General features: G+C 38.7%; 3 protein-coding genes and 1 pseudogene across 3 annotated transcripts; all 4 read right to left on the minus strand.

Moving 5' to 3' along the window:
• Positions 1-17,174: 17,174 nt before the first annotated feature.
• LOC122970241 lies at positions 17,175-18,256 on the minus strand (annotated as a pseudogene).
• A 19,865-nt stretch (positions 18,257-38,121) lies between these two features.
• Positions 38,122-42,081, minus strand: arl4ab (ADP-ribosylation factor-like 4ab). The gene is made up of 2 exons (XM_044335445.1): positions 41,972-42,081; positions 38,122-40,822 (listed from the first exon to the last, which is right to left on the minus strand). The coding sequence occupies exon 2, from the start codon at positions 40,742-40,744 to the stop codon at positions 40,139-40,141; it is 606 nt and encodes a 201-aa protein (XP_044191380.1). The 5' UTR covers positions 40,745-40,822; positions 41,972-42,081; the 3' UTR covers positions 38,122-40,138.
• A 7,596-nt stretch (positions 42,082-49,677) lies between these two features.
• Positions 49,678-71,584, minus strand: scin (scinderin). The gene is made up of 16 exons (XM_044335444.1): positions 70,427-71,584; positions 65,075-65,229; positions 62,684-62,845; positions 62,418-62,567; positions 60,939-61,031; positions 59,361-59,493; positions 59,152-59,240; positions 57,403-57,618; positions 56,681-56,802; positions 55,722-55,812; positions 53,726-53,896; positions 53,454-53,631; positions 53,245-53,366; positions 50,928-51,005; positions 50,783-50,843; positions 49,678-49,884 (listed from the first exon to the last, which is right to left on the minus strand). Exons 1-16 carry the CDS (start codon positions 70,617-70,619, stop codon positions 49,721-49,723), a joined length of 2,178 nt encoding a protein of 725 aa, XP_044191379.1. The 5' UTR covers positions 70,620-71,584; the 3' UTR covers positions 49,678-49,720.
• Positions 71,585-79,708: 8,124 nt separating this feature from the next.
• On the minus strand, positions 79,709-90,338 carry tmem106bb (transmembrane protein 106Bb). The gene is made up of 8 exons (XM_044335553.1): positions 90,238-90,338; positions 88,274-88,477; positions 88,111-88,174; positions 86,693-86,852; positions 84,945-85,085; positions 84,802-84,851; positions 83,472-83,525; positions 79,709-83,363 (listed from the first exon to the last, which is right to left on the minus strand). Exons 2-8 carry the CDS (start codon positions 88,467-88,469, stop codon positions 83,225-83,227), a joined length of 804 nt encoding a protein of 267 aa, XP_044191488.1. The 5' UTR covers positions 88,470-88,477; positions 90,238-90,338; the 3' UTR covers positions 79,709-83,224.
• Positions 90,339-144,179: the final 53,841 nt, after the last annotated feature.

The following is a 144,179-nucleotide window of genomic DNA, read 5'->3' on the forward strand; positions in this document are numbered from 1 at the left end:
TTATTTGTTTTCTTTTTTCTTTTTTTTTCTTTTTTCTTTTTTTTTCTTTATGTGGCTGGGAGCTGGTTGTCTGACATCTTACAGAACATCTGTGTTCAATGGAATCAGTACTGCCACAAACTGGACCTTTTTATGAATTCTAATTGAATAAAGTTTTTATAGTGGGAGCCTGCGTGTGACCAGTGGGCTCATAGTGCCCCCAAATGCAGGGCCTTTTGGGACAAAGTTGCTTTGATATTCATGAAATTTGGTGGGATCATTGCTCTCATCATTCTGGACATAATACATATTATTTGAGACTTCTCAAAATTCTCGATACTGCCCCAACAAAATTTCAAAGCCCCCACCTTTTTAAATTTAATGTAGATGAACGAAATTTGGTAGGCACATATCATGTCCAGGAAAAAAAGGCTCTTGGAGCCATACTATAAGTCCAACAGCCATTTTTAATTTACTCTGCAATTTTTCTGCAGTTTTTTTTTTCATTTGCAGGCTTTGCACTTCAACAAACTCCTCCTACAGAATTAACCAGAGCAACTTCAAATTTGGTGGATGTCATCTAAAGACCTATGCAATGAAAAGTTATTGAAATCTTGAGTTTTCATGGAATGCCCTTGACATGGTGTGCAAGTAAAGTTGCATGTTTTGCCATGAAAAAGGAAGTTGTTGTATCTTGACTGGACTTTGTCCAATCTGCCCCAAATTTATCATGCTTGATTGGAGTCCAGGCCTGAACACATTTACATGTCAATATTGAGCCATAGTCATAGAGCCACCTACTGACAACAGGAAGTCAGCCTTATGTGACAAACATAATCCAATTTACATGGCATGGTCTACATATGATCTACAGCAATATGATGTATAATTAGTGGGTGTTCTTCAGTGCCACATGGTGGACACAGGAAGTGATATTTAATTCCTTTTTGTGCAATGTCTGATATTCATGAAAATGCATATGTATGTCAGGCGACCTCCACTAAATGTACTGCTGCATTAATGACCCTTTTGATTTACATGAAATTTGAAGTGTGTGTGGTCTACATTTGATATGCAGCAACATAACGTACATTTAGTGTTCTAGCATGACATAGTGGACACAGGAAGTGATGGTCAAATCCTACATGCGATGTCCAATATTCATGAAAATGTATATCTGTCACTTGCCCTCTGGTAAATGCATTGCTGCATCATGGTGCTCTACAATAACAACACTTCGATTGTGGCGTGCCCTGGTATGCATGAAGGTACGAGAGCCTGATCATCATTTGCAGATTTATTATTATCATTATCAATATTATTAATAATAGTAGTAATAATGATAGTGGTAGTAGTCATAGTATTATGCTGGAAAACTAACCTTTTCGTCCAATTTACATGTTGTGTTCTACACATGAATTTCGCAGACCTACTTTTTTTTTTATTTATTTATTTTTTTTTAGGCAAAGTGTATATTATGTATATTTTACACCAGTAATCAGAATATAGTTTCTTTCTGATGCACATCACATGAGTAACAGTCAAATAAGGAAATCTGTATATGAAATATACTTTTTTTTTTTTTTTCCCCTCCAAAACTGAGTGTTAAGTCCAGAGCAAGATACCGCTACGTCTTACAGTGAGTCATGCAGTTTGGAATGGATAATCATGTGAGTGATTATTCCTACAAATTTGACCCCTCTGGCCTTTCCTCTGACCCAAACATCAGGCCAAAATTTTGACTTGACTAATGTTATGTGACAAAATAATACCAATGAAAGGTCCACCTACTAGCCTTTAAGATATTTTTACCACATCACATGACCTAAGCTCACATGGTCGTATATTGGATGGGAGATCCTAAACCTGACTCAACAGGGACCACCAGAAGCATCCCAGCGGGACTCTTAAGTTAATTTTATCAGCCTACTAATTTCAAGTTCAAGAATGAACCTTTGAGCTCAACATGGTGGTTCTGGCATAGTTTCCTCAAAGAACCAAAGCACAATATAGAAAAGGCTCCAAGTAGAACCTATAACAGCTCCTCCTATAAATATCTCCAAGAAATAGAAGTAGCATAACCCCCCCCACACACACATACACACACATCTAGCTTCTATTTCAGCTTGTCTCAGACTCGACAACACACGTCTGAAATCAATACTTTGTTTTTGACGACTGCTTTCAGTCACACTCCATCATATGATATATACACTTGGGAGTACATGAATCCTGACTTTACCAAACTAAACTATGAGTTAGCCCTCTGCTCTGGCTTGATCCATCACGAGACAGATTTCATTCAAGTTATTTAACCTGATGTGAAGTACACAGTAAGTTAACCTGTATTTATGCTGATTTTGATAAATGATTTAGCAATTACAACATTTTTACATGCTGTTTTTTTTTTTTTTTTTTTTTTTTTTTTTTTTTTTTTCAGCACCACTGTGCAGCAGCCTGGGAATGGGTACATAAGCCGTGATCAAATCACTATTTAATACCGTGTCATTCTCACGAGAGAGATCACAAACTGTGGTTGAAGCTGTCAGTCACATCTGTGTGGCAGAAAAGTCAAGACACCTTTCTATCATCTATAACTTTCTCTGTGCTCACTCATTTTAAATGTTGATGCAGCTGGTAACACAGCTATTGTCATGAACCTGTTTTTATGTTTGATTTTGTAAGATGAAGTTGTGGCCATAAAATAGTGGGGTTTTTTTGTTTGTTTGTTTTTTTTCCCAGCTGGGCTATCTGTCCTACGCATTACCAGATGTTGGCTGTGATGCAGTTTTGTTGTTTACTAGAAGTGAGTTGGAAATTCTAGATGCAGATCTTTTTCACATGAAAACAGTATTTGCCCATTCAATTTATTGAACTCGGAAGTTTATTCTTTAGGATCACTATGTATGAAACAAAATAACTCCACAGGACACCTCTTATTTTCTTCTAAACAAGTTACCAACACTTACTGGGTCTCATGCAAGAACATTTTTGTATTCTTATCCTAAAACTTTTTTTTTTTTTTTCTGAGGTTTGCTCATATGAGTGTTCCCAGTCACATTCCTTGACTGCGTGAACTTGTTGTAGATCGCTTATTTCAGCCTGATGAATGTCACCTGTTCATTAGGTGTGCGTTTGTGACATTTGATCATTAGCATAATCAAGTCCCCTAAAATGTCAATATAAGGCAACCTGTTACAGTCTATTTGTGGGCAAGTTTCATTCACAAAAATGATACCAAGAAATTTAAAATCAAGAATTTAATACTGTGGTTATCCTTTGAGAAACCAGCAAACAAACATAATAAGGTTAGGAGTGTCAGTCTGTAAGGGACCTGAAACAATTAGAAAATATTAATGCGACATGTCATCAGAGCAGCGGTGTATTCTGACAGAAATAAAGAGGGAAAGCTTTGTGATGTTAGATGCTAAACATTTTTCTAAAGCAAAGTGCTCCATGATGGGAGGTGATCAAGGGATGTGACAGTCACAGATATTAGAGGAGAGAATATTAGTCTACAGTAGGTGACTGTCAACTGCAACACAACATGATACTAGACAGAGAGACACAGAGGCAGCTGTCAGAAAAGTTTCATAGCAACTATTGAAATGCTGCACCAAAGTACAACAATAAAAATCAAAGTCTAAAAACCCTTTCTGTAAATTGGCAGCCATGATGATGATATGGTGAACAGATTATTCATTTTGCATGAATTTTTTAGTATTTTAGTTTATTTCTGGATCATATTTAAACTCCAAATTCATTCAGATTAACACATTATAATTCTGGGTCAAACAAGTGTTTTCCCCTTGTGAAGAAATCCTGTTCAGGACTTGTGCGACAGGTCTGGACTACTTGTAGATCCCGTTTGTACCCAAGAGAAAATCCTAAGTACGAGAAAAATTGATGGATGCCACAAATTTTCTTCACTCATACATGCATGAGGCCCATTGTGTGTATCCTTGAGGTGTAAAAAATGTGTCAAATCCAGTTTCTTCCTCATAAAACATTTGCAAGGCTGATTTTGAATGTATTTTAAATCCTGCATTGTTTACATCCATGTTTATTAACTTGTAGTTTTCTTCTTCCATTGCTACATTTCTTAGCACATTTATAGTCACTCTGTATCATGACACCCACGTGTGTGTGTGTGTGTGCATGTGTGAGGCAAATAAAATGGGTACCCACTCATAAAAAAATGCCCTATAGTGCTGCTAGAGGACCAAAAACTCCTCAGGGTACCTTTTTTAACTTAAGGTGCACCTACTATACTAGCTTTTTTGTCAGCTTTTAACCACGTTACCATTTGCATCAGTGAATAGAGCTGGCTCAGGTGTCACCCGTGTGGTCCTCTGTGTGGGCTGCACACAGAGAGTCATTCTACATGGAGTTTGGACTGTAACATAAAGCAGAGGATGAAGTTAGGGCTGAATCTGTCTCAGGGAGGAGCATAAACAGATGCAAACCCAAAGACCTGAAGACATGTATGTCTCAGGCCAGAGGGTCTGACTGCCATACTGGCTCTCCTTTCAGCTGGGATTGGGCACTCACACTCACACACATACTCAGCACCACTAAGGACAGAGTACCAGGGGCCAGGGAGTAAAAATAACCCTGTTTTTGCATCTGTGAACATGTGTTCAGGCAGTATTTTCTGCTGATTATTTCTGAGCTTTCGCGTGCATTCTCTGAATAACTTGTAAGAGGATTTACCCACCTAAAGTTGGGCTCTTGATGTTGTAATACCAAGTATACAAAACTCTCTTTATGTAAAACAGGCTGTAATCTTCTGCTGTAAGATTTTTTTTTTTAAGCTATTTCATCAGGCTTCACCTCAAAAACATCAGTCAGCCGATATCTGAAAAGCAGGCAGGTTTTATTGCTGAGGCTAGACGTGGTAATTATGTCATTATCCAGTTTGTGGTAAGGAGTGTTTTACACACGCAAAGGTGATCTGAGCATAGCAGCACTTCTCTGTGAAACTCTCTGTCTCTTCCAGATTCCCCTGAGCCAAGACATAATCCCTGTTATCACTCTCATTATGTCAATATGAGCCACCACAGGCTAAACTAGCAGCTGCTAAATATTTCACTGACTTTGTGTGAAATACACAGTTTAATGTATAACTTTAAATGAGGCCAAAGCACTGTAAACAGAGATGACAAATCATTTTTTTGATAGTAAAAAGATATAAGTGATACCGGTATAAAACACAAACAAGCTAGAAAGAATGTTTTTGTTCTGCACACAAAACAAAAAGTATGTGAAGCAGGAGCTTTGAGTCTCCTATCTGCGTGTGTGGCTGTTTATGGCCAAATCAAAGTATATGTATGTGATCTGTGTAGGATAACAGTGCCAGGTTAGGAAAGATTTGTGCAAAAGACATAATGGTTACTGGATGTAACTCTAGTTCTATGAGTACATGCGTGAAGCATCATTAACATCAACTTAGTGATGTGGCTACTCAGTAACCTAACTATCACAAAACATCACAACGATAAAGCTCTGTGAATTACTGTAAACCAAATCGATACATATACATTAACAAAAGTCAAGCAGTCCTGGTAGTCTGCTCCAAGCAGACCACTGAACTCTTTCAGTAGAGCCATCAGTGGAGAAGAGCATAAAAGAGAACAAAGAGGACCTGGGGTTTTGTTGGCCTGGTCAGGGCGTACTACATATAAATGGATATCAGATTACACTTACAGGAAGTGATTGGAGGAGAGGTGGCTATTTAATTGCTCACACATCACAGTAAAAGTTAGGTTCAAGTTTCACAATGAAAGCTATAATATGTAACTATTCCACAATAAAATGTCAAAACAACTAGACCTATGTTATATATTTGTTGAGTTGTGTACTTGCATTATCCCAAATGCTTCCAACAATTTTCAAACCCAGAGAAATCTGTCATTTTAATCAAGGTAACAATCCATTTTATTTGGATGCCTATCAATGGTGTCATACCAAAGAGTATACCTGCACAAGATGCATGCCTCGGCGTTGTGTTTGTCCGCTACAATTGTGTCTACCAAAGATACACACATACAAGATAATACATTGGTGTTTTGGGTGTTTGACAGAAACTGTTATAAACTGACTTTTATTCAGTGTTAAGACACATTTTTATGAGACATTTGCTTTGGGTAGTTATTTGCTAGGTTGCTTTTAACTATATCTTTTATCCAGATGAAGGATTTTAGTTATGGGATGTCTGGATCTTAAGTTATCAGAGAAACAAGCTGAGCAAACATTAGCAGCAACTCAGCTAACAGCCCCTACCGGACGTCCGGTGCCAGCTGAACAGCATCAGAGAAACACGGATTTTTAATGTGAAACTGCTTTATTTAGTATTTTACAGTTTAAATCCCCATGTACATTTCTTTTTGGAAAGGAGACCTATGCGGATAATTTGGCTCTCGGTAAAAACATCCTGAATGATGAACACTGGAGAAATCCTAACCCGGAGAAGCTAGTTATTTAACAATGAAGACAACAACTCCCATGATCTCACGTTACTTCACACCGTCATTACTGTCTTTTTTTTGTTGTTTTGATTGAGAGACCCCTAGTGGCTGAAATTACATTGTGCGTTGAACAAATTCATCTGTGGAGTTCCAACTGTTAGTCTTTTTAGTGCCAAAGTCCTTTTTTTTTTTTTTTTTTTTTTTACTACCACCACAGGTCAACAATGAAACAGTCTGAGGAAACCCAAAGAGGGAATTTGATGCTAAAAAGACTGTAAATGTGTCAGATATCCACTTGATATGACTAACTCAGACTGCGGAAGCCTCATATAAGCTTCACATCAACTTTTAAATGCATTTTTGCACAAAATGACTGTATGGACACACTGTGGCTTTTGGTCGTCATCACTTACTTGCATTGAAAGCACATTTGAAGCAGATCCAGTATGCTAATATCCAGTATGAACAGCAGGAATGATTACAGCGAGGAACATCTTTCAGTGTTCATATGAGCACGATGACAATGTAAAATTGTGAACCCTTTAAACTATTCAGAAATGCCACTATTTTGCATGTGAGTATACATGCATTAGGAGACTTTTTGAGATTCTGTAGAGGAGATCACAGCATTCCAGGGATATAAGAACCATGTTGATTAGACATTCTGAGCCTCAATAATGTCAAAGTGTATTGATTGTGCTAAATTAACAATCTTTTACATGGTGAATCTGCTCCACAGTTACTTCTCAACACACAGAGATGGATGTAGCCATAAAAAGATTCACTGGCTGGGTTACTTTTACTGGAGAAAATGTCATAAATTTGTCTGTGATTTCAAAGTAGATTTACTGGCAGTGATTTTTACAGTGTGTGTGTATGATGTCTGTCTTCTGGTTTGACAGAGTTATGATTTTGAGATTATGAGGTACGAATTTTGATGCAAATTGCATCCCTTAGGTGCAAAGGGTTTAAATGGTATTTCCATAAAGTTGAGGGACTCACGGGAGACTGAGTCAAAATCCAAGCATAGGCTGAGATATCCAAATTTTTTAGTCCCTGGTATGGGTTAAGCTCCAAGAATGCTGGACCCTACAATTCCCATGATGAAACTCAGTAGCCTCTTTCATTAGACCCCTGCTTCCAAAACGCCCAATTCTTGCTCACCACAGAAGACATTATATAACTGTTCCACAGGCTGAGTAGTCGGGGTGGACCCGAATACAAACACGTTATAGCACAAATAGTGGGTTTTTTACAAACAGTTATTTCGTACAAATATTTTAAATTATTTGTTTTTGGGAAGAAAAAAAAAAGTCAAATACCAGTGCGTAGGTGGGTTACATCGCTATCTCAGTCTCTCTCCTCCGCTCCGCTGTTACGTCTATCAGCAGGTCTCAACGAGGGGAGTCACATCCACTTGCTACATGACGCACATTTCCTTATTTGGACATCACTCCCAATGGAGTTGGGGATGTTCCCCAGAGATAAAGCTACTGACACAAGCAAAGTGCTTTCAAGAGACTCTCCATAACCTGTTGTTCGCCTTCTCTTTTCCACAAAGTTAGGTTGTAAAAAAATAGGCAATAAATGAAAAATGCAAAGCAAGAATCACCTTTGAAGTTCTTCCCTACATGTTACATGCTGTGCTGTCTCTGTGTTATGGGTGTATAAATATACAGGTAGAGGTCTGCCTGCACATTTGCAATGCATTTGGTTTTAGCTCAGTAGTCAGCGCAGTCATCTATGATATGGGGGACCTCCTTCATAAGATAGTTTATTCATAATCACTTTTTTTAAACACTTAAGTATCCTAAAATTAAAAGCATAATAAAACCAAAGACCGTTTTTATATAATTTTTTTTATTTGAATACAATATAAATAATTTTGCTGCCTCAACAAATTTAGATACAAATACAAACACTGGGCTCTCTGCACATGCCTACTGAGTAGTACTCCCCATGATGAGTAAGAGTCAGTTTATGCTTGATAAGATCTGTTCATATGATGGAAGTGTTTGTAGTTGTTCTGAACAGCAACACCCAAAGGCGGTGTTAAAAGCCAGTTATTCAGTCTTGTCCTTCAAACAGCTAGAGTATATCAGTAAAGCTCTACCTCTGATGCCTTCTGTTCTCTGATCTCTCTTGTTTACTGAATTATTCACTGATAAACTGTGCTATTTGAGGAGCAGTGCTGTTCTTCTGTTCTTAACCTTGGGAATTCCTCCTATGATTCTGTTAATTACAGCGCAGTCCTCCCATTTTTACATGACAGCTGAGTTACATAACTGGCAGAAAGCTGCAGTTTACTGATTAAAAACGGCATGATAATCTCTATGGGTAAATTGAAGGCAGGGCTGTTAAATGCACAAAAAAGCCTCATCTTGGATGGTGTAAGTAATAACACTAATGTTCTACATAAAGGCTGCAGTCTGTAACGAGTCATGCTTTAATTCATTAACTTCATATTTAAATAAACTGAATATTTTCTGTAGAGTTGTGGTCCATACATGAAAGGATAAGTCTGATGTTCTATATTTTTCTTCTCATCAACAAAACCCATGAAACTACCCAAACCAAGTACAAATTCTATTCTGTTTCAAATACTGTATTATTTGTGTGAAAGAAGACTTACTGATGGAGTCAGAGCTGCAGAAAGCCACAATATGCTGAATTAGCTCATGAAACAGAATAAACATGGAATAAGTTTTGAGTTTGTCTTAACCAGGAAACATGGGAAACTAGCAACAAGTCGTCCAAATTAAATTACATCATTGATCCATGCACCCCAGCCCGATATATAGAAGTGTTTTCTGATCTGACACCGCATCATTTGTCAGTGCCTTCCAAAACTGTTGGTTAGGTTTAAGGAAAGGCCATGGTTTGGGTTACAATGACTACTTCATTAAAGCTATAATAACAGTGGTACAATACATTTACTCAAGTACTGTACTTAAATGATTTTGAGGTACTTGTACATGTTAAATCAGTACTAAACGTAATGTGCACAATGAGTACTTTTACTTTTGATACTTTGGGCCATATTATGTCTTTTTTTGGTTTTCTGTTATTTATGTTATGATGTTAAACATGGTCAAAAGTGAGTTTTTTCTACCTTGCCTATGAGCTGACTTCAGATTGTTCGCACATGCCCATAAACAGCTGTCCATTCCATAGCCATGGTTGCTAAGGTTGTTGCTATGGTTTTTCCATGTGTTGTTTGTATTGTCCACTCTCATATTTCTGACTGGATTCCGGCTCAATAATGGATTTTATTTGAGAAATAGTGAAAAAGTAGTGAAATCCTACTACTGTAGTTTGCATCATGGTTTGTTGATGTAGCCTCCTTAGTTGGTTGAAGTCGGCCGTGACGCAGCTTCCAGAAGCTAACCAATCAGAACAGAGTCATCGGGAGGGAGCCTTAAAGAGACAGGAATTAAAACAGCCTGTTTCAAATGGAGGCTGAACTGAGGGGCTAAGTAAAGGACCAATATAAGATATATAAGGAGTTTTTAATTGTAAATCATGCAAAGATATTCCAGTAGAGCCCCTAATTAAAAACATAGACCTGGAAATGTGCAGAATTATGTGTCCTTTAAGTACATTTTGCTGTAAATGGTAAGTAAATAACTTTTACTTAAGATTTTGAATGCAGGCCTGTTTAATTGTGATGAAGTCATTTTTTCAATGTATTCATTACTTTAGAGGTGTCAGTACTTTACACCACTGTAGAGTAATAACCACGAGGTTAAGATTAGGGGACATTTGTGGTCATGGTATTTAATGTTGACTCTAAATTGGGAACAGGAAATGGATAGTGTTCCAAAATCTAATGTTTTGTTGATCCATCCATCCATCCATACTGACCTTCTCCTCCTTTGCTCTATCACAGCATCACCTGATTTCCTCCTTTGATCTGGTCATAATTACCACTAGAGGTCACTTGAATGTGAGGATACTGAAATGACTGATCCTGTTGTTTTTATAAGGAGGACAGTCTTTAAATTAGGATTAAAAGTCTGTCCCTGATATAAGCCTGTTTCCGATAAAGGCCACCTCCTTGCTGTTGAGATAAAGGCCTAAAGGAGAATTTATGGTATTTTGTCCTGTTAATAAAATGTTTGCTAAAACAATACTGTGGCAAATTTTTTTAGGAAATGACTGTCTTTCCTTAAAAAACGAAGCTGTATTTTTGTGAATTGTCTTCAAAGCTTTGCATCTCCAGCAGGAACCAATAGGCTTGTGGCTGAGTGAGACAGGATAGGAGAGTTAAGTGATAGTCCACCTCTTAACACTTAAGAGGTGGACTATCACATAGTTGGTTTTGGGCTTTTGATGGGATTTGTTGATGAAAAACAAAAATACAGCCTAAATGTAATAACTTAATCCTAATAACCTGTGTTACATCATCCCCTTAGTGTAATGAGATCACTCTGAAGGCAGGGTTCAGCCAAAGATAGCGGTACAAAGGAAACACACACACACACACACTTACTTCAGAAGAAGGGTGGCTCTGGTCTTATCACTGTCCACAGTGTGCTGGTTATCTGTTTCCTGCTGTACAGGCTCAACATGTTAAACCCTAACTCAGGACTAAGTTAGGCCTCTGCAGTTCACACAAGATGAACCAATGAATGAATGAACGAGTGATGCAAAGCAATGCAGTGAATTTTGGGGCCAAAAGCTTCAAATCTTTACACCCTGGTTTTCTGTGTAATATTACAATAAAGGTTAAACCCCCCCAAAAGCAGTGATGGTTATGACATTTTAATGACAGATATCTAAACCTAAAACATCAGACACACAAGGGATAATGTACAGCAAACAGGTCATTTTTGTGAAATGAACGCCGACTGAAAAGCTAGCAAAGCTATAAACGGAGCCATGTTTCTGTGTATATGCAGAAGTTTCTGCCTCCAATGATAGACTTGATGTGCTCTTAATAGTTTTTGGACAACAACGGGGATCTACAGCACAGAGAAATAAGATATATCAGGCTTTGGATTCACAATACTAGCCACAATAAAGCCATATCCTTTAAGTGTTATTAACATTCATTGAGCTTTATTTAAGTTACTGTTGGGTAGTAATGAAGTTGTGGACAAGTGCTGCTTTAAAACGTCTTCATTATTGGTGTTATTAAAGAATGTGTTGGTTCAAAACCTCACCATCATAAACTTGAACCTGCTGTTAAACAGATTTTTTTTTTTTTTTTTATTGCAAGGAGAAGCTTCTGAATCCATGTTATCCTTTTACAATGTCCTTGTTTCCTTATTCTCTGTCCTCTGAGTTTGATTATCCAACAGCTGGTGAATGCTTCCAGTTCTCAAATCTTTGATGTTAGAGCTTGTTGTATTTCAAACAGCAAGGTGAATTTCACTGTAAACTGGCCTGTAATGAAAGTAATTTCTGTCTGAAACATAGGAAATCAATGTAATGGGAAATGGTCAATGATGGACAGTAGACCTCTGTGTGATTTGTATGTAATGAGTGAAAATATGAGTGTCATCGTTTAAATCCTGCACTGTTGACTCAGAATGGAATTGTGTAACATACAGTATGTAATGTGGAAAGTGTTGTTACCACCAACTCTGCAGTTTCCCTCAGCTCTACACTCTCACCAGCTCCCTAGTGTTTTAGCTTCTTTCAGCTAATAGTTTTGTTTTTCTGTCCCTTAAACTCTGCCCTCATTAGCCAAAGGACTCTGACAAACCCATTGTACACTACCTGCTCAGCACCAAACAGTAGACAAAGTTAGAGACTAGCTGGTGAACATAGTGGTGCATGTAGCAGCTAAAGAGACTGATATTTTTCTCAGGAGTTGGTGCATACCAAACCAGAGCTAAAAGGAGAAACACAACTGCAAATGAATGCTAATGCTAAGAATTTAATACTCTGTGTCCGCTAATTGTTCATCATAACTATATAAGTTTATAAAGAGACAAATTTGTTCAGTTTGTTCTGCTGTCCACAGATGCAAATGCAGCTGTAAATACTCTCTTTATATTAGATAAAGCTAAATGGGATATGATTACTAATTGTATGTGGGTCTAAAGATGACATAGGAAAAGTTGATATACTTTACTTGTCACATGTTTGATAAGATGATTAATGGGTCACCACTAGAGAAGTATTCACCAAAGCCATCAGGGTTCATTCTCTGGGGAGCCTGCACACTTCAGAAAATTTGGTAACACTTTATAATAATAGTAATAATTATTCATTAGTAAGTTATTTATAAGACATGAGCTAATCGTGAACAAAACAGTAATATTGTCAGGGCTCAGGAGATGCAGGAGTGGACCCAAACGCAGAGACCGGAATGCAGATATGATGAAAAACTCTTTTAATAGTGGATGGTCACGGACAGGTAAACAGGGCTGAACAGAACTAGCAGAAGGAACAACACAAAACGATCCAACAAAGACTGAACAGAAAACCAGAACTTAAAGAAACTGAACTAACAAGGAGATGAGGTGCAGGTGGGGAGATGGGTGGAGAACTCGAGAGGGGAATGAACATACAGGGAGCTGATTGGCTGAGGACACACAGGGAGTGGGGCAGGGCTGACGAGGCTAACACAGGGCAGGTGTGGGGAAGACAGCAGGGCAGGACTAACGAGTCCAAATGCAGGACAGGTGTGGAGGAGCACATGAACACACAAGAGAAACAGAACAAAAACCCAGAAAACAAACTGAACGTCATCCACACCAACCCATCCAAAACCAACCACAAACACAAACCCAAGCACACAACCCAACAAACCAATGATGAACCGAGGGACTAAACAAACGTGCAAAACCAGGAGACCATACAGAACACAACATAACACCAAAAAAACACCTTAAGTCCAGGCAAGATGTGACAAATATACCTTTGGCAATGATTAATCAGTGCTATGGTAACATATCACAAATATATTGTAAGTCATCTATAAATCATTAATTATTATTAAACACATTAATGAACATTAATTAAATTAAACAATAATGCAACATTAATAAAGCAAAAATAAACAAAGCAACAGCTGACTCGAAGATATTTTACTTTACTCCAGTGATGTAACTCTCAACACTTCTGCTCTGCATTGGTTATGATGTTGTGGAAGTTTGGCGTGGCTACATTTTTCTGTTTTCACTGTTTGTTTCTGTGGTTCAAGATGCTAACACTGTAGCTGTGTAATGGGGAGGCTGTGACTCAGGAGGTAGAGCAGGTCGTCCACTGATTGGAAGATCGGCAGTTCGATCTCCGGCTCATTCAGTTGAAGTGTCCTTGGGCAAGATACTGAACCCCAAATTGTTGTGTGTGTGTGTGTGTGTGTGCTTGTGAATGATTAGAAACTCCTCCTGATGAGCAGGTTGGCAACTTGTATGGTAGCCCCTGTACCCATTCAGCATATGAATGTATGTGAGTGGGTGAATGTGACTCGTAGTGTAAAAGCGCTTTGAGTGGTTGGAAGACTAGAACGGCGCTATACAAGTAAAGTCCATTTACCATTTACCTAACTAAACATTAGGGTTAGTGCTACCTCTGTGTTTGTCAAGATAAAACTACATTGCACAAACTATCTCTCATGGCCAGGTTTATTTTTGTCACAATTGCCACTAACAGTCTGCATTTACTGTCAGACATATCCTGATTGTTTTCATTTGTTTGTTCAAGGTCAAGGTCACTTTTATTGTCTTCCTCAGGAGAAATTTGTCTTGGACAAAGGGAATTGCCGCACTATCACAATGAGAACAATCTAAGAAAAAACACTATAAATAAGAACACATATGCAGACCGTGGCCTAAGATAAAAAAATATCATTGAATTAGTACAAAAACCATTCACTAAAAAACTGCAGTCTAAGGCAAAAATATCTCAAGCATAAACACCTTTAGTAAATAAATTCACATCTCACTTTACATGCTTACAAACAAGCACACAGACAGTGAAGAACAGCAGTTATCTGAGTGCCTCACCGTCCTTCAAGAGTTGTCTGTTAATAAGTTTAACTGATAAATGAATGTTTATAACGATTGTACTTACACAAGGGCGCCCTGTACCTCCTGCCACAGTTCATTAGCACATACTCAGAGTTCAACCCATGAGACAAGGCCAGAGACAGTATTCAACCCTGTCTCTTTGAAATTTATGATCAAATATGACTAAATTGCAACATTAAATACAATTAGCAGGAAACCTTATGCTGGTGGAAATATATTTTCTCTCAAGAAAATGAGAAAATGTTGTTTACTAATGTATTTGACAAGTTGTAAAAATGTTGATGTTGGAGGTATGAGTAAAATATGATTAAGACAAACTTGGAAAAATCCAAATCTATCTTTTAAAGTGTCATAAAATAAAGAAGATATGACATTTTAATTAGCAGTCTGCTTAACCTGCCTCTGCTGGTTATTGTTACTGTTAACAATAACCACTAATATCATTTACTGAGAGCAGTGTGTCATGCACACGTCACTAGTATTGAAGTGAAATGTGGCCCCATGTTGGAGGGATGAGCTCAGCTCAGCTGTGGATCTAGACAGCCAGCTCTCACAATATCCTCCATAAGAACCAACCCACACATGCAAGCTTTTCCACAGAGCTCGCGATCAACAGCTTTTCATACCGAATCCTGAAGAAACTGTATTTCACACCATAAAGTATCATTTGGATACACAAATGCAGATTGCAAGGTGTGTGACCTCAAAATAATTCAGATCAAAAGAACTGAAATCATCGTTGTGATAAACTTTTATTTATATGAATCTGGATGTGATGGTAAAATTATAATATTATTATATTATTAGTAATAACAATGAAGGAAACTTCAGTATAGTGCGATGTGTGTATGAGGCCGTGCCTACAAACTTTTATGGATATCTGTCAGCAGTTCAGGATTTTAGACAAAAGCTATTTATAAAAACGACCTGAAAATGTTGGTTTGACGCATACAGTCTTTAATCCTTTAATCAAGACTGATGTAATTCATATGTTGACTTTAAAGTTGGTTGAACAAAACATTTTCCTCACTTTTTTACTGAGGCTTTACTCGGTTTACTTGTTTACACTTTAGATTAGGGAGATGCAAAAAAGTTTGTAAGAGCGTTGTGTACATGCATAAGCCTTTGTAACAGGTAAGAGTAATGTGAAAGTGATAGGTTAGACATTTATTGTTTACACTTTAGATTAGGGGGATGCAAAATCACTTGTAAATGACTCATAAATGATTCAGTCATACATTTACACATCATTTATGACCTATGAGGAACACTGATGATGGTATTTGGGGATTGTATAGAGCTGATACATATGGAGTCCCCAGCCTCTCTTCACCTGCATGAGGAGCTATACTGGCAGGTCACACCATGTACAGGTTCACATTATCCCACTCCCACAGACCCAAAACACTGCCACTTGTGTTCCACAAAGCACCTGGCCAATAAGATAATAAGATATACCTGGGCTATAGTGCTGCATTCAGCTACAGCTGCAATAAATACTGGAAACATGGAAATGCTAGGGACTGTAAATCTCTGTGGTGGTAGGTCTGTGTATTTGCCCTGATTGTAAATCATTTGTCCACATAATAAATGAATTATTTATAAATTATTTGACAATGTTTTGTTCATATAATATGACTGAATTCAACTGTTTTACTATTCATGTGCAAAACCTTTTTTGTAGACTTTTAAATTGGAGAAAAAAAAATACAGCAAAAGGATGTTCATATAATATAATAACATAATTTCTTATCGTTTTGAATGGCTCACAAGTGATTCATAATATATCAACAAATCATTAACCATTTATGTTGAAACTGCTCTGAAATGCAGTCGACAGTATGATGCTAGTCCACACCTGTGTCTAGCAGTCGGGACCTTGATTTCTGGGCATTTATTCATATTATGTGACAGTCTTTGTTTTAAGATGTTGTTGATGACAGCAGCTGTCAGCTTATAATGAAAATTTACCTTTCTGATCCCTACAGTATCAGTGTGTTCTGTCATTAGCTGCTTGGTTTTAGCTCATTTAAAGGGCTGTATCTTGACTAGCTGTCACATTAAGTTCCACAAGTGTGGTGAAGCAGAGCAGAGGGCTTGATTTCCCTATGGTGAGGACAATTTTACCTACAATAGAAGGCTCAAGTCATAGCATTAAACTGTATGTGTGCTCCTGAGTCCATGCATTGCAGAAATTCTTCTTTTTAAATTAATAGTGCAACCACCGATGAGATGTTTCTTTTTCACACTGTACTGACATAACTAATACCTTTCCCACCAGAGTCTTTTTGTTAAAAAAGTAAAAGTAATATTTATATGGTATTTATGATGATTGCACCAGAGAAAAACCCAGGGGATCACCAAAGTTGTAACACTTCATGATCACTGTGGGGATCATGAATATCTGTACTAAATTTCATTCCAATCCATCCAATAGCTGTCAAGACATTTCACTGAGATCTACAAATGCCAGCCTCATTCTGGTGCTAGTGAAAAGTCAGGGGATAACTATTCATGAACCAACCAAGCAACCAGTGTTGCCAAGCCTTGAGCCAGACTGCTAGCGTAACTAAAATGAATGTATAAAAAGAACTACTACCCCTCACTGTTCAACCACTTTACAGCTGAAAATCAGAACTTTAACCTTGTTTACTGTTTAATTACAATATAACAAACTGCCCGTTATCTGTCCTGCTGACTTCAGATGGCTGCAGGAACTGAATCAATGTAAGGAGAAGGCTTTCAGACAGCCTAAACCAAGCTGTTACTAAATTAATAAATAATGCATAGAACCGAAATTGTTGAAATAGTATATAAAAAGTGACATGTAGCATGATCTGTGGATTTCTTTGTATTTGATGTGTATGAATGTGTCCTTTCCTCTGTAGCGCTCAAACATCTCCAGAGTGTCCTGGATCAGGTCACCAATATTCTCTCTCTTCTGCTGGCTGTATTCAATGCCATCTCCACAGTTTATGTTCATGTTCTTGCAGATGTTGAAAATGGGGAGGATCTGTCTGTAGTAGGACACCAGAGCCTCTCCTTCCTTGTCTCCAGACATCACCGGATGCTGCAGGACTTTCAGGGTGGTGGCCATCACCTGACGGTTCCTCGTGTTCAGGGCAATCCTGATGGGGACAATGAGCTGGGGGATGATGGGCAAGATATTAAGGCCTCCATGCTCCAGCATGGCATGTACTCTTTGGCGGGCAAAGAACTCATAAGCCATCAAAGAACAGAGGCAGGTGGTGGTGGTAGTCCAGCTTCTCAATCTCCACCTTGAATACATTGCGGTTGCCTCCTGGGTTGTGCCAATGGCAGCTCTCCACGCTCATAGAATGAATGAAAGGTTGTTGGTTTTGAGGGGCACTCCCAAAAAACCCCTGCAGCCGGGGGACCCTCGACCATGGTGTTCTTCATGGTGGCCTTCGTGGTGAAGCCTTGGGCTTTCAGCTCCTTGTTCCTCAAGATATCCACAGGCCTTCTAAATAACGTGGCAAATTCAAACCAAAAATGAAGAGCAATGTCGCTAATTAATGCTTGTGTGACTCTTAAAGCTTGATGCCTGTTTTTTGTAATGGTTGCTATCATGAGCATTAAGGTGTTCTTGTTTTCCTATGAAACCAGACATAAAAAGGTTGTTTAGGGACATCAAGGCATCCATGAACATTCAGAAGGCTTTATTTGAATCTTGTTGCTAAGCCTCGCCCCCTTTGTTACTGTTGCTATGCTGGCTAAGTTGGGTTTATTTTCTGTATCATAAGAACAAGCATGTACAGATAATCATAATACTGTTTGCATTGTACACTCAGAGGTGTTTCTAATATTTTGTCCATACCATTTATATGAATTAGGGTAGGCTAAATACTGGAAACACCTCTCAGTATAATCCAATATAGTTCAACAACAATACATACTGCAGCCTCCAAAATAACAACAAAAATAAATCAACACCTCTCTAAAAAAGATTGAATTAAAACAAACTGATTATTATAACCTTTATGTATGAAGGATTAATTGCAGGGCTGCTGTATTATTCTGCATTACTTTTATCTAGGTGTACCTAATGAAAAGGCGATTATAATAAGGTAGAAAATGTTTTAAACACTACTAAGAAGTGATCAGGACTAATAAGAAATAAAACTAACTGAATAATTACAGATAAAATTAGGAATAAATAATTAGAATAAATAAAAATAAATAGAAGTCTGGGCTTATAACCCAGGGATGACACAAAGTTAAAATGCCATATTCAGATAAGTAACTCATGCAATATGCTGTTTTTTGTTTTGTGCTCTACAGACTCAGTTTCTACATCACAACAGCTCCATTCTTTAATGACATGTGGACAGTATTTGGGAGCAACTTTAACTCATTAGGGGAGTAGCATCTGTGCTCAGTGAGGAACGCCTTTTATTGGTGTGGTGTTGTCCAAGCTGTATGACAGTTGACTTCATAGTGAGCAGGCCATTTAAAATCATCTGCTGGGGTACACTTCCTGCTCAGCCATTCTCTTACAATGGCTCACAAGTGATTCATAATGCATCAACAAATCATCAATTAACCATCTACTTATTATTTGTTGAATATTTCATGATTAACTTATCATTTATAGATTATTGATTGATATGTTAATGTAGCATTAATAATTACAAAGGCATATTAATATTTTGTTTATGACTAGTTTATCATTAACTAATGTCTTACTACTGACTTACCACTGATCATTATTATTTGTTATCAAAAATGTTATGAAAAATAATTTTTCTGAGTTGTTAACAGCTCAAAAATAGTGATTTTTTTCCCTCTAAACTTCTCACATGCTTTCATTTCAATAAATGTTCAATTGATCCAATATTTCACCAAAAATCAAAGATTAGAGAAAAAGTCTAAAAACTGAAAACAGATTTGTGTATCAGAACTTTGTTTTTTCTTCTTTCCTCTCCCATTAATCATCTCACCACCCCTCAGATTTATCTGCTGACCTTTTAGAGGGGCCCTACCCCTAGGTTGGGAACCACTGGACTAAACTAGCTAACTGTATATAAAGTAGTGTAAACTAGCTCCACCTCCAGCAGCTACAACAGTAACATGCTGCTCTAACACTGATGCTTCACTATTAATAATCTAATGATGTCATATATAATAATATATCAGTCAGAGGGACCAAACCACTACTTTTACTGCAATACTTTAACTACATCAAGCTCATAATACTTATGTACTTTTACTGCAATACTTTAACTACATCAAGCTCATAATACTTATGTACTTTTACTGCAATACTTTAACTACATCAAGCTCATAATACTTACGTACTTTTACATTACTGTATTGGTACTTTTACTTAAGTGAAGAATTTGAGTACTTCTTCCACCACTGGAAATTATTGTAATCTTTACTGCTTTTGTTTCAAAAATAAAAGAAGGAAATTCAAACATTTGGGACCTTTCATGTATGTTCATATGTCATGTTAATCTCTTCTTCACCACTTCTCCTCCAGCTATAACAAACCCAAACCATGTTTCACTCAGCCTTGAGTATAGCTCTATTCAGCTGCAGGAAAGGGAGGATTTGTCTATTCAAGTCCAGACACACAGGTGACTCTCGCATGGAAATTCTGTACGCATAGGCAGCAGGAATGAAACATTCATCTGCTTCCCTCATACCGGTGACCTTTGCTTATGTGAATAAGCAAATGTGAAAACATTTATCTCTGCAACTGATGGAAACCATGGAGAAAATCAATAAGCTTCAATGAATTACAGTGATGTGTGACTTAGCCTTGGCTCATAAACTACACAGATAAAGCCTGCAGTAAGCTTATAGCAGAAGCAAATTTAAGTTCATATATAGTTTCATGTGAACAAAATTATCAGAAAAAAAATCAACTTGACCTTTGACCCCTACAGGTTGTGTGGAATTTTGTTCACAGCAAAATAACTAAAATTAAATAAATAAATAAACTACACCAAAAACTTGGCAGTTTAGTGTTGCTGTATTACCATCCATGTGTCCTCCTCCCTCTGCCAAAGGAAAACACATCCCTCCCAGCCATTGTTCCTCACACTGAGTTCATTAACATCAGTGTAGCAACAACACCCGGGGAAAAGGGGCTTCCCAAGGAGGTTGGGGATTCACAGTGGCTTAAAAGATTAGCATAATTCCTCCTGTCAGTATTGACTCTAAGGTGAGGTAGATTATAATTAGCAGTATGGGGTTTGAAGGCTTTAATGACAGGACAAATGCCAATAAATTTTAATAGTATTCAGATCATTATGGGATACTAAAAACAATCAGTGAACGCCAGGATACAACAAATACATTTGATTCAGTCAAAGGGCAGAGCAGTTTTTTTGTGGCATTTTTAGCTTTTATTGATAGTGACAGTAGAGCTAGGCAGGAGACATGGATGAAAGAGAGGATGACATGCTACAAAGGTCCCTGTACAGGACTGAACTGGAGATGGGGTAACTAAACATGGTATGTATTTTAACAACTTGGCCACCAGAATGCTCCAAACAGTGCAGTATTGATCATTATCCATCATGTTGCAGGTGCACTACACTAAGCATTTTGATTAAAGGACAATATAAATCGTACTACATGAAAATTCAACCAAAATGCATTTTTTAAAATACACCAATACACTGCAAAGTTGAGTGCTACTTGGCTAAATAACATTAGAAGTTGTAAATGTTTGCAGCTTAAATTCATGAAATATTTCCATATGTTGGTGGCTTATCCTCAGTACTAACACTGGGGGAAACCTAACAAATCACACACAAATTAACACAACTAGAAAAGGATGCATTTTCTAATGAAAAATGTCAAATATTTTCAACTTTTGAAACTTTTGAATGTAAATTAAAAGATTAAAATGTAAAATAATTCTTGCTGCTGAGATGTTGAGACATAGTTACAGCACTTAAGGAGTTGAAGTGTCAACTGAAGCGTTGTTAACAGTTTGAAGCTATAGCTGAAGTGTTAGCAAAGAGACAAGATGAAGTGTCTGTCAAAGTGTTAGCAATCAAACTGGTTATGTCAGTTGAAATTTAATCATTGCAATGAGCTTAAGTTTCAGGTGAAGTGAAAGAGTTAAAGCAAATGGACTTTAAAGGGTTAACTTAACGGGCTATTCAGCTGAAGTGTCAGTGAACACAAGCAGATGAAATGTCAGTTGAAGCACACACATTGTTAGCAAGTGAACTGTCCATTGGCATGTAACAACTGAAAGTAATTAAAGTGTCAGTTGTGTGAGCAAAGAAAGCAGAAATAATTTTCTGTTGAAAGGTAAACTCTGAAAGTAGTTGAAGTGTTAGTTTAGTAAGAGATGAAAGTAGTTCAGTTTTCAGTTGAGGTGAAAGGGCTCGATATATTGTAGTTCCTACAGTGTGCAATGTAAGAAACTGAAGTGTCAGGTGGTATATAAGCCTGACAGCTGTCGGTTGGAGTACAAGAGAAGAAAGCAGTTGCAGAGTAAGAAGCAAGCACTCTAGTTTAAATCATGAAATATCTGATCAAATAATAGTAAATAAGACAGTGAATATTAGCTGGTATTGGCATATGAAAATAATTGGTAGCAAATTATATTTCTGTTAACTAAAATTCAGCCTAATCCTCACTATCAGCTTGAGTGTCTTGGAGAAATAAATGCTGAAAGGATGAATGTAGCCAGTTTTCACTGTGTAATAATATATAGTGTGCTGTGGATATCTTTCTCTGGTGCCTATTAGAGTCAGATGTATAAGGCAATTATTTTGAAAAGTTAAGTGGTTGTGTGGTGCTGCCACTGCTACAGAAACACCTCTCTTAAAACCCACTGTCCTTGTCCCGCCAAAATATTATTCCTCCCAGATGCAGTGTTCTTATTCTCAAAGGATGTGTGATCTGGTCTGTCGGTGCCAAGAACACTTGGATAGACTGCAGGCCTATCTTACTGCTAAACAGCTGCCTCCTGTTGGAGCCGCTTCAACCATTTACACCACAGTCTCCACACCAAGGATCACACATTTTAGGTAATCTGCCTGCTGCAGATACACTCTCCACACTGCCGTCATTTCCAGCTCTCTTACTCTGACCAGCACACATGATCATTATCATCTGAGGCTGAGCTTCCATGCTTCCCTCCTTGTCTTTGTGTGCAGATGTAGAGGAGGAAACAGTGTTTAGGTACTGACGACAATAGGGCTGTGGGAGGTTTGGGTGTCTATGATATTTTCAGTTCAAGTTGCCAGTAGCCTTTTAAGGACATTCAAAATCTTTTTATTTAACAAAGTCAAATTCAGTCAATTGAACAATCATTATAATTATAATTGACAAACCTCTAATATGGACTGAATCTGATTTTAGGAAGAGACCAGTTTTAGTCCCATGTGCTGGTGTAATGGGTTTAACAGATCAGATAAAACCAGGGCTGTAGTCAACACTTAAAGGGTCTTGAAGTTGCAATACGCAACATTCAGCCACTAGTTGTTGCACTATAGCACCAACATCTCAGACCAAAAAAAACTGTGCACGTCGTTTATTTAATAAAGTTGGAAGAAAAAAAAAGAAAGCGGTCCCTGGGCCGTCAGCTCACAAAACTCAGATCAAACTGTCAAACTAGGCAGTTCTAGATTCTGTTACTATGTTGCCTATTTCTCAAACGTTTCCGGAAACACATTTTAGTGTACTGTTTAGCTGTAATTTGAGAAAGTTTGTGACACGGCCACCATCTTGGAAATGGACACGGAGGACACGGAGGGACTCATATGCATATCAAATGCATGCTTACATGCACTAACATGAAATAAAATGCATGCATGACTGGATCGGCTACCAAAATAAAGAACAGAGAAGCTCAGATAACAACACACACAGAGGGAGTGTGACTTCATTCTCTGCTCAGGTCGCCATTAATTCACTATATCTTTACATAGCAAATAGTTGCTTGCTGACATCTAGTGAGGCTGAATGTTGTTTATTACAACTTTAAGGAGAACTACTGCATATGTGAAAATGTAGTATAAAGTCTTTTGTGTCTCCAGAGGGAGCTGTGTGAAATCTGATATATTGCTTCGAGTGATATCAAATGAGTCAGTGTCAGTTGGGGCTGACTATAAGTTTGAAAATGAAAAAAACCTTGAGGGTGAGGAGTTAGAAAGCAATAAGGTTACCAGACCTCTGTAGCCCACTCCTCATCTCTGCTGGAGGCTAGCAGCTCCAGGATATATTAGCTACTACTGGCATAATACACTTGAATCTCTGACCGAACTGTCTGCGGTCGATTTGCATTTTGAGTAATGTAGGTGCCAGGCATTGACAAGGAAGAAGAATGTGTAGAATAAAAAAGATGATAACTCTGTTTCTGCTGCATCTATTTTGATACTTATTCATTTACTTATCATGGAGTACTCCTTTAAGTCAAGTCCAACTGATAGTGAGAGTCAATCGTGATATTATGCCAATCAGCAGAAATGTGACAAGGACAGGAAACACAATATAAATCTGTCTAAAATTGCAACAATGATGATAAAATAGTGATGACCACTCTGAGGAAAAAAGTATATTAGTGACAATATATTCTTGCACAAAGCTAACTTTGAAGCTAACTTTGAGAGCATGATAGCCAACTTCAGATGCCCTGTTTAACACCTAAGTAGTTCATAGTAAGAAGTAAATAAAATAAGCTATTAAAGTATGTAAATGTTGTCCATAATGTCAGAATAAAAGTACCTGAGTCATGTTAGCATCAGTATATCACTATCTGACATAATATATTTCTGAGAGAGGATCTGCAGTAGTCACATGACTTTGCTACATAGCATGGAAACAGAAACATTAATGAAATGCTCCTCTAACCAAATTCCCTTAACAATCAAAGTTATGCATCATTTCGATTACTGCATTCTGTGATTTGATTATTAGTGGTCAGATTTAGTGGAAATTCTGTATTGCTTTATGGCACAAAGTTATGCAAAGAATCTGGATAATTGCTCCAATCTGTGTTCGCTGGACAGCAGAAATAAAATGATCAAATCAGGTCATAAAAATACAGTAAATTACAATGCAAAACAACATGTGTTTAAAAAGAGCATTTGAAAACATTTTTAAGGTCGAGACACAATTCAAAATATTGTTGCGTGCATGTCTGTATGTCCAATAGAGTGCGGGAGTCAGGATGTGGTTAGCCTAGCTTAGCATAAAGACTGGAAGCCGAGGGAAACAGCTAGCCTGCCACAGTTCAGAAAGCGTATTTCCCAAAATGTTGAACTATTTTTTTAAAACATGTTACTCTTTTCAACTTTAACAGATGCTTTGCTCTTCAGTCATTTTCTAAAAGCAACACTTTTTATCTGCAGCTTCAGCCCTGCTATAGTTAATGGGCCTTGCTCAGTGAGTGAGGACACGAGTCAGAGCTGATCAGATCAAACAAACATTAGCAAGTGTGTAAGCTGTTCCAGGCGTGTGTTATTTGTCACATCCTTTAAAGAGGATGGGGGTGACATGTCAGCCTGTTCAAACAGTTGAGACAAGTGGAGAGGATTTTAGCTTCCAGCCCTCTCAGCATGTCAGTCAAAGGTGCTAATGAAGCGTCAAGTGGTGGCTCCCTGTTAGTCCTGCACTCTCCTTCCATCCCCCCCTCCATCCTGCTGCTAGGGAGCTATGAGTGAACCATGCAGTGCCAACTAAAACATCATACAGTCATTTATCCTTTATACAGTATATTAATAATTTCCAGTGTGCCTCACAAGTAGCATGACATGCAGTGAGTACAGAAGTGTGTCAGCCACACAGAGAAATAAAAAGCCCATCTGCCCTGATTATCACGCCACACTTCACTGTTGCTGAGCAGACTTCAGTCGGAGGCAGCATCCACATGAGCTGAACTAGTGGTTGAGAAGCAGATAGTCTTCTCCAACCTGTCTTTTTCTGTTGAAATATTCAGGCAGAGGGATGGGGCAGCGATAAAGAAAGATTATGTAAGGGTTGGAGGATCAGTGTGGTGGACAAAGACAGAGACGAAATTCCAGCATCTGTGCAGAACATGGGCCAAGTTATGTAACAGTTTGGAAGGAATACACATGCATTTACAAATGACAGCTGGAATTTTATTGGGCTGCTTCTAATTTGACTCCGCCTCAGTGTGTTTTAGCAAAACAAGGGCTGGGGTGATGCAACCTGCACCGGGCACAATAGTCAAAAGAGTGAGTCTAAAGAATGTGTTTTTGCACTATCTGCTGTAACATATCATCTGATTTACTGAGGCTGGACTGAGGGAGAGTATTTTGAATCTTTCCAAACTGAAACATAGAGTTATGTTTCCTCTCTGCACTCAGAAAATTGAAAATATCTCCCTGAGAAAAGTAGTCTTGAGATATAAAATAATATCTTCTGCTAGCTGTCTCTTTCATGTATGTCTCTCTCTTTTTCTGCTTTGGTGCCAAGTCTCTCTCTTCAACTTGTTTTTGCACCAACCACCTTGCATTAAGATCAATTTAAAAATGCATGCACTGTCACAAGCTGTCAAAGTCATGTGTGAAATGCAGAAAGTAGTAGTTGAACAGTTTACTGCGGAAAATAGAAATATCAATGATCATCAGTCACAAGACAGAAGATAAATTATGATCTTTATTGACTTTATTAAATCAGGTATTTTTTGGAGTTTTGACAGCTGGTTGACTGCATGTAAATAATCTATGATTAAAACAAATAAAGGCTGCAATTAAACTGTAGATGTAATGTGTAAAGCAGAATAAGCTGTTTGTCCCAGTGAAAATATGACTATTCCTCCTGTGTGAAGAGTGGTACTGGCTATTCACATGTGCTTTGGTGCCAAGTCTCTCTCTTCAACTTGTTTTTGCACAAAACACTTTGCTTTGCATTAAAGGGATAGTTTGCAACTTAAAAATGCATGCGCCATCACAAGAAATGAACATGTATGAAGTCAAGAAAGTATCAGTTGAACAGTTTACTGTGGAAAATAGAAATATCAATGATCATAAGTCACATGTCAGAAGATAAATAATGATATTTATTGACTTAAGTAAATCAGGTATATTTTGAAGTTTTAACAGCCAATTGACTGTGTGTAAATCATCTGTGATGAAAACAAATAAATTCTGTAATTAAACTGTAGATGTAATGTGTAAAGCAGAAGAAACTGTTTATTCCAGTGAAAATAAAACTCTTCCTCATATGTGCACAGTGGTACTGGCTATTCACACTGAAGGTTTACTGGTTAATTCTTTACAGGTCAGCTCATATGTTTACAATTTAAGTCCTTATTCAGGTTTCCATAGAATAATGTTAGAACTTGCCAGGGGTCACATGGTAGAAAACAAATATCAAATCTTTGTGCTTAGATTATTGAACTGTGTGAACAAATTGCTAAACTGAACACATAGCTGAGGAAAAGTTTTGAATAAGGCTTCAGGAATATGCGACATTCAGAATAAAAGCACAGAAGTCTGATAAGATACAAAAAGTTAAAAAAAAAAAAAAAAAAAAAATGGTGTCACAATAATATTCCATATGCTTACTAAAGCACAGCTGGTCATGGTGGATGTAGTATTTAGATAATTTACTTCGGCAAAAGAACCATTTCATTAATGTAAAATGATTCAATTACAAATAAAAGTCCTACTTGAGTAAAATATATCAGCAGTGAAATGTCCCCTGTGACTTATGTATTATTGTATATGACATTATCAAATTAATACTGCTGCATGCTAATTTGAACTACTTAACATACAGTCAGGTAGTGGTTTCCAGCCCAGAGGTTGGGCTCCAACAAAGGGTCACCAGATAAATCTGAAGGGTCATGAGATGATTAATGAGGAAGGAAAAAGGAAAAAACAAAGTTCTGATGCACAAATCTGTAGTAAGTAGACGTATAAAGTAGTGGTACTTGAGTAAATGTACTTTGTTAATAGAACAGTATACTCCATAAGAACTCCTTGTCCAATGACTTGAATAGCTTTGAGAGCCCCCTCCCTCCACATCTTTCTAAAATATCATGCATGTACTCCTGCAGAGTTGCAATCTTTCTGTTAAAAGTCAAAAATCCCGTCATGGTGGAAGACACCGTCTAAGCAGGCCAGGAAAGAGTAGAGGGCTGGGCCAGGAAACTCTGTTCTTTCCCACCCGTTAAGTTAACAAACCCTCCTTAGACAAAACAGAACAGCACAGGTCCTGCTCTGACTCTGACTGCAGGCTGCAATGCTCCAAAACCAACTCACCTCCGTAGCAGAAGGTTCCGGGCTAGTCTGCTTATTAAGTGCATAATGATTCAGTCTGTGGCTTAGTCAAGTACTGCTGAAACAGTCTGCACTTTTGGAAAGCATACAGTTTTAACCCAGAACCCTCTCACTGTGAGGTGTCTGTGCTAACCAATGCACCACTGTGCCGCCAGATACAGTAATTAGTTAAATAGGGATCACCTGTGTGTGGTCAAGGGGATTCAGTTGATTGTAGTATAAATACAGCTGTATCTTTTATGTATTTTGCAATTTGTGTATCATGGTCTTTAGATTACAATTTTAAGCAAAGTGTACATCATTTTTTGGTAAGTGGTTCAAGTCAGTATTTCACCTTTAATTTAAGGTCATTTTTAGCCATTTAGAATATATCGCTGCAATGAAATTCAATTGAATCTAATATTTCTACATCATTACCTATATGTCTCATTGAGTAGTTTTATGGAAGCCCATTCCTGCCAGAAAAAGACAAATATTAGGTCAATGAGTTTTTAATTAAGTATCTTTTAAAGTCAGAATTATAAAGCCAGATACACTGGCTTTTTACCAACACGTAGACCACAGCTGCGATTCCAGCATCATTGTTCACATTTGTTTTGTGTAAACATGGGTGATTAAAAATCACCGGGGCCTAATCATCCCTTGTTGACACAGAAATTCCTTGAACTTCAACTTTTGAACAACATAAACAGAAATGACGGCGACTCTCGTGGAGGTTGCAGTGTTGTAGATGTTGGGATCATGGCAGAAAAAGTGGCAGTGGCGACAATAAGCATCGGTATGAGTTTCTCTCCAAAACTTTGCACTATTGTTGTTGTGACTGGACACTGCTGCTGACCTTGTTTTGTGATACTGCCCCAACTGGTCATGCACTGAAATGCATCTCACAAATGCGTAGCGTTAATTTCTGAGTACGTGCATAAACAGCTCCCCCAAGGAATGCAGGACACACAAGGTAGCCATGATGCACACGCGAACCTGTAGATAAAAGCAAGTATATGAGTGACTTTTAGAGTCATACTTTGGCTTATTATCTTTTAACTCACCGAGTCTGTGATTATAAGTCTCATAATTTCAACTTTATCTGCAAATTTTTCTTTTTTATCATTCATAAATTTTCATCTTTTTTTGTGGTGGGAATGGGCTCCCATACTGTTTAATGTATTATATGAAACATAAGTAAAAACAAAACAAAACAAACAAACTTAACTTTCCACTTTAATAAACATCATGCATCAAAGGGGTTGAACATGTGTTTCCATTCTGCCATACAAGGGGAAAGAAATGATCAATTTTATATATAAATACGGTTAAAATTGCCACAGCTGAATTCACCTGTACAGTGACAAAAATTGCAGTTATTTTTATATAGGTAATAATTTCCTGTGAGATTGGGCACATTGCTGATATATAAATTCTAGATACTTTATTAATCAAATGACAACAGATATACACACACACACACACACATTTTTCATCCTCAGCAAGAAATCTGGACAGCAGATTCAAGCGTCATGTCATGAGACCTTGATAACTTTAAAGCAGATTTGCCCTTCAGAGTCTTTTCTGGTGCAGTTTATTATCTGATTGATGGCACATAAAATACTTTAATTACAGATTGAATCTCTTTGAAGTGTGAGGTCCACAGAGGAATAATACCACCTTGAATTCTGTAAATGTGGCGAGTGTGATTACTGACGCACAGATAACATGTGGCCTTTTTATTATGGCACAGAACAAGGTGGTGTGTAACCCGGCTTCCTGGCTGCTGGGACTGTCGCAACTTTGCTCCCATATCTGTCAATGTCATGAACCTCTGACCAGGAAAATAAATCCTGAACATTAGCGAGCTGCCTCCCTCTTCCTACTGAAGCCTTTAGAGGGAAAGCAGCTTTGTTCAGACTTTCAGGCCCTCAGCAGTCCGATTCTCCTTCCATAGGGGTCAGGAACAGCTCCGAGACTGGAATAAGTACAATAAATAAGCTGGGCCGTTCAAAGTACCTTTTGATTCTAGTTAAATGGAGATGATGGCTGGTTCTGTTTAAACAGAGATAAAAGAAACCAACACTGGAAGGTCAGGATTACGCAACAAGAACTAGTACAGGCCGTTCTCTGCTGTCTGCATGTTTGGAGTGTTCAGAGCCACTGAGTGACACAGCTGGTCAGCATATGATGTTGTTAACATACTTTGACTGAGTCATGTGGAAATCAGAGATACATCCAATAGTTTATCTAACAGTGATGATCCCACAGATCAGAAACGCAGTGCTGTAAAATATAAGATACGCATATGTTACGACTCACAAATTACTGCAACAAGCACAAAGCCAACAAAACCGTGATCACAAAGTCATCCAAAACATAAAAGACAACACACAGTACACCTGACTACAAATACAAATGAGCAAGAAGCCAACAAAACAGTGTCCAAAAAGTCACCCAAAACACAAAAGGCAATACACAGTACACCTGGCTCCAGACACAAACCACCAGAAACATCCAGATAACACAGGCCTACCACCACTAAGCCACCAAATCTAGATGCCCAAAAACACATTGACAACTTTAAGAGTTTTCAATCAGTTTTGACAAGCCCCCAAATGAACATTTCTAACATACAAGAACATATGTAGTAGAAATGTTTGAATGTGTATATGAAAATGAATGAATGTAGCCTGATAATAAGAGTGAAATATCATTTTTGTTGTTGGAAGCTGTGGTAGCGGTTGATTAAAGCCGTTAACAATTTTAACAACATTCGAAAAAAGTTATTATTGCTGAACATTGACTTACAACAAACCATACAGCTGTTTCAATGTCATCTACATTGTTGCCATTTTTGTGCCCATCTTTCTGTGGCTATGACTCCTTTTAACCCCTTGTGTCGACCATAATTCCGGCTTAAATCTGTATTCAGGCTGACTGTGGAGTGTCAAGGAGACCACTGATTTGGCACAGCGGAAAGGCCTCCTGGAAAAAAAGTGCCTTGTTGTACATTGACATGATTCTGCTTTTCAACTCATGATTTACACCATGGATGACAAATAAGATGGGTGATGAATAACTGTGGTGTGATCAGGGCTGTAGCTACCAGTGAGTGTATTTTTGTGGAGTTTTAGCAGCCCTCATATGTTAAAAACATACTCGTTAAGTGTGTGTCCATTTTTATTTGCACATAAACAGACCTGAGTGTTAATGCTTAGCTGAGGTGGAAAATCTGAGTGTCATGCTGTACTGCAGCACGGCCTGGCTCAGCAGCCTATCTGTGAAACTTCAAACTAAACTATATAATCAAATCCAAATTTGTGGGAAGATTATTGGCCAACCTGTGGCACACTCCTTTCAAGTAGATCATAACACAAGCGTGCTTAGACTTGTTAACAGTATCTCTTCTGACTCCTCGCATGTTTTAAATGGAAAGTACCAACTTCTGGCCTCTAACAGGCGATTTAGAGTCCCGCAATTTAAATACAACAAGCTGAAGAATTCTTTCATACATCAGGCTATGCTGCTGCTAATCCAACATCAGTGTGCTGCTAACTGAGATCTGAATCCAGAGGATATAATATATGTATGATAGTCATGACTGTTTTATGTGTTTTGTATGTGTATGAAAAGTGTCATATGTGTAACTTTATGTTTAATCTGTGTGTGTGAATCTCTTGAATGGAACTACCTAAGGATGCAAAATGAATTTCAGTGTAAACTGACCATAAAACATGAATTGATGAATGAAAATCTGACAAAGAGCAATGGAAATGATGATGTACATGATGCATGTGACTTGAACATCAGTGAAGCTTCTGTGTGGAGTGATGAGGAGACTGTAACGTTCCTCAAATGAATACATGAAACAGACAGAAATGTCATATTTCCATCATATTCTCCACGTTTTTCCATCATTTGAGCTTTGACTGCAGATCTTTTTAATGATGTCATCTCATTGGGGCATATGTAGATTTTGTGGCTGCTCTTTAGGTGATAAACAGCTGAATTGCATTTCCTCCTTCTTTACTAAAGGCCCACACAGATGTTTTGTGCTGGTAAAATGGGAGAAAAGTGGTACAATTGTGCATGTTTGAGCTCATACAATATGTTTAAGGCGTTCCTATTCAGAGGCACCTGATTTATCAGTACAGACTGACCGATGCAGCATGAAACTACATCTGAAATGTGATATGTGAGCACTGTTTTATAAGGATACAGCATAGAGCATGTAGCAGAGAGAAACAGTGAGAAAGATGCGTTACAAAGTGACTTTGGCGGAGCTCTGTGCTCAGCAACACAACACGATTAAAGAGCAGGAATGCAGCAGTCTCTTATTTTTCACACAACTTTACTTTCTGCTTCCCTGAGGTCCCTCCTGCATATTTTCCCTGACTTTTAAAGGCTCCAGTTATAGTTATTATGTAGACTAGACCGTTGTATTATCTGTTTACAAAAAACAGTCTTGTGAAAGGAGTTTTAAAGTTTTACCAAAAATCTTCCCCTGATTTCTCATAACTCATTCAATCACTGATGTTTTTGTTGAGCTCAGAGGCTCAGGACATTTTAATATTTCCTCACATACAGCGTTCCTCATGTGGGATGATGCTTGCAGTTCCAAAAGTGTCTTTTCTTCAACCAGTATTCCCAGTTAAGCAGCAGAAAACTACAGTTCAGCAGAAGTCTTAGTAAATATCCCCTGGTTATCTGGATGAAGCCAACTGCTAATATCCTGCTAATAGTAGTGGATGGAAACACATAGATTCTCATTCTGGAAATTTGGTTTGGCTAATCATGCAAGCCTTGAACCTGTGTTTAGACCTTGATGATGAGAATCAAAACACGAACACTTCAATTTACAAGAACTGTAATTCCCTGATCACTTTCCAGGGGCATTACTGGATGGAACTATTTAATCTAGTATTAATTATAAGGAAAACAGTTGTGAGACAGTTCTTTTCGGTAGAGTTTTGTCAGTTGAGTTGACCCCAGTATTTCTGAAATCCTGGCTAAGGAGTTGCTGTCGAATGGATGATGGACTAACTTCGATTGCAATGACAGTTGAAAAAGACGATACAGTTCAGAGAAGAGTGCCCCTCTCCTCTCGGTGTTTCAGGGTTGGTTCAGGTCTGGTTTGGGGGGCGGGGTCACAGTGGCAGACAGCCAGGCTCTTCTCAGGAAACCGAAGCGGGTAGGGAGTGGTTCCTCTTCCCTTATCACCACATCCTGTCCTCGCTGTGACGACCCCACCGTTTACACCCTTCACAGCTCACGCTGACGGGGGACCAGATTAGCAGTTCACACAGTCATCAATCAGTTTGAACAAACCCCCCACCCCCCCACCCCCTCCTCCCTCCACCCCATGCTGAATACGCACTCCTCAGATGGATGGGTGTACTTTCAAAGTCCATTTCCTCAGCTGTAAGAAAACAAGGGATCAAAGACAGGATAGCTGAATATGACTGAAATACACAAGCACACTGGCACACACGTCAGTGGAGAGACTGCAAGATACTGTTGCTTTACTTCTTACATCTTTGATCCTTTACTGTGCCTGAACTTCAGGAGCAGGGTAACAGCTGCTGTAAAATAAAAAGTTTAGGAGTCCAGATCTGCTCCACACTCCTTATTAAAGCATTTAATGACCACATACTTTGTTTTACTCTCTACAAAAGCTCTAATGTTGGAGCTGAAACAGCAGAGGACTGACAGGCCCGGGACACAGGGGGTGTTCAAACATAATGGGTTTCTTAAGGTTGGCACTAATACTGAATGTTGTGGATTAAAGCTCTGCTTTTTGTAGATACATGTCAGATTTTAGACATTCTATCTGTTCCTTCCTTCGATTTATCATTTATCTCGGGCCAGATTCCATACATTTAAATGCTACAATAGACCGGTTCCTCGTCTACTTTGACACTGCTAGTATTTATTGGCAGCCTGTAAAGTGACTCATACTGTATGTGCCTCTTGTGTTTGCTCTCAAAACAGTCTGCATGTGTAACAAATTGTAGATGTCAACCTGAGCCACAAACACAGCTAATCACCATCTGCCATTGGTCTAAACAAGGAAACACAGTGAGGTGAGCTGGATTTCCCCCATCACTGTTTTGTGGGAAACGTTCCCAAGATAAAATGCAGCATTTTGAAGTGAGTGGAAAGATATGATCTGTGTGTTAGGAGCAGGGGTCTCAAACTTGAATAACCCCGGGGGGCCACTGGCCAGGTTATTCTCTCCAAAGGGGGGCAATTAATTTCAGTCATGCACACTCCAAAGCTACCTGTCATTCTACTGTTTAAGACTGCCTTCTTCTTGCAGATGAGACAGGAAGAGGTCACATTTAACTCCATGTAAAAAATAGTGAATTCATTGTCCACTTCTCTTGAAACTGTGCTCCAGGTGAACTTTTCTTTTAGGTTCAGAAAAAAACATTTTTTGATGAGCGAGTGCTGTTGGTCTTATCTGAAGGGTCAGGATCAGCTTGTTAAATATATTTCTTATGCTCCAATTTTTGAAGCTTTGTTGAGGAAATTAAATGATTTAACTATTATAAAAGTCTGGAGAAAACTCTAAATTAAAAAAAAAAAAGTCAAATTAATTTGCAGGCTACATCAAGCAATGGATTCTAAACATGTGGGGGGCCACATGACATTGTCTCACAAGCCAAACTGAATTTGAGACCCCCTGGTTTAGATCAAAGTCACATCAGCAGATATCTAATTCTTGTCAGATTTGTCTTGACACATGAATGTGACCCAAAGCAAATCTGAAACGGGAATATTTTTCTCACATGAGAAGAAAAATCTGACTCAACTCACTTTTACTTCAAAAATATCAATAGACACATGTTTTATTCCTTCATTCTGACCATTAGTGTCTTGTGTCTCAGCTGCTCCCACACTAATCCACTGATAATTAGAGTCCAGGATCAAAGTGAGGAGTGCCGGCCAGGACTCTGCTGTTCCAGGAAGTCAGGCAGGCTGATATGGATGTTTGGGAACAAGTGACCCCTGAAGCCCCTCTGTCACTGTGCTAAAGTGTGTTGGTTATCCTCCAACCAAGGGCCATGGGAAGAGGGAGAGGCTTAACCTGGCATGCCACCCAGCCTTGCGTGAGCTTTGTGTAATGGAAAATATACAGGGGCACTGGGCAGGCAGCCATATTGCTGCAGATGCAGGGAGGACAACAGTGTTCACAGTCAGTCCCTAATGAGGCTTTTTTTTACTTTTATATGCATCATTTTACTGTTTCTGATACATGCAGAAAGCATGGTGATGAGAAATATATGAATACACTGATAAAATGTTTTCTTCCACTGCTCCAACAACTCCAACAGTAAGCTTATTAAAGAACTGAATAAATAAGTAACCATTTTAAATTCTTTTTGAGGTTGCTGGACTCAGCTGAGCATGCTGGGAAGCCAGTCTGCCTACATATTTCATTATCTCTGAAACAATTACAATATGTGCCAGTTTCATCTCCATTATCTTTGGCTGGATGACCAGGAGGTAAAGTGTGTGTGTGTGTGTGTGTGTGTGTGTGTCCACCACATGATTTCAGCCCCAGAAACTCCAAACACAGTGTGAAGAAACGAGTCCATAACAGTTCATGTGCTTCTCCCCCCGCCCCTCGTCACCCTCCATAATCTTCTCCCTCCATGTGTTTGTGCTTGGTATTGTTCTCTGAGCACACCCAGTCTGAGCCAGAACACCCCCCCCACCCCACCCCACCCCCAACCCCCCACTCCTCTCATGGCCACCAAAACTAACAGTCCACCACAACACAAATGCATGAGAGAACTACTGAGAAACTGTTTGGAATTTACACCAAACTCCATTTAAAATGACAGCAACTTAATATGGCCTTGCTTCACAGTAAGCATGTATGTGATAACTGTGAATCATGTGTGAATCACCTTTATAAATGTGCTTTTAAGAGTCAAAGTTAAACCAAAACCTCATCCAAAATCACATTAATATTTGTAATAATGCAAATAACTACAAATTGTCTAGACAGGGATGGCAGTTTTTTAAACACAATGTAATCGAGTTCAATCAGGAGAGACTTGAAAGATTTGTTATAGTGCGCACAACAGGAAAAGCTGAAAAGATATGTGAGGTTGACGTCATGATTTTATAGCGGCAGTCACGCCATGAGCCGTACTGGAACTATCAGAGGAGAGAAGAAGATCTGGAGTGGAAGAGGATCACTGATGAGTTCAACACTGACACTGACAGCTGACAGCAGCAGAGAAAAGAACAGCTTTAAAGTTTGACAGTAATGAGATGATTTGCTCACAAAGATCGTGGCAAAAATATTGAACTGGACACTCTCAGTCAGCTTATTGATCTGGAAGCATGAGCGAGATAATCTTCCTGAATTAGCTCTCACTTTAAGTTTTATTCTGTTTTTAGTGACCTTTTTAAATGGGACATTTTTGTGGTTTTCTGTCATTTATATCCTGTTATGATGTTGGATGTTAAACATGGTCAAAGTTGCAAAACTGCTCCCTGCAAGTCAGGACTTCTTTCTGACAGTTTTGTCTACCTTGCCAAGAGCTGACATTGGCTCATTGCTGAACTGAGGGGTTGCATAAAGGGTCGGTATAAGACAAATAAGCCCCAGAATATAATCATAGACCTGTAAATGTGCAGAATGTGTGTCCTTTAATGAACAGAATAGTAGAACAGTGCGGCCTGAGCGACATAGACGAGTATAAATTACTTTCCGTCTCTTCACAGCTGCAGTGGTCCTCGTGACGCAAACATCTCTTTTATGACTACATGAGTATATTTGCCAACATATGTGAACATTTCCATCCATGCAGATATCCGATGCTGGGTGGGTAATAATGGCTTTGGTCACCTTGTGACATTTTGGACAACTTTTTGTCATCATTTGGGCGTTTTTTCCTGAAGTACAGGATGTACCTGGAAAAACACCATCCGCTGATGAAGCATACACATTCAAGCTCTAGAAAAACTAAGTAAGTGGCCATTGAGTTAGAAGTTTTTTTCAAGGTCAGGAATGAAGTGACCTATGGGAAAACTGGGTTTGGAGGGTAAAGGTGCACTTACTAGCTTTTCTGAGATTTCAATCACATGTCATGGTCTTTTTCAGCAAATTCTTACAAGCTGATCATTTGAAGGGGAAACAGCAGAACATTTGGATTTTAGGCAACAGTGTAATGTGTCCCTCTGGATGAACGACTAATATAAATGCAAAGTGTTGCTGTTTAACTATCTTTCATTTGAATATTCATAATGATGCAACATGCTCATGTTTAGTGTACTGAGAGATTCAACTGTTGTACAATGTGGAAGAACATGACTCCATACATCAGCTCCAGTTTGCTGTGCTGTAAAAGCTACTGGTGTCTGAATGTTCCACTTTAGCAGGAAGAGCTTTGTTTTCCTGCGAAAGCTGCCATGACTCACCCTTTTATCACCCCTTGTTGTGAACAGTGCGTCAGTAACACACAAACCAACAACCTGCACCTGATGGACTGTGCTCTGAACTGCTACAATGAGCTACAAACAGACACACAACACTGAGTTTTGTCACTTTTCTTTTGTTGCTTTATTCAAAACACATAAATATGAGCACCCTGCCACAACAGAGTGGAAGAGTGAAACCTGGCAACAGTATCCAACTTCCCATATATATGTACTGTATATATGTAAAACGCTTCTTTGAAGCAATATTTCACTTCTTCCCGTTCCAGAATCATACAGGATTCTGTTAGAGTCCATTTGAAGGTCAGGAAAAGGGCCATTAAAGTGCATTGAGACGTCGGCTCTGCTGAACATGTGAATGTGTCTTCAGATCTAGGTGAAGCTGGCTCTGACACCAGCCTGTCTCTGAGGACAGACTCGACAGGCAACTGAGAAATATTCCTGCTGAGCTAACTGGTCTGTCAATCAACAGGATTACACAAGACACATCTACAGGGAGCTGAGTTGGTGACGATGTCACAGCTTCCCCAATAATTCTCACCTTTTTACAGCCACATGCAGATACTACAGCTGCAACTGGTGGCTCTGTTATTGGACTGTTATCAAAATAATCAGTTTTGTGATTAGCTGATAATATTTTTTTTAGGATGTATATATTTTCTCCCCAGTTACCCCAGTATGATTAGTTATATCTTTAAGAATTTAACCACAGCTAGGTAGCCAAACACAGAACCTTTCATCGCAGTTAATAATGCATTGCATAGACTACACTCCATGAGCACAAGCCAAAACCATGGAACAACTAAAACTACAACTGAAGAAGAATTGAATGGTTGACAAATAATATACTAGTAAATTAGCTTGATGATAGAGCTGCCGCAGTATAATTTTTTCCTTACCACACAAAATTAAACCTCTGATGTTATAAAATAATTAGCTCCTAAATACCACATTGGCCCGAATATAAGGCAACCCCCTCCTTTTCCAACACCTGTTTTTGGAAAAATACTTTGAATGTAACAACATAGTGTAGTTACATACTGACAAACTCTCTTACAAGGCTCTTTGAAGTGGTCACAAATTATTTTCCCCGCCAGGTAGCATTTATAAGACTGCCTGTTTGTCTTTTTGAGCTCCACTCATTTAGCAGTGAAGTGGTGATCAGCTTGACTCTGCGGTAGGTATAACATGATAGCGTTACCGTGGTAATGCAATAACCGCGGCAGCTCTTCTTGACGACAACAAACAGACAATAATTGCTAGCTACTGAGCATGATAGCCAAATCACTGTCAACAACAGGGGCAGGTTATGCCAATTTTAGCTAGTAAGCTAACAAATGTATGGAAGAGGGTAGGAATGTTGGGAATGCTGAGGAATGTTAGCTTGCTAGCAGGGGTAGTAAACTAATGTTAACTCACTTAACTAACTTTACAACTACTACATGTCTGTGGAAGAAAATTCACTCCAAGCAGTCCAGCACGGCTGTGACTAGCAAGAAGGATAAATATTCAACAATCATTTTTTGGTATTGACCACGTCTGCAGTATATCAACTATCAAGTACTGAATGTCAAATTTGTTAGCCTGTTAACATATTCCTTGATTTGGTAGTTTATAATAAATAAATCCTAATTTCAAACTTTTTATTTGGACATAGTTTGTGAGAATTTAGTCTTCTTTTGGTAAATTAAAACAGGGTTTTTTTTAGAAAGTCATGATTATATTTCTAAAAGTATCAAAAAAGTATCTTTTTGGTATCTGTGCTGAAACCAAGGCATTGTATAACACTGAAAACTGTTCAAGTTCAACTTGCCCTACTAGCAGGCTTATGTTCCTTAACAAATGTTAGCTAGCTAGTTAGCTCGCTAGGTAACAATCAATGGAGGATGGGTTAATTAATCAAAGAAGCAGCTTTTACTTCTAAACCATGACACATACTTTAAAACAAAGTTTTACTTTTCTGTTATTTTAAATGAGTAGTTGTTTTATCATCTGTAAATGGAAGTTACAATGTGGTGGAGGTAATCTGATATTAACTTTGACAAAGGTCCCAATTCAGTACAGAGGAACTATCAGCCATTCCCTTCACTCAAAACACACCATGTGTCTGCGATGCATTCTGATCTTTCGGGGCTAAAAATTGAAACTGGCTGTTTCCTCCATTTGCCCGTTGATTTAATGTTGGTGTGAAGTGGCGGCTCTTGAAAGAAGCCCCTGCCTTTTTTCATTCTGAAGGTCCAACACCAAAACCTGACAGTTAGCACTAATGTTTTAGATAGATGAACATTTTCTACTATCAGTGTGATTGTGCTGAGAATATTTTTGGCTGGTCATGTCAGTTGCTTTCCATCACCAACACTGTGGGCATTTTGAGTAGTGTTTGTGTTTTAGGGTCATTGTCATCCTGTACTTAGTGAATCATTAATTTTCATGTAAACTTCTGGACCAAACCCCCTTTGTGCAACATGGTAAAAAATACTATCTGTCATTATACTGACATATACAACTTTGATTGATTGGCTGTAATATGCTGTATGGCCCTGTGTGTAATCTCAACACAAGCTTTGGTAGAATAAAAATATAAAGACTGATTGTTTATGAACAGATTGGCAGCACATATTTGAACAAATAACATAAAAGAGACACTGTCTGTCTTTTACATTTAGAGTTCAGTGTAAACTTCATAGCTTGCTGCTGTATAGCATAATACTGTACTTCCTTTAGAGTGACTTCAGCGTCCCTTGTTGCTGACAGGATATAGGATTGTTAGCATCCAAAATCCACAGGGCAAAATCAATCCCACTGTCCTCTGTGGGAGCCAAACATTGGCTGACCCGAACAAACAGTTCCACTGGATGGATCATACTCAGCCAATCAGACTTCAAAGGGGACGCCGAATGACTGGACAGGGATCGCTGTGTCTCTTTCATAGCAACACAATGACCAGCAGATTGTATGCAGCTCACATTAGTTCTTGTGTAGCTTTAGATCCAGCTCACATTGTATAGTTTCCACTGTTAACATATCATCTCTTCTTCTTCTGTTGCCGGAGCATCTTCCTCCTCTTAATGATCATAGTGTGCAGCTTCTCCAGACCTTCTTGCAGGCCTTCACCAATGATAGCACATGCTGGCTGCAGGTGCCAGGGTGTGGCGGCGCTGAGCTCACCCAGAGCCAGCATGCTCTCCATCTCAGCCAGGCTGAGTGAGTTCCTTAGGTCCTGCTTATTGGCCACCACCAGCACCGGCACGCCCTGGTTCTCTGCCAGCCGTGTGATCTTGTGCAGCTCCGTCTTGGCCTCCTCAATGCGCTCAGCATCCACCGAGTCCACCACGAAGACAATGCCATCTGCGCAGCGAGTATAAGAGCGCCACAAAGGCCGCAGCTTCTCCTGACCACCTACATCCCAGAAGTGGAAGGACGCAGTTCTCCGGTTACCTCCGAGTGACACTTTGATCTTCTCTGTGTTAAAACCCTTTGTTGGGACAGTGTTCACAAACTCATTAAAACGCAGCCGGTACAGTACAGTGGTCTTGCCCGCACAGTCCAGTCCTAGAATGACAATGTGGAGAGCCTGGAAAGACGGGAGGCAGGGGAAGAGAGAGTGGTTGTCTGATAATCCATTCCCCATCTTGGTATATGGAGCAGGAGAAGTCGTCACTAAATATTCACCAGGCTGCTTTTATTCTCCGGGGACTGCAGCAGGAGCCTGGGGGGTCAAGACAGTATGCATAATGAGTCAAAGCACACAAACACCCAGCAAACCATTGATTTACAAAAGACTAAACACCCAACAAGTGAATATATCCCCCTCTCCCTTTGGACTACACATCCTCACATTATGCTGGCAGAGAGGGACGAATGAGAAATAAAACAGCAGGGTGGATAGCAGCCCATTTGCACATGTAGCGCCACAGCATCCTACAGGGATTTGATACGCTAATTTCTATTCAGTGTGTGAATCAGTAGACAACAGGATAGAGGCTTTTTGAATTTTACTGAAATCCAAGATTCTAATAATTATCCAGTCTTCCGTGACAGGGACAGAGGTATTCAAACAGCACAGCAGACTGACATGGAGATACAGCTTTAAAAAAAAAAAAAAAAAAAAAAGGTGTTGCTCAGCAACATAGCATGACTTCTATCTTATGCTGAAACGGACAAGCGAATGTAAATTTTAAAATATATAAATTGTAAAATTACACACAAACACATCGTAAACCATAACGTAACACTTGTAACAAATCTGTAGGATGCGTTGATAAATTCGGCATACATTCAGTCCGCCTTGCAGTATTACATTTGAATAAAAATGGACTTTGTGACTGGTTTACAGGGACCGCTCCCTCCCTGCCCAATACATTTGGTAGATGGAGAATGTGGAGATATCGTTAACAGGTGAATTTTTTACAAAAAAAGTGGACATTTAATTGAAGGTCAGTGCTGTTTAGTGTATAAGATTTAACCCGAATTAAAGAGCGGATCCTAGAGTTCCAGAAAATGTCTTGAATCATATTAAATGCGACAGGTAAAGCTAGCTTTACACCTGAAGCGTATCAAAGCCACGTCAATTTGAGAGATTTTAAATGGAGCCTGGCGTGTAGTTCTCTCCACTCCTATGAAAGAGAGAGCCTGAGATGCCAACAAGTGTTGAAAAATAATAAAACTTACATTGGCTTCATTAGGCTACAGCATGCACAATAGTATAAAGAAACGTAACATGAACATTACATTATAACAGAGGACATAGTAACTGTGTGTGTTTCATTGAGGAGAAATTAATTTTACGCTGTCTATAACGTCAAATGTCACTATGACAGCAGCTAACAAGGTGATAGAGCGGAGAGAGAAAACTTACCTGCACAGACAGTGTTAGTCCATTACAAACTGGCCGTGTGACTTGTCCTCTGGCTTCATGCTCTGTTCATATCCTCAGAGCCACTGAGGCGCGTAGCTGAAATGACTCCCTCTTCTTTCCTCGGCGGCGCCAAGTCAGAGTAAATGATACAATTTCCGGTTCTGATTGTCAGAATAAACCTAATTCTGAACTACTAAGCAACTCATTTCATTTCTTTTTTTCTTTTCTTTCTTCATTCATACATAGGCTACAAATTTCATATCTACTTACATTAAACAATCAAATACACTAAGATGAATGAAACAGAAATACAGACAAAATACAGAGATGATTGAACACTATTTTTCAACACACTGTAAACTACATTTTTCATTAAATCTAACAGGGGGGCCCAAACTTCATTGAATTCTCTTAAATTAAGCATAACTTTTTCAACATTTCAATAAACCATGTTGATTAAAAAGGGGGGATTCCTGTCTTTCCAGCAGAGGAAGTTTTGATAGCTTTGGTAAGGACTGGGCTATAAGTATGAGGCATCTCTCAAAAGGAACTACAAAAGTTACTACAGTTATTGTAGGATCAGGATTCCAGCAATATTTTTCCAAAAGGAAATAAAATGTGTGCATTTCCGAAACACACGAGTAACATTTATTACTATTCATAGTTCATTCAGTGGAGCTTTGCTAGTGTCCAATAGACTCTATGAAACAACTCCTGGTCACACAGGATATTTCCTAAACTCGTTGAAGTTCATTCCAGTATTTAATTATTTCTAATTTCCTATATGGTATAAAAAATACCACCTGTTGATGTTGTGGACAATGTGTTTTTTTCAAATTTATTTAACACTTTTATTTTGATGGGATAATGGTCAACATTCCGGTGTCATTGTGTCTAACATTGGTTAGCTGGATGCAGCTCAATTTCGTTGTCAGCAACGCCTGCCCGAGGTCACGCGCACACATAAAAACGCACAAACACGCGCTCACGCACGTCACCTGTTTCTGTCACTCAACTAGACGAAACCTCCACAGCTGAGAGACGGAACTGAGACCATGAGACACATTCCCTTTGAAAACTGTCTATTTTAATAGGCTTATCTCTCTGCTACAGAACACCTGCAGTCCGGTTTCAATCTACTCTTTATTTTCCCTCAGTCTAAATAAATTACACGGAATTGCACTTAATTTGATTTTAAAAAAATCTTATCAGCTAGCTTGCATGCTCTCATAACCTTTTTCAGTTAAATTACAGAAGTTGCAGGTTGCCGGACGCTGGAGGCCAATTCTATATGTGAAATGACATGTTTAATGGATTGGATGTATTGGGATTCTGAAATAAGAGATGGGATAAACAGTTTGAATTTTTATTTCACACAGATTTTTTCGTCTGAAACATGCTGTATGAATGCATCACAGCTCAGAGGAAAGCCTATATTGTATTCGTGACACTATGTTAACTTGCTTCTGTTCTGAGAGTCAAATGAGTAGATGGGTCAGTCTCATGTCTGTGTGTTCAGTACAGAGCTGGAGTCAGGACGTTGTTAGCCTAGCTTAGCATAAAGACTGGAAGCAGGGGCAAAAAATACACCTAACAACACCTCTAAGGCTCGCTAGTTAACACATTGTATTTCATTTGTTTAATCTATCTCACACTGAAATGAAAAAAACAAAAACAACAATTTGTAGTTTTAGAGGAAGTATGCTATTTATTTGTGAACAACACAAAGTGCCTGCGCAGCTTCCTGCAAACTTGCCAGTTTTGGTGCCATTGTGCCTGTACAGAAACCAAAACTTGTGCTCACTGACTGTATCTGGAAACCCCCCAGACAGAGACACTGTGTGCAGTGCACGCAGCGTCTCTGGGGTCATTCTACAAAAAGGGTTCCATTTCCACTTTGCATTTTTTAAAAATTTTCATCAAGAGCAAACTCTTTTTTTTTTAAGTCCACAACATAAAAGATATGTTAATCCTCCAAGAAAACATATTTTTCCACCTCAGGCATAAAATCCCAAACAAGATGCAGTGTGTTAATCAGGCTAGCTGTTTCCCCCTGCTTCCAGTCTATATGCTAAGCTTGGCTAAATACATCCAGACTCCAGCTCTGTACTTAACACAGAGACACTGAAATGATGTCCATCTGAACACTTCACTCTCAGAAAGAAAGACAGTGAATCAGCATATTTCCTAAAATGTTTAATGTCCAAACACTTTGGTCAGACTGTTTTGGTGAAGAACTACTTACATACTTACACCAGTCTTCACACTTGCTTTTAACTGGCCAGTAATGTATAAATGTATTTAGTCTAGCACTCCATTGTTGCAGTTGTGAGAAAGAGACTCAATGGTGCCATCAATACAAGCAATAGATTGTTCCCAGAGAGGACTGTCAGACAGACTGCTTTCATCCATGAATGAATGAATGAATGAATGAATGAATGGTTAAAGAGTACGGTCCAGAGCTGTTCTATGTGAAAGTGCTCTGAGATGACTTTTGTTTGTTATATAGATAAAATAGAATTGAATTGAATGGTTACAGAATACCCATTCTGCAGACGCAGTTCACATGTCACAATATAACCAGAAATATATTAAAATCATAGTATATTCAAAATGTTCTCAATCTTAACATTCTTTCTTTTTTCTTTAGTTTAAATGTATTTTTGGATAAAATGAACTCATGAATAAAACCCAAGTAATCTCACTGAGAAATGTGCTATATAATGTACACTAGTTTTAGTTTGGCTACGAAGAAGCAAGGATTCACACCTGGGGTCCGTTTCACAAAGCAGGTTCAACAAACTCTGAGTCTAATCCTGAACTCTGAGTTGATCTACTCTGAGATAGGAAACTCCGAGTTTCCGGTTCCAGAACAGCTGATTTGAGTCAGTTTATTCAACTCGGAGTAGTTTCACCTGGAGTTAAGCGCGTGCACCACAACTATAAAAAGCCAGCATCAATTGAGCCCCGATTCAACGAGTCACCATGGCAACGGGGAAGCGGAGGGCTGCGTTTTTCGCCCCACTAGGGCTAGAAATCTTAATGCGATAATACGGCGAGTTTGAACATGTTTTCAAAAAGAAGTGCAACACCGCTGCAGCTGCAAAAGAGAGGGAGACGGCGTGGGAGAACATCGCTGCTCGGGTCAATGCGTAAGTTTAAATGTGGTCCTTTGCAATCACAATAATATTACAGAGGAAAACTGCTTGATTGGTCGCCTATTAATTTATTTCATTTAGGTCCAATCCCGCGAGGGAGAAGCGCACTTGGAAGCAGTTTAGGATGAAATATAAAAACATTGTTCAAACAGGTGAGACCTCGGCATAATCTCATGGGGGTACCTCATTTTGATCATGTTTTACATTGTAAAGTAAATATTAAGTGGCTGTTTGACTGTGCAGTTGTTTTATCCCCAACATAATGCTGGTTTCACACACATAAATGTCTTCTCATCTACATCATGTTCTGTTAAATAATTAATCCTATTTAAACTAACACAGACTTCTACTCAGCCAACAGAAAGAAGGCAGATGTCCGTAAAACGGGTGGTGGTCCAGCACCGCCACCTCTAACGGAGGCAGAGGAGCTGGCCCTAAGCCAGAACATAGGAAGGCCAGTGGCTGGCCCCGACACTGTACAAAAAAACTTCCGTTTGCAAAGAAACACAGCGCAACACACAATATCTGCTGGGATGTGAGAGCATGATTACGATTGGTAATGTTGCAAATGTAAGGACGGATTAGGTTGTGTATGTAGATGATGGACTGTGACGTGAAACGGTCTCAAAAAGATAATTGTCTGGAAATGCTAGAACATCTATGGGCGGTCTGATAACCATCTATCAACGAATATTTAATTCTCTGCGCAGTAATGCTGCACCTTCATCCACGGGATCGTTATCAAAAGGACATGCCATGTTAGTGAAAAAGTCGCCACCTACTGTGCCTAATGGACTTCTAATATACTGACTCTGATTTTTTTAATGATTTTTTTAAATGATAGACGGCAGAACTAGGCTACGCCAAAACTCGCCTGCTGACTGAATGAATGAGGAAATCAAATGGAGTGTGTGGCTCTGAAAGAGGGCGGAGACTGAGAGAAACTCGAGGTTCATTGAGAAAAACCTGGTCCCGACCAGGTTAGGTTCATAGAGTCTGTTACTACGGTAACTGACCGAGAGTTTAAATTACCCCTCTCTGTGAAACAGGCTAGAGTTATCCCTCTTTCTCTGGTTTGAGTTACCTCCCTTTTTGAAACGGAAAACTCAGAGTTTCCCTCATTTCAGGGTTAACAAACTATGAGTTTTCACTAAACCCGCTTTGTGAAACGGACCCCTAGACTACAGACTGTAACAGCTACCTCTGTATGCAAGCGACCACTAATCATTTTCATATGTTGGTAGCGCCCCCATGTGGCAGTAAGATGTAACTGTTTCACATATCTGTAATTCAATACAGAGACATGTTGCATTCTTACATCAGTAGAAGTCAATGTGCTGACCATGAAAAACTTGTTTACTGCTTCTGGCTTCTTTAAAATCTCTCTGAACCTTCTGTATCCTCATGTGCACTTTTAAACATACTCCTGTAATCTATGAATAATGTGAATAAAACAGTCAGTACCTTTGCAGCAGCTTTTATACTGCCACTGTGGCTTAATTTAGAAACACACACAGGTTAAACTAAAGAGAATTTTTTAAAAATAAACTTGTCCTTCAGTCCCCCTGGTGACATTACTATGTTACAGTCATCGTAACACCTACATGAAATTACTCCTGATGTTGCTAGTGGTTGTTTGATATGACTATCTAATGGCTGAAATATGATTCTGAAATGACATATGTGAGCTCAAATAAGGGTCAATCAAATTGCACAATGATGTTCAAAAATACAGTCAAAGCCTGTGGTTGTATATCGTAAAAGCTCTGCTCACAAGTTTCAAGTTTATAAATTTATTGATTGAGTTTTGTAGCTTGTGCAAAGGCTGCTTCCAACTCTATTCACTTGGCCTTGATTCCAACTTTACAGGTTGTGTGTGTGTGTTAAATTCTTAATTTCAGTCCAGTGGTTCAGTTAATTTGTTAAAGATCCCCTCTTTATATTTTTAAGGATGTAAAAACACTCAGCTTTAAATAATAATTTGTTTAATATGGTTTTTCCAGAAAGTTAAATTACCACATAAAAATCCTCAAAAGGACATCTGCTCCTTCTCCCTCCATTGAAAAGTCCAGAATATATAAATATGCAAATAGGGATTGTAACAAAAAGAGGGACTTTGACACTAAAAAGACCGTAACGTTGAAAGATATCTACTTGATTTGACTCATTTGGATGACAGAAGCTTCATATTAGCTTCAGATAAACTTTAAAATACATTTCTGCCCAGAAGGAGGACTGTGGATTTTGTCCCCCATCACTTACATTGTAAATGCATTATGAAGGGATCTTCTAATGGTCAGTATGAACAGGAGGAATGATTACAGCAAGAAAAACTGCTTTCAATATTCATTTGGGCTCCTGACTGTTGGTTTAACACAGACTTGAAAAACTGAACCCGTCCTTTTAAGATGAGCACAGACAAACTTTCCACTTTCAGCAGATGAATGTGAAAACAAACTCTGCACATAACATCATTCTACACAGTGAACATCCAGCTCCGGTGATAAGCAAAACACATTTTTGACTTAATTTGACAGGTTTATTTATGTTCCACAGGGACAGGGTCAGTTCTATTGTGCTTCTGTTTGTGATGTCAGTGTAAACCATCTGAATCAATGAAAACTTCTGGCTATCATTAAGTCCTCTGAACAGTGAGTGACTGCTCTGTTAAGTTGTGGAGGGAAGTGTAAAATTGAAATGTAATAAATGATACTCTGTTAAAGTTGGTGCATACGTGAATGTGTGCCCATAGGTACATTGTGATGTCAGCAGTAAATGAGGAATCTTAAATTCATTTCTTTATTGTTGTTATTTAAATGCTTTGTAGCCATCTAGCTCACCCTGTGCTTACCTGAGCAGCCAATCAGGTGAGGCTGAGGTCAGGTAGCAGGTTGCTGTGTGGCTTCAGGTCTTCCCAGGGTTCATTTTTGCCTGATTCATTTATACATTTGTTAACACCAACTTGTTTGCACAAACTCCTGCCTACAGTGTACTGTTTTTATTTTTATATACTGTAGAAAAAAGGAATGTAAGAATGTTTGTCTGAATGAATGTGAGCATAAATAATGTCAACAGTGAGGTAACAGCACTTGCTGCTTTGAATATCTACTCAAATGTTCACAAAAGCACTTTTTCTCAGAATCTTTGTGTAACCTTTGACATTATTTGAGCACAAAACATATTTAGACATTCTATCTTTTTATTGAATGCAAGATAAGTGATGAACACGAAAACACACATGAAACAGGAAAAAATAAGCGGGAGAAGCAACAGATTTAGACAATAACCCAAACAAAACTCAACTTAATTATTTCATTTCATACATTTTATTGACCCTTATTTACGTCATATATACCAAGAACAGAGAGCAGGTAAAAACTTAGAAGTGTGGAAGTGGAAAAGTTCAAGATTCAGTGTTAAAACAATAAACAATGTCATTATGTCCTATTGGTGTGGAGCTGCTTTGAACAGACTGTAGGATGCTTCTCTGGTTTCACTATCTTAAGGAAAAAAAACACTGGTGGTCTAGTGTTGTTGTATTTCATTATCATCATCTTTTATATTTAACTGTGACGCTTTTTTCAAAATCAAAAGCATATACACAATATAATTTCATTACATCTTAATGTTTAAATGATACTGACAAGACTGTTAACACCCCACCAAACCCCATATAACATTTATAGCAGTTTATTAAGTTATAAATTGTTTATAATATACGATATTGTAGTTGTATGAGAACATTTCTAAGTGTCTATCAGTGTATTTGTTAACAACTATAACTCCTGTGAACATCTGTAACTGCTGTATAGATGTGCAGATAATGAATGATTGGCAAAATAATGTAACACAGTTGTAACTATTTGATATGAATATGAAAAATGTGTTTTAGTTTTAACCTCTAAAGTTATTAACAGATAATAAATGTTTTCTAACACACTATTTGTTTGTGTTTGTAGTCATATAACGTTAAATATGATTACAGCTGTGTGAACAGTCATTCAGTAACTGTTCATAAAGCAGTGACAGGTGCTTCATACAAGTTATAACTGTTGGAAAATACATTTACTGACACGTAATGTACTTATATCTGCTTACAGATATATAAGCGTGTTCTAAGCCGTTTATTAACTATTAATATAATGCTTGAGAAGGGTGTTATTGAAATATGTACTTATACATACAAAAGGATTGTCAGACAGAGTTCAACATTTTGGGAAATTTACACTTATTTCTTTTCTTTATGATAGTGAGATGAGAAGACCAATATAAATGACTCATAGTGCATATACAAACAAATGATTAATAAAAACAAAAACAAAACAAAAATACAAAAATATTCCAAAGGAGCTACAATATGTCTCATACCCATCTTCAGAAGCCAAACTTTGACAGTTTAAGTTACATCAATAGAAACAGTATCTCAGGATAGAGAGAAATCATGCAAAAGTTGTCCCTACATGTGAGTGGAGAGCCACTGTAAATATAACTGATATCAGAGAGTACAAACAGATTTCTGATTAAAAATGCCACAGGGAGCATGTTTATGAATATGTGTTTCAGTGGATCAGCACATACAGTATGTATTTATCTATAGACTCATTGACTTCATGCTCCTGCTGACAGTGTCCCAGTGAGCGGGGTCCCAGGCCAGGAACCAGCCTGTGAAGGTGGGGGGTTCATGGCCTTGTTTCACCACCACCAGAGGAGTCTGCTTGTCCCGGCTGCTCGGGTCACTCTCGATGTACTGTTTGGCTACCAAGGAGACAAGGAGTCACCGTTACAACACAGTGTATAACAGTAACATCTGGCTGCTGTGTGCCAGAAATCATTTTCACATGTTAGTAGCAGCCTCATGTGGCAGTAAGAGGTAACTGTTTCACACATCTGAATTTCAACACAGAGAATTTCCAGGCTGATGTGTGGAGATGTTCGACTCAAAGACATGAAAGGGATGAGAGAGATCAATGGTTTTATAGGTTTCCTCTAGAACATTCTACACATTCAAGGACTTGAAGACATCTGGAGCTCAGCTCAGACTCTTGTGCTCCAGACCCTATCAGACAACTTATACAGTATGTTATATATATATATAGTATATCTCTGTGTTTATGCAGCCCTGTCTGATACAAAATATGTTTATATACTACTAACCTGCTGCTAAAATATTTGATTTATGAGCAACTTTATACCGTCTTTTACCTTGAAAACATGCCATTCATGAAGTGAAAGGAAATGGAAATTCAGTCTGGTCATCAGACTGAAAGTATACAGATAGGTTCAATAAAAAGTTCCCTCTATATGTTAATGAAAAAACAAACATCATGCAGCTGTCTTACAAAATGTTGTATATGGAAGTCATGAGCAGACAGAGTTGGTTTGTGTCCTCCAGGTGCTCCAGTTATTTCTCACAGTCTAAAGACAAGCAGGTGGGTTAACTAGAAGCTCTAAACTGCCTTTAATCAATCAGTGAATCTCTGTTGTGCCTCCAGCAGTAAAACCCATCATGCATGTTGGTTCTGAGCTCTCCTGGTGCTGACCAATGAAAAACCTGCTTACAGCTGCCTCTCTATAGTCTGTCGCAGCCATGAAACAGCAACACTACAAAACCACATACACTCATGGATTAAGTTAAAAAAATCTCAAACCTCACCAGATTTGACAGATTCAGTCCTCTCCACCTCGTTGGCTTCCTTTCCGATCCAGACAAATACCTACAACACAAGACAGTCAGTGTTAGAGCTTTGGTTTAGGATGGATGGAAGGATAGTTTAACATGTTCTTCTACAGCTGTGTACCTGGTCCCACACATCCAGCAGCATCACATCATCCTCAGCCAGGTCGTCCTGTGTGAACTCTCCTGGAACCTCCTCAATCTGCACACAACATGATAACTCAGCTCATCGATGTGGTCAGATAGTATTTTACCATCAGCTCCAATTCAAAACTCTGCAGTTTCTCACAGATTGGTGTGGGATTCACTTCACCACATGAGAAATATAACACGCAACTCGTGTTGTGGAGAAGTGCATTTAAAAAAAAGTTAATGATTGCTCCTGCAATTTATAGTTGCTTATCAAATCAAATAATACATGCTAGAGCAGAAGATATTTTAGATGAGGGAGTAATGATAAAAGGGTTGATTCACATTTAAAGTTTTTTAATATACTGAACATTGCTGAATTTTCTATCAGGGTGTCAGGCCGCTTATGTGCAAAGCAAAAATAAAGAACTCTGGAGTCTGATTACTAACTGATGCTACACATTAAAAATGCAAACATAGCAAACCATCATCAGCAAACAGCACCCACCACATGGACATTTTACTTGTTGAATACCTACTAATAACAATAAAAATACAGATTTATGGTTAGTAATATACAGGCCAATCCTTGATTCAGCTGAACACATTTATACTGACAGTGGATGCAGAGATTTCTCGGCTCAATGAATATTTGTTGAATATAACAGTTTCCAGTCGGTGCCATTAAACCTTTGCAGAAGAAGAGGACACAATGAGATGATTAAAAAAGCTGCAGTCAAAGCTAAAATGATGGAAAACCATGAGGAAAACATGATAGAAATATGGCATTTCTGTTTGTTTCATGTATTCATATGATGAACGTTACAGTCTACTCATTGCTCCACACGGATCTGATGTTCTGAAGCCTCACTGATATTTCAATCATGTACATCATCATTTATTCACTAAGTCTGTTTACATTTGCTTCTTATCCACACAACAACTTTTCCGCCTCAGCCAAGTGTAAAAACTTTTTTGTGATATTTCAAGACTTTTTTTTTTAAATTTCCAGTGTCTCCACTCCGGTGTGTTTATGCACACATAAAAACAGGTGGATGGAAACATTCTGCCTAAAAACACAATAAAATAACATTAGCTTTTGTCCGACCTCCACAGTGGTCAGATGTCACAGCTCTGTGTAGTAATTGCTAATCTGAACTCCAGCCAGCATTACTAGTGATTATAAATCAACAGACTTTCTGTCTGTACAGTAAATATGAAGCTGGAAAACTGAAAACAGGGGGAAACAGCTAGCCTGGCTCTGTCCAGTAGTAACAAAATCCATCTACCAGCACTCTTACCCCGGTTCCATCCAGTCTCTGTGCTAAGGTAATGCTAAGCTAACCGGCTGGTGGCTGTAGCTTCATATTTACAGTACAGATATGAGAGTGGTATTGATCTTCTCATCTAAACTCTTGTCAAGAAAGCGAATAAGCGTATTTCCCAAAATGTCCCACTATTTCCTGAATAAAAATGTGAAACAGACATCACAGTGAAAGTGAAACTTCAGCTGGGACGATGATACGGCTCACTATCGGCTCTGTGTAGGCAGGCTTTGCTCCAGATTTGAAGTTTAGTGTTAGAGCAGCTGATAACAGCACAGCCCAGTCAGTGTGGTTTTGGTGATTTGCAGGTGAAAAGCCGTCTATTAGAGAAAAAAGTTAAAAGTTTACATTCTTTAGATGACACCTTCATTTCAATTTGCAACTGTGTAACCAGCTCTACAGGATCTTCTGGTCAGATTTCTTGGCAAAAGAGGTTAAAAACTGAAATTCTTTACATTCATGTCAGTGTTATTGTGTGGATTTACAAATGAGATGCCACTGCAGTCATGGCGACTTCCGCCTACAACTTGGTGGAACAAAATGCAAATCAAATCCAGTGTCGGTGGGAGCCGTCCCTCGATCGAGGCCATGAAACACACATGACCTGTAGCAGATCATTACCATGAATAAAACACATGGAAATTACACTGAGAATGACCATGAAGCAGAAGCAGCTCTCAACACTCTTTATGATGTTAATGATGATTTAAATCCTGCGTACTGAACAGGATTTAAATCATCCAATTTGAAAAGTCACAACGAAAGGTCAGGACTATTTACTTTAGATGATGACTGCAGACCTTTTTAACGCTTCCTGGAATTGCGGTTAACATATAAAACATAAAAGTTGTATGAATGATAATGAAATTTAAAGGTAATTAAATGTTTAGGGACACATTGGCTGACATGTTTGTCTTACTTCATTTTCTGTATTTAAGTGGACATGTACTTTTTTGACTCTTCCAGACTGTGCTACATTGTACTCACTATGAACCTGCCAGTCTTGTTGGAACATCCAAATAGACGAGGTGGGTGAGTCATGGTCTGACTCTCCAGTCTCTCTGAGGTCTGGTACTCTGTCTTCCCCCCTAAAGCTGCCCAGAAGTCATCTGCAACACACAGACAAGGTGAAATGAGAGGTGGTGGGCCGCTGACCACTGAGTACAGATGCTACAGCAGACTGAGAACAAGTCTACCTGGTTCATTTCCTTCCACGATGCGTTTGCTGCTGCAGTTCAGCACTTCACTCATGTACTCAGCTCCTCTTTCCTCTTCCTCACTGGCCCCCTTGCCCATCCACAGATAGCCTTTCCCATTAGCCATCTTCAGCAGGAAGGCGTCGTTGGAGTTCAGACTGGCAGCACCAGCGTCAACCTGAAACACACATGACATGCAGCATCTTCAGACATCTCAGTCATCATTTACTCCCTTCAATAAACAAAGTCCAAACAGCAGGAAAATCACCCACCTCCGCGATTCTTGTGATGGTGTCCAGATTCCTTCGTACCTGGAATAGTCGGGTTGGAGGTGGTGGGGCCTGGCCTCCGAGTCGGGACGTACCACTCTTGTATACAATGAGGGGTTTACTTTTGAAGAGAGTCAGCAGATGTGGGGGTTCTTTGCCCTGGCACACTCTGACCTGAAACCACAACAACAAAAAACTTCATTCCAAACATACATTTGAAACAGAAATAAAACATTTTCAGGGAAGATTTCCTTCTCTAACTGAATTTTTATACAAAATGAAAGCTCATTAAGAGGTGATACAGATGCTACAGCTGTTAGCCATTGTACTTACAGAAAATTAGTTTATAACCACTTGTGTCTTAACTTTTGGCCATCCTTTCTATCGGTTGAGATAACATTGTTAGATTTGAGAAAATGGTTACATCGCTAAAATGTGACTTGCTTATGGTATAACCCTTGTTTATGAGTTGGCAAATCTTCATTTTGCTGGAGAGTAGTTGTCCTGGTGTTGGGGGAGCTCTGCAGTGATCAGTTTGTAAGTAGAGTTTAATTTGCAAATATAGTGTAATTGGCATTATGTGTAGATCCAATCCAATGTTGACATTTAAAAAAAAATAAAATTCAGACGCACGCATTCTTGTTTTCTCAACAAAGCCTCTGTTTTAACCCCTATTACTGTGAAAGAGAAGCTCTACAAACTAACTGAAAAACAACTGGAAAAGGATTTGGATTTTTGGATTTTCAGCAACAGATGTATGATGATGTATGCGCATAGTTAATACATTTCAAACTTATTAATAGAGTTTACTGGACTCCTTCCAGACGAAAAATAAGAACAATAAGCTTTTATAACACATTCATTCATGTGTTATAAAATTGTGTTGAAATCCAGGAATTCTGGCCTTAAATTGGTGATTGTATGCAGATGGTTATTGTTATTGCCTACACTTATTTGGTGCTGGAGGATATTTCATCTCCAAAAGTTTAAATTTCCTTCAGTGTTTTGTGAATGGATTCTAACAGCCATTCTTCCAGACAGGAGGTTGCTTGTCCAACAGTGGAAGTCAGTGCTTGTGTTGTCATTTACAGACTGCGACATCCTGATCACTGGAGTGACCACATATGAAAATATATCCTTTTCCATGATGGGCAGATTAGATAAGGGCTATGTGAAAAAGGGAACCTTCCTTCTCTATGTCAACATCCTATTAAGATATTCTTACTGATCAGTCTTTTGTTACTTTAACCTGATACTACACTACACAGCCTCTCAGTCTGTTAGTTTGGTATTAAATATTTTTTAATAAATTTTAGTATTCCTTATTGTTTGCTGTGATGTTTTTGTTTAACAACACATAGCACGTACCTGTTACTAACCTGATTTATGTAATTTACAGTATACATAATTGTTTTGTGTGTATGTGTAATGTATGTGTATGTACATATGTATGTAGATATGTGTGTATGTACAGGTATAGTTACTGTATAGTACTGTATAATATATATATTCCAGTATATAGTTCATACAGTACTGTATACGATTGGGAAAATCCCTAAATCCCTAAAAATAAATCAGTTTTTTTGGAGGTTGTGAAAGTGATACACCTGAGATTTTGCTAATCATATGTCATTACGCTGATAAACTGTGAGCACAACTACAAAGTACAGTGGGTCAAAGTTGAAGCAGGAGGTCTGTAAACAGTGATGGATGGTTACAACAGACTGTCTGAGTAATAATTTTACTGTTTCACCTTTGTTTCTTTTCCCAGTAAGTTTGTTTCCAGATCTGCTAAAATAAGATCCAAGTTGTCATAAACTGGAATTATTCTTTAAAAAAGAACTTCCCGTTATGACTCATGTGCTCATTGAATCAGAAATGAGAAGTGGCAAAGCACTGCAAACATCATTTAGCTTCACTTGGCAGAGAGACTCAGATTTATGAGCAATTTCAAGCATCCATTGAATGTGTTGCTCATTTTCACTATTAGTGGCTGTACCTGAACTGCATTCCCTCCCAGTGAGCGATCCAGTTCTACAGTCAGGAAGGCTGAGGCTGTCAGCTCATCCAAAGAGCAGCTGGCTCCTTGCCTACAGACAAAAACAACACATATGTCTAAAGCTGCACTACAAGCATTTCGTACTAACAATGGATCAAGTTACTATGTTTAATGTGACTAAGAGAGACCAACTCTGTCATTCCAAACAGAACATTTTTGCCTCTTTTAGCTCATTTTTTTGGTTTAACAGCCCATTTCTTATTGCTTTGGTTCAGTCTCATGTCAGCATCATTTTCTGTTAAAAAGCTCTAAAAAGCCACCATACACTACCTGCCCAGCACCAAACAGCAGACAGACACAGTTAGAGACCAGCTGGTCAAGATAATGAATATAACTCCAATATTCACACCTCTTTAAGCTCTAGTTTGGTCTCCAGCAACTCCTGACAAAAATAGCTGGCTCTTAAGCTGCTACATGTTCCCCTATGTTCACCAGCTAGTTGCTACCTGTGTCTGTTTACTGTTTGGTGCTGAGCATCTAGTGTACAGTGGGTTTATCAGAGCTTTTTCTCTAAAAACAGCTGCCCACTGCTGCTACTGCTGCTGCTGCTGCTGCTGCTGGTGGAAACCAGCCTGATCAGACTGAACCAAACAGTAAATGTGCCAAAAAAAGCAAAACAAAGAGTTGAAAGAGGCTAAAATGCTTTACAGAACTGCAGAGTTGATTCATTGTTACAGTATAAAAAGTATATATTTTAGGGAGGAGAAAAAAATATATTTAATGGGTCATTTGAACATTACAGCTGACAATTTAAATGCTGGAACAATATGAAAATAAACCAAAGAAATAAAGATATGATCAACATTCAGCAGAGCTAAATCAGGAAGCTCAGTGCAGAGTGTTAGAGCGTATCTTTGTCATCTATGCAAAACCAGCTAAGAGACTGAATGGTGTCATACCAGGTGTAGATGATCTGTCTCTTCCCATAAGTGTACAGAATGATGTAACAGTCTCCACCGTAGAACTGACCGTAGCTCTTTGGCTCGACAGGGACTCTACCGCTGCTCTCCACCCTCCAGATCTGTGAGAAAGAAGCAGCGCAATTTTAAGGGCCATGTGTGAGGATAGAAGATGCAAAGTAGCTGTCAGTGTCAATCCTACTGGCTCCGCTGGAAACAAGGCAGATGAAAGTGGAGTTGAGGGCTGTAAAACCAAAATAATGAGCTAAAAGAGGCTAAAAAGCTGAGGTTATAATTGAAGCAGGAGCGTATGATATCACCATTACAACACTAGACAGATGTATTGTATGTGATCAGGCCATGTCATGCTTTTCCCCACTGTAACTGTGTTTACATTCCTTCATTTACTTTTGTGATATAGAGTGATGGTGGGCTCTGCATGGACATCCAGGTAATTGTTGCTGTGATTATGTTCTTCACCCTGCCCCTGCTGTCTTCCCCTGGTGGTCCTCCTCCCCACCTCAGGGGTTGGGCATGTTTGCCAGGGGCTTGTTTTGTAAATTACAATCCCAGAAGACCCAGCTTGCCTACTATCAATATTACTTTTTTACTTATATATTTTTTACTTAGAACATATTTTTTCTTTGTCATAAGTTATCCATTTATCTTTATCTAGTACAACTATATCAGTTGTATCTTATAGTTTCAACTTGAGTCTGTACCTGTGTGTCTCCACTCCCATCATCCACCATGTTATACTGGGCTGCCATGTGGTGGGACTTGTGGAGCTTGGAGGCATCAAACTCCACCTGCTGGATCCTGGCAATCCTCTCAGTGACGAACACTCTCCCAAAGCCTTCGCTCTGGTCTCTATCCTTCCATCCAAGGAAGAACTGCTTGAACATGGGAGTCTCTCCTCCGTCCGGCAGCACCTGGATCTGCACACACGCGACAGAAACAACACTATTAGCATTGCTGCTTCAATTTTGACCAGACTTTTTGACATCTGTCTCTCACAAGCCTTCCAGCTTTATAGAAGTATAAATTACTGGTGTATTCCTTTAACAGTGAGAAACCCTGGTTTTGAACTTAGATGCATAAAAATATTTAGCTTGATGCAAAAGCAATTATCAACAACATTTCCTCTCAGCTTTCATTTTCATCAATGTATGGATTGTCAAAGTTGGTGTAGCCATCAACATCTGCTTATATAAAAAGTTCCTCAAGTAACATCAGAAGAAATTATTACACATTTATGATGTTAAACTGCAGGGAAAACAAGCAGAGACGCTATATCATCCAACAAAAGCCACAAAGAGGGAAGCAGTTGTTTAACCCCTCATTTAGTTACAACAGTGATCATGACACGAGATGTTTGAAGATCTGATTCAGTCAGTTCAGCAGGTGAATGAGTGACTGATCACATGTTTAGGAAGTTCAATCAGTCACAATCAGACAAAAAATCTTTCAGACAGCAGGCTGAAGTTAGTTCACTAATTGGGTAAGTTTGTATGGGCCAGCTGTACTTGTATCATGTATGACTGTGATCAGTATTTATAAGACATCTGCCTCATGCCATGTTCACATCATATGCGATGGATGGCAGAGATGGGAAGAATTTCCATGTTATTGAGCATTCACATAATCTAGACAATGGTTACAAAGTTTGTTGTCTGAGGATTACCATAGTGGCCCATGAATTCATGGAATTACATTTGAAAGTGTGGGGGTTGTCTTATTGGAGAATGTCTTCCAGTCTGTTTACAGTGAGTCTGTTAGAGTCAGTCAGTGCTTAAAGTGTTTGGTTAGCTCAGTTTAACCTGCTGGAGTATCTGAAGGCTCATTTAATGTGATTTTCTGCCGCAGAGGAAATAAAGTCATGATGAGTAAAGTGGGTACTGTATCATCTGTCAATAATTACTGCTGTTACTGATGAGGAGGAGCTCAGACAAACAGTCTAAAAATGCTAGAAAATCATTTTGACTGCTTAGAGACAAGAAACAGAAGTGTGCCATTTATGTTCTGCTTTAATGGTGTTATTTCACTTTTATGAGCGAAAAGGCTTCAAATATGACGACTCTCTTCTCTTTGGATAATAGTATCTTAGACAAAATTTCCTAAGTTTGTATCAAAAAGTCTTTTTCCAAAAAAAGGTTGGAAAAGGGGGGTCATCTTATAATCAGAGTCATCTTAGTTGGGTAGTACAGTAATAAACTGTGCACTGACAATAAAACATCATATCCATTGATCCATTGGGTTTCATTACATTGAACAATAGGCTTTGCCGATATGAGTTTGATTTGAAAGGCCAAGTCAATATATCGGATCATCATCTGTGAGAAATGAATTTCAATTCATATTAGGATTAGAATTTTATCAACTAAAATACCATGCATTTTTCAAAAAAAAAAAAATGTAAACAACACAGTGTAAAAGTGCAAAAGTGAAAATGAATGTGTGTGTTGATCAACCTGTGTGTTGGCTGGGTAGCCCATCTGTTTGATGAAGCCCTCGGCTGTTTTCATGGCCTCCTTTCTCTCACTGGGGTTGGCGTTATGCCCTGTTGGAGATAAATAAGAGGAGACTGATGTTGATATGAAAAAACCCACACAGCCTGCTGCACAGTCAGAAAGACATTCAAAGCATATGCTGAAATACTCCAGTGGTGCTGCCTGATTACCTTTCCATACAAATATCATATTGTTTTGGCCATGATCCAGGATGAAGCATTCATCTGACAGCAGGTCACTCTGCAGGAAAGGGTTTTCCTCCTTCACAATGGTCACTTTCATGGATCCGGATGCGTCAGATACCTGGTGACACACACACAAATAATGTGCCAACTGTTAAAGAAATACAGGGGGTGTTTTGTACTGTCACATTTGCTGGTTGACTTATAATATGAGCATAGGGAACTATTGAGATGAGCATAGGGAACTATTGAGATCAATGTCATCTGTATGTAAGGAATATTAAGTGGTCGTGTATATATATATATATATATATATATATATATATATATATATATATATATATATATATATTATTGTATTATTTTACTCCAAATACTGAAGAACGTGATTCACAACTATGAAGCTTATCAGATTGAAATGTTTATATGATATGGTCATTTCTCTAGAGAAGAGTCTCCACTCTGCCAAATTACAAAAACACACAGACCACCGCTGGTTGTTCACTGATGTTATAGAGTGATGTGTCTTCATTTACAAACATCTTTGTCTGAATACAGACACCAGCTGCAGAGAAGACATTAACCAGAGAATAGACACACTTTTCATTTTAGCCAGTACAGAATTAATGTTAGCTACAGCTAATTCAGGTAAAATGAGAAGCTGCTCCCTTTATGTTTTCTAATGTTTTTTTTCTAATGAACATGAATGAGGAAAGATAAAAGGTTCGATAACAGACCTGCTAGCATCAGAGCTTAACAAATCTGGATGTTTTGCTGGGCGGGACCGGATCCAAAATGGAACCGACTATCATACTCACATAATATACATACATAGGTTCTCAGCAGTGAACTCTGTTGACTGCTGAGAACTAAGTTTCCCTGTATAAGATGTTAATCTATCCAGCTTTTGAGTTTATGTGGTCAGAAGCTGAGTGGTTCAGAATTTTAAGTATATAACAATCAATACTCTATTTTACATAATATACTGTTTTAATTTGCAAACCTCCAGAATAAAACTAAAACTTTGATGATGTCCTGTGGTTTCATTAGAATTATGTATCAAACTAATCAAACATACTTTTATGACTGCACTTTTTCATTAAGTGGGAATACTCAAGTACATTTTTACACATATTTCTGTTAAGTTCATTGGAATCTTGAATATAATTTACATCAATAGACACATTTTGGGTGTAGCAGTATTGCAGAGGCTATAAAATTTCTTGTGAAGTGCTCCAGTGAAGCAGGAAGGATATTAGCAATTCTGGCTTCACTGAACTTTCATCTCTGATTTTCTTTTTAGGGCATCAGAGGTGTTAATGCATGACACCACAGTAGTTAAAAGCATCTGTCTCATTTTGTGTGATAGAATGAATCAATAATTCTTTTCTGGCCAGTATAATTATGGTATTTAGGCTTATTTAGGCTCATTCCTTCCAGTTAAGTCAAACAACCAGCAAAGCCGCCAAACAAAATGTTGTGTTCAGTTTTTCTTGTTTCTGTTTCACTGTTAGACAGACATAAATTGCATTGAATTACTTGTTTTCATGTGTGTGAGTACTCTACCATATACAGTTTGGCCATTTTCCTATTGGATATGTCTGCCTCTCTGTCGTCATCATCATCTCCCTCTGATAGCTCAGGCTTGACTCCGAGGACCTGCGAAAAATTACATTACAAGCCATTAATGCATCCATTTAAGATAAGCATCCATTTTCATTATCAGGAAACTACAGAATATCCAAGTATACCAAAGCCACACTATCAACACATTAGGCAATAATGGAAAATATAATGGGCCTGCAAAATAAAATCCAAGTCACTCATGGTGGAGGTGGGGGATTGCTCTTTGACAAATATTAACACTGTATGATTCACAGTTTTGTTGAAGAGATTTAATTGGTTTTTTTAGGCATTTCAAGGTGGGTGGAGATCTTTATGAAAATGACCGGAAAACATTTGAGTGTGCACATGTTGTTTTCAGATGTTAATAGTGTTTTTATATTTAGCCAGCTAAGGCAGATGGTTGTGCACTGGTCTATGCACTCCTGTTGCAAACCAACAAATGTGTTATTGTTAGAACAGGGTTCTCTATGCAGAAAGGACTGGAGCACACTGATAAATTTGCTGTCAGAGACTCTGACTCTGATGAAGACACATTAGTGTTGAAACGTTAGTCAGTTTGCACAATTAAAGGCTGCAAATTTATCAATGTGCTCAAGTCCTCTCTGTTTTTTGGTATTATTGCTAGGTTATTTAGATATGGTTGGGTTACAGCATGGCTGTAGGGATGGCAATGTCAGTCTGCCTGTCTGTTGGTCCACCACTTTGGTCCAGAGTGAAATATCTTGATAACTATCAGATGGATTGCTGTGACATTCTGTACAGACATTCATGTTCTCCAAAGGATGAATCCTACAGACTTTGACCATGAGGTTGATTTTTATGGTTCAGAGTAAGATACCTCAACATCAATTACATGAATTTCACAACAGATGTTCAGGATCCCTAGAGGATACATTCTAACAGCTGGTTAGAATGTATTTGCATGCAATGCATTTAGCTCAAGTGCAGCCTCACAGAGCAGCTAGCATGGCTGTAAACTGTCAGTCTTGTTGTAGGCTACTGCTAGCAGCAGGGTCTGAGGATCTAGTGATATCTATTTGTTCACTGGTTGATTCCACGGAGGATCATATCTGCAACTCAGACTGATATGAATTGCCTTCTTCAGGCCAGTCTGTGAACTTTCCATACAAGATATTTTATTGTGAAATCTTAACTCACGATCTACTTACTAGCTTTATGTCTGAGGTTAGTTTTTTTGTTTCTTTGACAAACTACTGTTTCCGAGAATAAACTCTGACTCAATATTCTAAGTCCTGTCGTCTCCTCTATTACATCATTTTGTCCTATTATTTATTGATTATTTGTTAGATCTTTGGTCAATTTTTTTCTGTATTTATCTTGATTCTGTATATATCTTGATGTCTGTGATAAAGGGCTACATACATGAATGAATTTCCAATAGAACCTGTTGAAACTCACATCAGTTAACTTAGACGGTTCACTTCCTTCTTCAACAACCACAAGCTCAGCGCGGGCGTTTCTCTCGTTGTCACGGATACCTCTGGCCACTTGCGCTGCCTTCAGTCGCTCAAACTTGTTACACTTGGATCCACACCACTGGTAGATCTTCTAAAAATAGGTAAACACAGGAAGAGAGTCTGGGTAGACTTTTAGATGTTAAAGATTGTCCAGTTTGATCAACCCTCCCTTTGCAAACATACAGCAGGAAAACAATGTGTACTTACATTTCCGAGATCCACAATGAAGCAGTCTCCACTGTTGAAGCTGGACCAGCTGAGGGGGACCTGGGTGGCCCGGACGACCCGTCGGCCCTTGATGTGGAGGAGTCTCTGCACTGAAAGGTCGTTGGTGACCACATGGTGGAAACCTGAGGCCACGCCTCCAGTCTGAGGGGCAGAGAACACAGCATGCTGTCAACCGTCTTCCAGTTCTCTGTTTACCCTTGACTCTAATTTCTCTGTCTGTCTCATGAGTCACTGTTCTTCTGCAGTTACTGCAGCCAAGTATAATGCTGCAACAGGTTTTATGGAAAACCAGCTGCGACTCAGTTATGATTCAAACTCCAGTTCAAACAACTTGGGTCTCTGAAAATCAATACTAATATCAACATTATATCCATTAGAGTTCAAAACCCCAAAATGTATGTGTTGCTACATATTTGTTGTTTTAAATCTAATAGCTTTACATTAACTGCTGGTGTAGTACTGATTAGCCCTTCAATAAATGTGGAATCAGTTAAACCACTACCGGCCACATTACCATGAAATTTCAAGTGGATGCACATGGTCCATGCAGGACAATTTTTCATCATTTTGGTAATTTCCTGACATTTCATGACCATCTGGCAAAAATTTCCAATTCTATACACGAAATATCAAAATGTAAACGGACGATTTCCATGAAATGTGCATATTCATGCTTGCCAGACAATTAACCCTTTCATTTTGGAGACTGAATAATGTTTTGGTGACCTCCTGACATTTCCTCTTCCACTACCCTCATTCCAAACGTCAACTTTATACACCACATATCTAATTTGGTGAAAAAAATCTCAACTCAAGGTCCATTCAACATGATTGTTCTGGACGTTTTGACTGGATCACACAGTCTTCATTAGCAGATGGAGTTGCTCAGTTGTCATGGAAGAACTTCTTGTCCTCATTGGCTTTCATCTGCTCATGAAAGACAATCAATCAAAGTGAATTTGTGATCATTTATGAAATGTGACATTGCTACCATTTGTGATCTACATGTAAGCAGTAATTGCAAACCACTGAAGGCCCCTGGTTGCCATAAAGTTTGATGTGGAAATCCATGGCCCCCAAAGGATGATTCCTGATGTTTTAGCGACCCTGACTTTTCATTTAGCAACCCTTTGATTCAAAAAAGTGAGAGAATATAATATACTCAATATGTGCACAAATACAGGAACTCAATGGCATGAAGAAAACAGAAAAGGTGAATCAGTAGTCCTGGGTTGCAACACATTGGCGCTTTTACTCAGGCAGAATCAGAATTTTATACTAACCTGTCTGTAGAAATGTAGAAATGTCAGGAAGGGACATTGTAAATACGTTATAATATAAAAACATGAATACAAAAAACAATATAGCACCTGTTTTGGTGCACATATTAGGCATATTAAATTCTCTCACCTTTTTGCATCTGGTGGTGCCATCCATTTGTTCTGAATACTATCACTGACTTGATTGGGAAGCCTCTCAATTTGGAGGCTCGATTTTCTTTCTACTGGATCAACCCTCAACCCAAATGTAAGATTTACACACAGAATCTCCAGCAGTCTTACAGGCAGATGCCATAAAGTGTGCTACGCATATTTATGCCTCTGTAGCAAAAGCGGGAGAAGTTTTTTTAATCCTGTCAACTACGCCAAGAATATGACAAGAGCAGGGGGAGTTTTTAATAGTGTCACACAGGCCCGAAAAACACAGAACATAAACTTCATTAATAATATTTTTTTTAAAAAAAAAAAACAAGAACGTCTCCAAACTTTAAAATAAAAATTAGCACCTCAGGAAATTGGCAAAATCAAGCAGTGTGGACAGTGAGGGGGGAGCACAGAAGACATAAATGTCAACTAAAAAAAAATGCACACACACACCACATGCACACCCAGTTGACCAAAGGGAGAACACAACACAGGGGGTAATCTACAAATACAAGCCAAAAAAGAGAAAAAAAATGAAAACACACATTGAACATGTATGAACATTACAGTGAACCCAGTTGCAAAAAACCAATACAAGTAAAAACCAGTCCACAACAGCTGACATAGAGATGTAAATATATAGATAGACAAAGAAGAAAGGAGAAAAACATAATCTGCCACACTTCCAAGAGGATGAACCATGTTTTCTTTTGTAGCCCCAAGGCCTTATCTCTAGTGCCACCCTTAGCACAAACTTTTTCAGACTCCTAGAAAAGCCTGTGTGTTTTTTTTAAATAAAATTGCCTCCATGTTGTTTAACGCTTTAGTGTAGTGTCATGAGCTTTTCAGCCTCTAGGGACTGCAAGTGATTGTTTGTTAGTTAAAGGTCAGTGTATGTGAATATACTGATATGGATATCAGTTCAACTAATGAATTCGATCTGTACCTTGTAGGTGATCCCTCCCTTGAAGTAGCTGGTGAAGGCTGTTGACTCCACGCCCTGCAGTTCTCGATACTGTACTGGCTTTCCCCCAAGGTAGTCGTCCAGCTGCACAGTAAAGATGGCTGCCGCAGTACTCTCGTCCTGGCTGCACTCCTTCCCTTTAAACAACAAACAAAAGCTCAAATGAAGGACACTGGATGGATGTATTCATTTCTGTTGAATTTATATTAGAATCCATGGGTTCTTCCTATCACGCATTTGCCAGACAGCAACACTGAATGTTCATGGAATCATCTTGTGCATTCACTGCATTTACTGCATTTGTACTTGGTAAGTGTTTGTGCAGTATCCTGATTTCTTAAATTTTGTGTAAACAATAAACAAAGCCTCTTTAAATAGGGTAAGGTTCAGACTCTACTGGCGAAAACTGATATTGGTACTGATATTATTGGCCATACAGTTTGTGTTCCTAACTGGGTTTTATAAGAGTACAGTATCATGATGAAGCCCAGGTAATTACACAAGTAAAGGGTTGAAAGGAAATAAATATTACTCACATTTGTGTCCAAAATAATCCAACACAACTCAAGTCTGAGTATATAAAAATTCAAACAGCAAATAATAAGTGCACTTAAGATGGTTACTGCAGCTGAATGTAGGTAACTTATGACTTCAGAGACATGAGGGCAGTGAGGAAAAACAGTTCCTATAACCTAATTTCTTCCAATAACTTACAAACTTGTGCACATGTAAACCCTTACAAAATCTGCACAATATGATAATATATTTATCAGATTCAAATATCTTTGGAAACTGTATGTAATTGATAGGATAAACTTGTTATTTGATATTGAACTTGGCCACTGTAGGGCGTGTAGGTGTTCATGCGTTTGGTCGTGTATGCGTGTGTGCGTGTGTCCATGTATCTGTGTGTCTGTGTATTTGTCCACAGCTAATCTTACATACTCCTGGACACTTATATTGTTTCTTTGAAGGCTTATGACACAAAAATACCCCCATAAAGATAGATGGCAATGCAAGAAGACATCAACATCTATTCATTGTCAAAATGCTTGTTGTGTTATACTGTCATTTGTTCTGACTGATGATCTGACTACAGTCTACTGTGAGTAGGTGACAGCGGTGTAAACAAACTGCATGGAAAGTGTTTTGTGGTTGGGAGGAGCAGGAAGGAAGCATGTTAGCTGTCCATTTGAATGAATGATGGTTAATGATTAATGCTGATGGGTTTTCAGAAAGAAGGCAAAAGCAAGTAAACATCTTAGTCGTATTGACTTTCCACTCTGAGAGGAAATGGAAAGAGAGAAAACGCAGGAAGGAAGTACGCTTACTGATCAAAATCTGTGTGCCTTAACCTCAGAACATACTAGCTTTGTACAACCACAATGACAGTGGTCCTCTTTTTAGCTATTAGAATGTATGTATGTTGGTCATTACTAGGACAATGCAATTTAGAAACTATATTTTTCCACACACACACACACACACACACAAAAAAGAGAACGGTCAAATTCAAAGCAACAGCAGGTGAGATTTCCAGTCTTTTACTCCCTAATATGGTTCAAAATACTGGATCCTACATTCCTCATAATTCAGCTCGATTGTGTTTTTAACCCTGGTGAATACCCACATCTTCCAAACACCATGTCCTCAGTTTGTAACATAGGCTTTCTGTTTGAGATTTGTAAATCTAGCAGGACATTGCTAGTCTGATGACATCATTACGACATTGCCAGAGTTATTGACAAAGCTCAAGCCTCTGAACACATTACACAATTATTTTCACAGGCTGAGCAGTACTCCTCTTGACAAGTAAACTGACATTCATGTGTAAAATTGGTGGAGTGGCCCTTTAAAGTTCTTGTTTCCCAGCTCTTACTAAAATTTTCACCAAAACAATTTCTATAATAGCAAGAATTTATATAGAGAAAGTCCAGCCACTGTTTAAATGCAGGAGGATTAATAGAATTCAATTCTCCAAGATAAGTCCAGTTTGCTTGTGACTATCCCAAATGTCAGAGCTTTCTGTAGGTAAAAAGGTAACCACAAAGCATCTTCTGAACAGAAAAAACAACTGGTCTGTATCTCAAGAAAACCAGTGGAAGATGTCCTCTCAATATTGAACCAAAGATGGACAAGTTAGAAAGTGATGGGGTCGTTTACTCCTTATATTGTACATCTGTTACAGAGAGGCTAAATTTATGGAAGAAATGTGTTTAGCTTTGGGTGTTTTGTTGTTGTTGGTTATACACGATAGATAACTTTGAACTAAGTGAGTCTAGCTCTAGCATTACATCAATCACAACTCTTTGCTAGCATGGCCGGATTGACCTGTTAAAAGTTGGCAAAAATTAGCTGTCTACACCCAACTGATCCCCTGTTTGTGGTAATCTGGTAAAAATTTGGAATAAATGTAGGAATAACTTTGGCAGAATGTAAATTTGATCCAGGGAATAATGCATGACCTGCCGTAAGGATTGTATCATTTGAGACGATATTGTATTTTAGTGGTGCTTATGCTAGAAAAAATTCTCAACAATCACAATCCTTTAGAGACCCTGAAGGTCTAGAGCACCTCAGATTGGTTACTGGTGGCTGACTGTACATAGCATAACATTTAAGGAAATTTGGGATCATTTTTTAAAAGCTGCTCCACTATGTTCACCAGCTAGTCTCCAACTGTGTCTGTCTGCTGTTTGATGCTGAGCAGGTAGTGTACACTGGGTTTATTTCAACTTTTTCACTAAAAGCAGTTGCTGCTGCTGCTGGAAAGAAAGATGAGTGGTGTTTGCAGGTCATCAAACTAAAACAATGAGCTAAAAGAGGCTAAAAAGCTCAGTAGAGCTCAGGCGAACTGCAGAGTTGGTGATTTTGGTGACTGTGATTTTGTCACTACGAGTGACCCCTTCCACATTACACATAGTCACGTGATCGATTGTTAATAATAAAAAATTGATTAATGCAGCTTTAAACAATGTTTCTAATCTGTGAATAAAAAATTTACAGATTATTTATTATTATTATTTCTCTATTATTTTCCCAATGGGCCTCTTTAGTATTCTCATTTGTGTGACTACCTGCTGTGCACTCACATCTCATTTCCTGAACAGAATCGGCTTGATAACACCGCTTTTCTCTCTTACCCTGCTCTGGGGCACACACACCGAATATGGCATGCAGTCTTGCAAGTCATTTAAAATTAATCACTGCTTCATCTTCACTGGAAGCAAATTAGCTCTCTTGTCTGTCCAGCACTGACAGGAATCACAGTTAGAAAACACTCAGTATAGGAAACATCTGCGCCAGTGAGTCAATCAGCAGCATTCTTAGTGTCACTTTACACATAACAGTCAGCATTCAGGGACAACTGTCAGTAAGGAATGACACCAGACTTGAATTTACAGAAGCCAAACATATTCTCTCATGTACCTCTGATGGTCAGCCAAAACTATGGTCAGCCTTGCACACAGTTTGTTTGATTTGTGAAGGTTTTGAGATTTCTGACAATACAATGTAGGCAAATAGAGTTTAGATATTACTGTAGTGCTTACAGCAGTGAAAAAAAAGCATCCTGTACTCCTGTTTCCAGGAACAGTGTCCCTACTTTTTTAATAAAGATGAAATGCATATAAAATGTAAACTATCTGCATTGCTAAATACAGAAGTGAGAAAACACATTACATTTCAGAGGAATATTTATAATATAAGATTCTACAAGCAAAACTTTTTTTTTTATATAAAATAACAATAAATGAATATAAAGTTAAGGGTTGAAACCGGCTTGAAACTGCATTTGGGGAATCTTAAAGTTACATACAACCAAACAAACCATGAGCTCATAAAATTTTGAAATAATATCTAATTGCAATTATTTTGACTGATATTGCAGTTGCGACATGATTTGCGATATTTGAGGGAATGATCATTTTCACATCATTATTATTATTTTCATTGAAAAACATATTAAAATGATTCTGGTGTGATTATTGCAGGGATCTGTACCAAACAAAGATGTTTTTTTAAGTCTGTAGAACATGATGTGTAGGCCAGGACATCTCTGCACCACCACAATATTTCAATATTTTCATAACGAATATTACTTCCTGCTTGTTGCCTTGGGGTTGAATTTCAAGAGATGGCAGCTTTGTATTGTACTGCATTAAGTATACGCCCAAAATACTTGTTAATACTTGCTTAAAAACTTGAAACAAACACAAAAACTTCATGTGAAGACTTAACAAAAAAGTGTGATTGTCATGGCTTTAGTTTGGCTTTTCTCAAGACAATTATAATTATACATTTACTTTTTCTTTTCTTTTTTTTTTAAAGGTACCATTCTCTCTCTCCTCTCTCTTTTTTGTATTTTTCTTTTTGTAAGTTTATTTTTATTTACTTGTCTTTTTCTTAGTTTTGGGGGAGCAGAATACATACATGATACATATTGCGTTGATAATTAAAGGATTATTTTATTTTTTTTTAAAAAGAATGGATACTTTTACTTTATAAAATCTGGTCACTGTAGTTTTAATTGATTCCAGTTATTGGTTAATTCATTTGTTGGGGAATATTTTCAGCAGCAGATTAACCCACATTTGGTGCTCTAGTGAGTATTTGTGCCAGCAGAATGGTGTGTGCAGGATTGGGTGAAAATAAACTACAGTGTGTGTGTTTGTGTTCATGTTAATGAAGGAACATGTCACCCAGTTTAACATTGTAGCTCAGTGACATGTTTTTAATAGTTTTTGGATGATGGTGAAGCTCTATGACACAGAGGCAGTGCCTTCAAATAGCAATGATGAGTCCTAATGCAAGTTGTTTTTTTTTCCTCCCTCTGCTCTTACCACAGTGCTGTGTCACTGTGTACATGTTTTCATACGGACACAGTGTGAAAACAGCTCATAGGATAATTGTCAGTCTGTTGACACACTGACTGACATGCAAAGAAGCACTGGCTGAGTAAGCAGTCAAACTGGAAAAATTGACATTCTAGTGTCCTGGAGTAACTGAAGCGCTACTGTTGCATATCATTTCTAGGTGTAAAAAGGGTTGTTGATGTATAAATCTGAACACCAGTTATGATCTTTGAGTACAGATAGCATTGCAGCATAAACATAATGTCATTCAATTGCTTTCCTAGAACGTAGCTGAGTACTTCTTGAGAATCTGATAGGATACATATCTCTTACCCTGGAGGACTTTGTCTACACCCCTTTCCTCTCATGTCTAGAATGACTTGGTATATTATCACATGTATTTACCACTCATTCCCCTTATTTTCAGTGAGGGGAGTAAAAAAAGACCCAATTAAAAAAGCGTTGGGCCTCAGTCGCTTACCCAGCCAGTAGTGCAGGTTGTAGAAGAAGCTGTCCCTCTGTTTGACAGTGTAAAGAATCACATAAGCATCTCCAGTGTAAAAGTTCCCATGTAAGCTCTCGGGCACAGGGACCAACTCCAGATTCTCAATCCTCCATATCTGCAGGCCAGCTGTCTTGCCTGCCTTGGTGAACTCTTGATGGTAGAGCACCATGTCTGCTGCTGTTTTGATAGTGTGATGTTGAGTGAGGATCCAAGGCGAGGTGAGAGGAAGGTGGGATGGCTGAGAGCAGGCACACACTGCTGCTCTGTTCCTGAGGACTGACTGACTGTACAGCAGCAGTAAAGTGTGCTTTCAATAACCCTTACACACACTGAGTGGGTGTGTCCACATGTTGCCAAAGAACACACACCAGCACCCTCAAATACACACGAATGAATCAAGCTTTTCAGCACAAATGCACATGCACACCCACTCTTTTTTTGGTGACAGAAGAAAATAGACCAAAAAAAAGTAATTATATTGCCTCATTATATTCATAATAAACTAATGAATATGTTTTTGTCATCAAAACAATACATTTTTTAGTGGAAACTTGTGGGCAGCAACATTAGCATATTATCACTATATAAAGTTGTTACAGTGAATATGTTAGCAAACTAGCTTAACACATCCAGCAGACACAGAGCAACATTAGCATTCATTTAGAATCATGTTTGGGTCCACCTGAATTTCCAATATAACAAAATATGTTGTTTTATTTATTTTTTTGCTCCACTATGTTCACTGGCTAGTTGTCTCTCCGCTGTTTGGTGCTGGTTCATGTGGATTTACCAGATAAATAACAAAAATACACCTACCAGCAACTCTAGAGTTCACAGATTAACATGTATCTCCTTTGTTTAGTGTGTACCAAAAGACTATATATATATGACGCCAGTTTTAAGCCCAGAGTTTCAGGTTATGGAGCCAGGACCTTCCAAATAAGGAGTGCGGGGTGTTGCCTTTCACTCTCTGGAAACACGACCCGCTACCTTGGACCAAAGCTAATGCTAGCTTACTGGGAACACTGAGTGCTGCACACTTGGGCTAATGTTAGCTACTATAGCTTAATTGTGCTTACAGGGCAGGTATTGTGATCAAGTAACATTAAACTTAGTGAAATATGGCAACAATAGTCTGACAGGAGGAGCAGGTGAGCCAAAAAGTGCAGCAGGTGAGCCAACTGTCAATCACAGCTATCAATCAGTATGTACACGGCAGACATCAAAGCCACTATAAGTCTTCAAATCTTATTAACAGAGCAATAATTTCCAAATGACCACCAGTACACTTATTAGAGGGTCTGAATTTAGCGATTGAGACCATATGACTCACTGAAAAAAATGACTTATAGTTATAGCGTTAATTAGTGAGTTTTAGAGCCATGGTAGGGATATTTTTAATCTTCAGACAGAGTCAGGCTAACTGTCTCCTCCATTTATCAGTCATGGTAAGCTAAGCTAATTGCCACCATGGCGTCAGCTCGTTACAGACAAGAGATTGATATCAATCAATTTTACTCTTGGCAACAAAGTGAATAATCATATCATCATATCAACTGCTAGCTTGTTTGTTGAAGGCTGTTGCCAATAAAGAGCAAGTGTTATCAACAAATGACTACTAGACCTACTAGAACATCTGCTTGACCTACTCTGTGTGATAAAAGCACTGAAGTGATAGTTGTTTAATCTGTGAGCATTTAGCATTCATAGGGCAAGCCGGAAAATTCAATGTTGACTCACTGACTTCAGAAGTACATTCAGTCTGTTGTTAGTTCAAGCTGTTGCGTTCAGTTCAGTAAAAAACTAACCTACTTGCACTTCATAAGTTTATAAGCTCAGCAGCCACTTATTTGTGACAATAGTCATATTATTATTGTTTCTGTGGTTTTCATACTTTTAATAATTAACAAGGAGGTAATGTACTGTATCACAGGTGGGCTGACAGTCACATGTGAGGGGGAAATAGAATAGAATACTTTATTGTCCACAAGCGTGGAAAATTGCCTTTGGCTCACCAAAACATAAAAGCAAGACATGCAACAGACACAGAAACATAGCTAGAGTCAGAACTTCCTGATTCTGCTCCAGAAGTAAGAAAATCTCATTCAAAATCCTATTAAATGCATAACTATGCTAAGTAAAAATCTAGCCTTGGAATAGAACTTTTCTCAACAGTATGTTGTGTGGCTCGCTTCATATGTTTAGATAAGGAATGGCGTTTTCTGAAAAAAATATCTAATATTGTTGTTTATTCAATATTCATTTGTTTTAGCAGCCGTATGGAAAGTAAATGGAAAGACGTCATAACTTCAGCTCTCTATAGAACAAATGTGGTAACATGATACCACTGAAACAAAAAACCCTTAAATAAAAAGTAGGTAGAAAAGACATAAAAAACCAAAAGGAAAGCACAAAACACCAGAATGCAACGTAAAGTACTGTAGAGCAAGATTTGTGTTTTTTTGAGTTTAAAATATGAATATGAGTTCACTGCTCCACTGCTATTAGTTATTGATCGGGTCAGTGACAATGGTGATTCAGTATTCAGTCAAGCTTTATTGATTTATTTTATCATGAAAATTCTAAGAAGAGAGTTAACTGATCTTAATTCAAAATGATTTCCTTTAACTGATCAAAAAAACAGACAAAACCAGTCTCCAGGGCCACTTGTGAAAACTGAAACCACAAACTGCTCAGCACTTTATCAAGCCCTACAAGCTTCCATCATTACTAAAATCACACGTAATGGTCCACACAAAGCAGTCCGGTTCTAATGGACTTGTTAGCATTGTGCAGCTGCTATGCTAATCATAAGTTTTACTTCTTGCCTCTAAACTATTGCTTTTATTTTATTTATTAATGGTTTCATGTTGATTTGTGGCACTGATATTGAGGACAGGAAACTGCGGTCTAGTATGATTTCCTCTCTAACTGTTGCTATACAGGCAACTTGTGGCTCATTGTTCTTGCATTTATATTTTAGAGTGAAGGCATGATTATCAGGCAGCTACTGGTTTCTGTAAAATGTGTAAAAAGAGTTGCTTGGTCCCCTGTAATGTCCAACCTTAATTACATTTGGCTATGACCATGTTCTACCCCATTTCTCTGTTACTGTACATAGCCTTGAGTGCAGACGGAACATAGGGAGGCAGTCAGAATTTCCCTGCAGGAGTTAGACAGTACAGGTAAGCCAGAATAGGGTGGATGAGACTTTTTGTCCCCCCATTCTCAGGTGTTATGTTAATAAAGTGATAACATCTAAGCCAGGTATTATGGTAAGCCTACTCTAACATGTTGGACCTTTAAATCCAATCATAACCAACCATTGTGTAATTCAAATTAAATCAAATTGATCTGACATTCAATAAAATTCTCTGTCATTTAAAGAACAGCATCTGTTCTACAATGACAGAGAAATGACTTACGAACCTGCTTTTCCTGCACATCTAGAAAGACTTGACTGATGATAAAGACATGAACACAGGATGTTTGCTTTGGGAGTGATAGGCACACTCAGTATGGAAAATGAGCCTGGGGGACTAAACCTCACTCTGCTGCAATGATATTTGTATGTTAGTAGGCATATTGAATATAAAGGCTCCATTTTAATGAGGCATAAATTCTGATTCTCTTCCGAACTTCATTAAAAAAAACATATTGACATGTTGGTTGGTTGATTGATTACAGTGTAACAGTTCTCAGAGTAAAAACATAAGGGTGTGTATCAGGGATGTATAAAGAGAAGTGGATACAGCGTCAGAGGCGGGGCCCCGTTTATTCCTATGAAAGTTACTCGGTGGCGCATGAAGCAATAAAAAATCGATGTCCTGGTATGAAAGTACCCGGATCTTCCGCATTGTGCGGCCCATAGAGCATGAGACTGGTGACTTTCGATGGCCGAGTTGGCTACTTCCGGTTTAGCCCTCCGGCTAACTTGAATGGGGATAAAACAATTCAATCATGCAGCTCTTCTGGGCTTTTGAAATGTGATCAGACCGAACGGATTTAATTCTGATAGTGAGACAAATCATTTTGGGGGGGTTATGACGCTCAGAAAAAATGTATCCGCTGATTTACAGACGTCTCTTTCACGATGTAAGTCTATGGGAAAAAGTCTTTTTGGGCCAGTGTGCATCACGTGATGTTATAATTACACGGTTTAGCTGCTATGTCAAATTTGCTTCAAAGCCTGACGCCCTTCCTGTATCCAGTTCTCTTTATACATCCATGGTCTGTATCAAGAGAACCACCGGCAAACCACTACACTAAAAAAAAAAAAAAAAGCTGCTACCATTTTGATCTGGAAGTACCCTGATGAGAAGAGGGAATGCATTTCTTACCATAATTTAGTGGTACAAACAACAGTAGGCTGCACTGAGATTGTTACATGTCCCCCCATTTCAAAACTCATTCCGGCGCTGCTGGTACAGGTGGATGCTGGGAGCAGCTGGAGGTCATAAAGAGCAGTTGCTACCCCAGTAACAACTAATGGGGATCTGAATAAACCAACAAATCAATGAAACTCTGGAATGTTAATGTAACAATGATTTTTACTGTTGTCAACTGAAAGCAAAAGTGACTCAACAATAGTCTGACAGTTCCAACAGAGCTTACATTTATGTACTGGTGAATGGGTACAAGAATCCAAGTGGCAAAGCACCTCAAGACACCTGGCAGAGAAACTCACTGTGAACTAACAAGCTAGAACCAAATGAAAAATAAGAGGAAAACATGGCTGATAATTTGTGGTTTAATAACAATATTTTTGGGTTAGTAATGAGAAGGGAGAGTTTTTAGAGAGCATGGTAACCTGTTGGAAACATACAGCGGTGAAGACACCGTCACTCATTTCAGTTAGATACTATCCTGAGCCCGACTGTTGAGTTAGCAGAAGTACTGCCACAGCAACTGACTTTTGCAACAGTTCTGCAAAGCTGTGGAAGTTTTTTTGTATTGTAACACGTAAAAATTCACCGAATTTTCACAGTAACATAGTGACACGACTGCTAGGTCAACAGTGTCTTAGTCTGAAAAATGAAAATCTGAATTTACCCAGAATTAATTGCAAATTAGTCCTATTTAAGATAGTCAAGAGCTAGACAGATTTTTGCAACTGATAAATTTAGATGTCTGTCTGAAATCTGACTAAGACTATGGTTTGGCTATGGCTAACTTCAAAGTGCTGGACAGAACAACATACTGATGACTTAGCTATTTTTAGACACTTATTGATATAGGGGATGAAAATGTAACATTTATTCTGAAGGAGGTGAAAGAGGAAAGATCAAGGATCATTGAAATCAGGTAAGTTCATTCCTTTGAGAGTGACAATCTGCCATTTAGATGATGAGATATATTATGTGCTAGTATTTGATTTGGTGTGACGGTGCGATTTTCACTTGTCAATCTGGCCAGTAGTTGTGATATCTCACTTAGGAGAACCTCTATAGGAACCCTGCTGGCAGGCATATGGTAGTGTGAAGGGAGAGCAGTATCACAAAATAACCACTTCCTTTAATATCAAACAGAAATATTTATTTACATAGTTAAGGCTTCTTTGCTTTGAGATCTTGATAAGATCACTGACAACTAGTTTTCATGTATCCTGCATGTGGTTTCACCTCCCCTTCATTCATGTTTGTTCTGGGTTTTTTTTGCCAGATATGAGCAGGGCTTCATGGAATACCATTCTCAAGTCTGGTACAAAGGATGGCAGCGTTTAATGTGTCGAGCTTTTCCATAAGTCAGTGAAATGAAATACATGATTTACAGGCCCTGTCTTTGAGTGGATTTGACAAAAGTTGCTCTCGCCAACATGTGATCGTTACAACTTCTCTCTTAAGATCACTGGCATTAGCACACAGTACTTTGTTGACTTTTTGTCCTTTTTTTGTTATTATTTGCGACAGTAATGAACTGAATTTTCCAAATTATATCTGAAGTTGGATTACAGAATAAAGAGGCTGTAATGAAAGCAACCAGGACCTCAGTCTTCTGAACTGCACACAGTGAAATCATCAGACAACTGAGAACTTTGACACACTGCATCACATAGGAAAGAGAAGAATACAGAGCTGCTTCGAGACACTCTGCAAGATCACAGTGAATACATTTAGTGACAATTGAAGATTTGGTGATGATATTATCATGTGACCAGCATGAGGATGAAAATGTCAAATCTATTTAGACACAAACACTCAAGATGTACCATGCTGATATCTCACATGATTAATCACATGTTGAAGAGAATGACACATCTGTTTCCTGTGAGTAATGTAACTCACATAGTGCTAGCAGCTGGAGTTCACTGAAGGCTGTCAGGACGGGTTTGAAGAAAACAACACCTTTTCTTTTTCTTCAAAACGGGCCATATTTTATATTTTTGTTATTAATGAACACAGAATAACATTCAGCATATTTACATGTGCACAAGAGAGCAGGTTCCTCAGAGAAATCACTTTAGGTAGGAAGTTGTTAAAGTAACTGTAATAAACTGGTTACTGTAAATTCCACCTTTACTGCAGTTGGCCAGTGATGAGATTTCTCTCTGACCACCCTTAACTAGGGACTATGGCTCAATACAAGACGCTGTTTTTTGTTTGTGTGTGTTTAAAGTTATAATGTATCGTATTTGTACGATAATTTTACTCTATGTATGATCAATAATGCCAAAAGTCCCATAATGTATGATAATTTGATAATTTTGTGACACTTAATATTAGTAGTCATTAGGGATGTGCCCGAATACAAATACATTATTCGGCAAAGCACAAATAATGTTTTTTTTTATGAATATTTGTTTCATACATATATTTTAAAAAATATTTGTTAGTTAGAGGTCTGTCTGCAATGGCGATGAGTAAAGTTTTAGCTCAGTAGTCAGCGCAGTTGTCTATGATCTGGGAGACTCCAGTTCAAGACCCAGTTTGGGGACCTCCTTCATGAGGTAGTTTATTCATGAACACTTATTGTAACACTTTAATTTTCTAAAATTAAATGCGTAATAAAAACAAAAACAGGATTTTTAAGCCTCTTTCCACTTTTATTCAAATACAAATACAAATACAAATAATTTTGCTGCCTCAACAAATACAGATACAAATACAAATACTGGGATCTCTGCACATCCCTAGTAGTTATAATCAGTCTACGCTATCTCATAAAATATGGATCCTACATCTGTGTTTATGCATCTCTTCTCACGGGATGTCTTTCCAGCCAGTCATGCCTGTTGTGATGATGATTGTAACTCACAAGCATGGCTGTCGTTTTCTCACAAGAGTTTGCACGAGTGCAATCTTGCATCTTATAACTACATCAGCAATTCTTTATTTTTCTTACACAATATGGCTAGATTTGTAGGTGGTGTAAAAAAGTCGTTCATCTCAATAAAAGTGTGTTTTCTGAAATTACACATTTACGCCTACTTGTTTTTGGTAATGACTCGCATACGATAATTTTCCTCAAAATACGATAATTTGAAGCCTCTGGTATGATACTTTAACATTTCCCATCTGGCAACGATGCCTGCAGCTGACACAGTGATGACAGATCCGTACATTCAGAGCTCAAGAAAGGTTCTGAAATGAAGAACAATAGATAGCAAATGAATGCAGAGACATTTCAAATGTTGTTTTTTTAATTGTCTTGAATTTTGTTGTTGGTAACATTTTATGAACTGTATTATCAGTTCAGATCTGTCAGTGAAAACCAAATGTAGTTATGTCTTAAGTTAAAACATGCAGCTAAATTGTTGTATGTGAGCAAATATTGTAAATCAAAACTCCCTTCAGTAGTTCATACATTGATTTTGTGTATTAAAACAGTAAGACTAATTTATTTTTTTTAACAAACATTACTTCCTGTGAAGCCTCAGCAGATATAACCTCTCAAACAAAAATTGAGTTCTCAGAGTCAGAAGTTATCTGAAAATCACCTTATCATGACAACCCCATTTAAAAATGTGATAAGAGAGCACATTAAGGTTGTCTGTTATCTTGACAAATAAAAGAACTGCACTGTATATTAGCTTTGCAAGGATGTCAAAACTTTGAACCTCAATAACTCAAAACCACTCAGGATGCAGATAGAACCTTACAATTCTACAGTGCCTAAATGTTGAGTTTCATTGCCTTCAACTTAACGGCCCTCCAAAAAAACTGCAAAGTAGCAGCAACTGGAAATAAACAGTGAATGAAATCAGAATAAGTGCTTATAATGGAACTTGAGAGCAGCAGATTGGTGACTATCTATGTGCTGATAGAATTAATACTGTGATAATGTACATTACACTGAATTTATACCATAGTCTGGGTGAATACTCAATTCTGATTGACTGCTTGGTGTCCATTAATTCCTGATAATGGACACCTAATAAGTAGTTCAAATGGAACCGTCTGTTCACCGTTCTAAATCAATGCACTGGCTAAAATGAGTAACCATACCAACAGGGACACAGTAAAAGCCTCCATTTACGATTTATTGCAACACGTTAACAAGCTTACATATTTCAACAATGACTGACTTCAATATATCTTTTAACCTATTTGGAGGATATGAAAACTTCGATGACTGGGATGCAGCTGAAGAAAGAGAAATTGAGAAGAAAAGGCAGAAATGGCACAAGGGTTAACACCGGGATAACTAGCTAATCTTGTTGTTAAACATAACTTGCTTCCAAATTATACTTAGTTTGTCAACCATATGCAATGTCATTGACTTGTTAGCATATCATTAGCTTTCTGGATCATAGCTGAGCCAAAATGTTTTATGAGCTTAAAACATCTCCTGTTGCCAAGTCTAAGGTTCCTTCTATTTGCTGGAGTAGTAAATGTTTCCACTGCCTACGAACTTTATGGGATGGTAATGAATGTTCCAGGTATTAGTCAAACCTTTAGGTGTTACCAGGGAAACTAAATTAATGGTCTTTTTCTTTGACAAGTGACCATGGTAGAAGCGAGTTAATGCCCTTTGAGGTGTCCATTAATGACCTCCATGGAGTCCATCAATTCCTGATAACAGACAACTCGTCGGGCATTATCCCTCACTTACCACAAGAGCTATTAAATCACAGGTAATTCCACCCCTCTTCAATGTTTTTTTTTTTTTACCCAGCCTTTATTAATGACTAGTAGCATTCATTTGCTTATGCTGAGACTGGACCTTTCTTTAAATACCCATTTTTAGTAGAGAATTTACCATACTTACTCTGGGGTAATGGTCACTCTAATGTAAAAAACACTCCAAAAAAAAAAATACTTGTGTTTTAAAACTTTATTCATGCTCCCACAAAAAATACTCACTATGAATAATGACCAACAAAGTGTTTAAAATGACAGAAGAGGTAGGAGTCTAAAATAACTTTTCAAAATGTTAATAAAGATTGTTAATGCATGTTAGGATTAAAAAAAAAAAAAAACATAAGTGTGCTTTTCTTTTAATTCCACTCAGTACAAATGTTAGAGCTGTGGTCTACCTTTCCAACCAAAAGTTTGTATGATAACATTATAGACAAGGTTTTAAAGTATTTACAGGATGAAAAATAGATAATGGTTCTATGTTGACAGAAATCATACAAAGTTCTAGATATGAAAGATGTTTTTCCAAATTCAAAATAATTTAGTTTAATACACAAAGGGGTGATTTTCTATCAAAGATGAGAAAATATACACCATTTTAGAATTTCATCAATCAAAATAAATTAGTTGAAATGCATTACTATTTATCTTTTTTTGTAAGGTATAAAAATGGGAACATCATTCCTTTGGAGGACACCAACACAGGTAGAAGAATGTGGTAGTGATTAGTATGCGTAATGTAGAAATTAACATGTAAAGTCATTCATGGCCATAAAATCACAGGATGCCCCAAAATGTGACAGAAACACTGTATTCAGGAAATGTCAGAAAGTTGGAAATGACAGTTTTAATTACATTATTTACCAACCCTAAACTGTCAGTGATTTGATGTTCTGTCATGTACGCATTATTTCTAGCATGTAGAATACAAAAGAAATAGAATGAACTTTGATTTCAAGATGTTGCAGTTGCTGATTCATGGTTCTCAATTGTGAGGATTTGCTGTTTGTCTCTTATATGATTGCAAGTTGAATGTTCTTGGGTTTTGGACTGTTGGTCAGACAACAAAACAAGCAACCCAACAGTTCAGACATAGAGGATTAATAACAAAACAAAAGACAGATTATTTTACAATGAAAATAATAGTTAGTGCAACATTTAGGGTATTACACCTCACCCAGATACAGATGAGAAGATGTCAGTCTCATCATGGAGTGTCCAGTGCAGAGATAGGTCGGGGACATTTATAGCCTAGCTTAACACAAAGACTGGAAGTAGGGGGAAAATGCTAGCCTAGCTCCCCTCTAAAGTGATAAACCCTGCTCATCAAAGAGTAACTGTATCCAGTCTAATAATCCTCCTTGTGTAAGTGGTGCTTACATGCTCTTTCCACAGCCCAAGCAGCAGTGATACCATAAAGTGTTGCCCTGTAACACATCATATGGTTAATTTTGCACTCGCCACTGTCGTTATTAAGTTTTGGGAAATAAGAGATAAAAATCTGTATCAGGGCTAGCAGCTCAAGCTTTCTAAGCTTTTCCTAATAAACAACAATTTTCCATAAGTCATTTCAAATGCTCTTAGTCTCTTTGTCAAACCAAAAGTAAACACAGGAATTAGCCCCCCAGATTAGCTATTGTAGCTAATTGCATAGGATCTACTTCCTGAGCAACTTGCTGGCTAACTAAACTAGCTGTTTGACTGTTCAACCACAAAGTGAACTTCAACTGTATATCCTCATAAAAAAGGTGGTGCTAGAAGCTCGCAAGGCTAGCCAGCCACACTAGCTCTAACAGCTAGCTAGCTTAGTTATTAACCGCACAATAAACTAAGATAGTTCACTCCATTTTGGACTTTCCAGCTCTCCCAAAGTCAGCTTGCTATTGTGGTTTGCTATTGGCTGATGGTGAAAATTTGTGTTTTTTTATTTACTTGGCCTTTGCTCGCAGATCTCCTGATTGCGGTGATTGCCATGGCATTACTTTATTTCATGTGGAAATATCTGATTTAAATGCTGGTGTGACCACGCCTCAAGTCTTTCAACAGTAAACATTACATTAGAAATTCTCAACTCTGGGTAGGAAGGATTAGAGTTGGGGTAAAAAGCATATTTCTCAAAATGTTCGTCTCTCACTAGCTAGACCACTGGAACACAAGGAGGTTAGAATTTTCCACTTCAACCTTTAAAATGGAATGCAACATGAGTGCCTTCATTTTATAATAAGATAGAGGTAAATAAGAATAGCAGTGTATAAACTATAATAGCGAGCAACCGACAATCAAATACTTAAGAAGGAAAGTACACAGATTGTACTAATTCAAAGCAGACAGTGCAGTCAGAGGAACACTATGAACAACTTCAGCTTCTCCCAGTATCAGATAGCAGTATCTGAATACTCGAATCAATGAACAACACCACTTTTTGCCCAACACACTGTGGTGGAGGAATAGGCTTTTAAGAACTTGGGACTGTTAATAAAATGTGTATTTTAAATAGACTTATAAAGTGCATTATGGTTTGGTAGGTAATATATTACCATTATCAAGTTTTCAAATCTACATTTATTATTCTAACAAACCCCTTTTAATCCCTCCTCTTGCTTAGGATCACAACTGCCAAATTATAAATCATAGATCATGGTTTGTAACAAAAACATAAGAATGGAATCTATTCTCTGCAGTGTTATCACATTGTTGTTACAAAAAATATGATGCCACTTCAACACTGTTAAAAAATATCCAATCCAATACTAAACTATATAAATGATACTTTCATCATGTGAGCAGTTGTAATAACTTTTTATTCTCGTTATCATAACAAGAATAAAAAGGATCATATGTAAAAATGGATCATAACTGAAATGTTGGGATATAATGCTAAAGATGTACTTTTTAAGCCCATTACTCAGAGATAAAGATTTAAATTGGAAGGTCATCTCGAGATATCAATAATAGGAGGCTTACCCATAATATTACAGTTAGGACCACCGTTTCTTATTCTGAAATAAGGGCTGGGTATCAAACCTCAGTATTTTTTGAGGACCAACCAAATACAATCAAGCAAATCAATCAAAACTGAGGTATCACTTTAGCACTGAGATCCATATCTTGTAGTTACAAGAAAAGATCTTAGAATTTCAAGGAAGCATACTCAAATTAAAAAATTGGTATCTTTTAGTTATGAGACACGTATCTTCTCATAATTATGAAATTGTTTTGTAATTGTGAAATACCGGCCTTGTGTTTATGAAATAGTTTCTTGTAATTATGAGACCCATGAAAGCTTTCTTATAATGACAAGCTTTGTATTTTTTTAATTATGAAACCATTTTCATGTAATTACGAGACAAGGATCTCATTATTATGAAATAGTATTTAATTGAGCTAAGGATTAAATTGTTGTCTTGTAATTGCAAAATACAGATCTTGTGATCAAGAGTAATCATTGTCTAGCATCTCAAAATTATCATATGAAAAATAATTATGAGATAACAATCACCATGTTTTTTCTTTGCTGAATGCAATGCGCTTTCATTAGATGAATTTTCTTATCTTGGTGTGGATTTCTTCTAGTACTGGTATTGAAGTGAACATCATGGTATTGTGACAACAGCAGTTAGTTGGACACAGCAGGTGGAGGGGAAGGGGGAAACAGTGAACCACCTAAGGCTAACTTCTGGATTGGACAGTGATGTGTTTACTCAGCAGGATGTGAGAGGCTGAATGGCTTGGTCATCCCTCTGATAGAAGTGGTGTTCCCTCCACAGTCTACATACTGGTACATCTCCTGAGACACCTGCTCTGCATGGCCAAAGTATGTTGTGGTGACAGTCACTCTGCAGGGTTTGGAAAGGGACGTGGTGAGGCCACAAATACACAGAACACACATAGCAAGCTTAAATGTTGAGAAGATTTGAATAAATGAAAAGAACAACATTACTTACTGCATCATGACGACAATGTTGTGAACCTTGATGGTTTGCAGAGTGCAGTAGTCACTATAAAATAAAACAAGTGTTGGCAAATGTGTAATGTGGATCAATTAATGTTTTCAAGCATGATGAAACAACCCTTCTTAACCTGGTAACTCTGACTGACTGACATGCGTGTGGGTTCAAAGTAAAAATTATAGCAGATGACATAAAAACATACACAGTACAGCATACTGGGCCATACAGACAAAGGTACTGCAAGTATATAAAACTGTACAGTTGTAAAGTTATTCCACGTTTCATGCTGTCAGATTGCTCAAACTATTTTTAGCTCACTCATCAACTGGAAAATTTGTGAAAAATTGTGTTGCTTCAAGTCCTTCAAAGGTCTTATTTATATGATATATGATGTCTTTGGTAAAATGATCATAAATCAGACACCTGGAAATAATTGACAGGGATTTATAGGCTTTATTTGAATTTTGAAAATTTGAATTATACTGTGATTAGATGTCTTAAAACCTTACTATATGCGTGCTCTTGTTTTTGCATTTCATGATGAATGTTCCTGTTTCGCTCTGCAAAGTTGCAGAAACAGCAAACGTAGCAGCTAAGATTAACGACGGGAGACCAGAACATGCATTTAGAGGAAGTCAGGAGGAAATAAAAGTTAGAGACAGGTCAGAAGTGTGTCATCTCCATTTAGGGACCTACAGCTGGCCAACCAATTAGAGAACTGAGAAAATGTCATGACGTTATTTATGGAGCATGTCTGTAAACATTAGAAGAAGTAGGAGACGCCCATTTGTAAGGTATATAAACTAATTGTGAATATTCTGAGACGAGCCTTTTTCTCTGTAACCCTGTTTGTGTGTTGCACTGTGAAACGCTCCTTCTTGTACAAGAAAATAAATTCGACTTAAACTTCGATACTTCGGATCCAGTCTCCGTTATTTAAAAGGTCATTGAGAAGACATTCTTTTAACATTATTCACATGAACAGGTGAAATCAATAATAACTCTTGTTTCATGAAGTGTGCTAATAAGACATTCCAATGAGGCTGCATGCACAATATCAGAGCACTCAACACCTTAATTAATGTTATTAATTACACCTGTTTTTCCCACTCTGGATACACAGTAAGAAGACAAAACTTCAACAGATTCATGATTACTTGTTGCTTGTTGCTCTACTTCAAACCATACCCTGCATTGGCCTGAGGTCAAAGGTCAAACAAGTGTAGTGAAGAGGTTCAGGTACACAGCTCAACCTGATGAAACATTTGACAGACATGTATATCTGGATTAATCCATGCTCTGCATCAGTATACACAATACTTACTACATGTAGCTCATCTCATCTGCTATGATGGTGGGGACCATATAATCAATCTGGAGATAGAGATGGAGACAACAATGGAGAGTCAGAGTTGTACCCGCGCACAGAGGATAGTGGTTAACTGGTGAACAGACACTGAGCTGTACCTGTTTCATGTCCAGAGGACTGATGGCAGTGGTGTTACTGATGCGAGATTTACCAATCACCGTCTTGGCGAACTGCACCTGAGCTGTGATGTTGGCCACCTCCACTGAGTAGTAGTTGTTGTTGGTTATGTTGAGAGTGTTCTGAGGAAGAACCAGCATTGGAAGAGTTAACCAGTATCATTGTATAATTCTAGCAGTGGCCATGTTTCCTTTATTCATAATACAAACAACACAAAAACAGTGTTCAACTCCAAATACTTTTTACTAGACAGTGTGGATACCATGGGAACCACATTCTGATATAGTTGCTAATTTTTTTTTTTTTTTTTTTTAACTAGACAAAATCCTGTAATCAGCTACATACATTTGTAGTTTTGCTCCTCTACTGCAGCCAGTAGGTAAACAGTTTTTAGCGATGCTAGTAGCTCTGGGATTGTTTCATCTTGGTTGACACTTGGTTTTGTTCTGTATGCTGTTTGTTTACTAATGGCAACGTGTGCCCGCACAACTGACACGCTTTCTCTTTTCTGTATTATCAGATCTTTCTCATCTACAGCCACACCCCAGTTTTCAAAAAGCTCAGTTTTGCGGAGGTGGGTTGCAATGCCAGTGTGTTGGTCTCACTGAAATGAATAGGGGGCTACAATTTTGAATGCAGGGCTAATTTCAGGTTAAACATGTCCTTAATGCAAAAGGTCTTTGCTTCCACATTGTGTGGTCCTATACCACTAATCAAAGATAATAAATGGTTGTTAAAAATTATTATCTATTCATATTTTGGGGCAGAATCATGTTTTTAGCGATGCTAGTAGCTCTGGGATTGTTTCCTTTTGGTTGAGACTTGGTTTTGTTCTGTATGCTGTTTGTTTACTAATGGCAACGTGTGCTTTTCTTTTCTGTATTATCAGATCTTTCTCATCTACAGCCACACCCCAGTTTCATTTCTCCAATATTTGATAGCTGTTTTCTCTATCAGAGACTCACAACTATATCACTTCACCTCTTCTGTTATTTCTGAACCCATGCAAAAGGACGCAGCCCGGACTGATCGGTTGTTATTTTGGGTTGGATGTGATTTGTTGCTCTACTTTCAGGTGCATTCTGTAAACTTTCAGTCAATTTCCCAGCCAATTGAGATCTTACTTGAAAGACTTTGTAACTGTTGTAGAGTAAAGACGTTGCCATATTCAGTATGTTTTAATTGTTCAAATTGTAGTGAAATGAGAAAAACACATGCCAGAAAAAAAACCCCAGCAAGTAGTGCGCATGATATGGATTACTTATCAGGTCAGTCTGCAGAGTTAAAGCCACTTACTGTCAATACAAATCAGCAAGCGGACTGGGTTCAATGGTGCAAGGTTCATCAGGTGACAAACCAAATTCTTACACTTTTCCCTGGACATTACTGAGGTTGTTAAGCATTCATCCACAAGGGGACAGCAGAGCCACAATTGTTCTAAAGCTCTTGAGCAGGGAGAGTTTTTTTAAAAAACTGACACTACAGAGGGATGCTGACTTTGATGCACTATCGCTGAACAGGTTGAAAATATTGATATGGGATCATTTTCATGTATTTGTATTTACACATGAATGTAAATGACGTGTTAATGATATTTAATAAATTCAAATTCTTTTTGTTGTACAAGAACATTACATATACCCCTCGTATTGTTGCCTTCTCCTGTTTTTGACCATTAACTAGGACTTGAAGGCTTGTAGTAGTTTCAGACCAGGGACCTGAGGCTCACCGTGATGTTCAGATAGACACTGCGCTTGTCAAGGTCGTAGCTGACAAAAACGGACTTCACCCCGACATAGGTCACATCGATGGAGCGAGGGAAGAGGAAGAAGACGGCCAGGCTGGACAGTAGCAGGCAAACCACCACTGACGCTGTTACGTACAGCTTCCTGAGGAGGACACACATGGACAACCACATGATTCTCTCACTAAACACAGGCTTATTCCACAGTTGCACACTTTTTCCAGACTCTAATATGTAAAATTGAGAATTTTTGGTGCAGAGTATGTCATGTACTCTGGGGAATGTATGTAATTGGGGGGAAACAACATACGGGACTTTTCTTGGTCTTGAGAGGCTGCAGCGTTTATTTACTGACACACTGTAGTCTGTACTGTACGTTTACTGTCAGATTGACGACTAACTGCTAACTTTTTCCTCTGCTCGCGTTCACTATCGCTTTTCTGCCGCTCGCTCTACTCGCTCAACCACACACACTTGCTATGCACACACATTAAGCACTGCCCTGTTCCTTAAAAGGCTACCAAGAGTTTCCCACGCAAACGACACAGAGGTTGAATCACATTTCGGAACAGCGCTGCATAGAGACACCCCCAGACGAATGAATGGATATTTGACGTTATTTGTGGAATTAAAAAAAGATATTTTTGGCATGGTGGGTGTTCTTATTGGCGTGACAGCTCGCCAGGCCTGTACTATTACGGGGGAAACACTGCCACGTGTTACCCAGCAGTCATTCCAAATCCTAATCCTTCCCATATTGTCTGATAGAATCATAAGTAAAAGTTCATTGTAACAGCGGTGCTGTGTGATTGGCTGTACTGATATTCAAAATGAGAGATCACTGGAGGTGATTAAAAGTTGTCACACAGCCCCCAACTGCGCAAATTCAGCACAGTTTTCAAAAAGCTCAGTTTTGCAGAGGTGGGTTGCAATGCCAGTGTGTTGGTCTCATTGAAATGAATAGGGGGCTACAATTTTTAATGCAGGGCTAATTTCAGGTTAAACATGTCCTTAATGCAAAAGGTCTTTGCTTCCACATTGTGTGGTCCTATACCACTAATCAAAGATAATAAATGGTTGTTAAAAATTATTATCTATTCATATTTTGGGGCAGAATCATGTTTTGTCAAAATCAAATACTTTTAGGAAAGTTTTCATCAATTATGTCCTCTCCTACTTCTCATATGTTTTGGTAAAGATGCTGCAGTTCATCACAGCTGTGTGGTTATCTGAAGATAATGAGCACACACTGCGTGCTCTACACACTGTGCAATTTCCATACATGAGCACGTTATTTTTTGAGTGTGTTAGTTAACCTTGGTCCTTTACTTCACCTTCCCCGCTCATGCACATATATGAGAGATGCAAAGTTGTGAAACACACACAAAGAGAAGTGAACTTACGTCCTCCTGGGCCGCAGCCTTTGGTCACTGTATGGAATCAATGCCACAAGTTGATTTTCCTGTCCTGAAACACAGGGAGCAATCAATGATGAGTCACTGTCAGCTACTGATTTTGAAACTAAGTCTGTGGTGCAACTAAAGCCTGTGTACACAGCAGTGTTACCTCTGGGGATCCTCCCGGTGCCCTGACATGTGGGACACGTCACGCTGTCCCGTCCTGTGAACTCCACATAGGGAAACTGGGAGACATCTCCACATTTCCCATCTTCACTCTGCGTGTCCTCCAGAGGAGAGGTCAGACTGTCCTGGCCCTCATCATGGCCTGTCTGCTTAGTGAGGTGGGAAAAGGATTTCCCCATAGTCACACCTGCAAAACACAACAGAGGAACAGTCTGTCACTCTCACTGTCAGATGGGTATAAAACACTCTCCATACGTGGACTCAGTGATTGGCTAAGCCAAGGACCAATGGAAAGCAGTGTGATAACAGTAAACAGTACTAAATGACTGTGCTGATCAGGTCAATGATAACAACACAGTAAAGGTGCACAGGCAGGGGATTCCCCCAGCACTCCTTACTGGCTAAACAACCATGTACTGGACTTTGTGTACGCAGCTTCTTCTACTGCTGACAAGTCTTTCAATTTAGTAGTTTGGGGCACTGGTAACATTGATTTCTACCACAGTTTTCACCTGCAACTTGCTGGCAATTACACAATGCTTAGTCACCCTCAGCCAGATGTTTCAACAACAATTCCAGTGTGTCATAAATTAACTTGTTAAAATAAACATCTGTTTATTGGTATTAATTCTCATCAAGATTTGATTAACACCTCTATGCAAAAAAGGATATTATTCTTCCATTGACGACAGATTGAACAGTGACATTGCATAAGGACAACGCTCCATTCATTAAGTACTTTGTATGCATATACAAGTATAGTGTGCCTATAATCTGTTTAAAGAATGAGATGAAACTGCTTTATCAGCCCTAAAAATGTTATGTTTTTACACAGAAATATCCCTTCCAAGCAATTTATCTGCAAAACACAGAATTTGTTGCTCTGAGAATCTGATTAAAGCTGTTTACATTCTTCATCTGTGCTGTTTATTCCTAATTCTTCTGCTTTTTTACCTTAACATTTCCAACTTCATATTTCCATTTGGGGATTTTACACACATTCCCTCTTATGTTTTGTGTCTCCCACTGTATTTTTCAAGGTGTATTTCAGAAAAGTCTGAATATTCTACATCGAGTTTGCAACATATAAGCAAGTATCTATAAAAGTGATTAGGGCTGCAACTAACGATTATTTTCATTATTGATTAATCTGTCAGTTATTTTCTCGATTAATCGATTAGTCGTTTGGTCCATAAATGGTCAGAAAGTCTTGAAAAATGATAATCACTATTTCTCAAAGCCCAAGATAACGTTTTCCAATGTCTTGTTTTGTCCCGACCAACTTCCACAACCCAAAGACATTTAGTTTAATCTCATATAAGACTACATAAAACAGAAAATGTTGACATTTAAGACACTGAAGCTGGAATCAGGGATTTTTTTTTAATTTTATTCTTAAATAATGACTCAAAACGACAAAATAGTTGGCGATTAATTTAATAGTCGATTAATGGACTAATTGTTGCAGCTCTGCGGTGATTAAATTTATTTAGCTTTGAGCCTTTGATAAAACTCCTCATTCACTCTTCCGGTGTAGTAGCTATTTAGTATTTACCAAGTTAACGTTAGCACCGCTACCTTAAATTAAGGCCTTTAGGCTAGTCTCTAACTGTGAGTTAGAGAGTAGTTTAATAGTAACACAGTTAACGTTATTTAAAAAATATATTGGAAGAGGAGTCAGTGTAAATGTAGCTAACTTCAGTGTACAGCGAATTAAAATGAACAAATAAGCTGTCAAGCTGCCCTTTACAACAAAACAGTTAGCCTGTGTAAGCTAACTAGCTTTCAGCTGACAGCTTACCAACTGTCCAAAATGAACGTTAGCGGTGAACAGTTACGCTACTATGCCAGCTAAGCTACCGAGCCAGTTTAATATCTAACACAGTATGTCGATAAGAGCTACAATAACATATCACTTGATTTAAATAGAGAAAGACAGAGAATTACCTGAATGTGACTGTTTATTTACAAGATTACTGCTACCAGTTGTTTATCCTCTAACAAACACACATGCGCGGATATGATGCATTTCTAACCGTGGGAAAAAACGCTTTCTCATTCATTCACCTTTCTCTGATACAGTTTCACGTAAACTCTGCTAGAAAATAGTAGATAATTCTATTCGCCAACGTTTTAAGTCTGATAATAGGCTACTGTTCAGTCACCTTCTGTTCTGTTGGTTATAAACACAGAGTCGCTGATTTTGTAATTTCTTCAAATATTGTAGTGAGGTACAATAAAGACGCAATTATTTCCAATACAACCAAAATCAGCGACAAAATAAATTGTTTCCATCACGAATTTTACGAACAATTAACTGCCATGATGGGATAAAGTTTTGTGTTGGACTTGTTTGGCCCTGGGCACAAATTAACAAAACGACTTACTTATACTGCAATAATTGTCTTCATCTTTTATGCGGAACAGTAATCAAAACTTTTTTTATGAAACAGACTGTTTGGACTATTTAACACTGTAGTTTACACACTTCAACAGTTGGTGACATGTTCAGAGGGTAATATTTCAACCAAAAGTAACAAAAAAAAAAGAGAAAAAAATTAATTGTTTTCCTACAGACTCAAATGCATCATTATTGTATTGGTTCATAGTGAACATTGACTTCTTCATCATCTCAAGGCAGACAAACATCCGGCAGTTTATTGATCTTATCATTATTTTTACTATTACTGGAGAGTCCACAATTTATCTGCAAAGTTAAACACATGCATGTTAAATGTGCTAAATACTTAGCCTACATTACAACTGATTTAGGTTAAAATCAGCTTGGAATAATCAAGATAATGAGAGAACAATGTATTCTGAAATTCAATCTGAAGTTTTACAGTTTTTTCTGAATGCTAAAACACTAACAGTGATTCTTGAAGCCCTGTCTCTGAAACCATTAACACTTGTGGCCAATGCATTTACTAAATGTGCCAAACTGAATGCACATTCTCTGCTTTACACTCACCTTGTAATTTTATATCACACTTTTTGCAAAACTGTAAAGACAACTCACTGCTTTACACTCAATTTGCAATTCATTAACACACTTCAAGCAAAACTGTAAACATTGGTCTCTACATTGCTGCAATATTTTGCCAATTGCCTTTCCACGTTGACACAATAGACTAATTCCTAATGACCATGGGCCACAGCAGCACAGGTACGTTATCATCGGCACAATGTTAGTTTCCACTGGGCTGTTTTGGTCCACAATTGGTTCACAGGTCACTCACTTTGCATCACACTCAATCTCCCCCCATACTATCTGTTCTTGAATCCTATTGAAGAATTCTTCTCTGCATGGCATTGCAAGGTGTATGATCGCCAGCTCCACCAACGCATAACCCTTCTACAGGCAGTGGAGGAGGCTTGTGGAGACAATCAGGGGTCATGCCAGGCCTGGATACGACACTCCACGTGATACTTTTCCACACTGCCTAGCTCAAGACAACATCGCATGTGATTAGGATGAAGTCTTATGGCCAGACCCACAAAGAAGGTGAGATTTAGCCCACTTTTTCAGTTCTTTATTTTCTAATATAAATAGTTTTGTTTTCCTCTACTGAGCTTTTGTTGTTTGATGAATGTTAGAACATTTTGTGGGAAAAAAAACAACAAAAAAAAAGCTTTTTCCCTTTATTTTTATTGATAGTGTGTTAAGTTCGGAATACATATGCATACTTTACACATTTGGATACCTGTGTTTATGTGTGTTTACTGCATGTATGACAAAACTTTACTGCAAAGTGCTATGACCTGCACACAGAAAAGGCAAAAGCCACAAATGTTTTTCATTTATACCATCAGTGCATAGTTGTTGTTCCAGAACTGATCCCCTTGGTGGCAGTGTTTATCCAAATTTCCTCATTTGAATGACACCAACAGGACTGATTCATTTACACATCTGGCAGTGTTCCCTTTGTTAGTTATCAAAGGCTCTATAATTCAAGTCATGTTGTAGCAGGTACTGTGCTGGATTCAATATGACCATAGACTTTATATAAATAATACTTCACATGGAAAACACGGAATGCAGTGCCAAAATTACAGATCCTAAGAAACCTGATTCTATCAGGGGGTGTCAAGATTTTGACACTTTTTATTAAACAAAATGTTTGAGGAAACTGAAGTGGGAGCAAATAAAATTATATCAGTATTCTTGTTCCATGAAAAATAAGTCATTAACTTGTGATATAACATTAAATGACAGGTTGAGACCAATGTTTTCTGCAGAGTGATCTCTAGTCACTTCCAATAAAATCTCAATTTCAGTTTCTATATCGTTGTCACATTCTCTGGTGCTGATACGCTGCCATTTGTCACAAGGCTCTTCCCAGTAATTACATCACTTGTGCCCAGTCTTCCATGCTCCTTGTCTTTTACACAACCGCATTTCATAATCAGCTACTGAGAAAAAGTGGACATGACAATTCAATATCCCCATAATCACTAAAAATGGTGATGAAATGTTCTGAATGCTGAAACGTGGTGGCAGGTCTATCAGCTGCTATCAGGTCTACGGGAGACACCAAAACCAAAACCAAGCAAAGATATATATTTTTTTAACTTTGAAGCATCTCTTGACCTGCGACTGAACCCACACACTTTTGATCTTTTCCCCTCAAACCTCACTTTCACTGGACCTGCTGATGCAAGTCATCAAATGTTCAGCATACATAAAAAACTGTAGTGGAGATCAAAAAGTTCCTGAGTTACCAAATATATCAGGCTTAATTTCAGAGAAATGTGTCTAAAATGATGTGCAAGACATGTAAAATATTTAAATTTGATGGAATAAATAACATGCACTCTTTTTGAATATTTCACTCAGTATATATAATGATACTGTTACATAATGTGGAATAAGAGGATTTTAACGACCCTGCAGAAAAACTACAGTTTATTAAAACTTTCTCGAAGCACTTCTTGGGCCAGTGCTTCTATTTGTTATGATTGTACTTCAATTTGGGAATGAAAAATAGTTCTGTTCAACACAAGTGGTTTACAGGTTGTAAACAGGCTTATCCATATTATTTAAACCACTTTATTTGGAGGTGAAAGTGAGCATATATTAAATGCTGCTAATAATCCCTCATTGTACAGGTAAATTGTGTGCATGTAAAGTTGTGGATGTGTATGAGAGACAGTTTTCTCTCCAAAATAAGACTGGATAACTTGGGGGTTCAAATCTGAATTTGGTATTCAGAAAAGCATAAATAGTGGGCTTTTACAAATATTTATTTCGTACAAATATTTTAAAAAAAAGGAGCAGGAGCAGGTTGGGACTCGTAACAGCAAGGTCATAACGCTGCCTGTCTCTGTGTCATGAGTATATAAAGAGCTGCAGATCTCACTCTCTGGCACAGCTGATTTGTGGCTGACTGGTCAGTGTAGATGTTTGTGACTGGGGTTTGAGGTTGAGTGTGGAAACCCACCTTTGCAAAAAAGTTTATTGCAGAGCAGTTTCTTTAACACTTTAATATCTTAAAATCAGAAGTGTGGTAAAAACAAAAACAGGATTTTTCTTTTGTTTGAATACAAATGCAAATACAAATACTGGCCTCTCTGCACATCCCTTATCTTTGGACATGTAGTTGTGAAGTGGTCCTTTTTCAAAGTAGAAATTACCACAAATTTATTTCAGTTAAACACTCTCCAACTAAAATCTGCACTGTTAGCATGTGCTTACCTTGTTGCTAATGTGATACTTTCTTCTAGCATACTTTCCTCTGGTGGTTTGAAGTTGTTTTGGATGTTGTCTATTAGTGTGTGTTACATATGTGCTATTTAGCTGATCACTAGAGATACTCACTTAGTTTATGGTTTTTTATATAATCTTTAGTTGAACTCCTGCACATTGCTAATGTGATTAGCTTTGAGAAGAGAGGAGTCCTGGCTTACATAAGAGCAACATGTGTTTCTCTCTCTTTAGTCCTAGAGTTTTTCCCTTATATCAAGATACTATTTGTGCATTTGTGATATGTTCACGTGAGGATAATCAATATTACTGAGTCACATCTCAGATGAGAAGGGCTTTGCTAGCATTCAGAGGAAATTGCAACATGCTGTTGCTTCTCATAGGTTAGGTACATTTAGTTTAGAATATTTCCCTTGAATCGGAATACCGTTATTATCCTGCTAAATGTCCATCTGAGGCTACTGTAGCCAGGATGCTGTCTGAGCTTCATCTCAGATGAGAAAGACTTTCAAGGGAAATTGCAAAATCCTGTTGTATACATCATTCAGGATGGTGGATCTCAGTGGCTCTGTTGTGTTTGGGGTTTAATGTGTTCCCTGCTGATACTTCATTCATTTTGTTTCGGGGGATTAGATCTCTCAGCAGAATCCTTGTAACTGCTTAGAATCTTTGAGAACCTTTTCCATCAGATCTAACTGTGTAACCATTTGCTATAAATGGTCATTCCTTGATGTAAAGATCTCTAACCCTAACCCTAACCCCTAACCCTAACCCTAACCCTAACCCTAACCCTAACCCTAACCCTAACCCCTAACCCTAACCCTAACCCTAACCCTAACCCTAACCCTAACCCCTAACCCTAACCCTAACCCAAGTAAGATAACCCTATGGTAAACAATCTAATACAAAACTAAATTCAGTCATTACTCAAAATATACAGTTTGAAGTTAACTTTTAACTGCAGGCTGATAACATGATGAGTTAAAAGACAATAGGTTGGAGACAGGACTGATGTTTCTGTCAATATGTTGTCTTATCTTCAGTTTGAACTAAATCCTTTTCTGCTTACTGGTTTCCAGTTTCTATCCAGGGAACGTACAAGTTGAAGTATTATGTTTTTTTATTCTCTGCAGTGAAAAGCTGTCACATTTCATCCTGGTGCATGCGACCTTATCAAATCAACCCAGAGGTAAGAACCTTTCATGCATGCTCTTGTCAGCAGCTGAAGAGCAGCTGTCGCCTGTAAGAGTCACCGTCACTATCCGGCAGTCACTCCAACAGCACTGTTTTTGTTGTTTAACGTGTGCATCCATGCCGCTGTTGGTCAAGTGCAATCACTCATGCAGTCACTTCACTGCTCGACTGCTATATTCTGTGTGACTAAGATTAATTGCTGTGCTGCTGCTGCTGTATTGTGCTGGAGTTCACCAGAGGCACAAGAGGTGGTTCTGGTTGACTGTACCAGCAGAGAGTCTCAGTCTGGACACAACCATTTTGTGATGTTTTATTTTCATTTTTGTACTTTTGCAGATTTGGAGTTAAAAACCAATTAACACAATAATATCCTTCCATGTATACTTGTGGCCCAAACTGTATTATTAATTACTTAATGAATATTAATGTAAAATAATTGTCTTTGTTATCAAAGCTCTACTGTCTGGAAGGAAATATTAATCTTCTACTTTGCTGTGTCAAACCAGTGTTATGTTCTACTACTTAGCAGGGCATGCAGAGTTTATACATGTATATCACAGCAACTATTCTCCCTAACAATACAAATCAACACCACTTATAACCAATCAAAATTACATAGTGACAATGCAACACAACATATACAACTATGTCCACATTCACTTATATAAAGTACCAATAATACACAGTAGAACATCACATTCATTATTAAATATGACACTAGAAGACACACAATGTGAAAGATTTAAAACATTCAAAAACAATTCAACTAAAAATGAAGTGAAATATAATACACATTGTAATATGTATTTCTTTTTTATGTATGCATGTATTATGTCATAAGTCAGTGGAAAACATATTATAAATGACAATTATTTAGCTTTTTGTCTTTAATAGCTGAATGAATTGTTGGGGGATATTCATTATGACATGAATTTTCCATGCCACATTAAAATCAAATCACAACACAGAACACAAGTGAGTCGCATTTTAGTGTTGTCCAGCCGGGGGCAGCATAGACCTGCCGATACTAAATACAAAACACTGTTTAGTGAGTTTTCATGAGGAAGTGCAAGGGAGCTTTTTCTTTTTTGAGATGAAAATGCATCATTGATGACAAAATGAGAAATGATCAACCGTCCACAATGAATGTCCCTGCAGTCAGCTGGCCCACAGCAGTTTGAATGTAAAAAGCTGCCATAGCTCATGGTTCCTCCTCCAGCTGTGGCTTGACAGTTGATTGTTTGTCATTTTGGCATGGACAAGTCTCAATCTCCAAAAAACCAAAAACAACAACAACAACAACAACAACAACAACAAAAACCTTGCACCTCATCATAAAAAGTGCTGCCAGTGTTTTTTGTAACGGCAGACAGTCTGCTGGACATCACTGAAATGCAATTCACCTCTTCACTTTGTTTTCTGTGTTGTGATTGTGGCATGGAAAATTCATGTCTCATGTCACAATGACAAAAATCAGTTTTTAAAGAGAAAATTATTTAATTATGAGTAAATACATAAAAAGGAAATACATATAACAATGTGTGTTGTATTTTTTTTTTTTTAATTATTTAGATCTTTAGATTTAAATCTTCCAAAATACACAGTAAAACTAAGAGAAATCAGTTAACTGGTATAAATGGAATAGTTCAACATTTTGAGAAATACACATATTTTCTTTCTTTCTGAGAGTGATCTTATTTCCATCTCATGTCTGCATGTTGAGTACAGAGCTGGAGGCAGGCTGTGGTTAGCTTTCTACTTTTTCTTCCATATTTGGCAATGCACTGCACGGTTTTAATACCATCTCTTAAAGATGTAGTCAGCGATTCTAATCCAATACACTTTTTGTCAAATTCAACTAATATCTCCTTATGGTCAACTAGCTGTTCGTTCCGTGTGTGATGGAAAAAAAATCCAGTGTTCGTACATATCCCTGGCTCTGTAAATGGAATCAAACAAATTGGCTTGGACCAAGCCATACAGCACTATTACACTATTCCAGCCAATCAGCAACAGGGGGCGTTGGTGCTCAGCGGAGCTTCTGAAGGAGTGCTGAAGGGAGGGGTGTATTTGTTTGGCTATTGAGTTCAAATATCAGCATCTTTCACCAGAATCACTGACTCCACCTTTACATTAAAAAAGACTAAAGTGTCCGTGCCTTCCGAAAACCGTTACAAATTACTGTTGGACAAATAAATCAGTTTTATGATGTGATAGACAAACAGTGATCTGCTGCCTCTCCATCATTTTGTTGTGTTATTCATCCACCCTGACCTCCTCATCCACCTCCATCCACCTACAAAACTCGCTGAGAAAAACTGTTGATTATTTTTCAACAGGCATTCCACCCATCACATCATGTCCCAGTGTGACGTCTTCATGCCTGTTTTGCCTGACTAACAATCCAAAATTTGAAGATGTTCAATTTATTATCATACGTGACAAATAACTAATCATCACATTTGAGAGGTTGTAACCAAAGAAAAATGAATTAATAATAATATAATAATTGATTATCAAAATGGTTGCCTATTATCATTCGATCCACTTATTTATTAATGGACTAATTTTTGTAGCTCTAGTCTCCTTATAAAGACTTCCTGGTTCCTTTAGCACAGAGTGCCTCGGCCAGGTGCGATAGATTTAAACGTTCCTTTTCAGTTCTAGCTGTACAGTCTCCAAATTTTCACTGTGGTCACCAGCACTGTGACACTGTAATACAGTCTGACCTGTAGTTTTATAGTTTTCTTTTAAAAAATTGTTTTTATTTATTGATGTTACCTGTTTTAATTTGTTTTTTATTTACTTATTTGACTCATTGTTTGATTGACTTTTGCAATGCTGCATGTTTCCCATAAAGACTGTTAGGGACACGGTTAAGGCTGAAGAATAAAAAAACATATATAGGGACAAGTATATAGCACAAACTTATTTCATATACCACAGCATTTATAGACTAAGCTAGTTTGTATTATATGTGTTTGTATTGTATTCAGAGCTCAAGAAACGCTGCAATAATTCAAGTAACACACAGAGCTCCATGTTGTGTTTGACCTCTTCACTGTAGATTGACTGACTATTTTTATACCAAGTGGCCCTGATGAGCTCTGATCTGCAGCTTAAATCATCAGCTGTGATTAGCTTCTGATTGGTCCTAATGCTAAAATTGCTTGTCCTTGTCATTTCCATTGACCACACAAGTAGGCAGTGATTGTGTCCGAGGGAGTGTCAGGGTTAATCAGCAGCTCTCTGCTGCACACTGAGAGGGAAAGAAAGCGCTGTGACAGCAGATATTTCTTCACCTTCACTAACAGGAGCAGGGACATAATGGTGCCCTTCTCAACCACAGCACACCACAAAGAATAGGACTGTGCGTGTGTGTGTGTGTGGAGCATTTTATATTGGAATTTGACACATTTTGTTGTCTTAAAACATTGAATCAAAGAGGATTAATTATGGATTGTTTGACACTGATCAACAGAAAAAGAGCCTTTTAATTTCAGGATGAAAACAAACAGTTATCTAAATGAATTACAAATATGAAAAATATAGAATACATCATGTGTTTTACATGTAAAATATTAATCTGAAAAGTAACTAGCAGTTAAACAAACTGGTCTTGATGATGGTTGCTGTGTGTGAAAGTATGCAGCTTTTGGATTTAAAAAGGGAACTGCATCAATTTGGAAGCATCTTTCAGTGTTCTGCCTGTATGAGAATAATGAAAGTGCAATTTACTGACCACTGCTATTGACTAAATGTCTTTAGATAAACAGAAGTTGGTCTATTTGTTCTTGAGTGAGGGGGAAAAAAGTGTTGAGTTGAGTGTTGAGTATGTTGAGTCTTGTGTTCTGTCTCCAGCAGTGTAGAATACCTCTCTTCCAAAACACTAGTATCAGTCAACCTATTGTTATCCACAGCTCTGTACAGCTGCAGGGCTTTTCATATGAAACACACCGTAAACAGAGTTATTTTCTCCACCCGACCAGAGTTGGCTGAAAGTGATGCAGTGTGTGTTGGTCCACGCAGGTTGGTTGTCCGGGTGATGGCATATGAAGTTTTAACGATATATTTCTCTTCTATCTTGCAAAGTTGAAGTTATTAAATCCAGAATGGGCCCAACACTTGCTTTCTTTGAGGATGAACTAACTAAAAAAATAACTCTAGTATGTGCACGCTGTACATTGTCCCAGTGTTGCAATGTGTTCTGGCTTTTTTGTTCTGCCAAAATATCATCGATTCTTATGTGAATCAAAGGATAAGGCTGGTGATTTTCTATATTTTTCTTATTTTCAACAAATCTCATGCGCAGAGCCAAACCAACAATGAATTGATCCTTACAAGTACTGTGTGTGTATCAAAGTCTGATATATCTTATTCCTCTGTGCTGTAGACCTTTGTTGTTCTCCAAAAACTATTAAAAACACATCAATGAGCCACACTGCTGCACTGCGGTTGCAGTTCCAATGCTATTGTGATGTCCATGTCAAATAAACTTAACTCTTAAAAGAGAAGTTTCTTGTAAGACACTATCTATTACTATGTGATATACATATCACAACCTTTATAGTGAAGTTCTTTGAGAAATTTACAATGTAGCATAGTCTTATTTTAATCAATTTGAAATTATGTACCTTCCAAGTATTTTGTCACCATCTTTGTTGTGTGTAGTTACCATGGTTACAGGCGTTGTTATCATCTATCAGGAGGTTAGGGAAAAAGTCTGTCTATTTGAACAGAGTTGCTCACTCTGTCGTTTACTGTGCTCTCTACTGCAGAGCAGCTGATCATTCAGAGTCACCTCCTCACTAGAATTAAAGAGCATCAATTACAGACCGGGACAGAAGGTTACTGACAGCAAGATGTTTCTTATTAATGGCACAACACAACAGGTCAAACAGCTAAATCAACTTCTGAATGAGAGACATTATTGGCTGCTGGAGGAGACTGTTTTACTCGTCAGTATGTGAGTCGAGGATGCAGGCAGCTTGTTGAATAAGACCTAAACAGCCATTAGGTCATCTTTATACATTATTCTTTCATTTTCATTCATTGACAAAATATGTTATACATTTTGCCATACTTCTAGTTTTCAAAGGCTACTTTTCATCCAGTTTTCATGGAAAAAAGGTAGTTGACAAACATTTAAATTATTAATTGAGTTTTTGAAGTTGATATCTTTCTAGCCTGGTTATTAGATACTTGTACATGGTCAGTTCTCCATTATGTCTCCATGTGGTCTTTGGTTAATTTGTCGAGCAAACAAAATGCAGCTATACAGCTAGAACACAGCTGAGTATATAAGAATCTACAATTTATCTGGTTTTCATGGTTTCATGGTTCGATCATGTCACTCCAGAACAAACACACTGGAGTGTTTTCTAATCTGGTGCTCCTATCGGAAGAAATCAGCAGGACAACATCATTTGTCTGCTTTCCAAAACTGTTACACATCACTTTGTAACCACCACCAACTTTTCTTTAAAAAAAAAAAAAAAGAACACACATTAAAGAACATACAAATGTACATATAATACAATACAATATGGTGAATTTATATAAAAATATACATAGAGATATATAAATAAACAGTAATTTCTTAAGTGATAACATTTATATATATATATATATATATATATATATATATATATATTAATGTCTTCTCTTCTAATAACTTTTTTATACAACATTATTTCTATATATTTCACCTCAGATTCGACCCTAATTGAAGCAATAGTGGAATCTGTACATGAACATTTAATATTAAAGGATAACCCTGATGCTTTTAAGAATATTGAAATTGTATCAAAGCCTTCATCTGCTGTGGATTTATTTCTTATGAAGAGCTTCCACCCACCTCTCCTCCTCTGACGGAGGATATCTGTCTCCATATCCTGTATATACATCATCTGAACTGCACCGCTGCTCCAGGTCAGAATTACTACAGCCACAAATAGTGACATATAGTTACAAACGTAACTATATGTCATTTTTGGGCGACTGGCATTACGTCCTATTGGGTCGTTTTTCTTTGGAGGACAGTCTCTGTCATTTGGATGAATAAGGACACATTAGTCAGAAAGCTTCTGCCTTTCTTTCCCTTTGCCTTGCATTACATTTTAGTGGCTGTATTGCAATTAACAAAGATCATACCTTGCCATTGTACACATATGGTCACCATGGTGGCAGAGAATTATGTGTATTCCAGTTGTCTGTATCTTTAATGGGAAAGTGTTATGATGCAGGAGGCAGGAGGACCAAGATGTAGCAGTGTAATGAGTATTTAAACTGCGGTATTAAAATTGAGAAACATAAAACACATTGGTGGCGGTTGAGTTATCTCATCCTCCACCAGAATCAGAATGCATGGGTGAGATCATTTATGTTCTGTGTTAAATATTCATGCCGCTGTGGGTTATCACACATCCTCAGCACACCACTCATAACATATCAGCAGTTCATAAGGTGTCTAATGATAGAGTCATTGTATGCTGATAGTGCTCCACTTCCAATTTCGCCCAGTGCAGGTTGTCTGGCTGACCTGTGTGCTTAGCATGTCTAATATGAATGAAGGAATGCATTTGATAAAACCCTGCACTCCTGGCAGGATTAAGTGAAAAATGAGCAACAAATATGATTTTATATCATCAACCAGGTGTAGGAGTGGCTCTAATTATGTCAGTCCTGTGAGAAAAGAAAAGACTTATTATTCATTACACCTACTGCATTAACTTTCAATATCTAACATTGAGACAGAGACCATTTAAAATTCAGAACTGAATTTGCACAACCATCCTCAGACCCATGACAAGATATCTTAAGAATACTGGACAGACAACCATCACATTTGTTGTGGATATTAAATGATTGGTTCACAATTTTTCAAGTCTTAAAATAATAGCTGGTGCCCATATGATCATTGAAATTGTTTTTTCTTTTTTATGATTACTGAGATATGGCTGTCACCAGGGGACACTGTTCCCATGACTGTTCCCTTGATTGAGGCTACACCCCTTGATTTTGCATATTCCCAGGTCCTCCGGAAGAGGGGGTAGTCTAGCTGTATTTTATAAGTTAGGTTTTAAGTGCCATCCTGTTACTTTTGGTAATTTATTTCCTTTGAAGTATTAATTTTCTTAATTACAGGCCCTGCCCCCTTACTCTGCAATTTAATTTATAGGCCTCCTAAATCTGTTAGTTTTATTTTTGAGTTTTCTGAACTTTTATCTATTGTTATGCCTAACAACATCTTGTTAATAAGGTTGAGAGTATCAGGTCCCAAATCCAGCCTGACCCTTGCATTCTTTCTATTTCCCATGTTAGTTCTGTCTCTTTTTTCCAGTTTCAATCCATCACATTTTCAGTGTCAGAGGATACAGTCTCTCATATGAACTCCTCCTCCTGCATCTCAGACATCATCCCCACTAAATTGCTCAGGGAGGTATTTTCCACTGTTGGCCCTGTTATTTAGCAAATTGTAACAATCCTCCGGCTTCTGGTTCTTTTCCACAGTGTTAAGCATGCTATTATTCACCCATTGCTAAAGAAACCTAACTTGGACCCTCTTTAAGTCTTTAAGTAACTACAGACCAATCTCCAAATTGTCTTTTTTATCTAAAGTTTTGGAGAAAGTAATTTTATCCCAGCTGATATCTTTTATGAATAATAATAGTGTTTTTAACAGTTCCCAGTAGAGATGCACCAACTGCAACTCTTTTGGCTGAATCCAATTTCTGATTTTTTAAAACTCTGACCTGCTGCCCTCGATTTTTGCTTATTCCAATTTTCAGAAAGATTCTCAAGGTTGTTCCTCCAAGGCTTATTTTGGATTCAAAGGCATTACAAATTGCGAGCTTTGTGTCTTCTTCACTCATGCTGAAGAACTTTGACATTAATGAAATGCTGTGCATTTGTGGCTATGGCTATCTGTGCGCTGTGTGCGCCACTTGCACGTTGTGTGTGTCTGGCTACACTGTCTGTCCCACAGCTGCTGTTGTGTGCACAATGTGCACCATAGTGTGGCTATGTGCTGAAAATTTGACCAGCGAAAAATTGAATATATGAGACTAATTTGGGCTGATCTGCTGATAACTGGCCATTTTCAATCAGTGGCCAAATGGTCGGTGCATCCCTATTTTCCAGTCTGGTTTTAGTGCTTTAAAATTTAAGTGCTGAATTTGATACAGTTGATCATGGTATACTCTTACATTGGTTGAAAACTTGGGTAGACCTCATGGGCTTGGCCGTCAGCTTATTACGGTCAATGGCTCAGTTGAGTTGTAGTGTCCCTCAAGGTCCTGTTCTTGGTCCCCTTCTGTTCTCTATATGCTCGGCCATGTTATTCAGAATCATGATGTGCTTAACCATTTTTATGCTGATGACACTCAGTTATATCTGCCATTAAAACCCACAGATCTGACAAGTCACATGGGTCGTGGGAGGAGTAGTAGGTGGAGACTTAACACTTCTTTATTTCAAGACCCAACATTTAAATACAGTGGAAACCACTTATAGTGATCACGGTTACAATGATCAACTGCTTATATGGATCAAAAAGCTCAGGACAGAATCATTTCTATACAAATGGTGTTAAAATGATTTGCTTATAGTAGTCAAGGAGTCCACTTACAGTGTTCATCTTGGGTCTTTTCATACATTGAAACATAAAAATATTAAACAACGGTACTTCTATTTTCTTTTTACCTTAATCCCATAGTACACATATGAGGAGTATTTAGCGGCTGCGGCACCATTATCAGGTGTTGCGGTGCACTACCGCAGGGTTGTGTGGAGGTGTGGGGTGTGGTTGTGAGTATTTTTATTTGTAACCGCCGTGAAACAATCAGAAAATAATGTTTTTTTCCTCTCATTCACTGATTTTCTCACTACCACTGCTCACTCTCCTCATCCACTTTCTAGCTCACTCGACCACTGCTCCTCTCTCTCCCTCTCTTTCTCTCCTTTTTCTCAGCCAGGAAGCCAACAGCAAAGCCTAACTTTACTTTTAACGTTATCAAACGAAGAGAAATGTCCTCCCCTCTTCCTAGTAATGTTTTTGTCTGCCCTCATGGCAGGATGGTTGTACAGCATTACAGGTTGTGTTTCTCCAAAATATACAAATAAATATAAATAAATATACAAATGTCAATTCTATGGTAATCTTTATGAGAAATAAAGAAAAAGAAAAAAAAATGGTTATAATAATAATCTGCTTATAGTGATCAATTTGACCTGGACGGCAGTGATCACTGTAAGCAGTTTCCACTGTAGTTACTATCTGAAGAACTTCAACATTTTTCCAAATAAACTTGGAGTCTACTGAAAGGATAGCCATTGTCTGGGAGGCCTCCAAGGCATTTATTAGGGGCAAAATCATAGCCCATACATCAAATCCGAAGAAAGAAAATAGGGAGAAAACCAGGAAATTTGTAATTGAGTTAAAGCAAAAAGCAAAAACTTTATCTGAAAAGTATAGTGAGACTTTACTGAAACAGATATGCAAAAATAAATATTAGTTAAATGAGATATATAATAAGGAAGCTGAATTTGCCATATTTAAACTTAAAACGAATTTCTATGAGATCAGAAAAAAGTCAGGAAAATTGCTGGCAAGACAGTTAAGCCAAAGGGAAGCCACATATGTTATATCAGGTATTAAGGATGAATCTGGACAAGTGGTGACTACACCTCAGGAAATTAACCAAGTCTTTAAAAAGTTCCACTCACATCTGTATACTTCAGACACTCCTGTTAACACTGAAGAAATGAATGCATGGTTTTCGAGGATTGATTTCCCTAGGCTGTCGTCTAATCAAGTAGAAACCTTGGACACTCCAATTACAGAGGATGAAGTTAGGAAAGCTATTAAATTAATGAAGTCAGGAAAGGCTTCAGAGTTAGATGGCTTCCCTGTTGAATATTATAAGAACTACATTGATATTTTGACACTTATCTTAACGAAGGTGTATTCTGAGGCTATATTAACGGGTGAGGTACCCAGTACATTCAATCAGGCAGTTATCGCAGTGATCCTCAAAAAAGGAAAGGACCCACTTGATCCAACCAACAGGCCTATCAGTTTAGCAGGGGTTGATTATAAGATACTAAGGTATTGGCTATGCATCTAGAGCATATCCTGCCAGACATTATAAATCCAGATCAGGTTGGATTTATAAGTGGTAGGTCATCCTCTAGTAACCTCAAAGGATTGCATCACTTGATGTGGCTAAGCAGGGAGGACGACACTCCAGTTGCGGCCTTCTCTCTAGATGCGGAGAAGGTTTTTGGGAGTGGAGTTTTTTTGTTGCATACTATGGAAACTTTTGGATTCGGAGCTGGGTTCTTAAATTGGATTAGGGTGATATATGCAGACCCACAAGCATCAGTCCTTACAAATGGGTTGATATCACCCTCTGCTAAGCTGTCACGGGGTGCAACGCAGAGAGACCTGCTCTCTCCATCACTGTTTACGTTATTTCTTGAACTTCTTGCAGTAGCTATTACAGCATACTAAAAGATTGGCGGGGTTAGAGCTGGAGGAAGAGAGAACAAGCTGTTTCTTTATGTGGATGACATTTTGTTACTAGCCACAGACCATGCCACTACAACCCTATGTAGTTAGATTTAGTTGAAACATATTCAAAGTATCAAGAACTTGTCATAGAGGAGTAATTAGTCCACTGTAATTCAGATGGATAGATACAGAAATGGTATATGTTGGGATAAAACTTTGTGCAGATCTGACCAATATAGTGCAAATCAATATGTCTGCGCTGCTTCAAAAGACTGAAACAAAATTTGACAGATGGAAGCTAATAAATCTGAGTTTATGGGAAAAGATAAGCACAATAAAAATGGTTGTTGCACCTCAGGGCTTTTTAAATATTTTAATCAGTTAATCAGAGACTTTCTGTGGAGTGGGAAGAAACCCAGAATTAACATTCTTAAATAATACACTACAAGGAATTTAGGAGGGCTAGGATTACCAAATGTAGAGTTGTATGGAATATCGTTTGAAATGACAAAATTGGCTAAACATTGGAATAATGGAAATACTAATCAACTTGTATGGATGCAGATAACTTGCTACCCGTTTGGAGCTGATAGAGGTATTGTCATAGAAAAATGTACCAAGCCTTAATAACAACCCAGTTGTGGAATATTGGGTGAGACATGGAAAGACACTCATAAGTTGTTACATATCTCTCAACATAAACAAGGATATTCATCAATTTGGAACAACCCATCAATCCAAATAGGTGACAAAAATATTCCGTAGGACTCATGGGTAGGTAAGAACATTCGAAAATGTAGTGATTTGTATAGAGCAAGCATTTTTCTATTCTTTCAATAGTTTAAAGATGATTTGGGCTTAGCAGATAAGAAGAAGTATCTACAAGAAGAGGTATCTACAATTAAGGAGCTGCATAAAAAGTCTGGGGGTCATATTAAGCGAAAAGGAGAACAACCTAATGTCCTGTTTTAATTTGCCTAGTACAATCAGCCCCAGTCTTTCATAAAACAATGGCAAAAACTCTTTAAGGTAACTTTGAAACCTTAAGGAAAATATGGGAAAGAGATCTGAACTCAAACATAGAAGTGGATAGATGGAAAATATGGTGGCAGATGTTGGCTGTTGTATTATTATTATAACCCTGTTGAACTTCATGGATTCATGGATGGCAATTATTGTTGGAAGTGTAAAAATGAAACAGGTACCTTTCTTCATTTAATGTGGGAAAGTTCTTTCGTTTCTCCTTTTGATGTTTATTAGGAGACCAGTCTCTCTTACCACCCAATATAACCAAACAGAATCTTGGACTTGCACTGGCAGGCTTTATTGCCTCCTCAAGGATTGTTCTATGCCATTGGAAGAGCCAGACAAAACCAGATCGTGCTGAATGGTTCAAATTGATGACAGACATTGCCTCATAAAAGCTCTAATCGCAAGGACTAATAATTACCAAGGAAAGTTTTGTGAAGTTTGGTCTAAGTTTATGATGTATATAAAGGAAGGAACCTAACAGGAAGTAGATATTCCTATAATTCGTTTTGTTTTTATGGGAAATATGCTACTCCATGTATAGATACATGGTGCCCTCTTATCTTTTATTTTTCACTTGTCTCCACAGTTTACTGTGTGCTTGTTTTCTACTGTACTTATAGCTAATTCTGCTTTCCCAGATATATTTTGTTTGTTCTCTTCTGTTTGTCCTGTTATTTATTTTTCATTGATTTACTATAGTAACTGGTCCTGTGCGTTATTATATTTGTAGAGCTGAAAAAGTTAATAAAAACTTTATTTGCTTTACAACCCCCCCCCCCCCCCCAGATCCTGGCAGCCTAGCAAATCTTACAGCTTGCCTCTCTGATATCAAATCCTGTCCCAAAATTTCCTAAAATTTAATGATGAAAAGTCTGAGGGCATTCTGTTTGGTTCCCCCAAATTCCATCAGGTTTTTTGGTGCTAATCTTGGTGATCAGTCACATAATATTAAGCACGCTGCTAGGAATCTAGGATTAATATTTGATGCTAACCTCTGTTTTGATGACCAAGTCAAAACTGTTGTCTGGTCATGTTTCTTTCAGCTCAAGATACTCTCTAAAATTAGGTCATTTTTTATCAATTGCTGATTTACCAAAAGTTGTTCATGCTTTTATATATTCTCAGCTTGATTTTTGCAATGCACTTTACTTGGATATCAGCCAGGGCTCCACCATCTCCAACTGGTACAAAACGCTGCTGCTCAACATCTTACTGGAATAAAAAGGCATGATTACATTACCCCTGTGCTTTCCTCCCTACATTGGCTCCCTGTTAGATTTTGCATTGATTTTAAAATCTTATTACCCACTTTTAAGGCTTTCAACAGCCTTGCACCTACATACATCTCTGATTTAATTACCTGGTATGTTTCTTCTGAGCCATTAAAATCTGTGGATGGAGCCCTGCTGGGGGTGATCAGGCATTAGATTTTAGAGCTCCCACACTGTGGAACTCTCTGCCTACTGAACTCAGACACACTAAATCGCTAGCTTCTTTTAAATCTCTTCATAAAACTTTTCTCTTTGTGCAATCTTTTGTAAATGTTTCATATGTTTTTATTTATTTGATCTTATTCATTTTATTGTCTTTACTTTCTTTTTATCTGCCTTGTCTGACTTTGTTTTCTTTTTGTAGAGCACTTTGTAGCATTGTTAAGAAAAGTGCTATAACTTCTATAAGTTTATTACTATTATTATTATAATCATCCCACCTGTACATAATGACCATTAGAAGATCCCTTCATAATGCACTTATGATGTAAGTGATGGGGGACAAAATCCACAGTCCTCCTTCTGTGCAAAAATGTATTTAAAAGTTTATCTGAAGCTAATATGAAGCTTCAGCATCCAAAAGTCAAATCAAGTAGATATCTTTCAACATTACAGTCTTTTTAGTGCCAAAGTTCTTCTTTTTGTTACTATACTTCCACCACAGCTCAACAGGGAAACACTGTCTGAGGAAACACAAAGAGGGAATTTGATACAAAATGACTATGTGGACAACCTGTGGATTTTGGCCCCCATCACTTGCATTGAAAGCACATTTGTACAGGGTCTTTTAATAGTCAGTATGAACAGGAGGAATAATTACAGTTTAGTGATTACTGTTTTTTCCCTTTTTAGAATTCCAATAGTGGGTTGAATAAACCTTTTTCCTCTGGATCTGTAAGCTGGCTTTTCACTTCTCAACAGTAATGGTGTCAAGGCTGACACTAGCCAGACAAGACACCGGTGCTCTCAACCCCTGAGAGACCTATGTTTTGTCATAAAGACAAGATTAACAGCAGGACATGGAACCACTTAACAACTCTTTTTGGGTCATCTGACTGTGGACCACGGGAGCGGGGTCTGAATACACCAGACAAGCTAGAAGGATTACCTCTTCCCTTCTCTCTCTCTGTCTTACACACACACACACACACACTCACCCTGATGTGGCCTGAGTATATACAGTTATGGTTTGTGTAAGATTGCATTTTATTATATTGTGTGATCAAACTAGTTGTTGTTTAACCCTCTGCTCATCCATTAGCAGTACTGGAAAATATTATGATAGTTAATTAGTTAGGAGTATTATATTAACTGACTGAATGATGCTCTGAAATATGATTGCTGTTTAAACCATGTGTTTTCTTTTTGAATGTTTTGGGTAATGCATTGTAACATGCATGTTTCATAATCACTGTTGATTGATCATAGTGATGAGCTGAAGTATGTGACTTTTGCATGTAAACCTAAATTAAATTAATCTCACTAGAGCAGGGAAAGCTCCAGATTGCAAGTTGATAAAAAGAACAGACTGCCTTTGTGTCGGCAGGCTGGTCCTCACCTAGGCTCACCAAGACTTTGCTCCGGTTTATCTTAGTTTTTGACATCTTATCTATTCATCTTTTCTCCTAGCCTAAAGTATGTGCACATTTTAACCTTTTTCTAAATCAAGCCTCACTTTGCACCTCATTATCGAGCTGAATGAACTGTTTCTTTTTTATGTTTTTGTCCTGCTGTAAGTTTTGTCTTTTATAGTATTTTGGAAGTTTTGTCAGAATTACTCTCCACTATTCAATGAGTCTAGTTAAGGAAAGTGAGTGTAGCATCCATCCACAGCTGTGTTCAACTTGTTTGATAACAGGATAAACAAATATACAATGCCATGTGTGCCCCCTCACGAAAATCAAATGCCCCTCCTATTGATTTGCTCTGGCGCCGTGTCTAAACATATATATTTACCAAATATAGAGTTATGAGCAGCAGTCTCCCCGCAGCTGCGTCTCCCCATTGAGAGACGCTGTGCGCACACCGACAGGATCAGTCAGGATCAAATGTTAATTAATGTTCTGTGTTCTTCTACACATCCGATAGGTCAGCTGTTACACACACACACAGTTCAGGTTCATAATGTTTGGAGTAAAGCAGTCGTCCTCCTGATAAATCCTGAGCTCCATTATGTCAAGCAGCGTAGCAAAACTAAAAACTGTAGTTATCAACTTGACAGCACAGAGAAAACTATCTAGCAACGTTTAGCTTCTGAAATATTTTTTAGACACACAAGCGAAAAACAAGTTATTTTCTGGTTTTGGTTAAATGTCTATTCTAACTGTCGATTTGATGATGAAAACGGGTTAGGGGGACGGCAAACAGAAAAAGACGGAAGGTGGATTGCGTTTTTCAAATTTACATGAGAAACGGATTTATTTATTCTGTTATCAAGTTGAACACAGGAGGCAGCAATTCAATTCCCGTGCCTAGTCTGCAGGAAAATAGAGGTCGTCAGTTGAGTGGGTGGGCCTTCAATGTGGCCCAGGATGCATTGAGTTTACACTGCTAAATGACCAGACGACCTCCGAATGTGGAGTGATTGGATCTCAATTCGTCCTCAGTGAGTCTTGGGTGCGTTTACACCTGTACTTAGAGCTGTCCACTTGTGATCAGATCACCTGAGACACATGTTTATGCCAGGTGTAAACAGGGCCTTAAACACACAGTGACGGAATGTCTGTCTTATTGGATGTCAGTGCTGCATTCGACATGGTTGACCACAACATATTACTGTGACTAGAAAACTGGGTAGGACTTTCTGGCACAGTACTAAACTGGTTTGAATCCTACTTGAAGGACAGAGACTACTTTGTGTCTATTCGTAATTATATAACTTAGTGGACAAAAATGACATATGGAGTTCCCCAAGGCTCCATTTTGGGGCCTCTTCTGTTCAACATCTACATGCTCCCACTGGCTCAGGTTATGTAAAACACCAAAATATGTTACCATAATTATGCAAACGACACACAAATTTACATAACCATATCACCAGGAGACTAAGGTCCAATACAAGCACTGAGTAGGTGAAATGAACAAATCAACGATTGGATTTGGCCAGAATTTTCCTCAGTTAAACAAAGACAAAACTGAAGTAATTCTTTTTCGAGCCAAGGAAGAACAATTAAAAGTCAGCAGTCAGCTTTGATCGATAATGTTAAAAACCACAAACCAAGAAGGAAATCTTGGTGTAGTCATGAACTCAGACCTGAATTTCAATAGCCACACTAAGACAATTACAAAGTCAGCCTACTATTACCTTAAGAATATATCAAGGATTAGGCAGGGCAAATTTATTTATATAGCACCTTATCCTGCACAAAGCAACCCAAAATGCTTCACGGAAATACAGAAAAACAAGACAAGTAAGAACAAGCAGAGTAAAAACAGGGAAAGGAGAAAACAAACAAACAAACAAACAAACAAACAATAGGATGATCAAAATGCACAGAAAACATTAAAAAATGGAAACATAATTATGTAAGCAGCAAATACTAAATAAATAAATTAGATAAAAGCAACTGAAAAAAGATAGGTCCTGAGTTTAGATTTAAAAGTGCTCAGCCCTGTTTTTAGTCTCAGCTCTTCTGGCATTTTGTTTGAAAGTTTGACAGCATAATAACTAAAAGCAGCATAGCTAGTTTTAATTTGAATCCTGGGAACCACAAGTAATCTCAAACCAGCCGACCTGAACAGTCTGGGGTGTTTGTTGTGGTTCAGAAGTTTGGATAAGTATTTTGGACCAAAGCCATTTGATGATTTATGAACAAGTAATAACATTTTGAAGTTAATTCTTTCAGAAACTGGTAGCCAATGAAGTGATCTAAGAACTGGAGATATGTGCTGAGGTTTTTTGATTTCTTAGATAGACCTGTATACAGACTGTTGCAATAGTCCAGTCTGCTAGAGATAAAAGCATGTACAAGTTTCTCTAGATCATGTTGTGACATCCATTCTCTGATCCTTGTGATTTAAGGACTCATATCTCACCAGGATTTGGAAGAAAACATGTACATGTATTTATTTTCAGTAGACTCGACTACTGTAACGGTGTCTTCACAGATCTCCCAAAAAATCAATCAGACAGCTGCAGCTGATTCAGACGCTGCTGCTTGAATCTTCACTAACACCAATAAAATGGATCACATCACTCTAGTTCTCAGATCTTTACACTGGCTTCTTGTCTGTCAAAGAACTGATTTCAAAATACTGCTGTTGGTTTGTAAAGCACTGAATGGTTTAGGGCCAAAATACATTTCTGATCTGCTGCTACGTTATGAACCACTCAGACCTCTCAGCTCATCTGGAACTGTCTTTTATTAAATCAAATTTGAAGCTTTTGATTAATTTCTTACACTGCACTGTTACTTTTATTCTTGTATTTTATCTCTTATTCTATTTTAGCTTATTTTATTTTCTATTCTCTTAACTCTGTATTGTATGTATTTAAGTGTCCTTTTATAATGTGTTTCTTTTGCACTTTGTCTTAATGCTTTTAATGTTTTATGTAAAGCACTTTGAATTGCCTTGTTGAAATGTACTATACAAATAAACGTGTCTTACCTCCAAATGAGTAATCAATTATCAAAATAGTTGGCAATTAATTTAATAGTTGACTAATAATCAATTAATCGATTCATAGTTGCAGCTCCACCCTTTATTAAATCTTCAGCCAACAGTTTTTGAGATATCTAATTGTTGACCAAAGTGGTGGACTGACTGACATCGTCATCCCCCGAGCCACGCAGCAAACATGGCTACAAATAAGTGTCTTTACCCGAAACTAAATCTCCACTATCAACACTGTTTTTCTCAAACATGTAAGTTTTCCTTTCCTCTGCATTCCACCTTCAGTGTGTGACATGTAGAGACAGTAGTGAGGTAAAGTGTTTTTGTCCTCCCATGGGGCTGTAAAGCCTGAGGGAAGGAACATAGACACTGATAATTAAGTTTGCTCCTGAGCAGCAGCAGCAGCAGTGTTTAACACTGCATTACATGTTTGCCAAGCAGTAATGGTGTCTTCATCTCATCTAATGGATGGTAATTATATACAGCGCTGTTAAGGTGATGCTAACAGTATTAAAGCAGGTGAGACAGATGGTAGTGATGAAATAATGGTTAAAAATAGTCTTTCAAAGTGGATTCAGGCTAACCTTTCACATCATGCTGATAATACCTCATGAAGACATGACATGTAGATCATAATGTCAGAAATACAACTGAAGGGGTAACCAGAACTGGCTATTCAGAACATTCTACACTGTCCTAAACAAAGGGACTGCATTAGAGATGGAAATGAATGACCAGCAAAGGACCGTGGTAATCAAAGGGCATTAATAATTGAGACAGCAGTGTCTCTAGCTTCAGCGCTATGGGTCCACTGGGATGCACATTACTTCCCACAACCCCCATGTGGAATGATGTCACTGCTGCAAAGAAAAAAAAATCATTACTGTTCACCGGTGTGTGTCTGTGTGTGTGTGTGTGTGTGTGTGTGTGTGTGTGTGTAGCTCTGCTCCTGCTAATGTAGCTGTTAATGTGGCCTATCAAAAATCACTCTCTGTTCAAATATGGTGTAAATCAAATTAACACAGCAACCACCTCTGATGAAATGACATCATTTTACAGTTCCATTGATCTGATGGAGCTGTTTGAATACAAAGTAATTAGAACAATTTGTTTTGCTACACCCTGTGTAACATAAGACTGAAGGTAATCAATTATCATGGTGAAGACATGCACCCGTGCCTCTGTCCTCTAACCTGTCTCATCCTTCAGTATGACTGGATGGCTTGATTTTTCTATTAGGAATCTCATTTATTAGAAAATGCACTCCACTGAACTCAGACTGGTTTATGGTTTTATAGAGCAGAGATACAGCCCGATGAAGAACAGTATTTGCACATAAAATACCAGTCAAAATTTTTTACACATTTTCTCAATTAAGGGAATAGAAATCTGTGTCCAATAAATATTAATAATCAATATAAATAATAAATATTTATATGGACAGATAGATATTTCTATGCATTTACAAACACACACAATGAGCTGAAGGAGCCTCCGACTGAAGACACTGTTGTCTGACCAGAAGGTTGTGTAGGGGGTGTCAAGTGTTGTCCGTTATGTTGAGCAACTTATGCAACACCCTTCTCTCCACAACCAATTCTAGGGGCTCCACAGCAGTCCCCAGCATAGAGCCCGCCTTCTTTATCAGTTTGTTCAGTTTCTTATTGCACTCGCCACAACAGACTGGTAGAAGATATGCAACATCTTGCTGCACACATTGAAGGACTTAAGCTTCCTCAAGCAGTAGAGTCTGCTCTATCCTTTCCTGTAGACAGCTTCAGTGTTACATTTCTGTCTGTTTTATTAGCCAATGCAAGCATAGAATGAATGTGTCTTAGCATTTGCTCCAAGAAAATGAAACACAGAAGAATAAAAATAAACAAAGGTAATAATAATTAAAGGTTCTTCACTAACAAAGACCATTCCATTTGAACGGTAGTTTTATTTGGATCATCGAGAGGGTTCAGGATTGGGGAAATACGACCTGTGGGGATATACGACCTGGCACTAGCTAGGGCTGAAGCAGTCTGTTGCCACGCCATAGTGGCGGCAGGATGGAATCATCGGTGTGCCAGTGCGGGGGGCGCTGGGTAGGGAACCTGCAAGCGAGTGGTCAGCTGGAGCGAACTGGAGGCTGTGCAGAACTGGAAAGCTTGGCTTTGTAGGCCATGGAGGGGTGGAGTGGCGGAGGCCAGAGTGAAAGCGCTTGCAGGCATAGTGTTAACGACAGCTGGAGCGAGGGGATTGGCGACGGGGGGTGCTGAAGACACAGAAAAAACATTTGGGTGTTGGGGGAAGGAGGGGAACAGGGATAGAACAGTAGGAAATTGAGTGGGTCCATCAGAGTGAGCACCATGGCTCGGTGTGATTGTTGCTGTGGTAACGGCAGGACCGTAGGTGGCTGAGGGAAGAAACATAAAAGAAGGAGCTGCTGGAGCGGGTGGAGCCGAAAGCATAGAGGTAACTGCAGCTGGAGGAAGGGAAGAGGAAAGGATGAGAGGATGTATGTGCGGGGGTTGATTGTGCAGCCTGCGGACACGGGGATAAGAGAAAAGACGAAAAACGAAACAGATCAGACAAGGAAGGAACAGGCACAGGGGAAGGTACGACCTGGCCCTGCGAGAGGGCTGAAGCGATAGGCTGCGTCGTGACGTTATCGACGTGTGGCGTACAGGTGGCGCTGGGCGGGGAACCCGGAAGTGAGCGGCCGTCCGGAGCGGTGGTGGAGGTGGAGGCAGAGAGGAGCAGGAAGAACCCGGCTTTGTTGTCAGTTCGGCAAAACGGGATTTGTATCCGGAGTTGAGCCTGGCCTTCAGCCGGGGCTGAAGAAGTCTGGGCTCTGTTGTAGTAGGCGGCGTTGTGACATCATCGGTGTGTGTTGGCCCGGCGGCGGACAATGAACCCGGAAGACCGGGAGGATTTGAGCTGCCGGCGAGAGAGTTGATAGAAGTAGAGTCTGCATAGAGTTGGAAAGTTTGTCTTTATCATCGTTTTGTAGGAGTGGGACAACTGTCTCCTTGAGAGCTTGCCGGAGGTGAGCAAACATCTGGTTGAAGATGTTAATCTCTTGGAAAAGAGCCGCGTCCGAGTGGGCCATTGTGTGGATGCGTGTGGAGCGTCTGGATCCCAGCTGATCAGAAGCGCGGCGTCGGAGGAGAACGGTTCCATGTGGATGTGGTGGTGAAGGAGATATCACGCTGGATCTAGTCGTGGGCGGTATGTTGCTGTGGAACGTGGATCACGGAGCACGAGCAAGCGGGAGGTAAGCGTTTGCGATGGAAGCGTGTCGTAGGTCGTGTGAGAACTGAGACGAACGGGAGAGAAAGGGGTTAGACACGCTTATATAGGTATGCACGGATGATTGAATTAGTGAGGCACAGGTGATTGAATTTAGTGAGAGAGAGGGGCGTGGTCCTGTTCCTGAACCTTTGTTATAATAATAACTCCATTATATGTAGGAATCAGAAATTCCTGCTCATTAGCGACACCTGTTCTCTTAAATAAGCTGTGGTCAAAATCCTGGTGCTCAAGCTCTTGTGCTCGCGCGCATGCAAGACTATACTAATTACATAAAATTACACATTATAATTATAGTTACACAGAGGCTCCTGCTGCACTGTGACCGCTGTCCGGTGAGAGCCAATCCCCTCCGCACATCTCGCACAAATATGCGTTAATCAACCACCTGACCCACAAACCCAACTTTTAAAAAAATTTTTACCAGTCATGTTTACTAAGCACCAGTAGGCCCAATGAGCTGTGGTCAGGGAGCAACGCACTGGGGTTTTGTTGTTAAATGTGTGCTTATTATGACCTTTGGACTACCAACATGAAAAACAAAAGGGGTAAGCTATGTCCTGCTATCACTCTGGAGCTTGTTTTATGCTCCTGGTAGTGTAAGTGAGGCAAAAGAAATCAGCTGCAATAGTCTCATACCGCGAGCAGGTGCATGAGCACATGAGCGTAAGCACCAGGATGTTGACTGCAGCTCATTTAACGGCCACAGATGTCACTAAAGAAGGATTTTTTGATTCTTACATATAGAAGTTTTTAAAAAATGCTAGTAAGAAAACACTTCCAGATGTCCTCAGACCTTTGGAGAGTTTATACATAGTTTTAACATATCTGAAATGCATTCTGGCCCCAAACCACTGAGAGATTTATACATGAGCAGGAGTATTTTAAAATCAATATACAGTGTAGCACTGGACTGAAAACTGGAGGTAATGTGTTCTTTTGTTTTGTTTTGTTTTTTCCTGTGAAAACTGTCTTATATGCAGTGTAAGACAGTAGTTTGTTACTTCATGCTGTTCCAGTAGGCCTACAGCTCATAATACTATTAAATATCTGAACACTCTGCCCTCCCTGTCCTGGCCCATATATCACATAAATCCTGCCAAGTTAGCGGTGTTATGAGTGACAGAGGGATGAAATGCTACAGTGGTGAAGCTCTATTTGCATTTTCTTTAGACACCACAATGCTGTCCCCTTGAATCAATTCATTACATCTGAAGGAGAAAAGTTAGGATTTTGATGTTGGAGACTAGGAATCATATCCAGCTTCTTACATGTTGTTAGGTTTAGGCTCCGAAAATGATGAGGGAAAGATGGGGGTCTTAAATATTTAAAGTCACATGTTGATTTTTGTGGATATTTACCCAAGACCATGAACTTTCCCCAACCTTAACCTTGTGCTTTGAGTCATTTAAACCAGTGGTTCTCAAAATTTTTCATGTCAAGGTACCCTAAACTAACACAAATTAGACCACAGAACCCCATTTGATGAGATCTTGTCCCAGGGTCCCCCATCTAATAAGATTTTTGTTTTTAGATATTTTTATACAGAAAGTGTATGAAACCCATGACTGTCATTTTGTTACTTATGGATGGAATTATAGTGAAAATAAGTTCTTCCCCTTTTTGATGGGGACCCCCTGGAATTTCTTCAAGGACCCCACTTTGAGAACCTCTGGTTTAAACATAACCATACAAATGTTAATCATGGTTTAGTTGTCAGGAGCACATGGGGAAAACCTCAGGCTCAATCTCACGGTTTTGCTTTTGATAACATTCTTTGAAAACATTTTCACACGGGAAGCAGAGAGCAGAAAGTCTTACAATGTGCTCTCGGCCATAAAAGCAGTATAACATAATCCTAATTCAATAATATAAGAGTAAGATAATATTTCACACACACACACACACACACACACACACACACACACACACACACACACACACACACACACACACACACACTGTTGGAGTGCTTTATTGGATGTCTTGGCTCAATATTGACTGAGGAAGACTGTTTTGAGAAAGATGATTTTATATTAAATATCCTCAGCCACATATTCTTGGAAATATAAAATTAAGCTGCTAGCAGTGATGAATGGGCCCTCGCGCCTCGTTGCGTTGGAGGGAGCAGCTCGTCCTCCTCCATGCAATTTTCACCAGTTTTGACATGTGTGCCTATTTTCATGAGTTTTCCAGCATCCCAAGCCTCTCAAAAAAGCAATGGTGTAGGGGATAATAATAATAATAACAATAATAATAATAATAGTAATGATCTTTACAAAAACAATAGCTTCCTCCCACTTTCAGTGCTAGGGACTGTTGGGCCCCTGGCACTCACATGCTCATGCCTTTCCTTAACAGAGATAGTGGTTTTTAGATTCGTGATCCCCTACTAACTGATATGTTCTAGTTAACAGTGAATGAAACTTTGCTCCAAAGATGGTTTTTAAATCTGACATCTGTGCTGGATGTGCTACTGCCAGGTCACATGACCTCCTAGGCATGTGTTCCCAACTTTAAGAAATGTATAACAGGCTGTGTGAACTGATCAGGAACAAGACTGCTGATTTGTATTTACTACAGCCAGAAATATCAACCACAAGTTAAGAGAAATGGAACAAACAGACATAGGTTGTATGTATTTATGTAGTTTAGATGTAGTTTTTTGTATTGCTGTGAACACTGCAGCCTCTAGGGGGCCCTCGTAGGGTTCCAGACCTGCATGTGATGATTAGTAGTTGCTGTTTGAGCCTGCCTGGATGTCTCCACTCAGCCTCTGTATGTCCTGTAGAGATGGGAGTGGTCCACAGCTCCTCAGCTGCAGAAGAAAAACATGGCTGACCCACATTCTAGGAATATCACCCTTCAGTACAGAGCCTGAATAATAGATACTTTGTCGCAAACACACATGGGATGCTGTGTGCATTCCATGCAGAACTAGATCACAAGTCTACCCCTATAGAAAATAGAGCTGCTTTTTAGAGCCACTGGGCCACATCAGAAATGAAATTCATATCAGATCTTTTTTTATCTTGTATTGCCTCTTTAATGCCATCATTCCTTTCTTTTAACGCCTCTGTTCCCCTGTCGCCCGTCCTCCATGACGCTCCTGGATCCTGCCAGTCTGCCTCTGCGGCTGAGCGCTGGTAAAGAGCGTGACATTTCCAATACAACAGCCAGGCAAACCGGGGGACATCAATTACCTGTGTGTAAAGTACGCAAAAACAAGTGGCTCCTATTAACCCTGCTGTGTTCTTGCAGCCGGCTCAGCGCTTGCTCATTTCCCAGCATCCTCTCTGAGATTGAGTGGTAATTCTTCACCAAAGCCGCATATCTGACAGCAGTCATTCACTCAGGAAATAGCTGATTCCTTTTGTCTTTGAGTGACATATCTTATCGATTTTCACCCTATCTCAGGGCCCGTGTTCCAGAGAATATGTAAAGGAAAACCATATTAAAAAAACAGCTATAGTTGTTTGTATTTGTGGCGTGTTTCTCTTATTTTTGTGGGTAACTTGCCAGAAGTCCAGCTCAACTACAGGTGGAGTGTGGCACTGGAAGAAAATATTTGAGCCAGTTTGAACTACTAGTAGCAGCATCTAAGCTCAAAGGTATATTTTTGGGGCTTTCAACCCTTTTTAGGTTCTTCATTCAGCAAAACAATCCGGCAAAGGTGTCAGACATTTTGATAACAGGTGGTTGTTTATGTGGAAAGATGGGGTCCTCTGTCTTTGTTGTAAGATGGTCTCTGGTGTCAGATGTGGATGTCCTCCTTGACCTTTGACCTCTTCCCAGTGGGTGCTGTGAGTGTTTTTTTTCTGGTTTTGTCTGTTTCTGCTCTTCATTCACACTCTGGTAAAGGGTCTTTGCTGTTGCCTGTTCTGTTTGCTGAATGAAGGCTGTGAGAGGTGGTTGATTACTCAGAAAAGGTAGTAAGTAGGCCTTTGAGCTCAGATTGAATTGTTACAGGTACTGTTCCCAAAGGTCAAGAATTTTTACTTCCATGCTCAAATATTTTCCTTCTTTAAGATAGGGGGAGGAAAATGTGATCAACTTTCAAGTCATCCAATCTAATCATCTTATGTTATCCTTTAAGATTTAGTCTTTAAGATGAGCTTCAGAGCTGTCTGTTGGACAGTCCTTGTATTTACGGGTCTCTTGTGTGTGATTTTGTCCAGTATGAAATTGGCACACAGAGAAATGTTTTAATGATGACATGATTAAATGAATCATTTAATCAAATTGAAATTTCATTTCCCATTTTCTTGTTTCTCATGAAAGTCATGTTTTTCATAATTGCAAGACTCTCGCGGGCCTCTTTTGGGAAATCTGTCCTCTTCCTCTTGAAAATGTGTTTTGTTGCTCGTTACTTCAGTTAGATGTTTGAGCTTCACTATGCAGAATGATGTGTGTGCAGAGTTTGTTTTCACATTCATCTGCTGAAAGTGGACGGTGTCTCTGTGTTCACTGTAAATCTAAGTTAAGACGTGTACAAGCATCATATGGAACCAATCATGGTCCAGTATTCAGCTGGACGTGATGTGGACACTTAAAGCCTCCAGTGCATATACATTGAGAATGGACTTTTCAGTGAAGTAAGAGTGAGACATCTTGTGTCTAGCAGTTCAACTTTTGATATGTCAAAATAGTTAATGTGTCTTAAAACATGTCTGGAAAGGATCTTTAAAGTCCATCACTATGAAATGACCATTAATAAAATTGCCATGAAAATGTAATTTTTATTGAAAATGAGCTGAAATCAGGCCATTTTGGAGCGTCCTGGTAGCCAAATGGTTACTGCGGATACCATAAAACAACAATATTCGTGGTTCGATTCTGGCTAGGAACCTTTGTTGCATGTTTTATTCCTCTCTCTCCCTTTGTTTTCTGCCTGCTTGTTTGCTGCCCATTAGCCAATAAAAACAAAAATGCTAAAAAAAACAATCTAAATGGAAAAAATCAGGACATCTCAAGCACAGTTCAGAAGCCAAAGTATAATTTGCAATTTCAATTTGTATCTGTGCAAATTTAGGTTGCAAATTGTCTGCTTATTTGTAAAATTAAAAAGTCCACTTCATATTCAGCATCAGTATGGCAGTATGATGGAAGTACTGAAAATGATTTGTAAACATTGTTTTCATTTTTACTTTAAATCTGGCAGAAATTGTGTATTTTCAAACATGAAAGTGAAAACTGCAATTTAAAATGATATTTTTTGGTCATATAACAGACAAAGACTATGTCAACCCCACAGAGACCCATATTACGCAGCGTATTCTTAATTCCCAATGAGGAAACACAGCTACAACCATGATGTTTACGGTTTCTCACGACAGTGGTTGTTTTTGCTCCAATACATTCATACATACTCAATTATTTTTGTGATTACAAAAGACTGACTAAAGACTTTTCTGCACATGGGTTTATCAGACTTAGTGCTCATTTTGTCATTTTTCCAAACACAAATGAAGGCCCACTATAAGAAAATCAATAACACAGTAACATCATTAAAGTAAATTGAATTGAATTGGATAAGCAATTGTTAATGAATGCATTATCCTTTATTGTGTTGTTCCATCTGAGTATAATTCACACATGCATTTAGACCATGACAGAAGACCAATAGCAGCATCAAAGATGAGCTTTTTTTTTTTTACTCCTTAGACCTCTGGACTACATACCAAATAAAATAAAATAAAATAAAATACCAGGTTCTGCACCATGACCCTGGCCAGCCGTCTGAGGTCCCTCCATCATAAAAATCTATTTAAAAAGAGATGTAGGGAAGTCAAAAACGATGACAATGCCCAATACCAATGTTATTGAGTGAACACTGCAAGTAAGACTGCCAAACCTATTGTTACTGTGTGACCCCAGGCAGCAGCAATTAATTACACAGTTAATTAGTTATGGCGTAAAACATTTGAATAGTCAATGGGTCCATCACTCTACCATTCAACAATCTAGCAACGGTAGCGGTCACTGCGTATGCCACATATGACAGGCAACATCTGGTTCGATTCCAGCCAGGGACCTTTGTTGCATGTCATACCCATCTCTCTCTCCCCTTGTTTTCTGTCTGCCTCTTCACTGCCCACTACCCAATAAAAGCAAAAATGCCCAAAAATATGATCTTAAAGATTTTTTAACAATTTGCAGAAATTATTTTAAATGACAAACAACGTACAAAGCATAAATTAAAGGTTTGTTGTCATGCCAAGGAACAATGCAATGTAACAATACTGTCAAAAGTTGTGTCAGTCTGCCATTGAGTAACATTTATCCTGACCTATGTCCCTCAAATGAAAAATCACTCTTCCAAACTGTCCACACACCCACCTTTGAGCTAAAGGTTGGTTCATTTTTCTGTCACTGGGGGATGTCTTTAGCAATGCTACCAGTGTGGCCCTAAGAATGGCTATGTTGGTCAAATATCTCAACATTTTGTACAGCCACTCATGGTCCACAGGGGATGAATCCTGCAGACTTTAGTGATCCCCTGAAGGTAATAAAGGCTGCACTGCTGCTCATGATTGGTCCTGCAGATGTGTTGTGAATTAGTGCTGTTTGTATTATTAATTTTTCCACATATATATGTAAGGGGTAAAGAGCATTAAGAGTTATTTATTTCATCACCCCCCACTTGCTGCTGTGCTGAGCTTTTTCATGTGGAGTGACAAGGTCAGAGCCTTGACACCAAATATCAAAGTTGTACTTATTCAACAGTCACATAATAATCCATACCACAAGAATTAGAAACTAATAAAGTAGCAATCTAATAGTGTAGCCGTTTTCTAAATCATTAAGTTTCCAGTGCTGGACTGTTTTGTTCCACTAAATTGCGGTGTATCGAGATCAAACATTTTCTCTTCAGGTCAGAGATGATTGCCTACCAAACAAGACACATCAGTGAAGATGTGGTCTGTAGCACTGTTGCTTTTAACATACATACATCCAAAACATCCCTGTTTATAAAATACAGAGGAAACTCAAGGCAGAGCCTAGAAGCAATAACTCATAGACTCTTAAAAGTTGTGGTTATGGGAAACTCCAGGTTACAGTTCATGAAGTTCCCACAATGGAAACGAGCCATTGTCTTGGTCTTAATTGTCAATCAAACAAAAGGGTTGACTCTTGTGATTTCAGCTGGACTTTAAGAGGAGTGTTGATGATTTTGATTCTCTATTCCTTGTCTTTAAATTTTGACTGATTGAATTTCACAAAATTAATCAATAAATTAAATTTAATTGCATTTCACTGAATCCTTTTTATCCTTCACATTAAAACAACCTTTTTGCTCCTTGAACCTCAAGTGAGGAAGATGATTTGGCTGCCCCCATTTTGAAGTCTTTTACCACAAACTCCACCCTGCAGTCTCTGGTGTGGCACAATTCCAGGAATGAACAACTTGAGCCACTTCTTCCTTTTTCATGACCTGGATTTTTTTTTATCTTACTGTAAAGTCCGATGGGTATTAAGAGCCCATATAAAAACCCCACAGAATCTTTTGGCCCATTTATTTATAGAGTCTTGGCATTATTGTTCAGTTTGGAATAGGTCATGAAAGAACAGCTGTGTTTCCTATTTTTGATATCCAGTGATTTCATATCTATTGATATCCATGCCACTGTTATAATATGGAAAGAGGACATGAAAATGAATTGACAGCATAAAGCCCCTGATTTTTTTTCCATCAGCAGATTTGCTCTGGGTTTGCGCAAACATCATTTTTTAGAAATTGGATTGAATGAGACTATAAATATAATGTAATCTCAGCTCCCCAAGCTGACATACTGTGACACTGATATTGACATTATGCAGAGCTGATTTCATTTAATCCAAAGCAAGTTGCTCTGCATATCTACCCATGCCTCATTTTGATGCACCAGAAGGCTCCCACCGGTGAGGGCTGGAAATGTAAGACAAGTCAGTGTTGACCACAAGAGTCCTCGGTTTGACTTTGAATTGGATTCAAATGTCTGCAGGATTTCAAATTTCAACTTGGTATAATGATAAATAAACATGGTACATGTGTTTTTTTTGTGTGTGTGTGTGTGCATGGCTTCACCAGGCAGGCAGTTGTCATGCCCGAGGGTAGTAACCATGAAAACCCACATATTATGCGCTTTGCCAATTCGGTAATTCTGTGATGCGGAATCATTCAGCGCTGAGCATGTGATTGGTGTTAAGCAGCATGACAGGCAGAGGGAAGGATTGCACCAGACCTGGAGGTTCTTGTCTCTGGGAAGGAATGCTGCTGTAGAGCTCTCATTGGTAGAGCCCTGAAGATCCTGGGGGGTCGCGGGGAGTGTAGCGGGGGTTCGGGCATTGGGGGATGGGGAAAAAAAGGGGTAGGGGATGCATGGAGGAAAGATGAAAAACAAGCCCGCGTGGTTCCTCCAACCTCGTTACAGCTAATATCCCGTCAACTGTAATTAACGCTGCCACTTTGTTGCGTTTCTTTAAAGTTCTGTCACTCGGGTCTCCGTAGACTCGATCTCATTACTCCACAGCTGCAAAGCATGTTAAATCCTTTTCTCAGCTCAAAACATGCATTTTATAAATATTCCCACAGCCAGAAGAATATTTATGGCTACAGCTTCAATTCTCAATGTCACTGATGAAAATATCAATGTGTGCTCATTTGGCCTAATATGGAGTCCTGAAGAGAATGGCTGATGTTCTGCACTAATTTTCAATATTATATACATTTGCATATCATGTGGCCTCTGAAACAACTTATATAGTACACTTCATAGTAGTAAAAATAAACATGCATATTCAAAACAATGACAGAAAAATGTTGGATTACCATTAAAACCTATTGAAAGACAACCCATGAGCATCTACTGTAAGGGTGATGACTGCTACTATAAATATGCCATTTATGCTCATTAGTCTTACTAAATAACACTGTTTTCTCCCTTATTTGAAAAAAAACAAAACAAAACTCTGTCTTGGCCAGTTTGTATTTCAGCAGGCAGATAGTAAGGATAGGTATATAATAATAGTCTGTATGACATCAGATACCTGCCCTCCTTGACCAGATCCAGTCAAAATGTAGGAGGTTGAGATCCTGCAGACACCCTCTACCTCCTCTACAGCCCTGCACAAAAATAGCCACAGAAGTGCTAAAAACCAACAAACTGATCATAAATATCTGATGTAGATATCAGTGCAGAAGCAATTGATCTTGTTGGAAATATTAAATATAATAATAGTAATAATAATACATTTAATTTGGTCTGCACTTTTTATTCATAGCGAAATTCAAAGTGCTTCAGTATCAATGACATAGAATAAACAACATGAAAATAATAGTAACAATTAAGATAAAAAACCTTCCTGAATAGAAAGGTTTTTAGGCATTTTTAAAATAAGATATGGTCTGTGCTGCCCTCAGATGGATAGGAAGGCTGCTCCACAAGCATGGTGCAGCAGAGCAAGAAGGCTCGATATCCCATGGTGTGAAGCTTAGTACTGTGGGTCTGGAGGAGCAAGCTGCTGGCAGATCTGAGAGTGCAGATGGAGGTTTGTGGTATGATCAATTCCTGTGGGTAGGGAGGTGCATGTCCAGTAGATGGATTTGTATGTGAGTTGTACGACTTTGTAGTCAACCTTGAAAGAGACAGAATTGGTGTTACTTCTTTGTGTTATTGCATTCTCATCAGGATCCTGGCAGCACTGAGTGTGCTGGAGTTTCTGGATGTTCCTGCCGTGGATCCCCATGAAGAGTGCATTGCAGTAGTCCAGTCTTGAGGAGATAAAGGCATGGACAAGTTTCTCTGCATGCGACAGGGTTAGAGAGGGGTGGAGTTTAGATGTGTTTTTGAGATGGTAGAGAGAAGTTTTGCATAGATGTCTTATATTAAAAAAAATCATAAAAAGTCAGCTGAGGGTCAAACCTACCATCCAGATTAGTGACTGAGAAGGAAAGGGGGATGTCCTGGCTGTCAGCGGTGAGATAAGGTATGGGAGATGACTGAACCTGATGTGGAGTGCCAATAAGGGGAGCTTCAGTTTTTGCTGCTGTTTAACTGGAGGATATTTGTGCTCATCCAGGCCTTTATCTCCTCAAGACAGGTGCTGAGGCAGGACATGGCTGCAGAAGGGCTTGGGGCAGTTTTGATGTACAGCTGGGTATGATCAACATAGCAATGGAAAGACATCCCATGTCTGATGACATGTTCAAGGGGGAGTATGTAGAGGGTAAACAAGATGGGGCCAAGAACCGATCCTTGTGGAACATCACAGGTGACAGGTAGTGATCTGGACCTGCATCCTCCCAGTGAGACATACTCAGTCTTACCAGAAAGGTAGGACTGAAACCACTACAGTGCAGAGTCTGACAGTCCAATGGTGATGTGGAGGCGCTCTAAGAGGATAGTGTGATCCATAGTGTCAAATGCAGCTCTCAGGTCAAGGAGAATCAGGAGAGAAGGGAACCCTGTATCAGCTGCCATCAGCAGGTCATTCACAACCCTGAGCAAAGCTCTTTCATTGCTGTGTGCTGAACAAAAACCTGACTGACTATTTTTCAAATAAATTGTTGTGTTTAAGGTGGTCCTGAAGCTCAGAAGCAACCATCCTCTCCAACACCTTGGACAGGAAAGGGAGGTTGGAGATAGGTCTGTAGATGGCAAGAACGTCTGGGTCCAGGGTGGCCTTGAGGAGGGGTGGATGACTGCAACCTTGAAGGCAGATGGAACACTGGCTGGTTTGAAGGGAGAAGTTCACAGTTTGGGTGATCAGGAGGCTTAGAATGGGGATTTATGATTTGAGCAGAATTTTGTCCAGGACACAAGTACAAGGTTTCATCCTCCTGAGGATTTCCTCAATATGGCTCTGCCTGATGCCAGTAAAATGGAGGAGAGACAGTAAGCTCCCAGACAGAGGGTTGATGACAGGAGGAGGCAGAGAGGAAGAGCTTGATATCAGAGAGTGGATGTTGTTGACCTTGGCTCTGAAAAAGTGAATGAAGCTGTTACATCGCTCTTCTATAGCCTCAACTGTGGAAGAAGATTGTGTCTTCAGGAGATCATTTATGGTGGAAAAAAGTTGCTTAGGGTTGCCAGGATTGTTATTAATTAGATGAGAGTAGAACGGTCACCAAGCCTCTTTAAGGGACTTTGAGTAAGTCCTTTGATGTTCACAGAAGGCCAGTTTATGGATAGTGAGCACAGAGCATCTGAAGTGTTGTTCCAGGACACATTCAGCTGTTTTTATTTTCTGCAGTTTGTGAGTGAACCAGGGAGCAGAGCATAAAATATTGACCTCATGTGTCTTGATAGGGGCATGAAGATCAAAGACACTGCTCAGAGATGTATTGCAGAGCTCCACTAGTTCATCCACTGATACAGAAGTTGAGCAGGTGATGGGCTGGAGGTCCATAGTCATGATAGCTGGGTCAGTGCTAGGGATGTGCAGAGAGCCCATTATTTGTATTTGTATCAGTATTTGTTGAGGCAGCAAAATTATTTGTATTTGTATTTGTATTCGAATTAAAGTGGAAAGAGGCTTCAAAATCCTGTTTTTGTTTTTATTACGCTTTTAATTTTAGAAAATTAAGGTGTTACAATAAGTGTTCATGAATAAACTACCTTATGAAGGAGGTCCACACACTGGGTCTTGAACTGGAGTCTCCCAGATCATAGACGATTGCGCTGACTACTGAGATAAAATTTTATTCATTGCCTCATCGCAGACAGACCTCTACCTATTTATACACCCATAACAGAGACAGCATACCGTGTAACGTGTAGGGTAGAACTTCAAAGGCAATTATTGCTTTGCACTTTTCATTTATTGTCTATTTTTTTACAACCTAGAAAGGAGAAGGGGAACAACAGGTTATGGAGAGTCCCTTGGGAGCATTTTCATGTGTCAGTAGCTCAGCTTTATCTCTGGGGAACACCCCCAACTCCAGAAGTGATGTCCAAATAAGGAAATGTGCATCATGTAGCAGGTGGATGTGACACCCCTCGTTGAGACCTGCTGATAGACATAACAGCGGAGCTGAGGAGAGAGGCTGAGATACTGATGTAACCGACCTGCACACTGGTATTTGACATGTTTTTTTTTCCTTCCCAAAAACAAATAATTTAAAAAATATTTGTATGAAACAAATATTTGTAAAAAAAAAACCCACTATTTGTGCTTTGCTGAATAATGTATTTGTATTCGGGCACACCCCTAGTCAGTGCTTTTCCAGTTGTGAAGAAGCATTTGATGCTTAGTTTTAGTGGGCTAAACACTTAAAACTGATAATTTATATTTTTAAAAATATGCTTCAATGTGCAAACAAGATGTCGCCTAAAAAGATCCCCTCCAGATATGTAAGATATACAAAAACACCACAGAGATCTCTTGATAGTGAATACCAGTAGGGGCTGCTAGACTGCAAAGTACAGCTAGGAGTTACACAACCTCAGTAAGACAGTCAAGAAGCCTAGACCAGGCTATGTAGTGAAAGCAGCACGTTAGCAGAGCAGCAGCGGCAGCTTCAGTCTTCTGTCAGTGTCACACAGTGTCAGTGTCTGTTCAGGTGCGGTGCTGCTGTATAGGTCACCCATGTTTTGCCACCGCTCAGATCCCAACACACAATCACTGTAATTACATGCGTAAAAAATATACACTTGAACTGTAAAAATATGCTTAAAGTGTGTGTGAAACATGAGCCACTTTGCAGACAGTTGTATTGTAGACAGTTGTATTGTTTTTGTTAAATGCTTATGAGATGGATATCTGAAACACCTTCTGTGAAGACAGGCCTTTGGGCAGCAAGAGTCACTTTTAAAAAAGCACCACTAGCTACACTCAATGGTTTTATTTTATTTTATTAAGAGACACAAGAACAATAAAAATAAACACAAAAAAAGACAAAATAAAATTAAACCTCCGAACCTATTAAGCTACATATTAACAAACACACTGTATCTCATTTATTACCAGGTCGAACAACATGAACATACAGAACATTTAAAAAAAAGAATACTAAATCCCATTTCTCAAACACAAAGTAATGGCAGTTGCAAGCAGTAGTTGCTGGTGCTGGTTAATGTTCCTGCTTCTGAGGTGGAACAAAGTCAGTACCAAGAACCATTCCTTTTTCTTTATCCCAGTTTATAATGCAGAGGGGGTACTCTGCACTGTTAACTCTAATTTTGACTTTTGGAGAGCTGTAGACACATGTGCGACCTCACTAACACACTGTGTTGCATCCGGATACAAGGCGTAACATGTGGGAGTTTCATGCTAACCCTCCAAGATCCTCTTCCATTGTACAGGTGTCTTGACTGACCATTAGGAGTTGCTAGTGCAGTAACAACAATGTGAACACAGCCAAGTGTGTTTGCTGGAATATACTGGGAATCATCTCTGATGTGATGGATGGGACCTTTTGTATTGTAGTTGAAATACTTAAAAAACCTGGGAATGCAATTATGATGACACTGCACAGAGGCAGCATACAAGGAAGATGCTGATGGTTCCACTTCTATATACTGTATGGTTAGGGGAGTCATGCAGTTTTTGTGTAATGCATATGTTAATGTTCACACCAAACCAAGTTGTTAGCAGTAATTATCTGCTTAGGCTTACATGTTATCTGCTTTGGATTCCATGTTTATGATCAAATCATCCCCCTATTGGTAACTGACATTTATTAACATTATATTGCATTCAATAGTTTCATTTAAATGTTAGCAAAAAGGGTTTAAGCTCAGGGCTAACATTAGCTGGTTAGCTAGACAGCACTGACATTAAGTAAAGGAAGCTCACAAACATGTAGCTGCTGTTTTTACTGACACTATTCAACTCTTGACTCTGTAAAAAATCTCCTTATGTCCATATATATTGTTTTGACCAGAAAATAATTTAGCTGCTAATAATAACAAAGGAAAACAATAACTAGTGTAGTGACAAAGACGTGAACACAGGCAATTGTTGTCTGTTGGAGCACACTGGGAATCGTCTCTGAGGTGATGGACAAGACCTTTTGGGTATGATGTCTCTGGTTAGCCCCCTAATGGAATTAGGCGTACCCTGATGCACCTGGAGACAGATCATTGAGCTCACTCTCACTGCCCAATCAGGTGGTAGCATACCCCATAAATGAGCAGCGAGCTGGGAAAGGGGCTCAGTAGCACACGCAGCTAACTAGCCACAGAGCTGGAAGTCATATCTATGATATAATTGCACAATGATGGCAGTGAAAGACCAGCGCAGCCAGAGAAATGTCTTCCAGCATTGCATGCTTGTACAAGTCAGGCAGGGAGGCAATGGCCCTGCTGGAGTGTGCCCTGGTTCCCCAGAGGGCAAGTTTATGTTCAAATTCTATCTATAGACTTATGTAAGGTTGTTGTCTTTGTATGGCCTTGTGACTAAAATTCTGGCCTGTAAAAACAAAGCATTATTGTTTTCTTGCCAAATTCATTTACATTTTCCCATCTCTGTGGAACGTTGGGATGTATCAGATATAAATACAATCAGGTCTGGTGCTGTGGGAGAGAGCTGACAGCTGGTGATTCACAGACCTGCCCAGCTTTGCCTTTACAACATCAGCATCTCTCCAAAATCCACTAGGGATCAGAGACTGGATGTCGGCACTACTTGTTTAGTTGCGAGCCATCCTGTTAATGGTATTAATTTGCCTGGAAAAAATTGAATCAGTGTCCCAGCGGAGGCTGCTATCGGGGCAACACACAGCAGGCCATGATGAAAGGCCTCTTCACCCATGTTGCATGTGACAGGGCTGTTTGTGCAATTACAAATCAATCAATCAACCTCAGCTTGTGGAAGATGAGATAAGGAAAATGAGTTATTGTACTCTGCCTCATCTGCTTTAAATGACACATGAATTGACATTGGCAGTGGGACTCATTCAATTCTGAAATGTTTCTCTTTCTTTATAGCAAACTTGATTTTCAGGGGGTGAAATGTCCCATTGCAGGATACAGCATTAACCTTTTCCTTTTCTACCCCAATGAGGGTAGAAAAGGAGCTTACACAAAACGAGACAGGATCAGACAGAATCTTTTTTTTTCCTTTATTTTATTTGAAAGGGACTACGTACAGTTTTAATTATAAATGTTGCCATTTGATGCACTATACTAGAGTTAGCTTATAGCTAGTTTTCATCTGCAGTCCCTTACAATTAAAATATCTTACAGCACAGTACTAGACACAAACAGAATAAACATAGGTTACAAAATAATACAGGATAGATAAGACAAGGTTACACACAATAGCACATCACACATAGCCACAATGTCAACTAGAATGACTAATAAATACTTGTCCAATTAAAATCAAGAATACTTTTGTTCATAGGTTGATCATAGGTTAAAATGTAAAAATCAGTGGTTACAGAGCTGAGTAGATTTTAGTAAACATTTTAATTTGGTTTTAAGAGTACTGCAGGAGCTGCAGCTCTTCATGATCAGGTAGTGTATTCCACTGAGTTGTGGCTTTTGCAGAAAATACTGACAGTGTAACAATATGGTATGGTACAATCGCGTATAGACAATATTCTGGAGGATTTTATAGAGTCCACAGAATGAAAATGCACAAAGTCACATAATGGAGAAGGGGCCAAACTATTTAAAATTTTATAAACAAGGCACAAATTTGAATACAATCTAAAATTCTCAAAGCTAAATACATTGTGTTTCTTAAGTATCCTACAGTGATGGTAATGCATTGACTTTATGTCCAGAGTTTTTAGAGTTTGTTTATATAACAACTCAAGAGGTCTTATGGCTGTCTCACCAGCTTGCCCCCAACATGTTATACAATAAGACATATGGGTAAGGATCATAGCATGCATAAACATCTTGGCTGCATCCACAGAAAGACAATTTCTGATGTGTCTAAAGTTTGCTAGATTGTACTTTGTGGCTCTTACCATTTTTAACATGTTTCTTAAAATTAAAATTTGGTTCCAGTACCATGCCATATATCCAATATTTAAAATCAGTGACATCATTCCTGTCATTCCTTTCACCTTTGATGAAAATATCTGCATTCTCAGGTTGTACCATGTTTTTAGTGAAAAACAAAAAACCTTTTGTCCTATTAACATTCAGACTGAGATATGATTGATAAAGCCACTAATGCATATGTGTATACAACAGTGTCATCAGCATACATGTGCAGTTCTATGTCATGACACTTTTGAGGGGGGTCATTAATATACAGGCTAAATAATAAGGAACCTAACACTGACCCTTGTGGAACACCCATTGTAAACTTCATGTTATTGGACAGTGCATCACACACTTTAACATATTGTATCCTATTAGATAAATATGAAGACATCCATGGTATTGCTTTAGATGAAAAATTTAATTTAGAGAGTTTCATGATGAAATTGTCATGATTGACTTCCCTGGCCTGATGAGGGAGAAACATCCTCCGAAGAGGTTGCAACATTGGCATGAGTTATTAAAGGATATAGTCCAATTTTTTTCAACAACCTAATCCCAACTATGGCGTAACAAGCTTCCATTCTGGATCAGGGTCATGCTTGGTGACAGGTAGCCCTTTCTGGGATCCGGTTTGGTTTACAGGGCCTGTGCATAAATTCTTCTTTTGTCCTAACTGGTCAGAGCTTGTGTCATACCCACTGCACAGAAGTCCTGGATTGATATGCCTGGCTCTTGTTTCATACCTGCTGCATGAAAAAGTCCATGATGGATACATCCTTACCCTAAACCCTATCAAACCCTAACCCTAAACTGCTAAGGGATGTATAGGTGGGACCCATTGCAACTAAGGAATTTTCAGTAGGGGGATTTAAGTCATTTGGAATAAATTAAATTGATATAACAACATGAATATGGAACTTAAAGGACTCTAAAATCATTAAAATCAAAAAATGAAAGTAATGAAACCAAGTAAGCTTAACATAAGTGATTAATTATCATCAACATGTATTAAAAGACAAGAAAAGGAAACTTTAACTCATCTTAAAGAAGAAACAAAACCTAACAATAATGTGAGTGCTGAATCAGCATTAATAATGAGAAAATAAAATGAGCTTACAAAACAAGACAGAATCATTTGATGATAAAAGCATCCTCCAAAATATTGCACCATGGGCATGATTTATTGATAAAGGATATAAAGTCCAATCTTAAGTAGTAAGTAGAGTATTTTGGCACTGAGTGCAGGGACATGAGAGGTAGTGCTTCATGATGGGTCCTTTCTTGGAGTTAATCTGAAATAAATTGGCCCATGCATAAACTCTTCTTTTGTCCTACCCTAGAACCCTTACCCTACACACAGTGAAGCAACATGAATTGAAGAAAGAGTGAGGCTCTTTGTACATGAAGCACACCTTCTCCTTGTGCTCAAGGTGCTGATGAAGCTTCTTCAGTCTGCCAAAAGACAACATGTTATTGTTTATGTCACCAGGCCCTCTGTGCTCTAAATGACAGCAGGGTCACTCCTGTGGCAGACCTGTCATCCCTGACATCTGTCAGGAAATGACAGGAGCAAGGCTTACCTGAGTGTTTCACCTTGTCTACAGGGCAAAGTCAGCTCCATCACTTTATGAGTTCAGCACCTGGAGGATCTGTGAACAGCTTAAGACTCCTTTGTGAATGTGGCCCTGCCTCAACAGACATGGCAGAAATCTCTGAAAACACAAGCAGCTGAAGGAAACATGCGCAGAGGGAGGTTTGTTGGAGAGCATGAGCAGATGTTGCAGCACAGACACAGCATAGATGATCCTGACAGCACAGCTGGAGCTTCACCAGGGACACACACAAATGCAGGCACACATTTTTTGTTTCTCAGGCATGAGATGTATCATATATTAGGTAAAATTATTATTCATTTTATTAAATTAAGTTATCTGTTACTGAGTCTAACCAAGTCAAACATTATTGAGCCCAGTCAATACAATAAAATAATAATAATTATAATAATAGTTAAACAAAATAAGGAAAGGTTAATAAATACTATTGTATAGCCTCATGTTGCAATGCTCATTAGACCCTACAATACAAAAGGGTTGCAGGGACAGAAGAAACATACTGACAGTTGACAAAACAATCTCAACTCAAAGTTCTCTTACTTGCTTGTTCTGGAGCTTTTAACCAAAGTGTGCTCAGCTGTCATGGAACTGTAAATGTTCAAACTTTCTCGTCCACGTTGGTTTAAATGTTGATCTTGACAGTTCCTTCTTGACCTTGGACACAGCAGTTGGAAACAATCTCAACTCTTACTTACTCACTTATTCTGGAGCTTTCATACTTTGAACTTGTTTGCCTTAAGGCCCAGTCACACCAGCATTAATAATGGAAACAGCATTTCTGAGCAAAATCAAATCAATTACATTAAATTTTCCTGATCAGTGGATCAGAGAGGCTAAGTAAATCCATGTAAAGTTCAACTTTGAAGTTTGACACATGCATTACTGCTGGTAAACTGTCTTGGGAGACGGAATGTAGATCTGGATGATGCTATCAAATTAACTGTGTCATTCCATCCACCTTCAACATGATTACGCAATGGATCGCAATCATCTGTGAAAGAATGGTTAGAGACTGAGCTAGCTAGCCTCAGAGGTAGTCACTATATCACCAAACTACCAGCACTACCAATTTCCCGTGGAAGCACAAAAAAATCTTGCAGTGCCATTCTCTGGTCTGACCAGGGCTTTATAGTGACACTAAAAATAGCTTGCAAAGGTGACATTATGGCATGAGGGTGGCGTAAGAGGAAAGTTCAAAGTGTCCAGAATGGAAAGCATTCATCCTCTGGGGAGCATGAATGAATTGGACCATTACTGTTTGATATTTCTTGTATATAAGTGGAAATTTTGGCCTGATGGTACTGCTCAAGGAATGGTGTGGGGTCACCAAACTATATATATTTAAAGAATGAACTAGATAAAAACAAGCACGGTAACACAAACATAGCCTACTGCCTGAATTCAGATGGTTCTTTAGTAAACATCAAACTTCAGATGTATTTTTAAAAATCCATTAATTTACCCTCCTCAGCACCAACCCGCCAAATCAAAATTTGCATGAACATGAAGCTCAAGCGCTTTGGCATTGTCATTAATATTAAACAACAACAGAAACCTAAAATTCTCCATTAAATTGACTGGTCTGTGTTTGATGAAGAAGCATGCCCATATCCTGCATGTAGTCAGTCAATCAGCTGACCTCAGGTCACTGTCAGTTTATACTCATACCTCCATCTTGAATGATGCAGTTTGCTATTATCCATCCTCACTGCTTCATGTACACACAGTCACTGCAGAAGGAATCAGTTGAGCAAACAGTCTGACACTCACACAGATTTGCAAGGATGCGAGTTATAATGCAAATCATGCTGTAAATGTCATCTAGTTTTATTTACAAATACTTCTTTTGAGGCTTTGATTTGCTTTTGCAGAATACACCTTAGACCAAACTCCAGTACTGACTGACTCCAGCAATTGACAGTGTTTGAGCATATGTTGAGCTGGGATTATCACATGGCAGATGTGGCTGAGTGTGGACAGACATCTGTCAATCAAGTAAACACACTCAAACAAGCATAACAATTATTCTGAAAATTCTCACAAAGCCATTACTTATTAACTGAATTTTGTAACTAAAATATTCTTGCAGTTAATATGTAATTGAAATTAGAAGACTGTAGCTTAAAATTTTGCACACAGGCCTCACCACCACAAAGTTACAAGCAGCCCATGCCTCAGATGGTCAGTGAATGGCCTCAGCTGCTTCGCTATTTGCATGTTAATGTAATTCCAGCTGAAAATTGAATTTGAAGGCATCTGGCACATAGAAGATAATTCTGTTACAATCTGACAATTACTAGAATCCCTGTGGTAAGGTTAGATCACTGTTGAACTGTCTTCTCAGTGTTACGAAGGTTGAGCTGAATCTAGACATTTTTGAGTGGACTAAATATGTGTCTGATCCAAGCGGGTAGCTCCCAGTCTGAAAAGTGAAGCCAATGCAGAGGCCTTAAACCTGCAATCTTTAAAATGGCCAGCAGGGGGCGACTCCACTGGTTGCAAAAAGAAGTCCGATTGTATGGAAGTCTAGGAGAAAATGACTCTACTTCTCACTTGATTTATTACCTCAATAAACACTTTCCTAATGAGTTTATGGTCTCAATCGCAAGTTTCAAGTCTTCTTCAATACAGCATGATGTTCATTTTGAAAATTATTGTCCCATTTAAAGTAAAATAGACAATAAAGCAATACATTGCTTTAGGGCGTGGCTACCTTATGACGACAAGTCGCTACCACAGCAACAACGTTGATTAGGTAATGCAACCATGGTGTAACAGATTCAGAGTATTGGCGTAGCTGCCACTATTTCACAGTGTGTTTTCAGTTCATGAAAGTTAATTCTTGAAAGTTAAGTCTTGTTCAGCGTTTGGTTGTGATCAAAGATCCTCTAAGGAGTTGGCTGTTAAGTTTTTCTGGTAAGTACTACTTACTTATTTTAATAGTTTAAGGCCTGTTTTTCGCTAGTGAAAATTAGTATTAGAATTATCACAGTTATCCATAGACTGTGAAAGCACTGTGCTAGGGTCAGCTCGACCCTGTCATTCAAATATGGTCACTTCTGGCTCCAAAAATCAAAGATGGTGCAGTCAAATCCAAGATGGCGACCGTCAAATCGATAAATTCAAGGCTTCAAAACAGCAGTCCACAAACCAATGGGTGACATCACAATGACTACATCCATATTTTTTTACAGTCTATGGTCTGATCACTCAGGAAGTTAATATGTATTTATATAATATAATTGCCATGTTCTGTGCAATGTGTGGACTCAATTAGAACATAATTTACATCAAGAACTTGACCAAAACCTGATAAGATTAAGTCCAACCAAATTAAAATGCATAGTGATTTGATCAAAATCATAAATACATGAGGGGTGAGCTATTTTGGGCACCCCTGGTTCTGGAAGTAAAAGTCCCATTCATTTTTCCCATAGACAATGCTGTGTGACTCACAGTTGGAGCACTTTTATGGCTTGGATTGGAACGAAACTCTCTTGATTTAAATCATCAGTACAAAAGATGAACAACTATGTTATAAAATATCTGGTTCTTGATAAAACTTATAAAAGAAGTACATAAAAGAAGTTAACAATGGTGTACAAAAAAACTCTTGAAAGAACAACAAGCAACTACATTATTTTATCTGATTCTATTCTATTCTAGTCTATGACTATGCTAAGTGCCCATATACCAAATTGTGTTTAGTAGACCACAAATACAGGCCTGTAGTTTAATTTATAGAGCATAATTGCTATTACATTGCAATATTGTAATATTGCAATATTGCAAATAAATCAAAATACTTCTCAAAGTGTTCATCCCTGATAAAAAATTACTGAATCACTCCTTTAAAAACCCACCTCAGTGTGTCTTGGTTCCACAGGGGAACTACAGGGGCTTGGGGAATAAGACAGGAAACAGGTTGACAGATAGTTAGACCCAGCTATTACACAATGGCCTTTAATGTGTTTGTTTGTGTTATTCCCCAGAGGTTGCTCTGATGTTGGGGATAGTAACCCAGTTAAATCCTCTTTTTGGGGTGTACCAGCAGACAGCCTGAAGTGGGACTTTTTAGGAGCTAAAAGCAGCCCCCCCCTCCGCTTTGTTCCCCCCAATCTGGTTACCGGCTCTGAGCCAATGAAGCGGAAGACAATGGAGAGCTCGGGATGAGGCTAAAGGCTGGTTGCAGTTGGGGACTCCGCCTGGCTGAACTCATTTCAGGGATGATTTGCTTTGACTGATATGAGCTGCTTGGATTACTGTTGAGTCTCTTTGTTCCTGATTGGGGAAGGGGTCAAAACAAGCTCCTGAGAGCTTAGCAGTTCCACGTAATGTGCCCTCTGACAGATTTGAATTTTAACACCAGTACTGTTGCTCATATCTGTGCCAGGCACGCTATTTCATGGCTCTGCTTGACTTCAGAGGAAGCACAGAGATAGATCTGCTTCCTTTAACTCAAGGAAAATCCCTGTTGTGAATGCACATTTTCTTCCACCAGATAAATGAGATGCTGCTTTACATGAAGCTTGCTGTTTGTGTGTTAGTGGCTCCCATGACTGCTTATTTTTCTTTTTTGACAGGAACAAATTAACCTTTTAATCGCACATATGTCACTTCACATTTTAGCGGAGACCCAATCTCTGAACCTCTTCCCCCTGGAGACTTGACAAGAGACAATGTTCCACAACTTCTAAATGTGAAAATAGATTTCTTGATGTTGGCAGCCAACAATAGAAAACATTTAATTACATTATGGCCTGTTTTGTTCTCTGCTCTTCCTCCTTGCCACCTTGTTTCTCCATCCTACTCCCTGTGATAACATTTGCATATTTAAATTGGATTTGCTTGGCTTGGTACCCCAACACCCCCCTCCCACCACTGTGCACTCGTCACCCTCACCCTCTCCTCTCCCCATCCCCCTTCAGCTAAACGCTAGAGCTATAGGACAGGGCCAGGATCTGACTGAACAACACAGTGCCAATAGAATGATTACAGACCTACTGCCCCCTTTTAACCAATATATGTATATTAACCAATATTATTAGCATCAACCTCGACTAACCAAAGAATTGCATCATAATTAAATGTTTAAGGGGACGTATTACGCTTTTCCTTATTTTCAGACATATATATATAATGTCACAATGTCAGATGTTCATGTTAAAAGTGGCCAACGTGTCAAATAACAACGTAAACATATGTAGCAGTAATCCCTGTGAACAAAAAGCTGCAGCTTCAGACTGCTCTAAATGCTTGGTTTCCAACTGTTTTTCCTACTTTCGGCCCAAGCTGACGTCAGTTTGTGACAGATTTCTTTATATGGACATCTGCTGCGTGCACAGCGCATGAGTTCGCTGCTCCATTCCGGGAGTAGTTGCGCCAAGCCATGACACCATTACACAGCACAGCAAAGTGAAATAAGTAGTTTACCTGTTGGAGGTGTGCTGGTTGTCTGCAGCTCTTCATAAAACATCTCACTGTGGCTGTTTCTGTTTGTAGTCTTCATCCCTGTGTTATTTCTAACTGATCCACTGAACAATTAGCTCCAAATAGCTCCATATGTTGTTTTTTCGACCAGTTTTTAGCGCCACTAATGAAGCTCCGCTAATTCAGTGATGAACACGTTTTTACTTCCAGTTAATTATCCACAATAAAAGTCTCCCATTAGTTAGTAATTGAAAAGCTTTTAATTTGAAGCAGTAAATCAAGAAATGTTTGGTATGCATTGACAGTAAAGTTACACAACTCTGATATGTAAAGCTGACCAATCAGAACAGAGTGGGCTCATCGGGAGGGGGGCCTTAAAGAGACAGGAGCTAAAACGGAGTATAAGAGAAACTGTATATTGAGGGGCTGCATAAAGGGCCAGATAAATAAGGAGTTTTCTGAACTTTGAATCATGCAGAGCTACTCTCCAAAAATAAAAATTTAGAGCTAAAATGAGCATAATAGGTCCTCTTTAGCTCCTACCTAGAGGCTGTAATTTTACAAAAATACTGAGGGGGAACATATCAATGATTTAGCTCAGGGGTTTTCAAAGTCTGCGACCATGGGTCTCCCCTCAGACAAAGCTTGGAAAAAAAACATTTTTTTTTCTGGCAGCTGAACTAACTGTAAACAAAGCATTGATAAACATCACCTTATAATGTTGATAATTAATGCAGACATACAGTATGTAGGCAAGCAGTTGCCTAATAACACATCCGGCAGACATAGAACAACATTAGCATTCATTTGAAGTCATGTTTGTGTCCACCTGCTGAATCTGAAGCCCCATTTTGACCAAAAGTTCCAGATACTTGGGAGCCAGAGGAACTAATCTCAGGGACTTCACTTGGAATTAAAAGTCCCTGATGTGCAGTCCTGTTTGTGTTTCCACTGCATCTGAGGAACCAGGTGGATCATGCAAATTAGACCCATGAGGAATTAAAAAATTCCGGCAGCACTTGAAACACAACATTTACACATAAGGAAACAACAACACAGATTTGTCCTGTTGTTCTTTGTATTTACTGCTGTATAGTTGGATGTAATGAATGAATGAAAAGGAGAAATGCAGGACAAATGAAACTAAGAGCATCTGTTTCCATAGTAAATCATCAGCTGAGTGTTTGATGGTTATTTATTTCTGCTTTAGAACGTAACAACATGATACAGTCAACAATCAGAAAATAACATTTTATTTCCCTCATTCACTGCTTTGTTTTCACTACCACCGCTCCCTCTCTTCATTGACTCTCTACCTCGCTTGACCATCGTTATGCTGTCTCTCTCTGTTGCTCGTTCTCTCAGTTTGCTCACACTCTCTCTTTTTTCTCGCCTTTTTTAAAAACAAAGCCTATCAATACTTTTAATGTTAACACACAGAGAGAAATGTCCTCCCTTCATCCTAAACTGGTCCTAAATCGATACTAGAGTGCTTCCTTGTTTTATGAATGAAGCTGTACACAAGTTGAAGCAGCTGTGATATCTTTGTTTGACCAATCAGCGACGGTCATCCCTGTGAACCCTGCCCCCAAAGTTTCTGTACTTTTGGAAAGTATTACCCCTGCAGCAGGAACTTTTGTGGGGTAAAACAATCTCCCTGAAACTTAATTTAGATCCTGGTCCCTCCGATGGAAACGCAGGTAGAGGAACTGAATTCCTCAAAAGGTTCTTAGTACTGGGGGAAAGTTCTTGCAGTGTTAAGGCGGTTTGAGTCCAATACCCACTCTCCTTTAACTCTGGTTTGGTCTCTACCAGCCCATGAGAAAACTATCTGTCTCTGTAGCTGCTAAATGCTCCACTTTTTTCGCCAGCTAGTCTCTATCTTTGCCTGTTTGCTGTTTGGTACTGGGCAGGTCAGCGGTGAGACTGAACCAAAACAGTAAGGTTGTGAGCGGTAAAACCAAAACAATGAGCTGAAAGACGCTGTGCCCCCCTATCTTAGCCCTGTTTACCTTTCTGTCTTTAGGATGCACCACCAGAGATCTTAATGTGTTACCTGGTTTGTTGTAGGTGCTGACCACTTGTGACTTTAAAGGGGCCATATTAGTTAAACATGGTCAAAGTTCCGAAACTTGAGTTTAATAGATGTAGAAATGCTCCCTGCAAGTCAAAAGCAAGGGCCTCAACCTGCTCTGAACAGTTTGCTTGTGACTGTTTTTTCTACCTTGCCTATGAGCTGATATCAAAGCACCATACATGCCCATAAATGTCTGTCTGTTCCGTGGCCTTGGTTGCTAAGGTTGTTGCTAAGGTTTTTCCCTGTGTTGTTTGCATTGTCCACTCTCATATTTCGGATCAGATTTCAGCTCTAACAGGTACAGATTTATTTGAGAAGTTGACATTTCGAGTTAAGAACAAGAAAAAGTAGTGAAATCATACTACTGTAGTTTGTTTCATGAGCAACTTGGGGGCGACTCCACTGGGGATGCTCGAGCAACCTGACCTGTCTGTCCTGCCTCCAGGTTGTCCTCCTGAGCGACTTCTGCCATCTGTCCAGCGCCAGAGCAGCTTCAGCTGTTGCCCCTGGCCTCTGGTTGCCCACCGGAGGTCCTCAGTTTTCCTTTGGTCCTGCCCTCAGGCTGCCCATCTGAGACCTTTTTTCTGTGCCCCCGTTCAGCCCCTGGGCTGTTCACCTGGGGCTCCTGGCTCTGCTTCTGTTCGGCTCCCGTGCTGTCCCCCTGAACCCCCTGGCCATCCACCTGAACTCTTTTGCTCTGCCCCTGTCCAGCCTCAGGCTTCCCCACCTGTGTGCCACCTTCCTGGTTCTCCACGCCCTGGTTACCTGCCTGTGCGCCACCTTCCTGGTTCCCCACAACCTGGCCACCTTTCTGAGCATGACCTTCTTGGTTCCCCATGCTCTGGCTACCTGCTCGAATGCCACCCCCCTGGCTACCTGCACTTTGTCTTGTGACGGCCATCCATCCTGTGTCCCTTGGTGACATTTGTAGGACGTCTGGGATCCGTCCCTTAAGGGGGGGGTTCTGTCACATCCTGCCTGACCTTCATGTGTTTTTTGGACTCTTTGTGTTTTTGTGTTCTTTGGGGTTTCCTGTGTTGCACTTCTGTTGAGTCCTTCTGGTCATATGTTTTGCTTGTTGTGTTGTGTACTTGGGTTTGTGTTTGTGGGTATTCTTGGATGGGTTAGTGTAGGTTGCGTTAAGAGTTTGTATTTTCTGGGTTTTGGTTTTCTGTTGCCCTGTGTTTCCCTTGTGTGTTCATGTACTCCTCCACACCTGCCCTGCATTTGGACTCATTAGCCCTGCCCTGCTCTGTTTTCCCCACACCTGCCCTGTGTTAACCTCATCAGCCCTGCCCTGCTCCCTGTGTTTCCCCAGCCAATCGGCTCCCTGTCTGTTCACTTCCCTCTTCTGAGTTCTCCACCCATCTCCCCACCTGCACCTCATCCCCTCGTTAGTTCAGTTACTTTTTAAGTCCTGGTTTTCTGTTCAGTCTTTGTTGGATCATTTGTTCTGTTTTGCCCTGTTCTGTCCTTGACCATTTCAACATTAAAGTTTTTTCATCAACTCTGCATTCCGGTCTCTGCATTCGGGTCCATTCTTGCTACTCCACATGACAGACATAACTTCCCGAGCTACCGGAAGTCGGCCATGACGCAGCTTCCAGAAGCTAACCAATGAGAACAGAATGGGCTCTTCGGGAGGAGGGCCTTTAAAGAGACAGGAGCTAAAACAGCTCAGACAGAGGCTGAACTGAGGGGTTACATAAAGTTCCAGTATAAGATAAATAAGGAGTTTTTAACTGCAAATCATGCAAACATATTCCAGTAGAGCCCCAGAATATAAATATAGACCTTGAAATGTGCAGAATAGGTATCCTTTAAGACTCTTAAAGTCACAATGCTTCTGGTGGTTCCCCCTAGATGCTGTTCTGCTCTTAAAGGGGAAATGTACCGATTGTGGACATCAGCGTATCTTTCCAGGTGCTGGGGAGTACTACTGCATATGTGAAAAAGTGGGGTTACCAAACCTCTGTAGCCCATTCCACATCTCTACTGGAGGCTAGCAGCTCCAGGCTACATTAGCTACTACTAGCATAAAACACTTCAATCCCCCACTGAACTGTAGGCGGTTGAGTTGCATTGTGGGTAATGTAGGTGCCTGGTTTTGATAAGGAAGAATGTTTGCAATAAAAAAAGCTATCTCCGGTTCTGCTACATCGATTTTCTTTCTTCAAAAAAACTGTCCATATTGAGTATGGTAAATGGACTGTATTTGTATAGCGCCTTTCTAGTTTTCCGACCACTCAATGAAAGTATGACAGTATGATAGGAGTATGATGCTAAATCCATGGACTAATCTTTTAAATTATAGAGGAATTCTCATCACACATATTTACACTTATACAAATACAGGTTCACTTTCCGTCTAGGGTTATGGTCATGGTTAGAGTTGCTTGTAGTGTGTTCCAGCACCACAAGAAATTGAAGACTTTATTTTTGTCTTCACTAAGCTGATCTATCTGAAAAGAGAGAAAATAAACAATAACAATTAAGACTGGAAAGTAAGTAGAAAACCACTGTCTTATCATTTGTTATGGCAGCAGCTCTGAGTTATGATGATGCTCTACTAATGGAGACAGTAATAACTCTTTTATGTGCTGCCGTCAGCCTTTGAGTGCCTGGAGGGTTTTATTACATGGCTGGCTGTGATATGTTCAGTTACTCACACAATGCACATAGCTGGTGGGCTGAGTGTTTGAAACAATGGAATGAATGTGTTGTTCTGGATTTGCATTAGCTGTGATATGCATTTCTCTGCCTGTTGATCAGAGATGATCAGAGACAGGGCTGTTGCTGTGTGTGAGCATGCACTGGTGTCTTCATTATTCTGCCTCTGCTTGGATCTGCTCTACTTATGCAGCCCTATTATTCAAATACACCCCCCTACACCTCACTATTCTACACATATCACTGCTCTGCCCTGGATGGCCTCCATCTCTCTCTCTCTCTCTCTCCCCCTCATCATCATCTCACCTGATATGTCTCTATGGAGACCTGTGATATCTCTCTTACACACACTCTTTTTCCATGCCAATACTTCACCACACTACAGTGCCATGCTATACTCAGGTTTCATTTGGATTCTTAAAGGATAAGGCTGGTGATTTTCTATATTTTTATTATTGTTAACAAATCTCATGTGCAAGAGCCAAACCAACCATGCACCCAAAGCTTCTGCCACGTCAGGCTTCCACCTCGCTGTAGGGCAGGTGTTT

This window comes from Thunnus albacares, chromosome 19 (genome assembly GCF_914725855.1).
Source record: "Thunnus albacares chromosome 19, fThuAlb1.1, whole genome shotgun sequence".
NCBI lineage: Eukaryota > Metazoa > Chordata > Actinopteri > Scombriformes > Scombridae > Thunnus > Thunnus albacares.

What these genes read in the sequence shown, in the direction of transcription:
- tmem106bb (XM_044335553.1), bottom strand. Translation starts at nt 88,469, where the DNA reads ATGGGGAAATCCTTTTCCCACCTCACTAAGCAGACAGGCCATGATGAG. An exon ending in GTGTCTATCTGAACATCACG is followed by an intron (nt 85,086 to 86,692) that starts GTGAGCCTCAGG and finishes GTTCTTCCTCAG; the next exon opens with AACACTCTCAACATAACCAA. An exon ending in AACATTGTCGTCATGATGCA is followed by an intron (nt 83,364 to 83,471) that starts GTAAGTAATGTT and finishes CAAACCCTGCAG; the next exon opens with AGTGACTGTCACCACAACAT.
- arl4ab (XM_044335445.1), bottom strand. Translation starts at nt 40,744, where the DNA reads ATGGGGAATGGATTATCAGACAACCACTCTCTCTTCCCCTGCCTCCCG.
- scin (XM_044335444.1), bottom strand. Translation starts at nt 70,619, where the DNA reads ATGGTGCTCTACCATCAAGAGTTCACCAAGGCAGGCAAGACAGCTGGC. An exon ending in AAATGGCCAAACTGTATATG is followed by an intron (nt 59,494 to 60,938) that starts GTAGAGTACTCA and finishes GTGTGTCACCAG; the next exon opens with GTATCTGACGCATCCGGATC. An exon ending in TGGGAGGGAATGCAGTTCAG is followed by an intron (nt 53,897 to 55,721) that starts GTACAGCCACTA and finishes TTGTGGTTTCAG; the next exon opens with GTCAGAGTGTGCCAGGGCAA.